At 37.8% G+C, this 144,179-nt stretch overlaps 4 protein-coding genes, 3 non-coding genes and 1 pseudogene across 14 annotated transcripts in view; 3 read left to right on the forward strand and 5 right to left on the reverse strand.

Moving 5' to 3' along the window:
* Positions 1-22,213: 22,213 nt before the first annotated feature.
* Positions 22,214-26,067, reverse strand: RPS12 (ribosomal protein S12). The gene is made up of 6 exons (XM_027850615.1): positions 26,007-26,067; positions 25,819-25,869; positions 25,379-25,495; positions 23,537-23,639; positions 22,947-23,048; positions 22,214-22,304 (listed from the first exon to the last, which is right to left on the reverse strand). The coding sequence occupies exons 2-6, from the start codon at positions 25,830-25,832 to the stop codon at positions 22,242-22,244; spliced, it is 399 nt and encodes a 132-aa protein (XP_027706416.1). The 5' UTR covers positions 25,833-25,869; positions 26,007-26,067; the 3' UTR covers positions 22,214-22,241.
* Positions 22,527-22,652, reverse strand: LOC114034938. Its single transcript, XR_003568160.1, has one exon. It is a non-coding gene; the product is annotated as a small nucleolar RNA SNORA33 (small nucleolar RNA).
* Positions 23,117-23,200, reverse strand: LOC114034939. The gene has a single exon (XR_003568161.1). It is a non-coding gene; the product is annotated as a small nucleolar RNA SNORD100 (small nucleolar RNA).
* LOC114034937 lies at positions 24,710-24,781 on the reverse strand. Its single transcript, XR_003568159.1, has one exon. It is a non-coding gene; the product is annotated as a small nucleolar RNA SNORD101 (small nucleolar RNA).
* Positions 26,068-26,238: 171 nt separating the features above from the next.
* On the forward strand, positions 26,239-71,622 carry SLC18B1 (solute carrier family 18 member B1). 6 transcript variants are annotated; one of them, XM_027850606.1, is made up of 16 exons: positions 26,239-26,310; positions 27,660-27,796; positions 34,063-34,448; positions 36,628-36,767; positions 39,900-39,995; positions 42,576-42,649; positions 45,082-45,229; positions 46,498-46,654; positions 52,935-53,074; positions 54,832-54,933; positions 56,129-56,220; positions 57,289-57,384; positions 63,325-63,399; positions 68,021-68,114; positions 68,369-68,418; positions 70,029-71,622. In XM_027850606.1, exons 3-16 carry the CDS (start codon positions 34,409-34,411, stop codon positions 70,093-70,095), a joined length of 1,371 nt encoding a protein of 456 aa, XP_027706407.1. In that variant the 5' UTR covers positions 26,239-26,310; positions 27,660-27,796; positions 34,063-34,408; the 3' UTR covers positions 70,096-71,622. The 6 variants fall into 6 exon arrangements, with proteins under 6 accessions (XP_027706407.1, XP_027706410.1, XP_027706406.1 ...); XM_027850609.1 differs by having other exon boundaries at positions 26,261-26,286; XM_027850605.1 differs by having other exon boundaries at positions 26,270-26,359.
* A 6,867-nt stretch (positions 71,623-78,489) lies between these two features.
* On the reverse strand, positions 78,490-79,887 carry LOC114034851 (annotated as a pseudogene).
* Positions 79,888-87,366: 7,479 nt separating this feature from the next.
* LOC114034877 (vascular non-inflammatory molecule 3-like) lies at positions 87,367-112,769 on the forward strand. 3 transcript variants are annotated; one of them, XM_027850686.1, is made up of 9 exons: positions 87,367-87,578; positions 88,142-88,265; positions 95,207-95,437; positions 95,848-95,978; positions 104,291-104,483; positions 106,059-106,350; positions 107,944-108,317; positions 109,794-109,967; positions 112,387-112,769. In XM_027850686.1, the coding sequence occupies exons 2-9, from the start codon at positions 88,149-88,151 to the stop codon at positions 112,501-112,503; spliced, it is 1,629 nt and encodes a 542-aa protein (XP_027706487.1). In that variant the 5' UTR covers positions 87,367-87,578; positions 88,142-88,148; the 3' UTR covers positions 112,504-112,769. The 3 variants fall into 3 exon arrangements, with proteins under 3 accessions (XP_027706487.1, XP_027706488.1, XP_027706489.1); XM_027850687.1 differs by lacking the exon at positions 88,142-88,265; XM_027850688.1 differs by lacking the exons at positions 87,367-87,578; positions 88,142-88,265 and adding an exon at positions 91,584-91,718.
* A 16,397-nt stretch (positions 112,770-129,166) lies between these two features.
* The window catches only part of LOC114034904 (pantetheinase-like), a 17,678-nt gene continuing 2,665 nt past the window's right edge, over positions 129,167-144,179 (forward strand). The window contains exons 1-6 of the mRNA XM_027850731.1: positions 129,167-129,379; positions 133,582-133,712; positions 138,898-139,090; positions 140,081-140,372; positions 140,800-141,161; positions 142,109-142,279. Of these exons, the coding sequence (XP_027706532.1) occupies positions 129,167-129,379; positions 133,582-133,712; positions 138,898-139,090; positions 140,081-140,372; positions 140,800-141,161; positions 142,109-142,279 (1,362 nt within the window). The remainder of the gene's footprint in view (positions 129,380-133,581; positions 133,713-138,897; positions 139,091-140,080; positions 140,373-140,799; positions 141,162-142,108; positions 142,280-144,179) is intronic.

The raw sequence follows: 144,179 nt of genomic DNA on the forward strand, positions 1-144,179 counted from the left end.
TGAGGGGAAGAGATAAGGGGCAGTAGAATGGAAGCCAATCATATCACTTACAGATCACTACTGTTGAGTATTTTTTTCTCTCACCCATATTTGTTTGTTTGTTTGTTTGTTTTTGTAAAATGGGAGCAAAGAGAAGAAAAAATGTAATAGTTTATGATGGGGGAAAATACACAATTAATTCTCATAACCATGAATGAGATAGACTCACCCATAAAACAGAAGGGGTTAACAGAATATATTAGAATTTAACCACATGTTGCATACAAGAGATAACTTTGAAATGAAAGGATTTGCATAGAAATGAAATAAAGAGCTGGTTTGCTCCAGAACATATGTTATGTTTTAAAACATATGTTATGTTTTAGATAAACTCCAAAAAGTCAAGAGTGGCAATTACAATCTCAAACAAAGCAATAATAAAAACTGAATAAAATGAAAAAATAGGGGAACCACATTATCACCACGGACAATGAATTAATCAGTACATATATGAATACAGACATGCACATACACATATATGCACCAAATGGCATAGAATCTAGGTACTTAAATGAAAAATAGTAAAACTATAATAATAGTTTGAGACCTCAATGTACCCTCTCAGACCTTGACAAATCTAACAAAAAAAGATAGAGGACATGAATAGGATTTTAGAAAATTTGAATATGAGAGATCAGTGGTTATTACTAAAAGAATAGGAGAGAAAAAAGTATATATATTTTTCAACACTGCATGGCACCTTTACAAAAATTGACCATGTATTTGCACATAAAACCCTCACAAAGGGAGGTTTCCAGGTGAAACAGGAACAGGAAATATCTGTGTTCTTATTGGATCATTTGTCACCTGATAGTACCTGTGTCCCTATATCCTCATTTCTTAGAGTAAGTAACTTCCTTCCTCTTTAGAGGTTCCTTAGGATAAGATCATAGATTTGTCACTGAAAGGGACTTCAGACAACACCATCTCATATTTTACAGATGAGAAACTAAGGTTAAGAAAAGTTTAGTAATTTCTCTATGGTCACATAGCCAACATATGTCAATGATGAAACTTGAACCCAGGTCTTTCTGGCATTAAGGTCAGTTCTTTATTTGTTATACCGTGCTCACTTTCAAATTCCAGCTTTCTCCTTTTCTAGATCTTTTTCACATGAACTACTGCCTACTTATATCTCCTCAACTCTGAACTTAATACAGTCAAGTTTTCTAACCTATTCTAAAAGGTACTATGGTTGACTAAGTCTCTACTTCTCCACTGGCCAAATTATTACTTTACAAAATGGATTTAAATGAAAACGCCAAAAAATAAAAATGTCATGGTAATCAGTCATGTCAAACCTGGTAACCAATCATTGGTCACACAACTGGCACCAAGAAGCTATTAAAAAAAATCTCTATAAAACTATTTGTAGATCCAGAAAAGTGACATTCTATGCAAAGTTCTCTAGTTTGCTATTTAGAGTAGCTGCAGGTGCTGGCACATGAAAGTAAAATAAATTTTGAGAATCATATTTGTTGTAGAGTCTCTGTAAGCTCTGATGACACTCTAATTAAAAGCTTGTGGTTTTTATTTATTCAAGCTCTATTCATTAGTTCTGATATAATAGCTTGCCAGAGATATAAGCTGCCAAATGGCAGCCTGAATTTCAGGATCACCTTTGGGTCTCTGGTAGCTTTTAATTGAAATAAGTGTCAAAAGTATGTTTTTGTTTAATACAAATCAAGCACATTTATTCTAGCTATGAAAGGACTGAATATTTTGTAAAGGGTTGACCTTTTTCAAGTGGTATAAGAAAAATCACTGGATTCCTTACATAGATTATTCTTGCATTAAAATAAAATGTAGACATAAAGAAAAATCACTATTCTAAGACTAATGTAAAAAAATAAAAAGTTTATAGTATAAAGAAAGAAGTTAGGGGAAAAGCTGTTGAATAAACTTTACAATGATTTTTTTTTTTAAAAAAAAAGGTAAATGCTGTAACAATTCTTTGAATTATCTTTTTTTAACCATAAAGTAAAGTTGTCCAAAGTAATGCATATGTATAGTTCTCTGAAACACATATCGGGATGAATAGTTTAAAATAAGTCTTCATTTTCTCATTTTCTTGTAAGTCACTGATCTGAATTCAAAAGATTTGTCTCTTCATTTGAGCTCTTCTGTTTATCAATCAAAATTCTCATACTGATAAGGGGGGGGCAGAGAATTCTATATCACATGTAAATGTTGTAACAAAAGCTATTTTGAGCAAGACTGAATTACATTTTTACATTACAATTTTGGGCACTTTGTGGAAGGTTCATTCTCCTGTTCTAACATGTCTTGAATACTTGAAATATTAAAATAAGAAAAATTCCTCAGAAGTGATATCCTGTAGAAATACTATCTTGACGTTTTTGTTTTTGTTTTTGGGAGGGGATTCTCACCTGTGTGAGCAAGTCTCGGAGTGGAAAGTCTCTTTACCTCCACCAATGCAGATAGGCATGTTTACCATAACCTAAGCAGTTTTCAGGGCACTGAGAGTTTACACAACTTGATCACAATCACACAGAATGTACAGGGAAAGAACGCTGTATGTGGAGTCAGAGGACCTGGATTTAAATCTTACCTCTGTCATTTACTAATGGCATAACCTTAGGAAAGTCACTTAGCTCTCTAGGTTTCAGTTTCTATACCTGTAAAATATCCTCTAAAGTCCCCTCCAGCCCTAAATCTATGGTTCTACGAGCTAATATGTATCAGAGGCCAGACTCAAAATCTTCTTGGTTCCAAGACGACCCTCTATCCATGATGCTATGATGCCTCTCTATTATTTTAATGCCCTTTCTTAATTGTAAACAACTAGTGACCAGGCAAGTCACATCAGTAGTCTATGTTCCTGGATGAATTTGTACAATCTGAATTCCTGTTTTCTAATTAATCTCCATTAGAATATGTGTTGCTAAGAAGGGGTAGGCATCTAGTATTTCTTAGTGAATCACTACTAAAAAAAAAAAAGAAAGATTAAAAATGCCTCTGCTATATACCTAAGCCCTTTGTTTCACACACACATTTCTCTAAACTAAAGCGTTTGTACCATTTCATTTCTACAACAGGCGGGGCTATTATACTGGAAAATATGTGTAAAAATCTACAGCATTCATTAGCATTAAATAGTTCCGTTCTGAATTTGTTTCCTGTGTCCCCAGACTGATGAACTCTACTGTAGCACCTGCTGCTATAACTAAGGACTCAGTCGGTTGCCACATCTCCAGGCTGGACCCAAGGAGGGCCGGGATCCCTGCTGATGGCTGTGGCCATGCTGCCATCTCCTGGTCATAGCCTAGAATGTCAAGTAATAAATCAACCTTTGAAACACAAAGAGAGGGGGGAAAGCACAAGATGTAAACACTAGAAGCTAGGAATGTTTGACTTTTCAATAAATAATTTTTTTCCCCAGTTACAAAAAGCCACCCTTTAAAGTGTGAGTTTTCATGGAACTTTATATTCATCTAAATATTTTTAGATTAGCTGAAGCATTAAATAGAGGCCTCCCTTCACATTCTGTAAGAGGTAGTTAGGGGAGAAGAACACACAAAGTAGTTTACAAGGGTCACTTTCAGAACTGAAAATTTCTCTTTCACGGATTTACTAAACATGGTTCCCTGCAACACTTACATTTAAATAATCTATCTCATGTTTTAAACTAGTTGAATGAAACTAAAATAGATTTAGAAAAACCTTTTCCATGAATTGTTTTAAATTTAGATAAAACACAATAGCTGAATCATTTTTTTTTAAATATCACACTGTTACTGGCCCTCTGAGAATATCAAGAAATTGAATTTTATTCACATAAGGAAAAGAAATTAAGTTAAAGAAACTTTTCAATAGTTTCCTTCTCTACTGGTAGAATGGTAGAATATAAGTTCCTTGAGGGCAGAGACTCATTTTCATCTTTTTATGCCCAGTGTCTAAAAGTGACCAGCACACAGCAAATACACAATAAATGCTTGTTGATGGGTAGATTGATTGATCTAGAAATGTCAGGACTGGGGGCAGCCTGGTGGTGTAGTCAGTAAAGCAGCAGCCCTAGAACTAGGAGTATCTGAGCTCAAATGTGACCTCAGACATTTACGAGCTGTAGGACCCTGGGCAAGTCACTTAACCTGACTGCCTCTAAAAAACAAACAAACAAAAAAAAATGTCAGGGCTGAAGCTTGATGGGTATTTATTCTGACCTCTTGGTAGAGGCATGATATCACAAAGGAAGAAGTTTTGCCTCTCGAGTTTTTTGCCTGTTTTGAGCTGGCATTTATTTGCTAAATCTTATACTCCCAATATACTTTCACCGCTATTTACTTTTTGTTTTGTCTTGTTTTTTCTGACATGAGATGACCTTTGAAATCAGGGCCCAAATTCTCATTCTAAACTATGCAGCAAAAATTCCCTTCTAACCCCAGGAGGCAACTGGTGGTGTCATGGATAGAGTGCTGGGTCTAGAGTCAGGGAGATCTGAATTCAAATCCTACCTCACTTACTAACTGTGTGGCCCTGGGCAAGTCCCTCAACTTCAGTTTTCTCACCTGTAAAATGGGGATAAAAATATCACCTACCTCACAGAATTCTTGTAAGGATCAGATGAGATAACATTTATTAAAAGCACTTAGCACAATGCCTGGCATATAGTAGGTGTTATATAAATGCCTGTTCCCTTCCTTTTTAATCTAGAATGAAAATCCAATTACTTAGAGTAAGAATTTAGGAGGTCACAGAGGTTCCCAAAATGGGAGATACCACCCCCTGGGAGGCGCTGGAATGATCCATTCTAGTAGTAGCCTCAGGTACAACTGGGGGGCACTGAATAAAAATAAAGGGGTAGTGGAAGCATAAGGAAAGAAAAGAAGAAAATTTTGAAAAACCTTTTGTACATGTTTCATCTATTGTGTAACTGAGTTAAAGTCATAGTGATTACATTATTTTCCAAATGAACACACAAAATGCAAGTTATAACCGATCAGTGGTCAAATTCGCCAATAGGTCTTGACAAGCAAATGTTGGCAGGCAAACCTGTCATGCATTTTTGGGAAGTCCAGCATGCATCACCAGCAATATGTACATGTAATGACCTGTTTACAATACAATACTATACAGTTACATGATGCAATATTGTATCATCAAAATTTCAGTGCAGGAAAAAAATCCCACAAATTTACAATAAATTATTAAGATGCGTCATTTTTTTAAAATTTATATATTTTTTTGAAATGATGCAAATTTCCACAAAAAAAAGTTAAAGAATTAAAGATTTTCAGGGGGGCACTGAGTAATTTTTTTTAAAGGGGGCAACAGGCTAAATAAGTTTGGGAACCTCTGGACCAGGACTACATCAAAATTATTCACATAGAGGAAGAAAATTTAGACCCTCTTACCAACCAATTCTAGGACATAACTCTGTATCCTCCATTTCTTTTTCCTCATACCCTCTACTTCCCAATCCTCACATGAACACTGGTTACAATATCAAAAATCAAATTAGTAGCAAATGTAGATGGAGGATTATCTAACTTAGTATACCAATGGTGTCAAAATCAAATAGAAACAGGGTTCAGTAAATAATAGATAAGGATCCCCGAGGGCTGCATAGTGACTTGGAAAACCACATATGAACATTATCTATGTTCTATTGTTTTATTTAATTTTGTTATATAATTCTCAATTATATATTAATCTGATTTGGGCCCACTGGGAGTGTTGCACTATGTTTGACACCTTTATCTTTGTATTAAACCACAATTCTGGCAAATTATGCATAGTTGTATGCATACATACATGTAAGGGAACAAGTGAATAGTATTATGCATGAGTGGTACACAGAAAGCTTTGTTTTATCATTACATATTCTTTTAATATGTGAAGTGCTCCTCTGGAAGACAATTGAATTACTACTATGATTTTCTTATTCAGGGTTCATAGGAATTAAAGATTATCTATCAGTATTATATTGTTGTTCAACATATATACATCAATAAACAAAATGTAATGTGAAAGAAATTTCTAAGCAATGTTCTATAAATAATAAGTGCATTTGAAGTACTGGATAACTTGGGTAAGTCACCTCCTCTACAGACCTCAGTTTCCTCATCTGTGAAAGGGCTGAACTACTTATCTAATTTAATAATGCTAATTATAACCATTCAAAAAGTGCAATGCTCATCAGTAGTTTTCTGTCCTCTCTATTACTTCCAGTCCTGCAGCTAGTAACTCAAAATCTCCAATTTCTTTTGGGTAAATTCTACAATCTGAAAATGGTCAGTGCTATATCAAGATTCTAACCACAGATATGATCTGAAAAAAACCACCCAATCTGTATACCTTTAAGAAATATAACAAGAAAGAAGCCTCCTTGAGCTAGTCATATACAAGAGACAAAAACAGTAATAAAATTAAAGTGGTTATAGCTAGCAAAATGTTAAAGATGACAAAGGATGACAATAGTCAATGTTGGAGCACTGTGGAAAGATAGGCGTTCTAAAACACTATCAATGGAGCTATGAATTGGTCCAAACTATTCTGGAAGGCAATTTGGAATTATACTAAGGAAGTTACTAAAATATTCCTAACTGCTGACCCAGGGATCCCACTGCTAGGTGACACAGTGGATAGAGCACTGGGTCTGAAGTCAGAAAGACCTGAGTTTAAATCTGGTCTCAGATACTTATTAGTTGTATGACCCTGGCCAAGTTATTTAACCTGTTTGCCTCAATTTCCTCAACTATAAAACGAGGATAATAACAGTACCGACCTCCCAGAGTTTTGAGGATTAAATGAGATACTATTTATTAAGCAATTAACACAATGTCTGGCACATGGAAGCACTACATAAATGCTAACTATTACTGTTTATTCCAAGGAAGTCAAAGATAAAAAGAAATATCACATATACACTAAAATACTTATACCAGCACTTTTTCTAGTAGTAAAAATCAGGAAAGAAGGCAGATGCCTATATATTGAGTGATGGCTATGATACAGGCCATGGCTCAGTAATGTTATTATTATTGAATAACAAAATATTAAAATTACAAAGAAGTACAGGGAGACTTGTGTGAAATGATAGAAAGCGAAGAATGCTAAGGTAGGAAAACAATACAATCAATGATTACAACACTGGAAATGGAAAGAACAACAATAACATCAAAACTGAATGTTGTTTAATTATTAAAACCAAGCTTGGCCCCAAAGAAGAGATAAGGGAATGTAAGTCCCCTCATTCTACTTTGTGTATAGATAACTACAGATAATGTTGGACTCAGCTGATGTGTTGATTAATTTTGCTGATTCTTTTTCCCTTTCTAATTTTATTCATTGTCATAAGGTATGACTGTAGACATGGAACAGTAAAAGAAATAGATTTGAAAATGACAGTGACATAAAACCAAAAGCTATCAATAACATTGTTAAAAATTTAAATGGGCAAGGGAAGCATTACACAAATGTAAGCAAATAATTTACTTAAATCTTCAGTATAGTATACATTTTTGTATCCATAAAAAATAGAGTAAGCCACATATATAATTCTCCCATAGCTATTTTAATTATTAATTTACCAGACACTTATTAGATGTAAGCCCCATGGCAAGTCACTTAACCCTGTTTACCTCAGTTTCCTCATTTGTCAAATGAGCTGGAAAAGAAAATGGCAAACCACTCCAGTATCTTTGCCAAGAAAACCTCAAATGGGGTCACAAAGAGTCAGGCTAGACTGAACAACAGAAAAGATTCTGTAATCATCTGGCAAAAAAGCTAACTTTAGTAAAGTAAAAGTAAAGTAAAGTAAAGTAAAGTAAAAATATAGTGCACAATTATGCCCTAGTCAGACACCAACCTGCTCTGCCTTACATAGAACCTAGAATTAGACAAAGCCCCTGGCCAGTGGGCTCACATCCAAAGGCTAAAAAAAGCATAAATTAGTATAGGACTGGCTTAAGATAGCAGAACTCTAACATTCTCATAATTCCTGTTGGCAAGTCATGAGGTTTACTCCTCTGCAGAAATCATAAAATCATGGAATTTTAGAGCTGGAAAGAACCTTAGAGATCTACATCTACAACACCAGCTTACATATTTTTGTTCTTTTTCAGGTAAGAGACTATTTCCCCGAATCATAGACTTTCAGAATTAGAAGGAATGTCAGAGGTTACAAAGTCCAGCCCACACCTGAACAAGAATCCTTTCTATCGCTTCCCTTTTATGATAATTAGTCATACAGCTTTTGCCAAAAAACATCCATTGAGGAAGAAATCCCTTACCTCCATTCTGCTTTGAGATAGCTTTAATTATCAGGAAGCATGTATTGTCTGCTCTCAGGCCTCAATTTGCTTCTCTGCAATTTCTATCCATCATCCCTCTTGGGGCTAAACCAAGCAAGTCTACTGATTCCCTCCTCCACGTGACAACCCTTCCAACCCTTTAAGACAGGTAATGATATTCTCCTTAAGTCTTTTCTTCTCCAAGTTAAATATCTCCAGTTCCTTCAAATGATTCTCATGCTTACAGCTTTTAATCATGTTGGTTGCCTTCCTCTGAATGGAAGCTCTCCAGTACATCATTGTTCTTCATAAAATATGGTACCCAGAACTGAAAATGATGTTACAGATATAGTCTGACCCAGGGCAAGGCACAATGTACTATTACCTCCCTGGTCGTGGACACTCTGACTCACTTTGTAACTTAAGCTTGCATTGTCTTTCTTGACTGCCATATTTTCATAACTGAGCTTGCAGTCATATTGAGCTTATGTTCCACCAAAACCCCTAGATCTTTTTCAGATGAACTACTTTCTAGCCATGTCTCTCACAACTTACACTTTTATATTTTAAAGTTTTAATCCAAGTGTTAAGACTTTTCATTTATCTCCATTAAAAGTCATCTCATTCTATTTGTCCCCATGTTCTAGTCTTTTTTTTTAATCTTGACTGTTAAGTAATGTGATAGCTCTCTCTTCAGCAATGTGTCCTCTGTAAATTCAATAAGCATGCCATTTCTATCTTTATCCAATTCACTAACTGAAATGTTAAATAGCACAAATCTCTTGGGGGCACATCAATGGAGATCATCTTTCCTGATTGACATGAGTCCATTGATAATTTCCTATATGAATATAGAGGTAAAAATGATGTTACTATGGGGTACCTTTTCCCCCCTTTAAAAATAAGATAGGACATATCACATCCAAATTAATTGATGCAAATTCTGAATAATGATGGACACTTGACCAGAAAAATACGTCAAAAATAGCACATAGGTGGTATGGACTAATCTTTTACTTTAACGCATGAGGTAAAATCTATAGCTTCACAACTACTGTTCTGTGGTTTGGCCATCTGAGTAAACATCATTGGCATTTTTCACTCCAATAAAATACCATTTTTATTGAGAATATATGGCTTGCCAAAACAAAAAGTACTTCATGTTCTCTTGTTACTACATGAAAGATGAGGTCAACTCTTGATTAATAGCATCCACAGATTTCATAGCCTCTTAGATCATTGGCATTTTTTTCACTGTCACCATGTTACCAGTTCTTTAAAGGTGTTTTTGGCTAAAAAACACAAGGCTTAGAAAACAATGAATTTATCTCCACTGAGGATTTAATTTCATCCTTAAAAAAATAAAAACAAAAAACTGCTTGTACTTTAAAATGTGAGCCTTGTCCCTTCCCATATCTCCCGATGAAAATGCATACTAACTTTCAACTTGGAAGCAAGTTAGACTTCTTGTAAACCTATTTCAATTTAATTTAACTTAACAAATAGTTACTAAGCATCACTCACTTATAAGGAACTATGTCAGTGAATATTCTGGATCTCTACCCCAACCGATCCTCTAATGATAAAAATATCTAATTTATATAGAGTTTTACCTACATTATATCATTTGAGAACAACCTGAGAAGTAGTTACTCCAGATATTATCCCCATTTTGCAGAGGAGGAAACTAAGGCTTAGAAGGAGAAGTGGCTTACCCACAGTCACATTCCTAGAAAGATTCAAAGGAGAGATGTGAACCCACCTAACTCCAGGACTACCTCTCTACACTCTACACTGTGCTATTCCCCCCAAAACAGACTATTGGCTTATAATACAATTAATATACTACATCACTTTGAGTACAACTTACTTTCACTCTCAATAATAAGCCAAAATGACAATGACAATTATACTAACAATGTGATACTTATCTAGCACTCAACTAACGACCTAATATACTTCACATAGAGGGTATTATTAAATTTATTCTCACAAGCATCTTTCATTCAGTTCTAAAGACCTTTCTCTACTTCAGCATATATCATTGTGTATTAACATCTTAATAGCACTCTGATTTAATGAAAAAAAAATTTCTGGACAGAAACTTCACAAATAAAATCTTGACCTCAAAAGAATATGAGCTCCTTGAAAACAAAGACTGTTCCATTCTTTGTGTTTATATATTCAGTAACACACAGTAGGCCCTTAAAAAATGGTCAGTGATCGTTTAACTGATTGACCTAGATTTCTTTACTTCAAAATTGGGGGGGAGGGTACTTCTCCTTTTACCTTTTCTCAAATGATTATTCCTTGGTGAAAAATGGTATAACAGTATTAATTACCTAAGCATACATACACTAGTACCTTTCAGCAAAACCCACTGTGTTGCTGAGTAGGCAATATATTTGCTAACCCATGAAAACTGCCATATTATCAAGCATCAAATTTAAAAGCCGAGTTTCAATTTTAAATTAATTTGTACATTAATATTTTCTTTCCCCCTACTGATTCCACACTTTTTTTTTTTTTTTAAGTATATATGCTCGTTGTTCCTTTTAACTTGGTATGGCAGTACTCTGAAGCACCACAGGTCTTTTAAAGGGTATTTCTCTAACAAGCCAACCAGGTATAAACAGGAGTTTTATATCCTAAATTTTACTTAGGTGTGGTTAGGTTGAGAGAAGGAAAAATAGAGAGACAAATGCTGCATTTGTATAAGGTTTTATTCACCTCACTCTTAAAATACCATACTGTTGGCATATGTCTCAATAAATGGTCTTCAAAGAGAAGTTATAGCAATGTAAAAATAGTTTCCCTGATTTCACATGCTCTTTAGTGCTCCCAGGCCTCAAAATGGCTTTTAAAATTATTTTTTCAGGCTCTTAGAGCTATGTACCCCAGATTGTGATGGGATATATATTGCTCCACCCAATTCCCTAGGGTGAAGTTGAAGTGGAGGGAAATTGAGACAGCTTGGCACCATCCCACTCCAAGAGAGGCCCAATTGGAAAGACTAATTTTCCTTGCCAGGGAGAGATGAATCTGATATATTAAAGGGTCAAGGGAGGATGGAGAGACTTAAATTAAAGAGATGATCATCCTCATGTCCTGAAAGAAATTTTTGTCAAATCTATTATCTCCTCATTATAAGAGAAAGGAGTTGGGGTGGGAGGAATCCACTTTCTAGTATTAGCCTGTTCAGTGGTCTTTTGACCTTCAAAGAATTCTGGCGAAGTTCCCAATATGGTTAATGGAACAAGGTCTGAATCCATAATCAACATACCAGGACCAGTGCTTCATGACCATTAGCAAAATTTTTCATCATCTGAGAATATGCTACTAGACATTTCTAATTTATATTGTGATATGACAACTTCAGCTCTAGCTGATATGTTTCCCAAAGCACTATATAAACTTCTAACTTTCCTACGTTACCACCAAAGAGTAGAATTGATCCTCAAGTAATGAGTTAGGAAATTCCAGCATTAAAATTTTAAATATCATTTAAAATATCATTTCACAGGATCATATATTAAGAGCCAGAAGAAAGGCCAGAGGTTATCAAATCCAATAGTCTTCTGATGGGGAAATTTATCTAGGCCTAGAGAGATTAAGTATCCTACCCAAGGTCACAGAGTTCGGAATCAGGATTTGAATTCAGATCTTCTGACTCCAACACAGATCAAGATTTAAGATATTTAAACTTCAGCCATATATAGTAAAAAAATAAATTATACTTTATCATATTTAAAAGTAATTTCTAATGTGATTATTGTTATTGGGTACTCAAAGTTAGTGTCAAAATTTGGATTTTGCTAGTGATACTTGTATTTAGTCATCAACTCTAGAAGGAAAAAAACAAAAATTTGTTGTTGTTGAGTTGTTTCCAACAATTTGTGACCCTATTTGGGGTTTTCTTGGCAAATACACTAGAATAGTTTGCTATTTCCTTCTCCAGCTCATTTTACAGATGAGAAAACTGAGGCAAATAGGATGAAGTGACTTGGGTCACATACGTGACAGGGTCACATAGCTAGTAAGTGTCTGAGGCCAGACTTGAATTCAGGAAGATGAGTCTTTCTGACTTCAGCCCAACACTCTATTCACTGGCCCACCTAGCTGCCCTCCCCCCACCAAAACACACACACACACACACACACTGGGAAGCACATTTTTTCTTTCTCTTATAATTATAGGAACTCCAAATGTGTCACAACTAAGATTTCCATTGATATTGGCAGCAGGAAAGAGCAATTAAAGATTAAATAATGAGTTTCTATTTACCTTTCTATTCTCCCAAGATAATTATTAAAATAAGAAATTCCACCTTGATAAAAAAGCCTTACAGAAAATTGTTTGCATATTACATGTTTCCCTTCACAGCAAGAAGCTAGGCTAAACAAAACTCTTCAAGAGTTGTCCATCTGCCTCATTAAAGCAGAAGGCTTCAACTAAACAATTAGCAATCAAAGAAGACATATAGGAAGACTTACACAAACTGATGTAAAGTGAAATAAGCAGAACCAAGAAAACAATATAAACAATGACTGCAAAAATATACATGGATGGAAGAATAATCTGAAGTAAATACTGTATACTAAGATTGTCACAAAGTAGAGATACAAGACTGTGCCACCCTCCCTTCTTTGTAGAGGTAGGGAACTGTGAGTGTGATCACGGCATATGATGAGAGACTTGGTCAATGTGTCAGTTAATTTCACTGAACTCCTGTTTTTTTTTTTCTTCCTCTGTTTTTTTTTTAAATTCTTTATTGTAATAAAAGGCTCTTTGAGTGGGGAAGACGACAAGGCTTCAGAAATTAAAAAAATATATATAAAATAAAAAATATCAATGATTCTATTTTTTGTTTTGAATGAAAATACAAAGAAGATGTGATTCCTCCTATTGGTTCTAATTCTTCCTTACAACATAACTAATGTGAAAATATGTTTAATAGAAATCTATATATACAGTTTATATCTGATTGTACTCCGTTTTGGGGAGGGAGGAAAGGGAGGGAGAGAGAGGGAGAAAAATTTAAAACTTAAAAAGTGTATGAAGTGATTGTTGAAAACTAAAAATAAATTAATAAAATAAAATAAAAAGAAAATACATGGGAGAAAAGAAACAGCAGTTGGGGGGGCACAATAGAAATTCCGATACTTCACTTTCAAATAGACAGATGGATGGATATATGTGTAGATATAGATATATAGGCTTATATAAACAAACTACATGTAAAATTTTATGGTTTCATATTTAACCCATTTTTATTCTTTGTATTTTGGAATGTTTGTGTTTGTTGATATTTAAGTTCATAATTTAAACAAAAATTCTAAAAACATGCCAAAAAACACTTGATAAGTCAAATAATTTCCAAGTTGGAAAGGATCTCAGTGGTTATCTAGGCCAACAAAACAATTCCTTTTTCAAAAAAAAAAAAAAAAAAGAATGGGGCAACTAGGTGGCACAATGGATAGAGCACAGGCCCTGTAGTCAGGAGGATCTGAGTTCAAATCCGGCCTCAGACATTTGATACTTACTAGCTGTGTGACCCTGGGCAAGTCACTTAACCCCAATTGCCTAAAAATAAATAAAAACAAAAACAAACAAAAAAGGAATCATTCAGTTGCTTCTTGAAGATTGCGAGTAGGAGAGAGACTGGAGTAAGGAGGGGGGATTCCTAAGCTGTGCCTTATTTGACTCCTTTCTTTTAAAAACAAACAAAATATGTCTCTAAAAAGAACAATGGCCTAACTTACATCCATCTTGGGGATGGAGGTAGTCTTTCAAAGAGATTTGAATGAATTGAGAACCCTTCTCCCCATTCAGACAAGTACAAGTTTAGTTAAGGACTGCATCACCTCTCACCTAGTTATTCCAACAGCCTACATGGGTATCTTCCTCAATTTGCTTACCACTTCAGTCTATCTTCCCCAACCACTGCCAAAGTGATCTTCCTTAAGCAAGGTCAGCCATGTTATTCCTCTTCTCCAATGGCTTTCTATTGCTCCTAGAACGAAATATAAACTCCTCTATTTAGCTTTTAAAGCCCTTTATCACCTTGCCCCAACCCATCTTTCCAGCCCTAATTTGGACATTTTTCCCCTCTTGCAATCTGTGATCCAACCAAATTGTCCTTTTCTGTTTCTCACACAAAACACTCCACCTCTATCTCTACTGCCTTTACATTAGCTGTCTTCAGTACCTAGAATGTATACTCTCCTCACCTCCAACTCATGGAATACTTCTTTTCCTTCAAGTCTCAGTTCAAGCACCACCTTCTAAAGAAGCCTTTACCGGTCCCCTCAGCTTCTAGAGATCTCCCTCTCAAACTATCCTGTATCATACTACTTTTTATTTATCTATTCTCTTTCTATTGAATATATAAGCATATTTCTTGACTCCAAGACAGAATATAAGCTCCTTATATAAAGATTGCTTCTTCATTATACTTGTATCCCAACCACTTATCACAATGCCTAGTACATTCAGTTGTTGTTCAGTCGTTTCTCAGTCACGTCTGATTCATTGTGACCCCATTTTCTCAGCAGATATTGGAGAGGTTTGTCATTTCCTTCTCCAGCTCCTTTTACAAAGGAGGAAACTGAGGCAAACAGGGTTAAGTGATTTTCCCAGGGTCACATAGCTAGTAAGTGTCTGAGGCCAGATTTGAACTCACAAAGATGAGTCTTCTTAACTCCAGGGCCAGCACTCTAGCCACTCTACCACCTAGCAGTCCATTGGTCAACTTTAGGTACTTGCTCATTTTTCAATAATAGATTTCTTGCAAATACAAAGGGGAAAGAAATGGATTTGAAAATGGATTTTAAGGGAGAAAGATACAAACAAATGCAAAGAAAAGTATAGGTATGATCCCATGGTCTGAAAGAAGCCTGTTACAAAGGGGTATGAGACTCTCAAAAATGGAATATTGACAATGCTAGATCAATGTTATTGAATAAGGGGTTCTGAGATGAGCTTACATCTACAAAAAGCACATGTTCAAAAAAAAAAGATGAAAACAAAGAAATGTGTGTATGTATATATATGTATATATACGTATATATACATATATATACATACACACACACACACATAGAGATAGCTATAGCTATAGATAGATAGATAGATATAAAAACACCCCTTAGTTGTTGTTTGTCCTTCATTTTCTATGAGGACTGATGATAGCATGGGGTGATGTCTTAACTTGTGAGTGAAATTGGATTTGAGGTAGATTTGCACAAAGTTGTTAATCTCATTCTCCCTTCCAGAGTCATCAAGGTCCAATGGCAAGACAAAAAGTCAAGATGACAGGGCAGTGGATGACCTTGGCGTCTAAAATGTCTGACCGAGCTCTATGCCCTCCACTGCCTGCTTCAGCCAATGTCATGGCCACTGGAACAATTTGTTCTCCATCCATTCTGAGGGAAGTCTTCATATGCTTGGGGTGAACATCCCCCTAACTCACTGATGGGTTTGAAGCCTATTGATTACCCTTAATCTGGTTTCAACTATTTGCCCAAATGGTTTTACCAGGCTGCGGTCACTGCGAATGCTACAGCTTCTTGGAGACACTCCTTAGTGATGACCCCTTAAAGCACACTCAGTCAGCATTCTAGTCAATAAATGGACTTCTCCCCTTTCAGAAGATGCACAGACGTCCTTTGATAGCTGCCATTTGGTCATATTGTCAGGTGTTTGCACTGTGTGATCATGAAGTCTCTCAATGGGCTACTGAGCTAGAAATCTGTGACTATACTAAATGGGTGACTGACCCTGAGAGCTCTTCTATTTTTCCAGCTTCAAAGTCTGAGGATGAGTTGGAACTTAGTTCATGAGAGGGGAAGGCAGAGGAGGCAGCTGGAACAAATCTTAGCCCAATCTGGTCCCAGTGGCCTACCTAGGCAAGCTTGTACCTGGCATGGGCCGTTCTCGCTTTTCTTGTTTTTTGTTTGTTTTTTCCAACTAGGTTACTGATCAGCAACTTGGATATGGAGTAGTCCCAGCAATCCTGTGAATTTCAGTTCAGGAGGTCCTCCTAGGCCAGGAAGGAAATGGCTTCAAAGTGATCTTTCGTAGTTGCAGCACCAGCAGTACCAGGAATGGGCGGGTACAAAGAAAAAGTATCAGAGAGAGGAGCCATGCAGAACTGCAAATCACACTTTAATCACAATTGGCACAGACTGTACTCACTATAGGTGAAATGTGAAATGTCTAATTAGCAGCAGGAAAAGGTCAGTTCTGAAAACTGTAGGCCTACGTACTTGATTTCGATCTCTAGGAAAACTGTAGAGCACGCGGTTAAAGTTAGACATTTTGTGATCACTTGAAAAAGGAAGCAATGATTACTAAAGGCTAACATAAGTTCATTTAAAAGTCATGATATGACTAATATGGAAATGTTTTGCATGACTGAACATGTATAACTTAGATCAAAGTGCTTGCTTTCTCAAGGAGGGGGAGGGGAAAAGGGAGGGAATTTGGAACCAAAAAATTATTTAAAATGAATATTTAAAATTATTTTTACATATAATTGAGAAAAAAATAAAAACATTCTTTAAAAAAGTCATATTAGACTAACTTCCTTTCCTTTTATGAAATATTTATTAGAAAGATCAGTGTTGATTTCCATAGTAATGTGATTTCTATCTCCCTCCATGAATGAAGGTTGCAGATAGATTCCAAGACTTTAAGACTTATGGTTGGGGCAGCTAGGTGGCACAGTGAATAGAGCTCCGGCCTTGGAGTCAGGACCAGCCTCAGACACTTGACACTTACTAGCTGTGTGACCCTAGGCAAGTCACTTAACCCTGATTGCCTCACCAAAAAGCAAAAAAAAAAAAAAAAAAGACATGGTCAGGGATAGATAGGTGGTACAGTGGATGAAACACCGGTCCTGGAGTCAGGAGGACCTATGCTCAAATCTGGCCTCAGACACTTACTGGTTGTGTGACCCCAGGTAAGTCACTTAAACCCGATTGCCTACTAAAAGACTTACGATCTTAAAGAGTTGCTTGAGCCTTGGTCACATTTATGTATGATTATACAGCTATTATAAACAGGAGGCAGGATCTGAATGTTAGTCTTTCTAACTCCAAGCCCAGCACTCTATCCACTAGAAGAGTAATATACGGACAAGGAAAATGTCAAAGACATAGTTTACTCGGATCTCAGCAAGGCAAATAATAAATTTTGCAGTACCTACCTATATTTTTCACAGGAATCTAGTGCATGTACAGACCCATCAGTCAGTGTACAGAACAGATAGCTATTTTTAGAATTGTGATGATGTATGATGGAAGTACACACAAGGATAGTCTATAACTGGTTCTAGTTGGCCTACCACATGGCTGGTAGAAGGCTTTTTCCATTAGCTGAGTCAATGAAACTGTCTTCAAAAGGGCCCGAGTAAGCTCCAGCAAGCTTTTGGCTCACTTCACCTCTTGGGGAAGAAGCAATTCCCACTTACCACACAGCATCAGGTGGGAGACTATACGGTAAGGGGACAGAATGGCTATATGGCTACCCTTCAGCAAGGCCATGATTCCCCCCAAAATGGGGCCTCGTTGACCTTCTTTTGCTCCTTCTTCTCTGTTGTATGTAAAGAGAGAGGAGACTCCAACCCAGACGTAAGCCATGTAAGTCTAGGAACCTAGGCCAGCTGTTGCAGAAAGAACAGGAGCAACATATTGAGGAGCACGGAGTAATCTCTGGGACTCCAGCCAAGGAGAGGCCTGAAACAACACCCCCATATAAGTTAACTTTGGTGGACCAATGCTCTGTAACAACTGAGATCAATTGCAAGCCTAATCCCCACTTCCCACCCACCCACAATAGACTAAGGTAATATAAGGGATATTATGACTCTCAAGTGTTGGGGAAGACATTGTACATTTGTTCTTGTCCTAGCCTTTGTAAAAGATGCCTAATGTTAAAGTGTTTAAAGGAAACTGGAGTGATAGTCACTGGGTTCCTAAAAGCAGGAGGAACAGAACTGGTATGGGCTTGAGGCAATGGTGGAGGAAAGAGACTAACAAACCCTTCAAGATGGCTGAGAACCCTGAGGTGATGTGGCCTTCCTGGCCCAGACATAACACACTAACGCCTATATATACAGGGTGTCCCAAAAGTCTTAAGTGTAGTTTTAAGCTTTAATAGCTTAAATAAGACTTCAGGGAAACCCTGTATTTTGTATATACTCTGTATACTTATCTTCATACACGTAGCTTTCCCCAATAAAGGTAAGATCCTTAAGGACAAGAACTATTTCTCCTCTGTCTTTGTATCCTCAGTACCTAGCACAATTCCTGCCACATAGCTGGATCTCAATAAATGCTTGTTGAATTTTTGAATATATGCCAAATTTATATTACTAAAATCTGTCATACCTTACTCAAAAATTCTTAGTATGTCCCTATGGCCTCTAGAACAAAATATAAAACCCTCAGTTTGCTATTTTAAACCCTCAATCTGGCCCCTGCCTTTCCACTCAAGTATCACATGGACTTCCAGTTAAATTGGTCTATGGGTATTCTCCACGTACAATATTCCACCTCCTGCCTCCCTTGTTTTACTGGGATAGTTCACCATGTCTGGAATGCATTCCTTCCTCACCTGTCTTCTACTGTCCCCGGTTCCTTTCCCATCTCTCCACCTTCCCTGCCAAATTTTCTGAATCCTACCTTTTGTGCCTGAAGAATGGAAGGATCATTTGAGAAACTTTTTTAAGATGAAGACCTTCAAAACCACATCAAGTGAGCAGTATCATCACCCACAACCACAGTCCACTGGCCTTATCCATAGTGATAAAGACTGGAAAGACTTTAATGTGTGTAGACTACCAGAATTTAAACTTCAAGGATGTCCCAGTCTGTCTATTCTACAGCCAGAGGATTTTAGTGTTGGTCCTGCACAGTGAATACCATCTGAGTCAGGCAGAGGAAGATAAGGAGGAAACACTATTCATCTGCTCAGGAAATCCTTTCAGTTGGGTTTACTTTGTTTTCTTTTGGGGGAATAAGGCATTTAGTTTTTTAAGCTTGATGTTTTATTTACAAAAAGTGAAGTTTAGGCAGAGAGAGGGAGCCTCTTGTGTCTGTGAGTATGATCTGGAACTGACACTGCTGAGAGGAAAGGATGCTAGGTCTTAAATCTAAATAGAAGTACTCTATCCCTCTGGGTATCTTCTACCCTTTCTACTTCCCTCCCTAAGGGCTTAATCAGAAACAGCTGTGACTTTACCAGTATTCCCTCCACTCAGACAATAAAGGAAAGGAAGAGGTTGTGAAGTCAAGAAGTTGGTTTGATAGTAGTATCCATCCTTTCACTGTCTGTCCAAAACTGAACTCATTACCTTTCCATCCCAAACCCTTCTACCTTCCAAATTTCTCAATTACTGTTGAAGAAATCACCATCTTCCCAATCACCTAGGCTCACAACTTAGGTGCGAGCCCATCTTCATTTCTTCACTTTCTCACCCCATTATCTAATCTGTTGTCAAGGTCTGTCAATTTTAGCTTAGTAACTCTTTCAAAGGCATCCCCTTCTCATCTGACTCTCACTGCCACCATCCTGATGAAAACCCTCATCACCTCACAACCAGACTATCGAAACAGCTTCCTGGGTGGTCTTCCTGCCTCAGTTCTCTCCCCACTCCCTTCTACACTCAACAGTCAAAGTGATCTTCCCAAAGTGCAGGTCTAACCCCACCCCTCCTCCACTCAATCAACTCTAATAGCTCCCTATCACTTCAAGATCAAATATAAAATCCTGCTTGGCATTAAAAGTCCTTTATAACCTGTCACACACCAAAACACATTTATCCCAGTGCCTGGCACATAGCAATCATTTTATAAATTCTGAATATTTACTGAAGCAGCTAGATGGGTGCAGTGGATAGAGAACTGAGCCGAGAGTCAGCAATACCCAAGTTCAAATCCAGGCTCAGACGGCAACTACCTCAAAGGGTGCTATTTTTAAAACTCCTTATGGTTATGTCCCACTACATGTTTCTCCTTTGCCCTCCTGGTAATACTCATTTCTAATTCTTTGGAGGCTATTGGATTGTCTCAGACGTTGAACACCGGTAGAATACAGGAAACTATACCACGGAGACAGCTTTCAGTGAACCCTGATCTGTTACAGAACAAGAGGGGAGGGAACACTAGTAGATATTGGTTCCATCACACTAGATATTTTAAGATGCATAGGTAAAAAGGGAGAGTATTCCAGGCACGGGGAAACAGGATGAAGCTTTCCTCAATTGATAAATGGTAAAACGGATATGAACAGCCAGTTTTCAAAAGAAATCCAAGCTAACATAGGAAAAAATGCTCCAAAAATCACTAAATATTCAAGCAAACCTGAGGTTCCACCTCAGCATCAATAGTCAAGACTTTGAAAGCTGACAAATGTTAGAGGGGCTACAGAAAAACAGAATGCATTGTTGGACTTGGCACAGCCATTCTAAAATGCAACACGGAACTATGCCCCAAAGGATACTTAGCCACATGCATCATTTAGCCCAGCAATCACTATTAGAAATAACAGACACACTGAAGAAAAAAAAAATTACCTATACACAAAAATATTTATACCAGCTTTCTATAATAGCAAAGAATTATGGTTCAGTCATTTCAGTCATGCCCAACTCTTCGTGATACTCCATAAAGGGTTTTCTTTGCAAAGATACTGAGATACTGGAGTGATTTGCCATTTCCTTCTCCAGCTCATGACAGACAAGGAAATTGAGGCTCATCCAGGGTCACACAGCCACTAAGTATCTGAGGCCAGATCTGGACTCAGGAAGATAAATCTTCCTGACTCCAGGAGCTCAAAACCACCTTGCTGCCCCTGCATGACAGTGTTAAGTTAGTAGACTGAAGTCAAGCTGTGAAGAGTCTTCAGCAGAAGAATTTGTAATGTATACCACAGGTGATAGGGACCGCTTGCTAGAGTTTATAATGCACTCACACAGGACATAGGTAAATAATTATATAATAGACAAATTGCTTTGGGAGAGATCTGTAAAGACCTCATAGGTCAGACTTAAAGGGAACTAGGGACCCCAGGAGGAAGAGATCACTCCAGGCATGTGCAAAACAAGGTAGACTATTGGCACCTTGCCTCATCCCTTCTTTGGCAGCCTTCAGTCATTCCCAACTTCAAAGCCCACATATATTTATTCTAGTTGGGTCTTTTAGGACCTTATTTCTTTACCCTAATATGTGGTGTTGGGTAAGGCAAGAGCCTAATGTTTTAAATCAATCTGCCAAAACCATTTTAACCAATATCCTAAATACTGCACTAACAATTACTATTTGACTGAAGAGGTCAAGAAACTAATATTGGTGAGGGTTGGTGAAACAAAAAGATCATCTCACCCCCTTAAGAATTTGCCAAGGACTATGAGTGGTGCCCCAGAGCTATTGCTGATGGACCTCCTTTGCATAAGTCACTCACATTTAGTTTTAAAAAGGTTCCTCCTTCACAATCCCATTATAGATCCCTAATTTGCATGAAGCAGGATCTGAGTTAAATTTGTCCACATCTGTTACTAGATTCAAATAATTTTGTGTTCCTACAACTCCAAGATTCAGTAACTAAGATTTAAAAATTGCAAGATCAGATTCAAAATCAAAGTATGTTTTTCCAATGTAGGTTCACTCAATCCTATTTAACCTAGAAGACTGCAAATCCAAATTCACTAAGTCAAATAAATCCTAGTATCGGGAAACAACCCTCAAAAACAATTTTAAGTACATAACCTCAGATTTACATTAGTGGCAAAGTTCTTTTCCTGAAAGATCTATGCTCATGAATTCTCCCCTAAAAATGAGATATAGACATATAAAGTTACTATTTTCAGGCAAAATCAAGTAACATGTATTATCCAAAATAACAGCTAATACGACAAATCAAATCAGACCAAGGCTTTTATTTTATTCATTTCTTGCATTTAAAATATTCTTCGATGACATCTTTGGCCTGAGATTCCTTGCCATAGTCCTAAAAGAAATCAAGGAGCACTTTTAAATTTATGAGAAGCATTTTTGAATTCACATTTCACAACACTAAGCTCAAATTACTAAGCTAGCAAGAACAGAATTCCTTCACACACCTAATGTGGTAAAACAAAAAGCAATATTTACTAAGCAAGAATTAACTGTAAAGAAAAGGAATCTTTTCAAATTCTATAACATCCAAAACCCAGTTACAGAATGAATGATATAATGTAGCCATTCTCAGGGACCTCAAGGACCTTAGTCATTGAGGCTCGTACCATGGCTGTACTATTGCCAGCACTTTACTTCTGAAAAACACATTCAGGTAATCCAGACGTAATTGCACTGGCTTTCAGGATTTTTTAGCATCCTTTTTCTGATGATACACTTAAAATGACATTTGATAGGAAAATAGTTAAGTACATTATTTTTAAAAATAATTATGAAAACTTTCATTTCAAATAAAGGAGCTCAAACCCATTTTCCCCCTAATTGCTTTCTTGATCTCTGTTGTTTTCCTTCTCAGTTAGAAATAAAGTCTTATATCAAATCTTTCCTCTGAAAAGTCAAATCGTTTATTTTTAAGCTCAGTGGTCCGGCCCAAAGTTACTGACTGAATTAAAGGTGAAAAACAAGATCAACTTACCTTAACAACAACGCAACTGCAGCCAACCACTTTACGGGGCTTTCCTTCTCTGTCAATTTTACAGAGGCCCACCCATTCGCCCAGCTTCTTGTTGTCATCAACCTGTTAAAAAAAAACATACATGCTGAACATGGTACTATGGCTGGCCAACAATTAAAAGGCAGATAGGTGCTGTACGCTCAGATATATCGGGTGACATGGCTGTTCTCTTCAACATAATCAGTAGAGGGAGCCAAGGTGTCATCATGTACAGCAGTTTCAAAACGGATCACACTAACTCCAAAACAACTTCCTTTTGTCTCTTTAGTTTCATTATCTAACCGAAGCAAACATAAGAAAATAAATAAAATGCAACCCTGCATTTCAACTGGCTTGCACTGATCTAAAGCAAAAGTCCAGAAATGCAAATCCAAAGTTTTTATATCCCTGTTTTTTAACTAAATACAAAGAAGTAGCAAACTGTTTTAGGAGAAAACACTATACTGAAAAAATGTGCTATCAACAGTAGAAACTTATTTCATTTAAACACAAAAATTACAGTTTATCAGGGTCCCCTTATAATCATAGAAATCAGTATATAAAAACCTCACCTTGATCAAGTTGATTTGGTGCTCAGCACAGAGGGCCTCAACCAACTTTACATACATAGGTTCATCACAGTTGGAAGCAAGAACACAAAGATGGGCTTGGCGTCTAAAAGGCAGACAAAAGTTCTTGTTAGTCTAGAATAGCTTTGTTTATACAATTTTCATGCTCATATACACAGTAGAGTTTATGGTTGAAAGTTTTTTTTTCTTTTTACATTGGCAACAAACAGCATGATACTACCAATAAAATACCCAGCAAAGTACTACCTGGCAGATTTCATCCAGTCCTATACAGATCAACCCAATATAGTGGGCTAAGTCTGGCATTTAGTGTTCCAATGAACTTTTCTGATTAACTTCAAATTTTCTGCATTTAGTTGTGACCAAAGAGCTCTAAAAGCTTATGGACAACCAACAAAGCATGCACTCTTAAAATTTTAGCCTGTCCCTCAGCTTTTACTTGTTGATAATTAACATTAGAATCAACCAGCAGATATAGAGGATTGTTACCTGTTGCTGGATCAGACATCGAATTAGAATCCATTTTTAAATTGTGCAGCAGCATTCCCAAGGTGCTAAGGTTGAAAGGGACTCATGACAGGCACTGCTGAAGTACATCCAGTCGATGTTTCCATTGGATTGAACTGCCCAGTCTATACCAAAGTGAATTGAACTGACTTGAAATTCATCTGATTTAGAAAGCTTTCAAAATGTACAATTCTCAAAACCAAATTAGGTAGTATTTAACACATGCAGTTACTTTGCCAAGGTAACTAGTCTAGAAAAAAAATACTTTCAACTAGGAACTATTAAGTGTGTTTCAACTAATGGCCCTTGAGTACTATTTAATTACTTGATCAGCTGTACCAAGAAAAACTGAGTTGCCAATTTTGGTTTACTTTATGTTCTGAAGTACAAAATTGGGTTCCAGTCGAGTGCAAAAATATTTTTTTGTTGTCAGACATCAAGATTAGGAGTTCTTAAGCAGTGGTCCATGAACTTTTTGTAAACCTATTTCAATGTAACTTATTTCATTTGTAATGCTACTTTATGCACTTAAAATTTTGAGAATGTGGGCACACAGATTTTAGCAGCCTGCCAAATGGTTACATCACACAAAAAGGTTAAGAACCTCTGTTCTAACTTTTTCCCCCCATAGAACTGCACTCACTACAGGTTTGTCAGACTATTTTTTATCACTCATAAATGGAGTGAAGGGGTATCCGACAATTAAGTCATCATTCAAACCCTGTAGATGTCAAAGCATTAAGCATGTTTTATTCCTAGTTTTACAAAGGGTAAAGGATATAAACTACAGCCAAAATAAAAATCATTATGTATTATCACTGTTATATTCCAAAGAATGTCACCACATTCACAGATATTCACAGTGCTAATCTCCAGTCAATTAAAAAGACTACAGCTCTGCACTTAAATTCTGGTACTAAAATTCTACAAAATCTTGAGTCTGTAAAGACATATTTCTACAGTCGGAAAACTTGTGTGTGTAACCGTTAACTATATGGCCTCAGTCTATGGAACAGCAACAAGTTTCCTAAAGACCAACTCATTTAAAATAGAGCACAAAAATTACTTTTCGGTAGAATATAACCTACTTATGAGGTATGTCTTTAATTCATTCCCAATACCTAGAGAAGGGTGGATACTACAAATATGATTTTTACTTTCCGCCACTTGAGAACTGCAACATAAACATTAGCAACTAAGAGCTGGAAATCTTCTGCTAGTTACAAAATCTGACACCACGCTTGACTTTTAAGAGGACACATCACTGAAAACTACGTCTCAAGAGAAAATTGTGAATTGTAAAATCCCGAGACCTACTTGTCCAAGGCTTTGGCAGCTTCACGAATTCCACGAGCTAGGCCATCGTGGATGAGTGCGGTCTTCAGCACTTCTTGTAGAGCAGTGTTAACGTCCATTACACCTCCAGCAGCAATGCTGAAAATCAATCAAGGGAGATGATCAAAACACCGGTCACTTTGCTCCATGAAGGCCTAATCATTCTTCCTCTTACATCACCCTGAGGTTGCCAGCCACGTGGGAAAAGTTTGAGTCTGCAAAGGCCCCTACTTGGAGGTTGGAAAAGAACAAGCTCAGGAGTAACCTAGGCAGACAGACGGGAATCTGAAGAGGCGCCAAACCTCCAGGCCGAGGTGCACACGTGGTCACGGTGGACCCGGCTTGGGCGGGTAAAATTATACACCTCAGGAGAAATCCTCACTGAAGGCTTCCCCCTCCCACCTCTGAAGACCCGCACTTACCCTTCCTCGGCCATGGCAGCGGTTCACGGGTGAAGCTAAATTTTGAAAACACTGAAATAAGAGGAAATAAAAAAAGTACGTCAAGGGGAACGTCCATGACAGCTCGCGCCCACCACAGAAACCCCTAGCACGTGAAAAAAAATTAAGAATTTCACTTCTGAACGCGCGAACCAGCCACCCACACTTACCCCGGGAGCCTCCGCCTCCCGCTCGACTCAGCGGCGACAGGGAAAGAGGGCCTCCCTCCCCGCCCGAAAGCATTTAAAGGGCTCAGGACCCCTTCGTGCGCATGCTCCTTAGCCTTTTCGGAAAGAGGTGGCTTTAGTGCTGCCAGACCTCGAGATTTTTGTTTCCGGCGATCTTCGCGAGGTCTTTGGCCAGGCACGACCGTCAGGCACACTGTTGGACAGTCCAGGTCTTCTCTCCCGGGCGGAGGATAGGGCCTGGAGATGGAGTCCGGGAGAAGATGTGCGTGGGCGTCTTGATCTGCACGTGGGTTGTCATCACGACTAATCCTGAGTATTTAGTGCGCGTCCCCCTGGTCCGTGGTCCTTTTCAGAGATATGTGATACATGTGGTCCCGTTACAGGACCTTTGCAGCTCATGGTGGATGTGGGCGCTGGGCCAGGGGTCAGGAAGACCTTAGTTAAATATGGCCTCAGACATTAATTGTGCGACTTTGGGCGAGGCCCTAAATATCGGCTTTCCTCAGTTTCACCTTCTGTAAGATGGGGGTAATCACAGCACCCACCTCCCAGGGTTGTGAGGATCAAATGAGAAAATGATTTTTAAGTACTTAGCACAGTGTATAGCACATAGTAAGCGCTATATAAATTTTAGCTATCTCACATAAGATAATATTTGAAAAACACCTGGCTCATAGTAGGCATTTAACAAATATTTCTAATCCAGGGAAAGTCAATCTGCCCTCATGTGGCTTAGTTTTTCGTGATATCACCTTGTTTTCAAGTTCTCCCTCTCCAGTAGCTTCACCTTTTTTCTTAACTCAGCTAAATATTTTTTTTAAAAAAAGTTGAAAATACCCCTCTCTCCAAAAAAATAATAAAATTTATTTTGGCCAAAAAGAGGAAGGAGGGTGATTCATGTTAATCACGGGGCAGTAAGAAAAAAAAATAGAACAGTTATAAAACTGCTTGTTTTCCTGCATGTAGTCTGGTAAACAGTATAAATTGCAATGCTTTGTTCATTTTTAATGGAAGAAAATTGAAAGGCATTGTCTAAGTGAAAATCCAAACTTACTTTTTTTTTTCTTTAGGAATTACTCGCCATTCAGTGGCATAATGTTGGGGTGAGCAATGGAACTAGGGGATCCTTGAAAACTAGCCTCCCCAAGGGTAACACTGAACTTTAATATGGTAGAATCACTATTAACCCCAAATAACAAAGTAGAAAAGGAAATAGAGAAGTATAAGTGTAAGTACCCTGAGGAAGGGGGAGGGGGACAGAGAATCACCTATTTTAAAACTGGTGACCAGGACAAAAGCAGTGATGCATAGGCTTGTTTCATACTCAAATAATCACATTCCTTATTTAAAGAAGGAGTTATAAAAACAGTAATCAAGATTAATATCACAAGAGTGAGGTGCTCTTTTTTCCATTCTCATTCAAAATGTTGACACATCCTTCCACTGCAAAACTGCATCTTGGGAGTTGATGGACACTTAAAAACTGTATTGTCTTGAACTATCAGGTTTATAATTATTAAATGTTGTTTTAGTAGTTGCCTATTGACCTAAAAGTTACATCAAGCAACTATATCTAGCACCCAATGTGTATTGAGAGTTTTGGCTTATGATTGAAGAAGTTTATTTTTTTTCCAGAGATACTAGGGGAATACAGGAACCTGAGAAGAGGCTCCAAGGCACAAGAGGAGAAAGTTTCTTCATCTGTAAAATTAGGAGCATTTAGCAGGTTATTTGAAGTCCCTTCAAGCTGTTATAGAAGTGTGATTTTAAAGGTGAGAATGGGAAAACTGTGTCCATATAGAGTTTTGTTTGAGGTACTGATCATAGGATGATAGATGTAGAGCTGGAAAAGACCTTAGGAGTCATTCGATCCCACCCACAAAATCAACAAATAAGGAATTGGAGTGCAGAAAAGCTAAATGACTTTCCTGAAGTCACACAATAACTAGGAGAGCCAGGATTTAAACCCAATTTTACAGTTACTATTTTTTTTTTAATATCTAGATCTACAAGAAGTTTTCATATTGGTTAGTGGGTTTTTTGGTTGTTTTTTGTTTTTAAATTAATTTCTCCAGTTTCAGTTCTTGAATGGGAGCTTTGTTCTAGGGCTAGGTTTTCCCCATGCTACACTTTTGAGTGGGATGATCAGCCCTGCTTGGTCTTACCCAGGGTTACCTGTGCTCCTGGACTGAACCTTAACCCCTGGAGTTAATCCTAATGGACCTCTGAGGTTCAGAATGCTGAATCTTCAGGGCCCTATCTTATGTCCTGAGACAGACAGGGAACTCATCGACCCTAATAGTGTCCAGATCTACATGTTACAGTTCCATTCTCTTTGCTGCCTGCTGCACTTTCCAAAGACCCACTTGTGAGCTTTCCTGAACATACTGGGGCTTTCTCAGGGGAGCCCTCTGCTCATGGTCTCCAGTCACAGAGCTTTGCAGGCTACATATGTCTCTGTCTACTCTATTTGTTCTGGGATAATACTCTACACTAGCATCAGGGGCATGCTGGAGTCAGCTCGAACTGGCTAAGAGCTGATTCTTAAATTTTCATGATGAGCATTTACACCTCAGAAATTGGCAAACGCTACAAATCAGGGCTTGACTTACTGTTTTGTTGATTTCCCATCACTGAATCCTAGTCTTAAGAAGGTGATGAAAAAATATTAATAATGGAGATTAAGCTTAAAAGTGCATCATATTTACAGTTTTTCCACAGAGCTGGTTATTAAACACCCCTGACAGCTCTCTTTCCTAGTCTTCTGGCTGACCTCTTGTGCAGTTCTGGTATGGAAGAAGCAACTTACTATAGTTTCTCATTGGATTTCTCGATCATTTTTTGGTGTGGTGCAAACTTAAAATTTTTGCTGAAGTAGGTATATGGGAGCTGGACAGTTTGCCTCTAGTTCACAAAGCTGTCTAGTAAGCATTTAATAAATGCTTGTTAATTGATCAATTGATCTCAAATCTAACTTAAGTACTACCTGCTATAATTTTAAACTTGGGCTAATCCCTTTGCTCTTGGGTCAGTTCCACTAAATGGTGCTGCATTCATTGCTTTTTACATTTTTTTTTTGCATGAGTGAACACACACAAACACACACAGTGTCTACAGGAGGTTGCAGCCCCAACTATAGCCCACGGCTCCTCTTAAAGGGATGTTAATCAGGAGAGGATAGGGGAAGGATTTGGGTTGTATATATATGTATAGATATGTATGTACGACAGCATGGAGGAAGAAGGAGATATTATATTTTTGGGGAAGACTAGGAATTTGAGATAGAGGGATGGAGACAGAGGTTATCTATGTTTGGAAGGTTTTCTGTAATTCTTCATAATTCCAGCTAAGAAGGTTTTCTCATGAATCCCTTTGGCTTTGTTGCTGTCAGCTGCTTGTAAATAGTCCAGGGGGACAGACAATAAATAGCCATAACTTAATTATCTGCTGCTTCAAGATTTGTAGAAAATATAAATTATAACCAAAACACTTAGTTCATAAAAAAAAACCTGTTAAACTATGTAGCAATCTTTTTGACTATTCCTCTTCTGACTCTTCTTCCTTATGTTCCTTAAACATCGGTGTTTCATAACTTGGAGTCACCTTTATGTACATGACTACCAAATCTCTATTCAAATTCTCACTAAAAGCTTGTCCCCATGACTTGCCTGCAGAACATATCCAAAGTCTAATCTTATTTGAAAGGAGTCTAACCTTCCTTACCACTACCCCAACCCCTGCCATAGACCCCATAGGTGTTGTCTTCCCTTATTAGAATATAAGTTTTTGGGGCAGAAGGAAGGATTGGAGGAGGAGGAGGGAACAAGCATTCAATTATCATTTACTATGTGCCAGGCACTGTGCTAAGTGTACTACAAATATTATCTCATTTGATCCTCACAACAACCCTGGGAGGTAGATGCTATTATTATCCATTTTTAAAATGTGGAAACTGAGGCAGACAGAAATTAAGTGATTTGGTAGGGTCATACATCTAGTAAGGATCTGAGACAGAATTTGAAATCAGGTCTTTCTGACTCCAGGTCCAGTTCTATATTCACTGTGCCAAAGATATAGGGCTTGTCTTGCTTGTTTTTATTTGTATCCCAGTGCTTAGCAAATTGCTGAGAACATGTTGGTACTTTAAAAATGTTTTTCCTTTCATTCATTCATTCATTCATTCATTCAAATTATTTCCCTGGACCTGTCATTTGCTCTTACCTCATTCTCCCCTATGTGCATGTTCTTATCTTGTCTTGTATTTTAAGCACTTCCAGAGGTCCTGTATCCTCAGTACCTAACACATAATAAGCACTTAATGATTTTCTAAAATTGAATGGAATCCCTAACACTAAGTAATTAATGAAATAAATGGATACTTTTAAACCATGAAAGCCGTACTAATTGTATTCTCTATTTCAGGTCAGTTTCTTAAAGATGTTTTAAAAATCATACATCTGCCAGCTAGACAACATTATTCAAATCAAGTCAAGAAGTATTTAATAAGTACCTATTATGTACCAGACATGTTAATGATCTCTAGGGATACAAACAAAGGCAAAAGCAGTCCCTGCCCTCCAAAAGTTGACAATCTAATGGGAGAGACAACATGAAAATAACTACATTATGAAGTACAAATTTATTTTTTAATTAATTTATTTTTAGTTAACATTCACTTCCATGAGATTTTGAGTTACAAATTTTCTCCCCATCTCTCCTTTCCCCTCACCTCAAGACAGTGTGCAATCTGAAATAAGCTCTACATATGCATTCATATTGAACCTATTTTCACATTAGTCATGTTGTAAAGAAGAATTAGAACCAATGGGAGAAACCACAAGAAAGAAGACACAAACAAAAAGAAAAAAAAAGATCAAATAATGTGCTTCAATCTGCATTCATACCCCATAGTTCTTTTTTCTGGATGTGGACAGCATTTTCCATCATGAGTCCTTCGGAGATGTCTTGGATCCTTGCATTGCTCAGAGGAGATGAGACTGTCAAAGTTAGTCATCACACATTGTGGCTGTTACTGTGTACAATGTTCTCCTGGTTCTGCTCACTTCACTCAGCATCAGTTCATTTAAGTCTTTCCAGGTTTTTCTGAAGTCTGCCTGCTCATCATGTTTTATAGCACAATAGTATTCCATTACATTCATATACCACAACTTGTTCAGCCATTCCCCAACTGATGGGCATCCTCTCAATTTCCAATTCTTTGCTACCACAGAAAGAGCTGCTATGAATATTTTTGTACATGTGGGTCCTTTTCCCATTTGTATGATCTCTTTGGGATGCAGACCTATAAGTGCTATTGCTGGGTCAAAGGGTATGCACATTTTTATAGCCCTTTGGGCATAGTTCCAAATTGCTCTCCAAAATGGTTGGATTAGTTCACAACTCTACCAACAATGCATTAGTGTTCCAATTTTCCCACATCTTCTCAGCATTTAATATTTTCCTGTTTTGTCATGTTAGCCAATCTGATAGGTGTGATGTGGTACCTCAGAGTTGTTTTGATTTGCATTTCTCTGACCAATAGTGATTTAGCGCATTTTTTCATATGATTATAGATGGCTTTAATTTCTTCATCTGAAAACTGCCTATTCATATTCTTTGACCATTTATCAATTGGAGAATGACTTGTATTCTTATAAATTTGATTCAGTTCTCTATATATTTTAGAAATGAGGCCTTTGTCAGAGACACTGGTTGTAAAAATTCTTTCCCAGTTTTCTGCTTCCCTCCTAATCTTGGTTGCATTGGCTTTGTGCAAAAACTTTTCAGTTTAATGTAATCAAAATTATCCATTTTGCATTTTATAATATTCTCTATCTCTTGGTTGGTCGTAAATTCTTCTATTCTCCATAAATCTGACAGGTAAACTATTCTTTCTTCCAGCTTTGTTTATAGTATCAGTCTTTATATCTAAATTGTGTACCCATTTTGAATTTATTTTGGTATATGGTGTAAGATGTTTGTCTGTGCCTAGTTTCTGCCATACTATTTTCCAGTTTTCCCAGCATGAAGTGCAAATTTAAATAATGTGACCACTTCACAGGATTCGTTATTTGAACTATTAGGGACCTAGCTATATGTACAAACAAAATATATATACACCATGTAAAGTGGAGATAATATCAGAGTGCAGGGAGACCAGGAAAATATTCTTGAAAATGGTGGAATTTTAGCTGAAACTTGAAGGAAGCCAGGAGGCAGACGTAAGGACAGAGAGCATTTCAGGCAGAAAGCACAGCCAATGAAAATGCCCAGAGTCTGGAGCTCAGCTTATACAAGGAATGACAAGAAGTCAGTATCCCTGGATCCCAGAAGGACCCAGTTTAGGAAGGGCTTTAAAAACCAAACAGAAGAGTTTACATTTCATCCTGGAAGTGATAGGGATTCACTGTAGTTTATTGAATAGGGAGATGACATAGTCAGAACTCTACTTTAGGAAGACAGCTGAGTGTAGGATGAACTGGAGTGATGAGAGACCTGAGGCAGCAAGAGCAGTCAGCACCAGGCTACTGTAATATAGGTGTGAACTGTGGTGGTAGCAGTGTCAAAGGAGGGAAAGGGGAAAGCTTCCCAAGGGTAGAATAGACAGAACTTGGCAACAGAGTGAATATGAAGGGGGTTGGGGTTTGAGAGGGAGGAGTGGAAGATGACAGATTGCAAGCCTGTGTAACTGGGACGATGGTGGTACCCCTGACAGCAGCAGAAAAGTTAGGAAGAAGGAAGGGTTTTAGGGGAAAGAGAATTCATTTCATTTTGGACATACTGAGTTTAAGAGTTTGTTCATTTTTTTTTTAAATCTGTTGAAAGGAATATGGGACCAGAAATCAAGAAACCTGTGTTCAATTGGTGAACTTAGCAGGGTACTTTCTCAGGACTTAGTTTCATTGCCTACAAAATGAGTAGTCTGGACTAGATCCACAATGCAAACTTAGTAGATTTTAATATATCAATAGCCAATCAGTCAACAAGTATTTGTTAAGCACTTCTTATTCACTGGAAGGTATACAGTGTTTCAGGGATCTGTGATTGTGTTGATGTGAGTGTGCTACATTGGCAGAGCCTTCCAGAACCTTGCTTCCAGAGTGAAGCATCTGAGTTGGCCATTGTAGAGGAGCAAAACTTCAAATAAAAGTACCACAAATTTGAGCTTACCTCAGATCACTCTTTGTCTTTCTTGCCAAAATGAGACAGATCATCAAAAGTCAAATGTAATAAACAAACTGTGTTTAACAGTATATTGTCTACCACCATAAAACTGCTTATAAGTACAAATCAAGTCCTTTGAGTTTCACATTTTCACAGTTTCTCATTCTTTAGGTCTAAGATCAAGTGGAGTGTCACACTTTGATGTTGAATTGAGGTCTTTTTATGACTAGTAAAATGGCCCAAAAGGAGGAGAATAACTAAATCCATATTATCCCCAAATTTGATTGCCAATAGTCAAGTTAATATACATAATAATCATTAATGTGTTGTCATATGTTATTTAAGACCAATCATATATTAATATTTGTACTTTAAACCTCAGTAATAATTGCTAACTAAATGGTGGGGCCATGAAGACAATGATTTACTAAGATTGGGTGGTGGCTCTGGAAAGCACTAAACTTCAATTTTACCTACTATACTATACTATACCTACCTCTACTATAAGTAGAATTTGAGCACGCTAATTCTTATTTCACTAATAAATTCAGGCACGACCTTGGAGTCCAAGTCTGTAAAGCACTAACAATTTGATAACAATAGCTTAGAACCCAAGACCTTGAGGGCAAATTTATGTTTATATTCAGCTCCTTTCCATTTCTAACATTCTATGCTTTTTACAATGCTTTAGAGCAATTTAAAAACCAGGGTTATGAAGGCAGTACAGCACACGAATTTGACGAATTTAATTTTAAAAGCCTTGCACTGTCTTCTTTCACCCCAGTCAACAACCCCATTTCCCGCATCAAACTCCTACATTTTGTTTCTTCTTGATTTTTAATTAACATTTACGCCTTTTTTTTTTTTTTTTTAGGTTTGAACGGGATTAGATTATATGTCAGTGCTAACCAAACACCAGTAGTACCGTGTGGATTACAGTCTGAGTTGCCCCTCTCTCTTTGGCAATTACGGTAGTGACCTGTGCCTTTAAAAAAAAAAAAAGGAAAGAAAAAAAAAAGCTACCCCACCATCTTCCCCAGGAAACCTTCCACTCTTGAGTGTGAGGCTGAGAACCTCCTTCGCTGAGCTGCGAAGGATGCTAGGGCACAGATAAAGGGCCCAGAGAAGCTGGTGCTTACCGTGTGAAGGCAGAGTCCCGGACGCCGCAGTCACGATTCCATCCCAAGAAGTCGCGTGGTTCCCGGCTCCGCAGCCTCAGGATGGACAAACCTCATCCGCCCGAGAGCAACTTAACCTCAGGTTGTCGGGGAAGTAGTGTAGCGAGGCTTTTAAAAGACACCAGAAAGGGGTTATTTCCAGTCCCTCCACTCCCCAGAGAAACGTCCGGAGACTGGAGGATAGCTTTGGGATCCTTCAGTCCAGAGAAAAGTCCTCATGACTACTCACGATAGTCATGTACTGTGGGATACTGTGGGTGTTGGAATAGATGACTTTTGAATCCCTCTGTACCCTCGACGTGCACGCACTTACTTTTCTCCCAGCAGAGAATTTTGGCGAGCATACTGTGTTTCATAATTATGTCTCCTCTCTTCCCCAGCACGCTATTCCTTTCTTCTTCCCTCTCCTCACTCCGCCTTCCAACTTTTTTTTTTATTCTGTATTTTTTTTTCCTGTAATCCCTTCCGGACTGGTTCAGTAGTTGCTATTCTAGATTTGCTCGTGTGTAGCAAACGATTTGGGTGTTAGGTTTTAGTTTTGTTCCTTTTTACTTTTTTGGTGAATTTTGAGGATATTCGGGTTTATGCAAATACAATCACTTCCCTCTAGGTTTCTCTCATTGGGCCGTTCTAGCTATTTACTAACCAATGCAGCTTGTTGGAAACATCCAGGGGAAAGGAGCTGCAACTGTTTCTGCATGAATGACATTTTCTCCATAACTGACCTTAGAAGTATTGGGACGTTCTTGCAGCTTTTAAACTAAATCAAAAACTAGTTCTGAAAATAAAAGCTAAATTAAAAGATACATCAGTATATTAACTAACTTGAATGTAGTAGTCCTTAAGATAAAAGCTAAATTAAAAGGTTGTTCTTGTTCAGTCGTTTCAGACTCTTCTTTACCCTATTTGGGATTTTGTTGGCAAAGATCCTGGAGTGGTTTGCCATTTCCTTCTCCAGCTCATTTTATAGAAGGGGAACCTGAGGCAGAGTTAAGTGACTTGCTCAGGGTCACACAGCTACTAGGCATCTGAGGCTGAATTTGAATTCAGGTCTTTCTGACTCCAGGCTTGGCACTCAATCTACTTCAGGCTGCCAAGCTGCCCTAATTAAAAGGTGCATAATAACTAGTTTGAATGGGATTGTCCTGAAAATAAAAGCTAAATTAAAAAGTATACACATGGCTAATGTGGAAATATATATTGCATGATTTCATATGTATATCCAGTATAATGTTGCTTGCCTTCTCAAGGAGTTGGAAAAAGAGAATTTGGAACTCAATTTTTTTTTAAAAAAATGAATGTTAATTTTTTTAGTTATAATTGTGAGGTAGTTAATAAAATGTATTTTAAAATAATAAACTAAAAGGTACATGAGTATATTAATTAGTTTGAATGTGATATAACTTCCAGATTTTTAAGAATTTTTTTTGTTAAAGCATACTCTTCTCTCCTGTAATCCTCCCACTGTCTGATTTTATTTATTTGCCTGTATCCTCATTTCCCTTAATGCCTTTAAATGAAAAATAATTAGCTGCCACTCAATCTTGTGTGACAAATTAGTATATTTTAGCATGTGAAACTGGTCAAAAAAGATTTGTAAATTCATCAAAGCAAAACCCAGAAATTCATTTCCCTGTTTTGGGCATTACTAGAGAATATATGGGGCAGCTGTACAATAGGCAGTATCCCAGGCCTGGGATCAGGATGGCCTGAGTTCAAATCCAGCTTCTGACACTTACTAGCTGTTTGACCCTGGGCAAGTCATTTAATCCTGCTTACCTCAGTTCCTTGTCTGTGAAATGAACTGGAGAAGGGAATGGCAAACAACTGAAGTGTCGTTGCCAAGAAATCCCCAAATGTGGTCAGGAAGAGTAGGACACAACTGAACAACAACAAAGGGTATATGTCTTGTTAATAACATTCCTTTTAAACTAATTAGATATTTTGGTAAATTTCTAGTTTGAAATACTTATTGCCAAATATATAAAAATGAAAACTGTATGTTTCTAAAATCACAGTAAAACAAGATGGAGATTGTGTATCTCAGTTGCAAAAGCTAATGAATTGTTTCTTTTTTAAAACTACTGTTAATGTTAATTTTCTTATAAAAATATATATTAAAATTATAATATATCTATGCATATATATTTTTATAAAGTGTGTGTGTGTGTGTGTGAGAGAGAGAGAGAGAGAAGCTAATGTGTAAATATTTTGGCTAGTAGTATCTAAATGTATGTAACCTCAGATTGTTTGTATTTAAGATGATGGCCAGCCAGAGGTTGTCAGAAAAGAATCTATACATCTTTCAAGAGAACAGGTTTCTACACTAATATCTGCTGCTTCTGTTAATTTGGGATCAATGATGTGCTATTCAATATTGGGACCATTTTTCCCTAATGAGGTAAGAGGTTTATTATATCTTCACCCACCTCTCACATTCCCCTAAAGGACAAAGAGGTTAGTGCTGGACTTAATTTTCCTCTTAAGAAAAAAAGGCAAATGTAGTACTTTATGTTATGCAGAAGCTTTAAATATGTTAGAACAAATATCAGTAGATGAACTCTTAACTTGGCAAAAAGATATTAAGCAAAGTCATGAGTCCACTTACCTCAAGCAACAGAGAACTAAGATTTCATTGGGATAGAGAACTCTTAGATAAGGGAAACTCCCTTTACCAGTCAATTCAGGTGGGAGCCTTCTCTGCAACTTAATATTCTTAGAGAGTTGTCTAGAGCATTGAAGGATATAATGACTTGTCCATGGTCACATGGCCAGAATTTCTTAGAGGCAGAACTGGAATACAGGTCTTCCTGACTCCAAGGTCAATATAAATTGTAAATAGTTAGCATTTATACAGGACTTTAAGATTTGCGAAGTGCTTTATGTATATTATCTCACTTGATATTCACAACAATTCTGAGAGGTAGGTGTTACTGTTATCCCCGGTTTACAGGTGAGACAATTGAGGCTGAGATGGGTTAAGTGACTTGCCCAGGGTTACACAGATAGAAAGTGACTGAGGCTGTATACTAATTCAGGACTTCCAAACTTCAAGTCCAGTGTGCTATCCCTTATGCCATAGGTGCCTCTCATTCTGATATAAATAAATCCTTTACCAAAAGAATATGGACAGTTCCTTAGAGTTTTCTAGCCTATGTAGTTGATTTCTGCTAAGTGTAACTTTACTGGACATTCTGATTTTTCTTCTTTTGAGTTGTTGTTGTTTGTTTGTTTGTTTTTTCTTGACAATAGAGAAGAATAATTGAAAATAACTTACTTAACCTAGTGTTTATATTAGACTTTGGTTTGCTGACTCACCAGTTTCTACTTAGAAAGTTTGGAAGTCATTAATGTTTCTGGAATGAGTCTGATTTTTAATTTCTTTCAGCACAGTGCTAGGTGGTACACTGGATAGAGTGTTAGATTTGGCATCAAGAAAATCTGAGTTCAGATTTGACCTCAGCACTTACTAGTTACGTGATCCTGGGCAAGTTACTTAAGTCTCAGTTTTTGTGTTCATAAAATGAGTGTAATAATTGGCACCTGCCTCCTAGGGTCTTTGGGAGACTAAAATGATATCTTTGTAAAGTGCTTTGTAAACTTTAAAGTACTATATATGCACTAGCTATTACTACTACTACTAAATAATTGCTCTTTACTATTTTTTCCCCCTAGCAACCTAACTCCCAAACTGTTGTTGAGTTAGGGCCTGGAGGTGGTGGAACAAATATGAACATGATTATGTTTTCATTTCGAGGAACCACTAGAGCTGTCTCATGGAATTCGAGGATCCCAGGGATACACATTTTTAATTCATGCACTAATTCATGCTCATTAGATTACAAGAAAGTAAGGAAGGTTGCAGGTTTAAATGCCCTCTGTTCCGTTCTCCAAAACCATTTTGAGTCTAGGTTCTCAGCATTTTGTGCCTAAAACTTAACCTGTTTTCTTCCTTGTGTTAATCTGATAGAAACAGTTGACAAAATTTCTTAATCACAAAATTTCTTAATTAATAGGTCAAATAACATGTATTTTGTATTCTGCAGGGAAAACAGTAGATACATATATATGCAGATTAAAAATGTAAATATAAAAATAATTGAGAGGAATTATGAAAAGTACAAAAACTAGGCAGGCAGGAGGTGATAAGAGCTTTAACTTTTGTGGTGGAAGTGAAAAGGAGAGATTGAATACTGAGGATGTTGGAAAAGGAGAATCAACAGGACCTGGCAACTGGCTAGATTTGGGAGCAGTGAAGGAGAGGCAAGAATCTAGAATGACCCGAGGTTTGGAGATTGAGTCACTGAGTAAATGGTCCTATCATTCAGAAGTAATTGATGAAGGAATGAGGAAATTATGAAGAAGGGTCTGTTTTGGAAGGAAAATGATGGGTTAGTTTTAGGCACAATTTTTCAAATGCTGAAACAAGTTCAGAGAAATTAAGTAATTTTTCTAAGTTCTTAGGGTAGGAGCTAAGACTTGAACCTGTTCTATAATGCCTAAAAATGCAGGCTTATTTTCACTGAATTAAAAGTCTCTCTACCAGAATCCAGCAGAATTTTATATCCTGTTCTTTGCTAATATTTTTAAGGCTTTTATTAAAATAATGGTTCATAGTAAATGACTTGGAGCAGAGAGGCTTGCACTAACTATAAGGTGACCTGTGGACAGGGGGTTAGATTCTGCTTGCATGACAGCTACAGGCATCTGAGCCATAGTTATGTTATAAGTACTATGTAGGGCTGAAGCTCAAGAACAGACATTAGAGACCAGTAGTGGGAAAGTGTTGAGTAATAGTGGGTGAAGGTGGTTGTGGAATTATGTTGAAGATGAGCCTATGATTGGCTATCCTTCCCACTTTCTGGCTGGTTCCTTACATACCCATTAAGATCATGCCACAGACCCCCAAAGTGTCACCTGGTTGCCTCACATTTAAAAGTTATTTCACTATAATTATCTGCAGGTTGAAATGACAATTTATCAAGTTGTAAGTAAGAAAAAACAACATGGTCAATTGTACTAAGGTTGATTTATGAGATTATAGAAGTAGAATTTTAGGACAAAGAAGTACTTTCTTATGTAGCAGATAGTATCTTTATGAAATTAGTTATATCAAAAGGTGGGACAGACTGAAAATAGTTTTGATAATTCATTTTTATGTGATTTGTAGATAATATCCATTGTTGTTCAGTTGTTTTACAGTCATATCCAACTCTTCATAGCCCCATTTTGGGGTTTTCTTGGCAGAGTTATTGGAGTGGTTTACCATTTCCTTCTCCAACTCATTTGACAGATGAGGAAACAGGCAAAAAGGGTTGAGTGACTTGCCCGGGGTCACCCAGCTACTAAGTGTCTGAAGCCAGATTTGAACTTGAACTTGTATTTTTAAATATCTTAAGGAGATAGAATCTGAACCTAGCTTCTCTGATTCCTAATCCAGTGCTCTTTTCACTAGAATTTAGAAGAATAGGACTATTATTCTAAAGATTTTATTTTGCCTTGGTTATGCTAATTTTTTGTTTTTCCTTTAAAGGCTGAAAAAAAAGATGTCAGCAATACAGTTATTGGAATGATCTTTGGATGTTATGCTGTGTTCAACTTGCTGTCATCCTTGTTATTTGGGAAATATGTAAGTGTCCTTAGAGTTAGTCTATAAATTGTAGTTGCATCATGATCTTTGATTTATCATGTTTTCTCAATGATCTGCCCTTCATTCTACTTAATATAAGAGTGATCAATGCTATATATTGTGTAGAAAAAATATCATGAATTATTCTTATCCCACTCTTGTTCTCAGGAGCAATGGTTTAAGTAAAGATTTTTTTTTGTCTTTACTACATGTAATAAATAAATTTGTAGGTATTTCCCAAGTATAATAATAGCACACATTTATATAATGATATGTGGTTATAATGTTATTTTACATTTTGTTTAATTTGATCACAACAAAAGAGTTTGGCAAGTAATTTATGTATTATTATTCCCATTTGACAGATGAGGAAACTGATACTTAGACAAGTTAAGTAACTTGTCTAAGGTTGCACAGTAAATAAATGGAAAAGCTAGAACTTGAAATATATATTGATGGAAGAAATACCAACTCACTGAGGGTGGGAAGAAGGTCTGCATTGTTGTGGAGAGTTTCCTCACCTTGTAGTTCCCTGTACCAGTGAAATCACAAGTCCACTCACGTTCCTCTCGTACTATTAGAATAGGTATTTGCTGAGTATGCTCAGATCACCTAAGATGGAAGCACCCATGTGGAAGATGGCAGGTCCCTTGGCTTCCTTCATCTTAGGTAATCTGGGCATACTCAGCAAAGCCTCATTATACCTTGTATGTCTCTAATCAATCAACGAGCGTTTGTTACGGCATTACATTGCATGTTGTCTCCTTTATTAGACTGTAAGTTTCTTGAGAGTAGAGGCTGTCTTTTGCCTATCTTTGTATTCACAGCCCTTAGCACAGTGTCTGGCACATTGTTATTGTTCAGTCCAACTTTTTATAACCACATGGACTGTTTTTTGGGTTTTTTTTTTTCACTTGAGGTTTTTTTGGCAAAGATACTGGAGTGGTTTGCCATTTCCTTCTTCAGTGGATCACCATTTTTTGTCAGAGCTCTCCACTGTGACCTGTCCTTGGATAACCCTGCATAGCATAGCTCGTAATTTCATTGAGCTATGCAAGGCAGTGATCCAAGAGGGGCTGTTTAGGCAAATAGGGGGTGACTGACTTGCCCAGGGTCACACAGTTAGTAGGTGTCTGATGCTGGATTTTAACTCAGGTCTTCCTGTCTCCAGGACTAGCACTCTACCCACTTTACCTAGCTGGCACCTAGTAGGTGCTTAATAAGTGTTTATTGACTGCCTAACTGACGACTTTGTGCCAGGGACTATGCTAAGTGCTGGAGATACAAAGATAATAGTGGGGAAATGTCCCTTCCATAAAGGATACCTATGCAGGGGGTCCCGAACATGGCAGTTTTAAGCTTTAACAGTTTAAAGCTTCACTAAGACTTTTGGAACAACCAGTATAAGTATACAGATAAGATATACAAAATGAATACAAAGTAGTCAGTCTATAAACAAGCTTTTAGACTTCCAAGTCCCCAGTGTGAGACTTAAAGAGAGCCAGGGAAGCCAGGAGTTATTAATAAAGAGGGAGAGATCCCAAAAATGGTGGATAGCCAGTAAAAATGCTGAGTCAGGAGATGGAGCGTTATGTTTAGGGAACACCGAGGAGACCAGTGTCACTGGATCACAGAATACATAGAGGGGAGTAAGACGTAAGAAGATTGGAAAAGTAGGAAGCAACCAAGTTATGAAGGACTCAAACAGAGGATTTTATATTTTGTCCTGGAGGTGATAAGAAGCCATTGGAGTTTATTGTTTGGGAGAAGGAGTGGAAATGTAACATAGTTGGACCTCTGCTTTAGGAAGATCAGTTTGATCACTAAGTGGAGGATGGACCGAAGCAGGGAGCCGAAGCAGCAAGTTATGTCAATAGTCCAGGTATGAGGTGAAGAGGGCCTGCACCAGGATGGTAACAGTATCATGCCACTAGTTTTGGGAGGGAAGGGCCTAGCAGCTGACAATATCAAGAAGGACTTCTTGTAGAAGGTGGTGCTTGAGTTAAGTCTTGAAGGAAAGTAGAGATTCCAAGAAGCAAAAGTGAGAAGGGACTATACCCAAGACAAGAAGGGATAGCCAGTACAATGAATCAATTAAAATTTTAAAGTAATTAGCCTAACAGTTTGAAGATCTCTTATCCTGACTTGATATATAATAACAACCCAAAAGATGCAAAACAGACAGCTGTTTTCATATTTCAGTCTAACAGGAGATGGAGTGCCACATCTGTCTCCTTCAGTTTCTTTGTCTGTAAAATGAGGAAAGTAATAGCACCCATCTCCTAGGGTTGTGAGGATAACATGAGAAATTTTTTGTAATGTACTTTGCAAACATTAAAGCACTATATAAATGCTAGATATTATATGACACAATCTTACCCATACTCTAAATTCATTCATTCAGCAAACATTTATTAAATACTTAATATGTGAAATGCAATGTACCAGATACATGGGTGATACAAGGATAAGTCCCCTGAGTCTCTTAGTACAGTGTTAGATATAATGGATACTCAGTTTTGTTAACATAAATACAGAGTTGAAGTAATTAACTCATTACTGTTATTTAACCATTTATAGCTTGTATTCATTGGAGCAAAGTTCATGTTTGTGGCAGGAATGTTTGTCTCAGGAGGAACTACAATTCTCTTTGGGTAAGTATCTGGCTTTCTGGGCTTGGGGGTTGGGTTCAACATCAACTTCAAAATCTGTATTCATTTTGAAATTTGTGCGAGTGCATTTAAATCAGTTTCTTCCTGTATGACTAGAGTTATGTTAGGTACTAGTAGGAGAGGTGGCAAGAGGGTAAAAATGAAGAGTTTCTTTTTCATCCTGAAGATATGGAAACTGATGCCCAGACAGGTTAAATAACTTGTCTAAAGTAATACAATAAATAAATGGAAAAGCTTGAACTGAAAATATGTATTGTCCACAAGAATATCACGGTTTATTGAGGGCTAAGCCACAAGTGATATACAGTAAACAACTGTGGAGTCTTTTACTAACAAGCATGAGAGCAAATTAATATAGAGAAAGCGTGTATGTGTTGAGGGAGCATAATTATATAGTCATCTGATTAAAATGAGGTAAAGATGTAAAAATCAGATACCAGGTACCCCTGAGAAGTTTCAGTGCTTTGCATCTAGTTTATTTTTGGCAGCCATCATTCAAAGGCAGAGATGAGAGTCATTACTCTGAAAAATAAACCTCTAGAGCCATGCTTTTCCTTCATTTTGCATGCCATATGCCCCCAATGTGCTGTCTCTTTAGTACCAAATATGCTCAATGAGTGGGCTGCTAGGTGGCATACTGGGTTGAGTACCAGGCCTGTTGTCAGGAAAACTCATCTTTCTGAGGTCAAATCTGGCCTCAGACACTTACTGGCTGTGTGACCCTGGGCAATTCACTTAGTCTCAGTTTTCTTATCTGTGAAATGAGTTGGAGAAGGAGTTGGCAAACCACTCCAGTATCTTTGCCAAGAAAACCCCAAATGGGGCCATGAAAGGTTGGACACAACTGGAAATGACTGAACAACATCACCGACAAAATGCTCATTTGGCAAGGTGGGGCACAAAACTATTTTGAGTTTAATTTTCAATAACTCTTGAAATAAGGTGGTATTCCCCATTTAACCTCTTTGAGTACTTTCTCACTTGTAACTTGACTGAGAGAAACAGGTAAGACCATGAGTAACTGGTTCATGGATCTACAGCCAACCCAAAATTTACCTTCTATAACTGGCAACCACATTTTGTTCCCTTTTAGGTAAAATTTAAGTGTCAGCTCCATTTCTTAGGTGTCTTAAAAACTTAGTCTGAACATTTGCCAGGAGTAAAATTAAGAATAAAGCTGAGTTGACCTGGTGCCCGGGATTCATCATGCTGGAGTGACCACAAAAGAGAACCATCAAACTGAAGCATAATTTTTTGCTTTTTTTTTTTCAATGTGGATAATATTGAAATATGTTTTGATTACACATGTATAATTGATATCCTGTCATACTTCTTTTCTTCTCAGTGGGTGGGGGAGGGACAAGGGGGAGAGAGAGAATATGGAACTCAGAATTAAAAAAAATAAGTAATAAACATTTAAAAATAATAAAATTTAAAAAAAAACCATGGCACTATCATAGTTACAGAGAACCCAGGCAAGAAAAAACAGAATCCAGCTTGGATGCAAAAGATTATTATCTTGGATGACGCAAAGATCCAAAAGCTTTCTAGTCAAACTATCTGTTTCCTATTTCACCTCTGCTGCAATGAAAACTAAACTCTTAGGAAAGTAGTAGGAGATATGTTTAAAAGCCCACATATAACATTATCACTTACTTGATGTTCACTCTATTTTCTTGCCTTTTGAAAATCAGTTTAGGCAGTGAGAGGAATTGGAAGACAGTGGAAGAAATGTTGCTATGCTGAGCTCTGGGATTCTTATTAGATCACTAATAGTAGGTCGTTCTAGTTTTACAAAGTCCACTCCTAGGGGACCCATCAAGCTTCGATTACCATCAAGGTACCCATTAACCTGTTAGTGTTTTAATGTAGTGTAGACCCTAATGAGTAACAGCAGGCCTACTCTAAAAGGTATCACAGGTCGTTCCTCCTTACCTTAGGCCAGCCAGTGCCAGGGACCTGAGGGCAGTTCAAACTTATGAAAGTTAAAAGTCTAAACTGAGGGACCTGTAGCCATTCTGAGTGATTCTGCCCAAGCTGTTACATCTTTAGGGTGGTACTGAAGGGTTTCAAATCACTCTGAAGATGCTAAGTTTGCACCCTCATTCATCAGTCTATCAACAAGCAGTTCTTAAATACCTCATATGTGCCAGGCATTGTGGAACTGTGCATTCTCTAAACACTATCTCAAGAGCTGGGGAGAAAAGAAGAAACTGAGTCACCCAGGACAAATCAAATTCTTAAAAATCGGTATTCTTCCTTTCTGTGACAGTGTAACCTAAAACAACATTTTTAATGCCTGTCCCCCAGTGCTTGAAGAAATTGAATGTTTGCTCTGCTAATCAGACTGTTATGCTGATCTATTGATTGGAGTAGAAACAGTATATTTGAGAATTGTCTTTATTCTTTTATAGTATGTTGGACCGAGCTCCTGATGGACCAGTATTTATTACTATGTGTTTTCTAGTGAGAACGGTGGATGCAATGAGCTTTGCTGCATCAATAACTGCTTCATCTTCTATTGTTGCAAAAGCTTTTCCAAATAACGTAGCTACAGTGATGGTATGTCTTTAAGTGCTTACCCAGTCTTTGTTGGCCCCTGAGTTTCTCACATGTCTAAAGAGGCAATGGGCCCTTCTTTCCATACATATTAATATTTTTTTTTCTTCTCCTGATATTTTTGTTATACTAGGTCCTTGAGAAGTAGGTTAGAAAGTAAGAGCCTCAGAGTAAGAAGGACCTGGGTTGACTCTGAAAACATACTGATTGAGTGACCCTGAACTTAGCCTCTCAGTGCCCTAGGCAGCCCTTTAAGACCATAATTTGCCGAACAGTTGAACATTTGCCTTTGTAGAAAGGGTTTTCTCATCAGTTTTTATCCCAATGTGGATGAAATCACAGGTCTGTACCAAAAATATATTGCATTCCTATCTTATATTTCAGAGCCACAGAATTATCATTAATGACTCTTTGGAGTTGATTAGGAAGGTATAACTCATTTACCACAGTCTTCTGAAGATAGAAGTATATAAGTACATGAGGTAAAAGCCAAATTGTTCTGTTCACCTCTGATTTTCTTTGACACAACATTTTTTTTCCTGGCTAGGTAGAAGCGTGAATGTAGCCACTACCACCAAATTTGCCTGTAGCACAGCATGAAATGTTGGGTTCTAATCTTCCACTTTGAAATATTCAGAACTATAGGTCCTTAGATACTTTTTTTTTTTTTTGGAGCAATGGGGGTTAAGTGACTTACCCAGGGTCACACAGCTAGTAAGTGTTATGTGTCTGAGGCTGGATTTGAACTCAGGTCCTCCTGAATCCAGGGCTGGTGCTCTATCCACTGTGCCACCTAGCTTCCCCCCTCTTAGATAATTCTTTTGGCCTCCTGGTATGGGAAAAGACAACCTTTTGGGCCTTCCTACTACCATGGAATTCTTGAAGATTGTGTGATGCACGGATGTAAAATAACTGTATGGACAGTTCTGTCACATACCACTCTAACTTCTAGATTCTGTGCTGCTGCTCATTTCTTACAAATAAGCTCACACTTCCCTCTTAAGGGCCCTCTTATCTACTTGATGAAGCACCTTATGAGTGGCAGGGAATTTGCTTGGTATGTGCTTGACACCTACACCTGTCATTACCAAAAGCTGCCTTATCAGCAAAATAACTGTCTCTAGCTTAAATGCCAAGGGAACTAACTTGACTTTGATGAGGGGAAATGACTTCATAGTAGTTTACTTCTGGGTGGTCTTTAAGTACTCAACAGTTTTAATGCTGCTAATGAAACACATTGACTTGGTTTTTCTTTGTTTTCTTACTTTTAGGGAAGCCTTGAAATCTTTTCTGGGCTGGGCCTAGTTTTGGGACCTCCTCTCGGTGGTTTTTTATACCAAACCTTTGGCTATGAAGTACCCTTTGTTTTTCTTGGATGCTTAGTTCTACTGATGGTGCCACTCAACATGTATATTTTACCTAATTATGGTAAGACTACATTTCTTACTCATGTTTTGTGTTTGACCAGATAGAAGAGACTCATGAATATATATCCTCTCCCTAAAATGGTGATGAACATGTGATTTATGTTAAGCTATGTCTATATTATGAATTATAAATTCCTTACTTTTCCTTTTTGGAAGATACAAGTATTATTATAGGATTATAGCTTTATTACCAAAAGGGATCATCTAGTCTAGGAGTTTGAACCTGAGACCCATGAACTTGATTTTCTTATATTTTGTAACTGTATGACATGAGCTTGATTTTTTAATATTTTGATAACTATATCTCAAAATTTTTGATTTCCTTTGTGATCCTATATGTTTTGTTTTACTCATTTAAAAACATTATTCTGAGAAATGGTTCGTAGGTTTCATCATGCTGCCAAAGGAGTCCATGACACAAAAGAAGTTTAAAAATATTGATTTAGTGAGGCAATGGGAGTTAAGTGACTTGCCCAGGGTCACACAGCTAGTAAGTGTCAAGTGTCTGAGGTAGGCCTCTATCTTGTTGGTCACCTCCTGCATCATACTTACGACAAAGCTACTTAGGTCTTTGTTAGCTTCTTGAGGGCAGGGATGATTATGTAGTATGTATTTAATAAAACGGTTTTTTTTAATTTATTTGTTGCTTGGGTAATTAATGATATATTAATGGATTTATGCCCTCATTGATGTTTTACAACCCACTTCTTTTCAGTCTGTGTGAAAACCCAAACAAACTAACAACAAAGAATCCCTAACCCCAAAGGAGTTCCCTCTGTAGCCCCTCTCCTATCTCATACAGCCCTCTAGGAAGTTATAGGGTGAGAGTCATCCCAGTGTGCTGGAGTCCTTTCTCAGAAAGTCTTGACACAGCATATATACCAGTAGAGCACATGGGCTTTTCGTATGTTATCCTTCATACTTGCTACATGATTGTCCCAGCTCCTTTTCCTTTTCCATTTATGTGTCTCTGCTGTCTTTTACGTGAATTCTCCTGTGCAATTATTCATTGGTAATATACTAAAAATACTACAAAGATAACTCCTTTCTATAGGCCTTTCCTCACAACTTTATAAGGTATATGGTAGAAGCAGTGTTATTGCCATTTTTCAAATGATGAAACAGGTTCAGAGAAATTAAGTAATTTTTCTAAGTTCATAGGGGTAGGAGCTAAGACTTGAACCTGTCCCATATGCCTAAAAATGCAGGGTTATTTTCACTGAATTAAATGCCTCTACCAGAATCCAGCAGAATTTTATTTTTAAATGCTGTGACTTTGCTAATATTTTTAAGGCTTTTATTAAAATAATGGTCCCTGCTTAAATTCTACATCTATAATCTACATCTACATCTATAATCCTATAAACCAACCTTAGTACAATTGACAGTGTTGTTTTTTTCTTTCTTAATAAGATGTTGTTTCAACCTGCAAATAATTATAGTGAAATAACTTTTAAATGTGAGGCAACCAAGTGACACTTTGGGGTCTCTGGCATGATCTTAAGGGAATGTGAGCAACCAGCCAGAAAGTGGGAAGGATAGCCAATCACAGGCTCATCTTCATCATGATTCCACACTTCACCCACTATTACTCAACACTTTCCCACTACTGGTCTCTAATGTCTGTTCTTGAGCATCAGCCCTACATAGTACTTGTAACATAACTATGGCTCAGATGCCTGTAGCTGTCATGCAAGCAGAATCTACCCCCTGTCCCTAGGTCACCTTGTGGCTATAGCTGGCAAAAGCCTTTCTGCTCCAAGTCAGTTACTGTGGAGTAAGAATTTCCCATATTCTATCTCCTCCATTCCATCCCTCTTTTCAGTGTAACAAGGTAAGTCCCACAAGATAAGCAGGCTAGAATGGGTTTAGATCTTCATAACACATCTCATTGCATTGTCTTTCCCTCTCCTCCCCTCTATCCATCCCATTTCTATATATTCCTATTATAAAGGGCACTACCATCCTTCCAAGCACCCAGATTCCCAGCCCCAATATCATTCTTAATTCCTCACTCAGTCAACCCATACATCCAATCATTTATCATATCTTGTTTTTTATTTCCACAATATTTCTTACATCTTGAACTTTTCTCTCTGCTAATAAAACTACTGCCTTAATTCAGGCCCTTATCACCTTTCACCTGGACTATTACAATATTCAATCCATCCTCCACACAGCTGCCAAAGTGCTTTTCTCAAAGGGTAGGTCTGACCATGTTACTCCCCTAATAATAAACTCCAAGCCTTCCCAATGACTCTAGCATCTAATATTGCTTTATCTTTATCGCATACTTTTTTTTCTGGTAAGTTTTATAATTTATATAATTATTAGTATAGTAGTATATGTATATATTTTATTTTAGAAAGATATTCATATTAGCGGCATATGCTTATAAATTGTTTAGTAATAGAGGTTTGCAATAATGGTGCAGAAGGACGAGTCATCACTTCTCATAGTGATCAGGGAGGGTTTCATGGAGCAGGTAGAATTTCAACTGAGACTTGAAGGGAACCTGTTGATTGATGGAAATGGGGCAGAGAGCACAGAACAAGTGATGGAATGGCATGAATAAAGTCAAGGAAACAAGGTGTGTGTGGTGGAGCAGTCTGAATTGAGTTCTGGCTGGAATTAAGGAGAGGGCCTGGAATGCCACTTAAAGTTTGATTTTTTTCCTTTAGGCCGTGGGGAGATAGTGAAAGATGTTTGAGCAGGGAATGACGTGAAGAAGGACATGTTTTCTTTGAAGATTAATCTGGCAGTGTGAATTGGGATGTGGAGAGGAAAGCTATTGGGAGACAATTATTTGTTGTTGTTTGGTCAGTTCAGTCATGTCCAGCATTTCATGATGTCCAACTTTTCATGACCCTATTTGGAGTTTTCTTGGCGAAGATACTGGAGTGGTTTTCTGCTAGCTACAAACAGCTTGAAGTAGGTCAGTAGTAGTAAGGAATAAAGGACAGGGAAACAGGAGGAGGGGCTGATGTTGACAGCAGGTTCATAAAATTTTAAAGCTGGAAGGGTCTTAGAAATCAGTTGCTGAGGGGGCAAATTGGAGGGGAGGAGTACATCATCCTGCTGATAGTAAGGTACCTGAGCAGATTATCTCGGGTAGCTGAGTTTCTGATAATACAAATATCACTGGAATTTGTCTTCTTCATTTATAGAATCATTAATGATGATTATACCTTTTTGTGAAGAAAATTTTATTTTCCCTAACATTTCATCACCTGAGGGAATGCTAACAGTCAAGAACTGGAACAGAACAGATCAGGGGAGAGGATACCATTCCTATGGTTATTTTCATCCCTGGAAACCATAAAGGGTGGAAAAGATGCAGGGAAAGTATCTATGGGAATCAACTTGGATATTTATCAATATTACACTTTGAATGTTTAGTGGTATATTATATTCTATGAGCTAGGGATCCCTAATCAATTCTAATTCCTTATTTCGTGATAAGAAAACAAAGCCTGGGAGCAGCTAAGTGACAGTTGATAGAGCACTGGCACTGGAGTCAGGAGAAACCTGAGTTCAAATCCAGCCTCAGACACTTACTAGCTATGTGACCCTGGGCAAGTCACTTTACCCCAATTGCCTACAAAAGGGAAAAGAAAAAAACAAAAACAAAAAAAAAGACACTTAAGTGACTTTTCCAAAGTTAGAAGCTAGTGAATGATCTACAACCAAAGTTTCCTAATTCTCAACCTAATGTTCTTTCCCTCACTATACAGTATTGATTAATTTTGGTTTTGAAATGATAAATGTGATAATGGGACTGCTGGATGAAAATTTCTACCATTAAGGTGACAGTAGAAATGTGGGAGTAAACTTAAGGAAAAAAGTTGAGGTTGATCTTAGATTTGGGAGCTTATTATTATTAGTATTACTATATGTTACATAATCATATGATACTATAATTAATTATTAATATAATAATAATAATAATAAAGAGGCAACATTGCATAGTGGTTAGAGATTCAGCTTCACAGTCAAGAAGACTAGAGTTCAAGTCCAGAATCTTACACATGTGACTGTGACCAAGATTTACATTCTGCTTTACGTATATTATCTTAGTGTATTCTCACAATGTCTCACAGAGATGTGAGGTAGATATGGTGGTTTTCCCATCTTACATATGAGGAATCTGAAGATGAGAGGGGTTAGGTGATTTGCCCAGGATCATCAAGATTTTAAGTCAGATCCAAGGCAGAATTTGAACCATGCTTCCTGATTTCAAGCTCATTGCTTTCTTCACAATTCCTCTGCCTTTCTACAGCATGCTGAATTGACCTACCATGACAGTAGATAAAACCTCCAAGGTGGTAAAGAGAAGGTGCAAGAAAGATCCCAAAAGGTCACTGAACTTGGAGAAGGCTGTTTCAGTAGAGTAGGAGCACAAACTATTGTAGTGAGAAAGTGGAAGGATCTCCTAGAAATCACTTGAGGGCAGTTTTACCTGTGGAAAGAAAGGAGGGAAAAATAATAACAGCCAGAGGGCAAACTAAAATAAAAAGAAACTTCCAAGATAGGGATACTTGTGTCTGTTTTGAAGAGGGAAATAAATTAGCCAGTGAAGAAGCTGAGATTGAAGATTTTAGAAAAAAGGGGTTGAAATAGTCTTGGTTAGTTTTATATACCTTTAGTCCCTTAAGTCAATCCAGCAAGTTCTTAGTGTTATATGTTTAATTTCTTTATTCTGTTTATTTGCGTTCATGATAGTCTTATGGGTTTTGGGTTTTTGTTGTTGTTTTTGGCCCTTTTTAAAACTTATTACATTTTTAAGATTCCTAAGGAAGAGGGTTTTATGTCCTTATTCCAGCATACATACTCAATAAATATCATTGGCCAAATTTTAAGATTTTAGCTAAATTTTCTTCAATATCAGTCCAGAATTTACATTTGAATTTTAAAATTACCTCAAAACACTCATTTTTAATTCTCTGGTTAAATATACCTGCCTTTTGCTACTCTAAAAATGCATGCACCATTTTTAGCCACATGGTGGCATCCCATCCTTTCCCAAACTTAGTGACCCCACATTCTGTTCTGTTGTACTGGAATGTTCCAGCTTTCAAACCTAGCATGCCCTACAAGGATGGGAAACCTGTGGCCTCAAGGCTTCATGTGGCCCTCTAGGTCCTCAAGTGTGGCCCTTTGACTGAATCTAAATTTCATAGAACAAATGCACCCCTGCACCTAGCAGAACTCATGATCAGGAGGCTCTCCCATATGCCATGCTGTTACTTCAGCCAATCATATGACATGGTTTCTGTTCCTCTTACCATCTCGGTCAACCATCTCTGGATCTTCTCCAGTTTTCCAATGCCTTTCCTGTAATGTGGTAACCAGAAAAATACTTTAGATGTGCTCTGATCCAGGTAGAGTGCAGAGAGACTGTCTCTTCTTTTGTTCTATGCATTATGCCTCTCAATGTAGTTTAAAATTGTGTATTTTTTAACTTTTAAGTCATATTGTTTGTTGACTCATATTGAACTTTAAGGTCACTGATGCCTCCAGATTTTTTCACATGAAATGTTGTCTCCATTTCTGTTTTTGTGTACACAAGTTTGGTGTTTGGTTTATTTTTGTTTTTTTTTTTAATATAGGCTTCAAATTTTAGTAGAAATAAGTGTAATCATTTTAGATTTGGACCTAAAGGTCACATTAGTCTTTAGAGACATTTGGTATCTTGACTATCATCCACTTAGACAGTGCCTTCACTGTTTGTCACTCCCAGCTTTGGGTCATCTGCAAGAGTGCTGTCATCCAAACCATTGATAATAGATTTGGACAACACAAGGTCAAGGTTAGATCCCAGGGCATGACACTGAAGCGCTTTCTCTGGGTTGACATTGATTCATTAATCACTGCTTATCAAACCAAGAGAGTAATTCTTAGAGCTGGTTAGGAATGTTATGTGCTCTTTAAAGCCTAGTAGGGGAAATAGGGAAGATACTTATTTTGGATAAGTGAGGATTTATAGTCTTTTCATACTTTGTGGAAAGTATGAACCCTGCTGTGTCACTAAGTAACTATGTGACCTTAGACAAGTCATTTTAGTTCTCTGAACCTGTATCTTCAAATGAGGAAGTTGGGCTTGAAGACTACCAAGTCTCATGGGTATCCATTTTATAGTTAATAGGATTGGATCTTTAGATAAGGAAGAGGGAGAAACATACTGAGAAATAAAGATGGTCATAAAAAATAAGTTATTAATAATGTTTTAAAAGTGAAATTTAAAATTACCAGGAGTTATTCCTATTATCTCCTTTGCTCAGTAGATTCTGCTCCTAGTCAACACTCATTCTGGAAACTGGTTACTCTACCCAAGGTTGGACTGCTATCACTTGTCATCATTTCATTAAGTGGAAGCTTTGGCTTCTTGGATCCTACACTGTCTCTCTTTGTATTGAATAAAGTAAGTGATATTAATATAAACATTTTCAATTTTGCATATAACTATAAGCTGCCTTCTACTCTGCTTTTAGGAAATGCCTCTAAATGGCCATGAAGGATATAAGAGCAGGAGGTTTTTCTGGAACTCTCAGTTCTCTACTTCTTCTGATGTAGTGGCATGAGTGCTGCCCCTGAAGTCAAGAAGGAGCTGGGGAGAATCTCTCTCTGACACCATTTGTGGGAATACTGGCAAGTCATTCAACCTTTCTGGGCCTCAGTCTCCTCATTTGTAAAGTGTGAAGTTCAAATGAAATCATATACTTAAAGGGATTTTGCAAACCTTAAAAGTGTTTTACAAAACATAGCACTTCCACTGGAAAGACAACAACTATGAGAAGGAGAAAATGACTTTGGAAACTTCCTGAGTAGCAGCATAATCCCTAATCTTTTTTAGATGAAAAAATCTTATGTAGATGGTCTTCAGATAATAACATCTTAGTCCAAGTGCTTCAATGGTACATGTTGGATAAAGTTTCTGTGCAGTATCTATGGGAGAGAGAACATAGAAAAGAACTGTACAGGATAAGAAGGGTTGCAATCTGCAGCAATGGATAGAATATCCACATTCATGAAATCATTAGCTCCATTAAAATAGTTTGAAATAATTAGTACTGACATCTGGTTTAGCTTAGAGGCCAAATTGACTTAGTCATTAATATTTTGTTGATATTTAGATGATTAAGCACCATATTCAAGCTTTTGTATCCTGTTACCATGATTTTTTCTAAAGGCCTAACTTCTTAGAGATAAGAAGATGAACTGTCTTAAATACTGTTTCCTAATATATTTGCTTAGTGATAGACTTCATTTTCTCCTGGGGGATGGAGGGGAAGAGGAGGTGAAACCAGTAACATCAACTCTAAGAAAACATTTAAAATGCTAAACTATTTTTTTAGGGTTTTTTTTTTTTTTGGTTGGGCAGTGAGGGTTAAGTGACTTGCCCAGGGTCACACAGCTAGTAAGTGTTATGTGTCTGAGGCCAGATTTGAACTCAGGTCCTTCTGAATCCGGGGCCGAAGCTCTATTCACTGCGCCACCTAGCTGCCCCCGAAATGCTAAACTATTAAACAACGTTTTACATTTGTATAGTGCTTTACAGTTTTCAAAGGGATTCCACTTAGACATTTCGTTGGGTCCATAGTTATTTCTTCTTTATAGATGAGTAAACTGAAGTCCAGAGAGGTTACTGACCTGTCAGCTCCTGGCTAGTGAGAAGCACCCAGAGCTTAAGAAGGAAGCCTTCAGACTCCTACCTACTTTGGTGTTTTCTTTCTGTTTCAAGTTGCTTCTCTACTGCCCCCAACAAGTAGAAAGAGAATTACCTAAATTGGGGTGGGGGGGGGGCTTGTATAAGTTGAATTAGAAGGTATGATGAGAAAGGGTCTTAATTTTATTAGTTGATTCTTACTAAAGAATAGAGCATGCAAAATGGTGGAAGGGTGAAAGGAGGGACATTATTTGAATCAGAGGTTTTTAACCTTTTTTTGGGGGGTGGGGCATAGACCCCTTTGACAAATCCTGTGAAGCCAGTGTACTCATTTTCAGAAACATGCATTGTTTTTAAATTCTTAATTAAAGGGAAGTTTCATTTAGAGGTTGCTGAAAATAAAAATGTAACTGTTTTCCCGTACACATTCAGAGACCTCTCCTGAAGGGTAAAAAACCCCTGTCTTAGATCAATGGCTTAATCATGACTTCAGTGCAATATTTCTCTTGCAGTTTAATTTGTCAGCAGGATATGTGGGGCTCGTATTTCTGGGGCTGGCATTATCATATGCTATCTCTTCACCCCTCTTTGGACTACTAAGCGATAAAATTCCAGTAAGTATTCTTTCTTTCTTCTTAAGAATTTACTTTTGTGTTTTCACATTTTCTGGCTATAAAACACCAGTAACATAGCCCTGGCTAAGGCTTCTTTCTTTCTTTCTTTCTTCCTTCCTTCCTTCCTTTCTCCATTTCTTTCTTCCTTTCTTTCTTTTTTTCTTTCTTTCTTTCTCTTTCTGTCTTTCTCCCTCTTTCCCTTCCTTCATTCCTTCCCTCCTTTCTTTTTTATTCTTTCATTTCTAGATTTTGAAAGAATAGACCTAAACATAGAATTTTAATTTTGGGAGCACACAAAATTTGGATTTTGCTTGTAGGAGAAGGAATTGACCGATGAAATAGCTGTTGGTAGTATGTGAAATCACTGAATGTCACTTCCATTCCTTAACTTGGACTAAACTGTTAGTTAAAAGGGGAATATGCTAGTGGCCAAATCTTGGGTTTTTATAGCCCTTGTTGCTTGTCTTCCTTCTTCCCTATTCCTACCCCCAACCAGGATTTGCATTTACTCTTAATATACTCAAAATTTCTAGATAACTGTTCAGTACTGCTTATAGTGGTGCCTGAAGCTTGATTAAAAAGGAAGGATTTTGAATCTCTTGTTTATTTTACCTTGTAATGTTTACCCTCTTTTCAAGTATGTGCATGAGGCAAACTAATAGTTTTACAGGAGAGATCCTTTTCCCTCTACCTCATGCCTCACTTCTTACTTTACAAGTAGCTTTTTTTTTTTTTTTGAGGTGAGATTTGGTAAAGACATTGGCATATAAATGCCATTCTACTTTAATTTTGAATCTTTATTACTTAACTGGAAACCATAACTCAAAAGGCATCTCTAAGATTAGCAGTTGTGTATAATAAGCAAACAAATGCCTTTTCTTCATCTCCCACCCTCACCATTTTCTTTGAGGGATAATAATGAGATGAAAATGAGATAATTATAAAGCATATAGTATAGTAAGTGCCTTATAAATGTGGTTATTATTATGATTGTCATTGATGAAAGCCACACAAATATGGCCCCACCTTCATTCAGTTTACCATTCATTTATTTTCTCAAAGTGAAAGGGAAGTTGGTTTTTCTGTTTACTTGAGTCTTGTAAATATACTGTCTTGCCTTTAACTTATGCTACTCTATTAGTAAAAGGTTTTTACTTTTATATATTTCATCTGGCTCTTGTCTTTTCTTTATTAGTACCTAAGGAAATGGCTCCTGGTTTCTGGAAACATAATAACAGCAGTATGCTATATGCTTTTAGGACCTGTTCCCATTTTGCATATTGAAAGGTAAAATTTCTCTTTTTTTTTTTCTCATAATTATTGTGTAAGTATCATTAAGAGGTCTTTAAGTTACTGCAATTAATCTGAGATACTTTTTTTTTAGTTGTACCTGCTTTTTATCAGTGAGTTACCTTTGGAGCTGGGGCCATGTAGAATCCTGGCCAGCTCTTCCATATTACTCAAAGCACAAGGATCTGAACTTCTTAAATGATCTAAGTTACTAAGAATAAATGAAAGAATTGGAGATGATGAAAAAGTTGCTTGTAATGCCCATGAATCTCTTCTAAATATTGATGCTAACTTTCATTTCTTTGCATGCCTAAATAAAGGACAGTTCTGGTGCTTTGAGAAAAACAAAAACTCACCCAACTCTAGTAACTTTTGCTCTCATTTATCCTTTAAAAGCAACTTTTTTTTAAGCTCTAATAATGTAAATATAACAGTACTAGTGAGCTTGAATTGGATGCCTTTTGAGGTGGCATAAGTCATTTTCTTCCCAGCTTAGCACAGCAACCAGTCCAAACTTTGCCAAAAGGACTACTGCAAAATACATTTGTTAATATAAAGTTCAGATACTGAGTAGGTATGGCAAAGATGAACCATATACCTGACTTCCAGAGATACTGTAAGAGAAACAAGACTGAAAGGAATACCCATAAGGCAGTACAGTTATCCTATTATACATCATAAGATGTTAGAACTGACTTGAGGACAGAAAGAAGGGAAGGAAATATGATAGGTGGGGCTAAGTAAGGTAAATGGGCTGCTCTTGGAATATGGAGATCACTGGGTTTCAATGGGGTATATATGCTTATATATCTTGTTAGTAGTAGTGATGGTTCCTCTGACATTTACATTCTCAGGCATTCCCCTTTCCTGCCAGGGACCATAACACCAGTGTGATCGAAATGAATCTCTGATAGAGAGAGACATGGCTTCTAGAGTCAGTGGCCAACAACAGGTCTTCTCTGTGTGAAGCTAACTAACTTGTGACTTTGATCCCATTAGCACAATCTACTAAGTTTTTGTTTTCTTTAAATCATTAATTTTTTTTCCCTTAATTCTTTTTGGCAGTCAGCTCTGGCTGTTAGTCCTAGTACAGGTTGTGAATGGCATCTCTGCTGGAATGAGTATAATACCAACTTTCCCAGAGGTACTCAGTTGTGCATAGTAAGTAATCAATTCAGTTGATTAGATGATGTATGTATTTGAGATAATAATAAATGTTGGAAACTTTCTTTAGTTTCACTGTGTGGAGAAACACTGTCATAGAAGATAAAATATCACATTAAAACCTTCAGGATTTTTGATCCTAGAAATTATTGATAATTTAATTTTACATTAGGGCATAAATTACAGTTTTCTTCTGATGTTCCATCGTAGATTTAGGGCTGGAAGCAATTTAGAGGTCACTGAGTCTAGTCTCTTCATTTTACAAATGAAGACATTTGAGCCTCAAATAAGTGAGTTAAGTGATTTGTCTAGGGTCATACAGAGAGTCAGTGTCTGAGGCAGGATTTGAACCTGGATCTTACTGACTTCAAGTCTAGCGCTCTATGATAGGCAGAAGAGTTAGTATTTTCTCCCATACACAATAAGGAGTCACTGAAGATTTTTGAAATGAGGAGTGACAGACCTATTCCCCCAGGATGATTATTTTGACAACCATGTGGATTTTAGAAGCAGAAGAGATAAATTGGGGGCTGTTGAGAAACTGAACAGGGCTTTTAATAATACCAAGCTTCTGTCCAGCACAAAGACTCATCTTTTGTTGCAACACAAATGTTTCTCCAGCAATGCCTCATGGTTATATATCTTAGAACTGTCTGAGGCATCAGAGTTACGGGTGATCCACCAGGCAATGAATATATGTCTGGTGGGTACGCTGTAGTATATTTCCAGTTATCACTTATCCTTAAGAAATGGCATAAGGTATGTAACTAAGGGACTGTGTAGTTAGGAGAGGAGATGAGCTGGCCATGGCATCATGGCATACCAGAATGTGCACTGACTCTGAAGTCAGGACCTGGATTCAGATCCTATCTCTGATACTACTTATATGACCTTGATCACCTATCTTCTATAGGCTTCAGTTTTTTTTAATGTTAATGATAATGATATTAACAACAACAACAACAACAATAGTAACAGTAGCATTTCAAAAGCACTCTACATATATTATCTCTGCTTTACATTTGATACTCTCATTTGATCCTCACAACATCTCTGTGAGGTAGGTGCTATTAATACCCCCATTTTACAGATGAGAAAACTGAAACTGAGAGAAATCAAGTAACTTGCCCAGAGTCACATAAATAGTGAGTGACTGAGTCAGGATTCAAACTCAAGTCTTCCGAGAATCCAAGTCCAGCACTCTATCTGCTGTGCTATCTACTTGTCTTCTAGGCATCTCAAATCATCATTATGAGAAAGACTTAAAATGAGGAGGTTAAAGTAGAATGCTGCCAAGATCTTTTCTAGCTCTAACTCTTTAATCTTCTGTGAAATGAGGAGGGATAATTACGGAGCAGGTAGGTGGCACAGTGGATAATGCACCAGCCTTGGTGTCAGGAGGACCCAAATTCATATCTGGCCTTTGACAGTTACTTAACCTTGTTTGCCTGAGTTCCTCATTTGTAAAAGGAACTGGAGAAGGAAATGGCACGCCACTCCAGTATCTTTGCCAAAGAAAACCCCAAATGGGGTCACAGAGAGTCAGACACGACTGAACCAACTCAACAACAACAATAACAGATGGACTGCCCAAGTACTTCCCTGGTGTCTATAAAATGTAAAAGCACCTAGAGGAAGTCCTTGAGTATGCTGGGCAATTGCTCTATGAAGCATTCATGGAAGAACAAGAATAAGGATCACAGAGAATGAAAAGGTATAGATAGGGCAGGGACCTGCTCCGATGCTAGGAGCCCTCACATAGGTGGGACCATGGATCTGTTGAAGTATAAACAACAGTCCAGTTAAGGAGTGATGAGATCTATACTACAGTTGGGGTGGTTTGAATGGAAAAAGGGTATGGATGAGAAAGTTTTAGGATTGATAGTTTTAGAATATAGATGACTGGGAAAATGGTGGTAACATCAACAGAATTAGGGAAGTTGGACAGATTTAGGGAAGAAGACAGGTTGGTTTTAGGCATTTTGAATTTGAGCCAATAGGAAATCCAGGTAGAGATTCCTAGAAAGCATTTGGTAATATTGGTGGAATTCTATAGAGTGGAGGGCTAGTTATATAGATTTGGAAGTCTCCTACCTAGAAGTGATTGTAAGCTAAAAAAAAAAAGCTCAATCATTAAAGGAGAGAAATCAGAGAGAGAAGAACCTTTTGGGAGACGGCCATTCTTAAGAGCGTGAGAAATGGGATGGATGATGCATCAGCAAAGGAGACTAAGGAAGGATCACATAGAAGGAAGAGGAAGCAGTGTCAGTAAAGCAAAGACAATAGATATCTCAGAGGAAGGGGTAGCAATGTTCAGAGCTGTAAAAAAGGAACGAACAACGAGGACTAAGAGAAGAACAGTAGATTTAGTGACCAAGTGACCATCACTAACATCTGGGAGAGCAGAGGCCAGTTTACAAGGAATCGAAAAGTAGGTGGGCAGAAGGAAGATGAGGCAATGACTATAGATCACATTGGTAATCAATGGGAGAAAGGGGATGACTTCTCAAGGGTTCAGTGAAGGCTTGGGTATTTTGTTGTTGTTGCTTTTTTGTTTTAAGAATAGGGGATACCTGAACATGTTTATATAGGCAGTGGGGAAGAAACTAGTAGATAAGGAGAGTTTGAAGAAGACAAAGAGAAAATCATCAATGAGGCAAAGCTCCTTAAGAGAGTGGGATCAGCTGCACAAAAAGAGGTTAGCCTTGGCCAAAAACACACCATTTCTTCCTCTCTGACTGGAGCTAAGCAGCACAGAAGAGATGTAGCTGTGTAGAGATGCTGGTGGGGAATAGGGAAAGTGAAGGCATTTATAAAGCATTTCCTTAATTTCCTTACTGAGGGTGGATGGAGATTTTTAATAAAAAAGAAGGTAGCACTGGGGATTGGGGGGGGAGTTTGAAAGAGCTGCTTCAGGAAACTTGATAGTCATTCAGAGAAGAATAAAAGAATTATTGACTACTGTGGAAGTGTTTTGCATGACTCCACATGCATAACCTGCATCGAGTTGCTTGTCTTCTCAGTGAGGGTGGGTGGGGAGGAAGGAAGGGAGAAAATTTGGAACCTAAAATTTTAAAAACAAAAATTAAAGAATAAAAGAATTGCAAACTATTAACAACCATATGAAAGATTGCTCCAAATCATTAATAAAAAGAGAAACAAAATAAAAGCAATACTTTTTCACCTCATATCCCTCAAGTTGGCAAAGATGAAGATAGTCAATGATGGACTCACAGTGGAAAAACAGTTATACTGAAATACTGTTGGTGGAACTGTGAATTGGTCCAACCATTTTAGAAAGCAGTCTGGAATTATGATTTGAAAAGTTACTAAAATGTTCATATCCTTCAGAGATTACACTTATAGATATATATCCCCAACAAAGTCAAAGACAGAAAGGTCCATACATACCAAAATATAGATAATAATATTTTTGTAGTAGCAAAGAACAAGAAACAAAGAAAATGCCTATTGATTTGGGAATTGACCAAACAAATTACAGTGTGTGAATATGATGAAATATTACTCTGCTGTAAGAGAAGACTAATATGATGAGTTTAGAGAAGTACAGGAAAATTTATATGAATTGAAACAGTATAATAAGCAGAACCAGGAAAACAATATAATGACACAATATTGTAAATAGAAAGGAAAAACAACAATCGAAGAAACCAAATGCCATGTAATTCTAATCACCAAGCATGGTCCCAAAGAAGACTTGAAAGAAAAATATACCTTCCTCCTTTCTTTGTAGAGGTGAGGGATTATGGTTTTAGAATACTGGATATATTGTCAGCCTTAATTGATACATTTTGCTGAGCTGTTTTTTTCCTGTAAGAGATGACCTATTAGGTAAGGATATGTTTATAATGAAGATGGGAAAAAGCAAAATATATCATTTTTTAAAAAAGTAATTTCATTCATCAACTAGGGCCTGAATGAGATTAGATAACATATTTGAGGGGACCCAGTCAGCAGTATTGTTTGCCTTCCTGTAGCATTCAGCAACTTGAACAAAGGACATGGATAGCGAGAGAGTGGAGTGACCTAAGATTGGCAGGGTTTGAAGGATAAGGGAGTAAGGGGATAAAGGGTGGCCAGCAGTATATTGTTAAACTTCTTGACTTTAGGGTCAAAGGAAGAAAGTGAGGATAGAACAAAGTTGTACTGGCCTGTATGAAAAGGGCCAGATGGAGGGACTAGGTTTAAAAAAAAGTAAAGCAGAGGGAGAGATGAAAGGTTAGGAGACAAGGATCACAGAAAGGAATTTCAGAGATCAAGATCATAGAGTTTGGGTGATGTTGAGGTTTAATATTTGACTACCACTGTGCATAGAAGCTGGAATGGAGATACAAGTTATGGGAAGTGCAGAGGTTGATAAACTAAGAGACCAGGCAGTTCACAGGGATAACATGAATATTTGTCCTCAAGCTTGAAGCTAGGGATTGGAATAGAGAAAACTGTTAGTCAAGTGTCAGATTCCTTGAGAATGAAAAGAGAGTGGCCCAGATGCCAGTGGATGCTGACAGTCACAAGACTCTGTATGGACTGACATAGACAAGTAGAGAATACCACAAAGCAGAAGTTGCTAGTGGCAGAAAGACAATGTCCTTTGCTGGAACATCATCCATGTCTGACTCCATCACCCAGGAGAACACTAGGGCTTTGACCCAAAGGCCCTTTTCTCTCTCTCTAGTCTCTTTCTTGATGATATCATCTGGGTTAATGGATTCAGCTTTGTTGAACATATCTCTATGCAGCTGACTCCTAGTTCTAGATATTCATCCTTTCTTTCTCCTGAGCTGTAGTCCTACGTCATCGATTGCTTTGCGGCAGTTAGGTGGCACAGGGGATGGGGGAGGCAGGGAGAGGAGGGAATAAACATTTACGCAGCACCTACTATATGCCAAGTGCTGTGCTAAGTGCTATACAAAGATGATCTCATTTGGTCCTCAGAACACTTGTGGGAGGTTAGGTGCTACTATCAACCTCATTTTACAGTTGAGCAACTGAGGCAGATAGGGGTTAAGTGACTTGGCCAGGGTCACACAACCAGTAAGTGTTAAATGTTTGTTCTGAGGCCGGATTTGAACTCTGGTCTTCCTCCAGATTCCCATTCTAGCACTCTGCCTCAGCAGCTAGGTAGCACAACTGATACAGGACTGGGCCTGTAGTCAGGAAGACCTGAGTTCAAATTCAGCCACAAGTACTAACACATCAGTTCCCTCTTGCTTCTAGCATAAAATATAAACTACTCTCTGGCTTTTAAAGCCTTTTGGTATCTGGTTCCAACTTCTTGACCTCCTTCATACCCTCTCCTCAGCCATACTGGCCTTACTTGTTCTTCCTCTATACTGCATCTCATCTGTCACTTCTGTACCTTTCCACAGGTTGTCCCTCATGCCTGGAATGTCCTTCTTTCTCCCCTCTGTTAATTAGACTCCCTAATTTCCTCCAAAGCTTGGTTCAAGAATGACCTCCTGTAGGAATTATATCCTGTTTCTCCCCACAGATGCTATCACCTTCCTGCTTCCCTTATAATAGTTCTACATATTTATTAAAAACAACTCTGAGGTTTCATCCCATACCATGCAAATTGGCAAAGATATAAGAAAAAGAGGACAGTCAGTGGTGGAGGAGCTATAAGAAAACAGGGACACAGACACATTACATTGCATTGAAGCTACAGATCAGTTCAACTATTCTGGACATCAGGTTGAACTAGGCAAGAAAAGTGATTAGACTGTGCACATCCCCTAAGTGATCCCGTCACTGGGAATATACTCCAAAGAAGTCAGACAGAAACAAAGGTCCAAGACATTCCTAGCATCACTCCTTGACACAACACACTGGAAACAAGGTTTTTGTCACTGTCTTTATCTCTCCAGCTGCTGTCAACACTTATGCTTAATAAATGTTTGGTTGTTCTCTCTCTAGTGAAAACGGATTTGAAGAAGGATTAAGCACATTGGGACTTGTGTCTGGGCTTTTTGGTGCAATGTGGTCACTTGGGTAAGAAGTTATTTTCCTATAGAGTTAGCTATATTTATACTTACTGGAGTTTTCATGTAAGATTTATTGTGCTAGCAGTGTAAGATTTACATATAAGAATTGATGTATAAGTTTCAATCCCTTGACCCTTGAAAACCCCTCCCAGAAGCAGAATGGAACAATGGAACGTAGGCGATGTGAATTTAGATCTCCTTTCTGCCACTTACTGTGTGACCCTGGGCAAATCTATTAATGCCTCTTATTGGTAAAGTGCACAGTGCCTTGCACATAGTGGGCAGTCAGCAAGTAAATGCTTGCTCCTATCCTCCTCAGTTTCCTTACCTCTAAAAAGAGGGGGTTAGAGTAGATGACTTCGAAAGTCCCTTCCAGATCTGTATGTGTCTGTGTCATGTTGTCACAGGATATCAAAAGCCAGGCTCAGGATTAACCAGGTGGAGAAATTTCCTGTTCAGAAAGGAAATAGCAAAATGGGGAAACTTAATCAAGACTATCCTAGGTTAGGCCACACCATGATTGTGCTCTCAGGAACAAACATCCACTTACAGCAGTTCTTGCATTGCAGCACATGCCATTTTCTACTACTGGCTTTGTTGCAATTTAGACAACCATTCCTGTAATCAAAACTCAAAACACAATTATAATCCCAAGAGTTACTACCTCAAATAGCAAAATTTCACTAACACAACTTAGGTCTCGAATACTATTAACTTCTCATGTTTCCCTAATAATTAGATTTCATTTATTCTTTATAAATTAAAATTAACCACATTCTGGGGTTTCAGACATATAGCAGATAGCTGATATTTGACTTCATATTAATGTATTTAAGTTACATCTTTAAACCACCCTATATATTTTCATAATTATAATAAGTGATATCCAAAAATATTCAAATGAAAACTCATTATTATAGTAAACTTATTATTATTATGTTTTAAAACAAAATATACCCCATTACATATTTGTTTTCAAATATCAGTTTCTATCACATTCTTTTAAAAGCTCAATTCATAATCTAACAGTATACAGATTAAAAAAAATACATTGTTTTAACAGCATTTCTGATACAGTGGTTTTCCAAATATCTCAGTAAAGAGAATTTAGAAATCCAATAACAACACATACGATATCATGTATTTAAAATATGGATCAAAACTAATTACCAGTTAGAGGATGTCAATTTAGCCGAATGCATTTCTAAATTATCTTACACAGAAAATCATTAATCTTATTACCTTTGGTATTTTATGTTAATCACATCTAAAACCTGGTATGCAATTGCATTAATTAAAGAAATAATAATAATAATCAACATTTACATAGTGCTTATCATATGCCAGTCATTATGTTAAGCACTTCACAATCATTGTATCATTTTGATCCTCACAACAATCGGGGGATATGGGTATCATTATTATTTTCCTCTGTACAGATAAGGAAACTAAGGCAAACAGAGATAATTTGCTTAAGATCATACAGCTAATAAGTTTCTGAGACCGGGATATAACTCAGGTTTACCTTCTCCATGCATTTTTCCAGCATTTTGTTGTTGTTGTTGTCCAGCACCTTTATTTGAAAACCTGATCTGAGATGAGAAAAATTAACAAAGTCAGAGGGAGAGGGTCCCTGAGGTAGGGCAGTCACAGGGGGTCTCCAAGCTAGGGCAGTCACAGGGGGTCTCTAAGCTAGGCTGGGAGTCAGAGGGGAATTTCTGAGCTGGGATGGGAGGCTCAGGAAGTCCCTGATCTGGAACAGGGGTCAGAAGGGGGATCTGATAGTTGAGGTGCAGAGGTGGGGCTAAAGGGGTCCCTCCTCACAGACCTCTTTTTGGTTTAAATCACCCTTTCCATTCCTTAATTAAATTTTACTCATTTTTAAATTGCTCCCTAATTTAAACAAGCTTTTTTCTTTTCATGGTTAAGGAAAGGTTAACAACAGGTGGCCATAGAATACAAACTGCATGCTTGTGTTTTTTCTTCACTCTGGGATTATTTTCAAACTAGCTGCCTTCATTACACTAAAACAATAGCTCTATCAGGGGAAAAGTGATCTAAGTGTTATTTACCCCTGAAACTTTTACAGAATTTAATTTTTATTTTTCCTTAAAACAAGTTCTATAGAGTGGTACTTCAAAACTCACTAAGATATTTCAGCATATGTTAAGTTTCTGTTAAGTGCCTTATCAGATAGAACAAAGATAAGGAGGTGAGATCCTGGAATTACTCCCCTGCAATCTTAAAATGATTAATCTCCAATCTCTTTAATCTGTAAACCTCTAAAATCTACTATGATATTTTTAGCAGTTCTACAAACTAGGAAAAAGTTTTCCTTTCTTTAATTATCTGACTTTATCTTTGTCATTCCAATGTGACTACAACTGAAATGACAGAAGTATCTTGCAGAGTTTTTGTTTTGTTTTATTTTGTTTTGTATTGTTTCTTCCCCCCTTAATACCTAATCTTTTGCCTGAAGTGGGAGCTAATCCTGTTTACTGGGACAACTGCTTTAAGTACGAAACTTCATTACTCTTTCCTAGCATTTTAAACTCTTTGTAGCATTTTAGCAGTTTTTTCTGGCTGTCATCATTTTCCCCCTGGAAATCTTTCAAGGTAGCAGGATCTATAAACAACACTAAACATAATACAAGACAAAGAAACAAAAACAGACAAAATGATAAGACAAACATATTTGCTGGCCTTAATTATTTTCAGTTTACAATAATGAGAAGAGCCAAATTAGGACCAAAACAAATTACCAGTTGAATCTCTTGCCTATTTATGTCAGATCTCACATAAATCAATTGTGTGCTGTTTATTCATTCTTGTAACTATCAGGAGCATCCCCTGTAGCCATGCTACCAAAAATCATTCCAAGAGGAACCCCACTTGTATTTAACTACTATGGGAATTCGTAATTCTTTTCCATCCCTGGGGGAAAATCCTTAACCTAAACTTCATCCTAAACTTCCCCTTCTCCTAGGGAAAAAAAATCTAATTATTAACTCCTCTCCTGGGGGAAAAAACTACATCACCCCACTCCTGAGGTAAACTTAATGTATAACTACACCCTAAACCTTACCTGAGCTTGGTAACCAGAGAATTCTAGGTAGTTTTTTTAAAAAACTGGCAGCCTAAGGGTCAGAGTTCTGTCCCAACCTGGCTGGCTTTGCCAAAAACTGTGGTGGCTGAAAGATGAAATGACTGAGAAAACAAAAGCTCACACTTCATTGATTATTGATTTATTAAGCATATTGATTTATTAAGCAATGCATGCCAATTACCTAACGACTCAGTTCCAGGCCACAGTCTTTTAATATATTCATATATACACATATTTAAACACACACAATCTCTTCTCTAATCCTGTGGGGTGTGTATACACACATACAACAGTACTTCAAGAAAGGATATATGATTTGTGAGCCTGAGGAGCTCCCAATGTAAGAACTCCTTCCTAGGATCCAGGAGACAAACAAAAGGGAATTACCTGAAGCAAAGAGAGGGGAAGTGAAATGCCCAGATCACATAGCTACTAAGTGTCATAGGTCACAAGTGGTATTTGAACTCAGATCTTCCTAATTCCAAGCCCAGAACACTATCCACTACACCGTATTATCTATAGACACCTATCTGTTTGTGTCCATACACATACATATATTCTTGTTTCAAGCTACTTGGAAAATAAACCCTGTATTCAACTGAATAGTGCTACATTTTATTTATTAAAATATCTACAATAACTTCTTGACTGGTCCCCTCACCTCCAAATTCTCACCCATACTCCACCCTTCCCACAGCTACCAAATTATACTCTTTATAAAATTCTCTGGGTATCATGACAGTTCCTCTTACTCAACAGCCTAAAGTGGCTGTCTATCACCTATAGGATACAAATCCAAATGGCACAGCTGCAATTTAGAAGCAGTCTACTGATCCGACTTTACATATTTCCCAATTCAAAACTGGCTTTAAGCAGGCTGATTTTTTCCTCACTGTTATCCTGTTATATGTCATGGTATACATTCCTGCCTTCTTTGCTCACGTTGTTCCTTCCACATCCATTCCCAAAGACCTCCTCTGTCCCTTTTGCCCAGCTCATATCTCACCTCTTCCATGAGACCTTCCCTAATCATTGCAACCCACATTGATCTCTCGTTTCTCAAAATTCCTATAGCACCTGTCTGTACCATTCATGTTGGAACTTTAATCACATACTGTAACAACAACAACAATTCATGACTATGTGAAAATAGATTATGAATCCTTTGAGGACGGGGACCATATTTCATGCTACCATTGTGTACTCTACCATACCTAACATGATAGATGTTTTTTTAAACAAATTATATAATGAAAAAATACTGCTTGTAGAACTATGGATTAGAAATATAAAAGATATGTGCTAAATATCACATCAGCTTTTAAGGAATTAAATTTTTTAAGATTCTATGAAGTAGGATTCTTAAACTACATTTGACCAGTAAATGCATGTTGTTTGATTTTTCTTTCAGCAATTCAACTAAGTTACCATGCAAGCATAATTCCAAAGAATTAGAGGTTCTTTTAACTTAAAAAAGCAACTTTCTGGGGATACATTTTGTTTTCTCCTTTTATTTTTTTAGAGCATTCATAGGACCAACACTAGGTGGATTTTTGTATGAAAAAATTGGTTTTGAGTGGGCTGCAGCTGTACAAGGACTCTGGGCTCTAATCTCTGTAAGTAATCAGTCTTTTCTCTTATGTTATATTAGTGCTTGTGGAAAGTAAGTTCAAATTTTAAAAAAGAAAAGAAAAAAAGAAAGGAAAGAGCTTAAATGAAAAAATGCACAAATGAGAACCCAAAAGCATTTCAGAAGGCACACAGATGAGCAGGCCAGTTTTAGTACTGTTTGGATAAATTCACAGTTTCATATAAAAATGCATGCATATCTTACAAGTGATTTTAATCAGCTATTGTAATTCCATTAAAGGGACTGTTAATGGGACTATATTACATTGTGGAGCACTGGCGAAGAAAGAGGTACTTTAAACTGTTCTTTCTGGTTTATTCTTTATTGATGATTTATTTGTTTGTTTTTCCATAACATTCATTTTCAAGTATGTTCCTTTCCCTCCCCCCAAATCAATAGGCCTTCTTTTATCAAAGTCTTAAAAAGGAAAAGTAGTTTTAACAAAACCAACAAATAAATGGACCTTAACTGGCAGTGTATGCAGTAGCCTCAACTAAAGTCTTCCCACCTCTGGGAATAAAGGCAGATTTCATTTTTCAGCTCATTACAAACTCTTCTGTTGGGGCATTTAAAGCCCTTAATAATCTGATCTCAACCTGCTTTGCCAGCATTGTTATAAACTACTCCCCTTCCTATACTCTATGATCCAGCCTAACTTTCTTGCTGTCTTTCACACAATACATTCTATTTCCTTTCTCCATGCCTTTGTATAACCTATCGCTTATACTTTACATGCATGCTCTTATCACCTCTACTTCTTATAGTCCCTAGTTTCCTTTAATAATTTATGATAATAATAATAATAATAATTAAAAAAAAAACTAACATTTATATAGTGCTTACTATGTGCCAGGCACTGTGCTAAGTGCTTTCCAGTTATTATCTTCATAACAACTTTGCGAGGTAGGTGCTATTTCCCCCATTTTATATTTATATTATTTAATATATTTCTAATGTTTCCATTTTACAAGTGAGGAAACTGAGGCAAACAGACATTAAGTGACTTTCCTAGGGTCATACAGCTAGGAAGTCTCTGAGGTCAAATTTGAACTCACAATCTTCCTGTGTTCTGTGAACTATGGCGCCACCTAGCACCCCTAATTTAATCACCACTTCCTCCATCAAATGTTTCATGATCTCCCTCAACTGCTAGTACCTACCCCCTAAAATTATCTTAAATGTATTTGAACAAACTCTTACATGTAAAGTCTTTGAAGGAAAAACTATTTCCTGTTTGTCTTTCTGCCAAGTATAGTGCCCACACATAGTAGGTACTTATTACATGCTTGTTGATTGATTAAAGAACGTTTTGTCAACCCTTCAGATTGCCAGGCCTTATCATTATAATTACACAGGATTCAGTTGTGTTGTATTGTTGTAGTTTTTGTGTATTTTTTTCTTGGTTATGCTTACTTTACATTGCATTATTTACTACCAACTTTTCCTTTTAAAATTCTCATTTGAGGGAATGAAAGTAGTATAACTTTAAATGCTATATTCCTAGAGTCAGTTCACTTACAAGAAAATGAAATCCTATTACTTGGCAAGAGTAGTTGTCTACTATACATTTGGATGCAATTTAAAATACTCACTTTTTTCCTTTTAAGAAACATTGGAGGGGCAGCTAGGTGGCGCAGTAGATAGAGCTCTGGCCTTAGAGTCAGGGGGACCTGAGTTCAAATTTGGCCTGAGACACTTTGAACTTACTAGCTGTGTGACCCTGGGAAAGTCACTTAACCCCAATTATCTCACCAAAAACAAACAAACAGAAAAAAAAGCATTACTTTTTCAGCGGGTGGGGTGGTGTTGGGAGGGAGAGAAGAAAGATCTTTCATGAAAATAAAATGTAAACTAAAAAATAAACATTGTGATGTCTTTCTCTGTTTTTAAAAAATTGTAGGTGTGAACTCCAAAATACCCTCCACACGGAAGAAGAAAGAACATCTCTGTTGCCCCATGGGATATAGCCTTATATACCCTGGATTGATAGAATACTTGAAGCTATATTTTCTTTACTTTTAGAAATCAGAAATATTATTTTCAGAAAGAAGAGCCCACAAACAGAACACAGGGCCCTAAAACCAGCCTTCTGAACGAGTTGACACTACCTTTTGAATGATCCAGAGTTAGGTGGTCAAGTGCCCTGAAAAGTTGGCCAACTTCAATACATTTGATGTGCATTGTGCAGGGCAAATGGAAAATTCTGTGAATTTGTTTTTATGTGTATGTCAAAGCTCCTTGCTTTTTGGGCTGGGTGGCTGAATGAATTCAAGTTTCTTACAACTTGAGTGTATGTTTTACCAAGTGCAGTCATTCTGTAAATGCACCTTTTTATAGGGGGGCTGGGGAGAGAGACTGACTTAACTTTTCTCTGAGTAACTGATGACCTCAGTGAACTTATACAATGACTCAACCTCAGTGACTTAATAATGACTCAAAATATTTGAAAGAATGAATTTGAAATTAAGTGAAAGATCTTCTTTCATAGTGTTTAACTCATTTGTCTATCTGGTTCAGAAAGGAAAATTCCTTCTTACTGTGGTTGAAATATAAAGGGTCCCTTCTTTCTTTAAAAAGAAAAAGAAAGGAAAGGAAAAGAATAATCTGTTGTACTTTCGAATGGCACATGAACAACATTGCTTAAGTTTGTCTTTTTATAACATATAAATCTGGACTTACGTAATAAGATTTATCCCAGTTCGGCAACCTCAGGCTCAGTTTCCTCATCTATAAAATAGAGAGATCATTTACCTCAGAGGTTTTCTATTAAAACAATAGACTTGAAAACTCCTGTTATTTAAATTAGAAGCCCTAGACCGACATTCAGGTTCAGTACTTCCTGTTTGCAGACAGAGGACACCGCTGCCCTAGATCCAGCTTGGGATCATCTTGGACTCCTTTTACTTACCCACCCCTCTCCCCCACCCCCCATATCCAACCCATTGCCAAATCTTGCCAGTTCTACCTTCACGACATCTTTTCTAGACATCACCTTTTCTCCACAAACAAATAACCACCATCCTTGTTCAGGTTTTCATCACCTCCTGCCTAGATGTTTGCAATGGCCTTCAGATTGGTTCCCCTTCCTCCTGTCTCTCCTTTCTCCAAACCATCTTTTATTCAGCTGTCAGAGTGATTTTCCTAAAGCTTAGTTCTGTGTGGGTCACCTCCCTGCTCAGCAAATGTCAGTGGCTCACTATTCTCTCTAGGATCAAATATAAAATACTCTATTTGGTATTTAAAGCCTCTTCACAACCTGGTCACTTCTTACTTTTCTGGTTTTATTATACCTTACTGCCCTCTATGCATGCTGCAGTCCAGTTATGATAATTTATTTGCTATTCCTTGTGTCTTTGCACTGGCTGTTCCTTGTGATTGCAATGTTCTCCCTCATCTTCCCTTAATTTCCCTGTTTTTCCCTGAAGTTGTTGTTGCTGTTCAGTGTCCAACTCTTCATGAGCCCATGGACCATAGCATGCCAATATTGTCCATAGGGTTTTCTTGGCAAAGATACTGGAGTGGTTTGCCATTTCCTTCTCTGGTGGATTGAGGCAAACAGAGTTTGTTAAGTGACTTATCCAAGGTCACACTGCTAGTAAGTGTCTGATTTGGGATTTGAACTCAGGTCTTCCTGACTCCAGGCCCAACACTCTATCCATTTAGCCACCTAGCTGCCTTCAAGATTCCTTCAAGACAGCTCAAATGTTGTGTTTCCAGATCTACTCCCTCCCCCAGCTATTCTTTGAGAATACTTCCTTTTTATACTGTTTATATCTTGTATGGGATAGCTAGGTGGTGCAGTGGATAGAGAGCTGGGCCTGGAGCCAGGAAAACCTGAGTTCAAATTTGACCTCAGACACTTACTAGCTGTGTGATCCTGGGCAAGTCACTTAACCCTGTTTGCCTCAGTTTCCTCATCTGTAAAATGAGCTGAAGAAGGAAATGGTAAACCTCTCCAATATCTTTGCCAAGAAAACCCCAAGTGGGGTCATGGAGAGTCAGACACGACTGAAACTACAAAATATCTTTATTTTTTCCAAGTCAAAAACATTTCTTAAGCACCCTCTATGTGCCAGGCACTGTGCTAAGAGCTGGGGATACAAAGAGAAACAACAAACAGTCTCTACTTTCAAGGAGCTCACAATTTAATGGGGGAGTGACAGCCTAATGTAGTAGCTTCATTGTGACTGATGAAAAATTTATTATAGACATATTGAAAAATATTTTCCTTTTTTGGTTTGTTTTCTATTCTCTTTTATTCTTTAAATGCTTTTGAAATAACGTGGCTTACTTGGATCTCATACCAAGTTTTCTGCAAATTTGTTTTTTCCTCCACCACTTGTCATTGTTTGGAGCTAATACTGCTCATAAATTGGGATCATTCTTTCTTAAAAGGTTTTATGGATTAGTTAATATTCTAAACTAGTTTTGCTGTTGGCTGCCAGGGGTCTTCTATTTGGCAATAACACTAAATGTTTGCTGAGGAAGTTTCTAGGCTCTTTTAACCTCCAAAATGAAGTGGTTGCTCTACAATGATTAAATTTCCATAGGAAATGATGATAGTCCATCTCAGGGTAAGGTTCCTTTTCCCAGTGACAAATAATTCTTTCTAAAAGAACACTATACATCAATCAACTTATTCTGCTTAAAAACTATATATGTGTGTGTGTGTGTGTGTGTGTGTATTGAAAACTCTTTTACCCCAAGGTTTCAAGAACTTTTCTTGGTCCTTTCCTACTTATTTCTTCAACCTTTTTCTTTAAAAGTTATTTATAAAAAAATTTTTGCTGCATGCAATCTGACCTAATCTTTCACAGAAGAGAAACATGTACTATCTTTCCCTCCACTTACAATGGTCCTCTCCTTCCACCTCTCTATATATGTAAACCCTATCCTGCTTTCAAGGCCCAGTTTATGTCCATCTCCTCCTTGAGTCCTTCCCTCACCATGTTATAATTCAACTGTATAAAAAGTATATATTTTTCAGTCTATGTCCTACATATATCACCTAATATGTGCTACTTATATTGTAATTAGATTTTTAAGTAAATATCTTATTTCCCAAATGAGTTAGAAACCCATCTGACAGCAGCAATTGTGTCTTATGACACTGCTTTGTGTCTCAGTGCCTACAGTGTTTAAGATTCACAAAAAAAGGTCTCATTGTATCCTCCCCCAAATCCTGTGATGTGTAGATAATACAAGTATAGAGAGGAAGTTTGTTGTCGTGAAAAGATCACAAGACTGAATCAGCAAAGCTCAGGGTAGATAGCCTGTCCCCAAACTCCCTAGTCGTATCACAGTAAATCTCTGAGCCTGTTTCTTCATCAATAAAATTCAGATGTCGTTGTATCAAATGATACGCCTGAAAAGTGCATTGTCAGCCTAAAGCAGTAAGGTAATGTCAATGACTATTATTAGCATCATGAAAACTACACTCTACATGTAGATATCATATGATAAATGTTTATGTCAACAAATGAATAATAGTAGGAAGAGACCTAGACCAGAAGTCATTGGATCCATTATCGAGCTGAATCACCAACTTAACCTTGGGCCAGTTACAATCTCCCTGGTTTCAGTTCCCTCATCAGTAAAATGAGAAGGTTTAAAACTATAGCTCTATAATTTTATGTTTTATGATGATATTATACTCTTTCCCTTAAAGATTTGAAGGTGCTAAACGAAGAACTTTTAACTTCTAATCCATATAAGAATTGCAAGATCCAGATCTTTAGGGATCAATTGTGCAAAAAATTGAAGAGAAAGATGGACAAGGGAACTAAAATTTAGAGAAAATCTAGCAGTCAATAGGTAAGCCTACTCATCCAGATTGATATATTAATTTATGTTGATGTCATTTCATATCTGTAGTTTAAGATAAACAGGATATTCTTCCTTACTCGTAGTATTTTATTGGGCTAAACTTAAAAGCAGGTCAATCTATTCGGGTGTTCTGAAATGTTTGTGAAAGAGGTGTCTGCAGGGCAGTTTCCTTGCAGACTGCATGGAGCCCCAGAAGATGGCACAGTCATCATTGTTGACAGCTAGTTCTTCAGGAATTGCAACTGCAAACCTGGCCTCCTTATTTCCAAATACATGCAAGTAATCCTTGTGGCAAGGGATTCGGCAGTGTACCTCATAGAACAGATAACATAGCTGCATAAAGATCAGCCAAGCTGTCCATGGACAACATTGTCCATGCTGTTTGGACAGCAGCATGTGAACATGGTACATTAGGTCGAGGGATAACAAAGTGAGCTCCATCACAAAATCTGTATAATACACTTAAATGCCCTTTTCTTCCCATGTCCTTTCATGACTGAGATCCCACAGGTGAATTATATAACATAAAATTACACGAGCAGTCCTCACTGTCACAAGGAGAGACTGGGCAGCCACAAAGGCGAGCCTGTGCTTTCCACGGGTGTAGCCCGTCACCCAGCACACTACAGCTAATCCACAACAGGAGAGTAGCGTAGCGATCAGAAGAGTCATCACTCAGAACTGGCTGCTCATTGGTGTGGTGAGAAAAAGCAAAAGCTGCCTCTCACTAACTCAAAGAGGATCAAATACCACACGCTGGATTAGCTTAGCCACCAATCAAGAAACAGCAAACAGTATTTTTTAAAAATTCTATTTAGTTTATTAATTTTTTATTAAATTTTATTAAATTAATTTCCTAATATAAAACTATTTTGAAAATGTAGAAATGTATCTGAATTGTACAGAAAACAACCTTAATCATGTAACATAAGTGCTATGGTGGGTATATGCTAGACACAGAGGGATCTTTTTTAAAGTGATAACTGCTTTTATTAAGGAAAATTAGTTTATTAGTTATGCATATAAAAATAAATCTGCAAGAGCAACCAGGACTCAAATTCAGCCAGTATTTAGTAAGCGTAAAATACCAGAACTATTTTGGCAGCAGGTTATTCACTTAAATCCAATTCACTTGAAAGTCAGGGCAGCACCTCCCTGATGTCACAGTCCTCTTGGAGACTGACGGACAAGCAGCAACAGCAGCCGCCACAGCAACATACAGGTTTCCCCCTCTCACTTGCCTCTCACCGGTGCAGGGCAAATCACTTCGCCTCTGACAAGGAACCAGCATAAAGGGCTTCTCAACAACTGGCCATCAGCAAGCTGAGAAATCCCTGAGAAGCCCTGTATCCTTAAGACTCCAGAATCTATACAGGTGATCAGAGCACTCAAGGTAAAACTCAGCCACAAGTGAGTGAGGAAGGCAAAAGCAGAGAACAAGCAATATTTACCAAGACCCACACGAAGAGGCTGTAGGACAGCAGGTACCGGACCGCGTCTTGGGCTGGCTGAGGGTTCGATAGGTGCTCACGATGGTGCCCAGTAGTGCCAGGCCACTGAGGCCTGTGTAGTGCAGAGGCTGGGCCAGGGGAAGCACTCTGGGAAGAGCAATGGCATAGCTAAAGGGATGGTAGCCTTGGGCCCCTGGGCCCTCTCCTAGTAGTCCCCAGAGCTGCTTCAACAAAATATCTTGAATGTACATTACTGTTTGCATATTGGCTCTGCCACTGGAACTGGGGCCTTGGTTTTAACCTTTCTTTGTATCTCCAGTACTTAGCACAGTGGTTGAGCCCATATTAAGTTCTTAATAAATGCTGGTTGACTCATTAAATAATCTTACTATTATGGTCATATCCTTTTTTGAGAAAGACAGAAAAAACAGCAACAGGTTTTTTTTTTAAGATGTTTCAATGCAAGATTTAAATTTTTCCCCTCCAACTCTTCATAAAATTGTTCAGTTTCTGGTGCACATAGCTCTATAAATTATTTAGGCAATAATGAGTAAAAGTTACTGCATTCTGAAAATACTCTGATATTTTGTCTAAGAAAGTAGATGAATGTCCACTGTGTATTTTTTGTCCTTTTTGACCTGCTTTGAGAGATACCTACTTTCCCAGTTGGGATTTAAAAAGAAATTAGAATTTGTATGAAATTCTCATTCCTACAAATGTTTTATACTTTCTGCCTAGGATGGTTCCCAACACATTGTGTTGTTCAGGCATGTCCAACTTTTCATGATCCCAGGGACCTAATACTATCCATGGGGTTTTCTTGGCAAAGATACTGGAGTGGTTTGCCATTTCCTTCTCTGCTGGACTAAGGCAAACAGAGGTTAAGTGACTTGCCCAGGCTAATAAGTGCCTGAGGTTGGATTTGAACTCAGGTCTTCCTAAATCCAGGCCCAGTACTCTGTCTACTGAGCCACCTAATTGTACTCCTGACACATAGTAGGTAGTTATTACATACTTGCATCCTACTATAATAACCTCAGATGTTCCCACATCAATCTATTGTTTAATAGGTTTGATATTTATGCTTACAAAACTTAGGATTATAAGAATTTGCCATGAAAGAATATGAACATAACTAAAGTAAGGGAACAATGCTTCCCTAGATTCATGTCAATTCCAGACAGAAGTTATATAATGACCAACTGCATTGAACCAGGTTTAAAGTCTGCCAGGCATCATAGTGGGGAAATTGAGTCAGGAGAATCCTACCTCAGCCATGCAGAAAAGTCGTTCTCCCAACCTTCCCATGAGAACACCCTCTTGCACCTCACAGGTGCAGCTCACAAACTTCTTTGCAGGTTGCTGACGTCATGGGTCAGTAGCTTAATCAGTTCTTGTTAACCATACCTGGAGTTAGACTCAGAATAATAAATAGTCCATTAACAGTCCCCAAGGTCTTAGATAGCAAATTCCCCTCTTCATGGTTTCAGGTGTGACTATAGTTTCACATTAATTAGGGAACACCTCTGGAGTGAGCTCTGAGTAGTTTGCATAACTTACTACACATGTTCTGGTTCCTAATAACATCCTGAGTAAAATAACATTTCCATTAAAATCATCTTACTTATCCCTCTCTAACCATTCTTAATCTGAAAGAATGAGACACTTTCAGGACTCGAATTTTATACATATAAGTTCAAACAGTAATTTTAACTCTTGCTAGGCCATGGAATGAATTCAGATCAAAACAGTAAGATCTTTCCTACTTACAAGTTACATGCTTTAGTATCAATCACTAGCCTTATATGTCTGACCCTGCTTCCATTGAGACTATTTCTCTAAAAGCACCAATCCAAGGACACAACAAACCCAGGAATGGAGACTGAGGAGATGATAAGGGAGGGATTTTTAGAGGGGAGGCTGAGGGAATAGGATAAGGGGAGATGATACAGAAGGGTGTTTAAATTAACAGGAATAGGAGGATAAGGGAGAAATCCTTGGGGGTGGGACAGAGTAAGTAATAGGAGGGCAAGGTAGTGGGTAGAAGTAAAATAAAGGAGTCAGGAGGGATAGGAAATAAGAGATACACACAAATACAAAATAAAGATCAGGAGTAAAATTTGTTAGGGAAAAAGGAGCAGGGGTGGTAATCATGATCTCAAACAAAGTTAAGGCTAAAACAGATTTAATCCAAAAAGAAAAATAGGGAAACTACACTATGTGTCAGCCATATTCATCAACACATTCATAATGTTGTTTTGAACTATTTAAAATAACTAGACAGAATAAGGTTGGAATATTGCTCATGTAGGAAATGGCAAATTGTTGGACTTAGAAAAATATGGAAATACTTGTATTTATGAAGGAAGAGATTATCCACCCACAGAGAAACAGAGGACAAATAAGTATACTAGGGTCTTACGTAGATACTTGTGAATGTACGTGTCTATATATGAGTATGATTATAGATATCTAAGTATATATGTGCATGTAAGTGTATGTATGTATTTATGTTTGTGTGTGTGTGTATGTGTGTGTGTGTGTTTATCCAGGCTTAATTGTACACTTCTCCTGGGAGGGAGGCAGGGAGGAAGAGGGAATAAAGAACAAAGTAAAAAGTGCACAGCAGAGAACAAAAGAAAACTTACAAGGAAGCAATGAAAAGATGGACAGCTCTGAACACAATGAGTAGTATTTATTATATAAACTTTCTTGGAATGGAAATTTATTGCTGCATATTTTGAATTCTCTCTTACATTCTGCTGTGCACATAGCAATCCTTTTTTCTTTGTTTTATATTTAAGTTTTAGTATTTAACTTTATAATTTTTTTCTTTTCTTAGTGTTTAAGTTTAAAATAAATTAATAACAAAAGAGAATAGTGGTTTTTTGAAAAGTGTCCTTTATTTCTTAATTGAACTTATATTTATTTGATTAGATTTCTCCTCAAATGATGGATGTTGGATGACATCCAATCACTAAGAAAAAAATGCTTTGCGATTGCCCATCATGAACATGGTGAAGAATTTGGAGCTGTATACCTTAGAAAGTATCTGGGATAGAAGAGATATCAGATATGAATGTCTCATGGTATGATGGACATTGGAATTGAATTTTCCCCCTCTATTGGGGGACAAGGAGAAAATACTGGTCTCAGAGGCTCAAAGAAGGGGAAACGTGGGAAACTCAATATAAAGTATCTCTCCAGGGCATCATAAAATGAAATCATGCCTTGATTATAGTCTAGAAAAATCCCTACCCTGCGGATAGGGTACACTGACTGTTTTGGTATCTGGAAGCAATTGCTGATCACAGTGTAAGTATCTTCACTTTGTATATATGTAATCAGAAATGCATCCCCAGGAAAGAATGGGAAATCAGAGTTCCTGCTCAGTGACTCCCTACACACACCAACTGTCCATTGCTGACTGTCTCCCACATGTACCTCCCAGTAATGAATGCCAGAGGTAAAGACTTGAGCCCCCAAAACGATCTCATCTTCAAATCGGTCTGGGGTGACAGGTACATTCTGCAGGCATCCTCCATTTCTGACTGTCTTCAAATCATTCGACACGATGAGATAGGGAGAGGCACTTGCAGGATCCAGAGTCACATTCACCCTGAACTTATTCATCATTTCAAACATCCCAGTGATGCAAGTCATGGTCAGTGTGTGTCTGGCAGGCTCTGGATGGTCATTCAACAGTGATTTAATCCTCCTAAATGTTTCTCCTGCTACCTGTAGAAGCTGGGGATTGGGTTTCTGGCAGATTTGTTCAATGTTTATGATCTCTTCCCTTAATTTCTGAAGGTGCTGTGAGAATCTGACTTCACTTTCTCTCAACTTCTGCAAGTTTTCCCTTTCATCCCAGGCCAGTCTATGAAGGTACCACTTCTCTTCATCCTTGAGGAAATCAAGTAATCTTCCATATTCAGCTCTAACAATCTCCCTCCAAGCATTTGTCTGTTTATTCCAGATCTCTTCTTTTTGCCTCTCTTTAGCCAGCATGTTCTGAATCATCTCCACTTCTTTCCAGAGAAAATTCAAAGTTTCCTGGAGCTTGTCCCGAGAAGCCTCTGCAGCTTTGTTCAGAGGCTGCACTGTGTGACCGCTGTGCTCCTGACTCTGGAAACAAGATGCACAGAGGAAGGCTTGGTCCTCCTCACAGAACAGGTTTTGGTCCTCCTTGTGCTTCTCACATGTGATCCTTTCCTCTCTGATCTGCAGCAAGTAGGGCCTGAGGTTCCTGGCTATGCTGGCCAGCTTCCATAGGCGATGGTTGGGCTCTAGGTCTCTCATGTGGAAGGCTCTTCTGCACTCAGGACAAAGGCTGGGCTGGTCAGCTTCTCCCCAGCTCCTGAGGAGGCACAGGTGGCAGAAACTGTGGCCACAACCTAAGGTCACTGGGTGGCTAAAGTACTCCATGCACACAGGACAGGTCAGCTCTTCCTTGAGGTCTTCAGCTAAATGAACTGCAGCCATATTCCTTTATTTCTGTTGATCTACTGGATTTCCTTCAGGCTCTGTAGCTCCAGCTACGAGCTTCCAAGAGTTGAAGTCTGAAGCTGAGGTTGATGGTCTGTCCCTTTTATATCCCTCAGAGCCCCCAGGCTCCACCTCTCTAGATTCACACCTGCTAGGTGCCAACTCCAACTCACCTGATTCACACCTGGGTACTCCAGGCTCTGCTTTAGAATCCTTTCAGAGCTGCACTCACATCTGGGACGGAGTGAGCAAGGCAAAAGCTTCACAACTCAAGGAGTTCACTTCAACAAATACTTTTAAAATACTCTTAGCTGAAATGAGAGCAGGTGGATTTCAGAAAATACTGGAAAGACTAACATGAAGTGATGCTGAGTGAAGTGAGCAGAATCAAGAGAACATTGTACACATTAACAATGCTGTGATCAACTATGATTGATTTAGCTCTTTTCAGCAATACAACGATCCAAGACAATTTCAAAAGACTCATGATGGAAAATGCTATGCATATCCAGAGAAAGAATTGATGGGGTCTGAATGCAGATGGAAGCATGCAATTTGTGCTTTTTAACTTTTTTTCTTATTTTTTTTTCCTTTTGTTCTGTTTCTTCTTTCACAACATGACTAATATGAAAATGTTTTCAATGGTTGCACATGTATAACCTATATCAGATTGCTTGCCATCTTGGAGAGGGGGTAGAGGGAGGGGATTGAGGAATAAAGAAAAATTTGGAACTCGAAATCTTGCCAAAAATGAGTGTTGAAAATTTTCTTTACATGTAATTGGAAAAAAATACTATTAAATTAAAAAAAAATAAAATTTTAAAAAAAAACTCTACTTAAACAGTATGGTATCAAGGAAACAAAATGAGAACTCTTTTTTTTTTTTCCAGTGAGGCAATCAGGGTTGAGTGACTTGCCCAGGGTCACACAGATAGTAAGTATCAATCCTGAGGCAAGATTTGAACTCTCCTGACTTCAAGGCCACAGCTCAATCCATTGAGCCACTTAGCTGCCCCACAATGGGAACTCTTCTTAAGCACGCTACTAAGGGGAATTAGACAAGAATACAAAATAATGTGATGCTAATTAAAGTATGATGTTCATAGAGTAGTAGTTCCTGATATGATGGAGAAACTTATACATTTTAAAATGCTTTACAACCATTATCTTTTTTTAATCTTTAATTAGGCCTTTGATTTAGATCATGAACATTTTACTATCCTCATCTTAAAGATCAAGACCTGAGGTAGAGATTCTTAATATAAATCGATGGTTGGTTGATAGGAGATGAATTTAGGTTCAAATGTTCTGAAGTTGATTTTGAGGTGCCATTGGGCTGCCTACATAGACTTACTGTAATAAAATCTATGTGTGTAAGATCTAAGATGCCTGGGGACGTGATCCTGAAAATGAAAAAAATATATAGATGTAGTAACTAACTCACAGGGTTAATTTTGGATTTAAAAAATTATAATGAGGGTAAAATGAATAGGGACATGATAGGGAGACAGCATGCAAACAAATATATACAAAGCACACTATCCATAAGTTATATAGGAAATAAATAATTAAAAGAGAAGTTAAAATACTGGAATTAAAAGGGATTGGGGAAGGTTTCCTGTAGGAAGTAGAATTTTAGCTGGGACATCAGTAGTTGGAATGAAGGAAGGAAAATGTTCTAGATATGAGGGACGGAGAGAATGCCTAGAGCCAAGAAGTGAATTGTCTTGTTTGTGGAACAGCCAGAAAGCTAATGTCACTGGACTGAAACGTCAGAGAGTAAGGTATAAGGAAACTGGAACAATAGGAGGGGGTTGGGCTATCAACACTTTCATTTCTTTTCTCAATTTTTTCTTTTACCACTTTATTTCTTTCTTTAACTCTTCCAGGAAATCTTATTAAGCTTAGTTTTGATTAGCATTTGTCTTTGAGGCTTTGTTTGTAGCTTTTTAAAAAAAAATTATTGTCTTCTGAGTTTGTCTTGATATTCTTTGCCACTCTAGCAGCTTTTTATGGTCAAATTAATTTTTTTGTTGTTTCCTTATATTTCCGGCCTATTTCTTGACTTTATACTTTATGTTAAAGTTGAACTCTGCTCACCTAGGAGTGGGGAGGTACTGTCCCAAGCTTCAGGCTTTTTCATGCTGCTATTTTTAGAGCTAGTTCTGGGGAGCTGCAAATATTTGGTGTCTCTAAAGTGGTGTGATCCTGGGAGAGATATGGTCTCTGTTCTCTTGGTCTTCACCCTTGTCTTTATCCAGTAAGGGCCACCCGGTCCCCTACAACCACAAGTGGTAATGCTCTCTTTGCCTTGGAACTGTGAGAAGGGCTCCTGTTCCCTTGGTGACTGACCCTTAGCATTCACCTTTTCCCCATAGAACTATGACCCACTATTGCATCTGGGCAATAGATGTGCCAGTCAGTGCCAGCTGTACCCAGTGCCAATTGGGAGTCTGCTGTAATTTCTTTCTGACCAGTTTTCCACCGCCCTTACTGTCACTGGGCCCATAACTTTTGTAGCTTCTGGCCTTGCTGCTGCTGCTGCTGCTGCTGCTGCTGTTAGGTGTTTGTCCTCCAGACAGGCTTCCACCCCAATATCATAAACTTCTCCAGCTGACCTACTAAGTTTTCTTAGGTCAAAAAATGTCTAACCCCGACCTTTTCTTAAATCTTCTGCTCTGAAATTTGATATGAGGCATTATTTTAAAATTGTTTGGAGGTGAATGTTGAAGGAATTCAGTTCTGTTCCCTCTAATCTGCCATCTTTGAATGGCATGTTTCCAATCAGAGATGTCAAATGCATAGCCCACAATACTCTCAAGTGTGGTTCTAATCAGATTAAAGTGTAATTGGGAAATATTTACTAAAATAAAAAAACAATGAAATATGGATAATATTAGTGTGTGTATTTCTAAGTCAATATGGGGCCACAGGGATCCTTAGGCATAGTTTAGTGGTCCTTGCTTCTATTTGAGTTTGACATTACTGATCTAAATAAGAAGTGATAAGACCTTGAATTCAGGGTATTGACTGTGTGAGTGAAAAGGACAGGTAAGATATACTGTGTTGGTAGACACAATAAGAATTTTCGAGTGATTCCATGTAAGGAGTGTAGAGAAAGTGAAGAATCAAAGATGATCTCAGAAATGTGAACTTGAGTTACTTGAGGAAAGGTGGTGCCCCCAATAGAAAAAGAGAAACTAGCAAAGAGGGGAGTTTTTGGAAGGAACGAATAAAAGAGAAAAGAAAATGTTGATTTTGAGATACCTGAGAGAAATCTCATTAGAGAAATACAACACATAGTCTATGATGTGGGATTCAATTTCAGAAGAGAAATTGAAGTGGGATATATACATTTGCATTCTTAATTTACAGTAAAGCTTACATTCTATTTCTATTCTTTGCTTGTGTCCTGTTTATTAATTACTTTTATTTTATTTGTGGTCTACCAAGCATGCATTTAAGATTTCTTCTTTTTACCTTTATTTATAACTTCTCTGTTCCCTAGCACATGGTCAGTTTTAATAAGGGAACCATGTGGTGCTGAGAGAGAGAGAGACAGAGAGAGAGTGAGTGAGTGTGTGTGTGTGTGTGTATCCTTTAGTGTTACTATTCAAAAGTTTCTATAATTTTTTCCTATCTAAGTTCTTCAATAATTTGTTCACTTCTTATCCCTTCTGCTAGTCTTTCATTTAGTTGGATATTTAATCCACTCACATTTAAGGTTGTTGGTGTGAGGCTTCTGTTTTTCTCCATTTATTTCTTTTATATTCATTCTTATTTTCATCCTCTTTTATTTCAGTACTTTCCTCTCTGTGGATGTTTGTTTATGGTACTTTTACACAACCTTATCTATTTTTTCTTCCTTTCATTGTCAAATTCTCACAAAAATCTATCTATACTCATTGCCTTCATTTTTGCACCTCACAATCACTCTTCGACCCCTTGCAATCCAGCCTCCAATTTCACCAATCAACTGAAACAACTCTCCAAGGTTCCCCAAGATCTATTAATGGCCTTCCTTTTTCACTATGATGGAATGTAAACAGTTTAACCTTGTTAAGGACCTGTTTACCTTTCCTGTTGTAACAGTAAGGTGTTATGGGCTGCTCAGCACTGATAATTTGTTTCACAGGTTCGGATTTGTACCCACAAAGACACGTTCACACTTTTCCTAACTTATAAATTATTTAATAGTGATAATAATCATAAACATACATGCACATAAATGTGATTACATATGATTATACAATCTTAGAAGCAAAGACTATTAACAGAAAGATAGATAAAGAAGAAGAAATACATCACCAATCCGAGGAAGCACCAATTCCTGAACATCTGGCTGGGGAAGTCCTGTATCACAGCCACCAGGGTCTCAGTTGGGAAAGTCCCTACAGCAGAGCGTGACTCCTAAAGTCACTTTTCCAAGAAAGACCCTTTTTATCAACCTTACACAAAGAAGGCAGGGAGTGTATTCTTGTAATGGTGAACTGCTTATGTGAAGGAATAGAGATGAAAAGGGTAAAGTGGGGGGGGTGGAGAGTGACCATTTATTAAGCACCTACTGTGTGCCAAGCATTGGGCTAAGCATTTTACAAATATTATCTTATTTGATAATATTTGATGAGGAAGTAGAGGTAAAGATCAGATAACTTTTTTTAAGTGTTAGCTATGAAAGGAGAAGACATATAGGATAATAGCTTGAGGGGTAACAGGACCAAGTGGAGGTCAATTTCCTTCCTCAAGTGTGGCACTCAGAACTGAATATAATAATCCAGAAATGGTCAGACAAGTGTAGGGAGACAGTCACTTCCCTTGTTCTGAACACTATACTTCTATGAGTGTCATCTTGAGTAAAAAAACCTGCTGAAACATCAAATAGGATAAGGCCATTGAATTTAGCAGCTAAGAGAATATTGGGGGGGCAGCTAGGTGGCGCAGTGGATAGAGCACCGGCCCTGGATTCAGGAGGACCTGAGTTCAAATCCGGCCTCAGACACATAACACGTATTTGCTGTGTAACCCTGGGCAAGTCACTTAACCCCATTGCCTAGCCAAAAATAAATAAACAAATAAATAAATAATTTTAAAAAGGAGAATATTGGTCACCTTGGAGAGTGTGGTTTCAGTTGAGTAGTGGTTGGTTAGAATCCAAGCTTCAAAACTGTAGGTCACCTAGAAATCAATAGGGAAGCATATACTGAACATGAGCAGGTTACAAGATATTACCAGTGACCCATCAAAAGTGATCTGAAAAGTTTCAGAGGAGGGATGATATGACCAGAAAAGAAGGTGGGCAGGTCATTATGGACAGCCTATGCACTCCATTACTAGCTATGAAATGTAAAGAAATCTAGAGGAAGGCCTTCAGCATGTGGGTGGCCTCTCTATAGAATTTATAGAAGGACATAGATAATGGTCTCTGGAGATGATGATAGCTAGCATTTATATAACACACTATGTGCCAAAGAATGTGCTAAGTACTTAACAAATATCTTATTTGATCCTCACAACAACCCTGGGAGATTTATTGTTCAGTTATTTCAGTTGTGTCCAACTCTTCATGATGCCATTTGGTATCTTCTTGGCAAAGATACTAAAGTGGTTTACTATTTCCTTCTCCAGCTCATTTTACTGATGAGGAAACTGAGGCACATAGGGTTAAATGACTTGCCCAGGGTCACACAGCTAATTAAGTGTCTGAAACTGGATTTGAACTCAGCTTTTTCTAACTTCAGGCCTGGAGCTCTATCCATGTACCATTAGCTGCCTCATGGATGGGTTGAGAGCTGTATACTATTGGAGGAAGTACCCCTATCAATTAGATCAAAGAACTATAAATGTGTTGAAAATGATACTACTCTGTCAATATCCTCCTTCAAAGTCTCATCGGGGTGTGAGAGATTGGGTGCTTGAAGGCTGTGCCAAGGGAGTGAAAATTCTAGTGGTTCCTCTCAAGCTAGAAAAGTCTTAATTATGGTCATAGCAACAGACTGTCAACTGAGGAACAACCTTGCTAGGCTTAAAGAGGCTTATCACCAGTTGACCACAGAATGATGAATTTTTGACTATGATAACTTACAAAGACCACGTATTCAAGTGTAGAGGAGTTACAACTCACATTATCAGTGGATAAAGTCTCTGTGCCAATGAATATACAAACCCACTTGGCAGGAATTGCCAGAGCTTAGGCTCTGCTTGTCATAGCTTCTGAAAATATAGGCTTAGGCATCAGGATAGGATTTAGTGGAGGAATAATAATGGTGATGATAGTAAAAATGATGATAATGATAAATTATAGTTTTCAAAGTGCTAATTGCCAAATGAATTCAAATTTTAACTAGATTTAGTGACATATTAGTGTAAGAAAGACAGCTGCCTGGCCAAGAAGAACTCTATGTGGTGCTGAATATTAGAAACAAGAAACCACGTAATGTCAGTGTTTCCAGGTGCTCCCCTGAAGGTCATTACCCGTACAACATCGATGCAGTCTTTGATTTGGGGGGAAACTGGAGGCTCTTTACCATAAGGTGAGGATGATGATTCTTTTGCACATCCAATGGTTTCTTGGATTGTTTGGGATTTATTTTATTATTGTTTTTGAGCACTTGCTAATCTGCATTAAGATAGGCAGAGTCACCAGGAAGAAAGAGGTGATAGTTTCTCTGCCCCAGTCAGAGTGCTTCCAGAGTGTCAGGCTCATTTCTGGACATCCCATTTCAGGAAGGTGCAGCAAAGGGGACCATGATGTGGAGAAATTGAAAACTATGCCATATGAATATCAGTTGAAAGAAATGGGAATGTTTAGCCTTAAGAAAAGGAGACTTTTGAAAGGAGACTATAGCTATTTTCAAGTATTCAAAGGGTTAACATGGGAAAGAGGTCCCTCTTGTTCTGTTAGGTCCCAGAAAGACAATGAGTAAAAGTTAGAGAGAGACAGATTTAGGCTCCGTGTATCGAAAAAAGAGGGAATCTATAAAATGAAGGAACTAAACTTGATATTCTCTAAGGTCTGTCCCAGCTCTAATATTCTATGATTCTGACCTTTAAAACATTTAGTAATTTTAGTAATCAGTTCTAGCAATTCTGGCCTTGACAAATGCCAACAAAATTTTCATATATAAATGCCAGAAAAAAAATTCCATATACAAAGAATAGAAAAAGGATTTTATCTGAAACCAGAAATGTCTACTACATACAGCTTTTTTTTTTTTTAAATAAATAGTTTCAAAGCCAATCTGCTTATCTGTGTCTTCCTCGAAACTTATCTTCTGTCCCCTTCCGCGCAACTTGTAAAAATCCTCGATTGTTGCTTGCTATATTTGGCTTCACTGCTTGGGTTATGTTAGAGCAAAGAAAGGAAAACTGTATTCAGGAAGCTGAAAGAAGCATCGACTTTATTGTTATGCAACAGAGCAAGCAGCGCTCCCCTCCTGCCCCGCCCCTCCCCTAACCCCTATGCATCACAACACACACAGATACACACAGACACAGACACAGACACACACAGACACAGACACAGACACACACACACACACACACAATGGCAACATAGAAACACAGCTACAAAGACTCAGCCAGCTTGAGCGGAATGAAGATGTGTGGAAATAATCGTGGTGGAAGTAAATGCTCCGAGTAACAGTCTGAAGTTTCGTACCTTAACAATGGGCTTGGTTGAGAACAGGCAGGTAATTGATGGCAGATGTGGGAGGGGGCATTTCTAATCAGACCTAGACGTAGTGGGGAAATTGTCTGGGTCATTTATCAATACCAGGCTCAGATCGGGGGGAGGGGCGAGAAGGGAAATTTCCTTATGGTGACCAGAAATTGGGTGAGGGTTATTTATTTATTTGTTTGTTTATTTTTTTTTTTTGGAAAATAAGACACCCCAGGGATGGGTATGGCTTGAAGCCATTGCAGTTGGCCAGTAGTTTCATCCAGTTAGGAGCTTCAATCATTTAACTGCTTGACATAAAGTCAGAATGAATCAGGACAGTAGAAAAGTAAAAGCTGTCATTGCTTATATGTTTATGGGATTAGGACCACTTAGCCTAAATGACTCCATATTAGAGTCCTATCATTATAACTACAAACAATTCAAAAACCACAATGATCTTTCTTTTTTTTTTTCTTCCTCTTTTCCTCCCTTCCTTCTTTTCTCCTTCCTTCCTTGCTTTCTTTTTTCTTTTTCTTCCTTTCTTTTTTTTCTTTCTTTCTTCCTCCTCCCTCTCTTTCTTTCTTTTCTTCGTAGAAATGGAATGAATAATGAGTTGACTAATCACCTTGATTTGCTTGAGCTCCCTTATTATCCAGAAGAGGCTGAAATAACATGGGAATCAAAATCCGCCAAACAGGAGTCAATGAGTGTTGCTCAGGTTTGACATACTAGTTATTCTTTGCCATGTCCACTGGGTGAACTCAGAACACTTCCACTGTGCCGGCTCAGACTGATTCATACCTGCCTGAAATGGACAGAGCTTGCACAAACATCCTGGGTCTGGGTACTCTGTATTCTTCCTATTCCCCCGCCTCCCTTTGTTGTAAAACCATATAAACCACTCTCTAAACCCCCAATCTTTAGAGAAGTAGACTAGATTCTGTGTGCACATGTGTACTGTACTAGCTCAATAAATGCTTCTGGCTTAGTACTTGAACTGTACTTGTTCCCTTTGTTCAGGTGGATGCCACGTCTCAATCAAATTGCCAATTAATCACTTCCTTCCTTCATTTCTTATCACTATCACTATTCTTTGGGATCTGCTTTCTTCACTCTATGCCTACAGAAGATACTAACATGCTATTCCAATATAAAATCATGACGAGTATCTGGATATTTTCATACTTCTCTCTCTCGTTCTTTTTTTTTAACTGAGGCAATTGGGGTTAAGTGACTTGCTCAGGGTCACACAGCTGGTAAGTATCATGTGTCTGAAGCCATATTATTTGAACCTAGGTCCTCCTGACTCCAAGGCAGGAGCTCTATCTGCTGTGTCACCTAACTGCCCCCATACTTCTCTTCAGTTTTAATTAAGCAGAATTAGAGAATTAAAGCTAGAAAGAACCTTACTGGATCAACCCCCTCATTTCACAAGTGAGGAAATAGGTTGGGAAAGGTGAAATAACTTGCTTGATGGGATCCAGTAAGTAGCAGAGCTAGAATTTGACAATAATGTTAGTGTTCTTTCTATTGCAACATACCTCCTTCCTATTTTCTCTCAAGTCCCCAAAACACTTAGAACATGTGTCCTTTTTAATCTATTTTCTGCATTAAAGTTTGCTTTAGAAGAGCTGTGGTTTTAAGACTCAAAAGACCTGGGTTTGAATCCTGACTCTGCTCTTCACAATTTGTATGATCTTGGGCAAGTCATTTAACTTCTCTCAGTTTCTTCATTGGACAAGATCATCTCTAGGTTCCCTGCTATCTCTTTAAATTCTATTATTCTGCTCCAATCATTTTCCTGAAGCTTTGATTTTAAATAAAAAAGAATTTGCCTTCACTTCTGGATTTAATAAGCAAAAATAGACTAGGACAACACACTGAGATCAGGAGATAGGATTGTTTCTGCAGGCATCGTAATTCTGGGAGCATGGACAGGAGTCCACCCCCCAAATCAGTGTGATATAGCAGAAAGAGCACCTGCTTCAAATCTTGGCTGTCATTGTCTACCTATAGATTCTTAGGCAACAAACACGAGGGGTCAAAATTAGAGGATCACTCTTAGATAATCTCTATGGCTCTCCCTAGATCTTAATCTTTTAGGCATTATTTTTTAACCATTCTCCCTCAATACCTTAAATTCCCCATTATTAGAATTTCCTGTCCTTTTCCCTTCTCCCCTTTGCACTTTACTGAGTGAAGAAAAAGGTTTCTAAGAAGCTCCAGATTAAAGAGGAAATGTTACTTGGGAGGGGTAGCTCAAACCGTCTCTCTTATTATTTCACTTTTGATTGGTTTATTAGATTGACAGAGCTCTTCCAAAGGTGTCATCATCTGTTCTATGGCTTCGATGTTCCTGGTGCTGCTCTAGCTGTTCCTAACATAAGGACACATGTATTGACCTCCTGACAGAGAGGTGATATATGACCCTGGGTGAATAATGACACATATTTTTTAGACATGGCCCATGCAGGAATTTGTTTTGTTTGACTATGCATATTTTAAAAAGAGTTTTATTTTCCTTTTTTTTTTCAATATTTAGGGTGTTAGGTGGGAGAAAAATACATTTTTGTTCATTAAAAATTGATTTACAAAAAAAAAAAAAAACAACCCACTATACAACATGAAATGCACTGGGAACTACACCTACCAGGTGGACCAGATAGATCATTGAGATCTGGCACTCAGTCCTTCCAAAGGAAGAAAAACCTGGGATTTCTGCTCTTTGTTCTTTTCTAAATATTTATTAGTCAGTCAAGATCTCTCTTTTTTATCTTAATTACCATGCATACCAGATTCCTCACATTGGTAAGATTAGGATTGTTCAGTAAAAGTCCTAATGGCACTTAAATGGTGAAGAGGATCCTTTAGACCTTGACACCGAGAGTGTCATGTGATAGGATCACTATCTGCAGAATTCCTTTCCTTTGCCTTCTCATATAGGTCAGGCTGGTTTTTCCTTGAAAGGTGACAAAGAGGTCCCCAGGATTTAGATTGACCCAGAGGGTTAAGTCTCAAAAGTGCTTGAAGCATCTTTGTTGAATATCCCTTCTATGTGACAGTTAATCAAATCTCCTTTTGTTAATTACACACACACACACACACACACACACACTTATTTATTTATTAAAGAATGGATCTCCCAATCTTACTGAGGCTGAAAGTGCAAAGGCTTCTCATAGCCCAGTCTTGTTACGAGTTGTCACAGAGCCTTGAGCAGCTCTGTTTCTGACCTGGGCTAGTTCTCTCTTGCTTAGCAAGTTGGTTCCCTCCAGCTTCCCTTACTTATTAATGCAGAACTTTATTCAGATGTTAGATGGGCATAACCCATTTTAGCTCAGAACTCCCAAGTTTAAGAGATCTGCCTGTCTTAGCCTCTCAGGCAGCTAGGGTTAATGGCATGGGCCACTATGCTTTAGCCTTGTTAATTGTTTACTGCACTAGAGTTACCTTATTTTGTTCTAATACCAAACCTAAACTAAAGGGTACCAATCAGAAAGTGGCCTGCTTCTAATAAGACTCTGCATTCCCTGCTGGACATTTCAACCTGGGTGAACATAAATCAGCAATGTAATTGTAGTATTCATACACATACAAATGGAAGGAAAACATAGGAATTCTTACCAAATTATAATCTCCCTAAGAACAGATATTTTGGTCTTTATTTGTCTTTCAGTGCCTGGTACAATGCTCTGTACATTGTAGGGATTAGACATGTAAATGTTTAATAAGGAGGAGCTAATTGAACTCAATTTGTTCTCTATCTCTGCCTCAGGGGTCCACTTCTGTGTAAATGAACTAAATAATAAATTAACATTCCAGGAGGTTATTGATTATTAAAATATCACTTTCTACAGCTTAAGACTCTTTATGGACAAGCTAGTGTTCTTCAGACAAGGTTCATATACAGCAGGGTGAGGTCAAAGGTACAAAGTTCAGAAATTCTGACAGGAGTGTGGAGTGAATATTTAAACCCTTTTCATGCTCGGAATTTGCCTATGTGGCACCACATATTTCCCATGCCAAAGAACTCTTGGTTGGCAGTAAAATGAGTGAAACACAAGGAGTTGATTAGGGCAGCTAAGTCGTTCACTTAGATCCCTGATCCTGAAGTCTGGAACAGCTGAGTTCCAAATCCAGCCTCAAACATTGACTAGCTGTGTAACCCTGGGTAAGTCTTGATTTCATTATCTGTAAAAATGGGGGTAATAATATTACCTACCTCCTAGGGTTGTTATGAAGATCAAGAAACTATCAAAACTTGATAGGCAACAATTTTTCTTAAGGGTGGGACTAGGGAAAAAAAAACCCACAGGGGAATTTCCACTTGTTTGCTATTGTTTCTAATCAGAAACTCCTGAGTTTGATTAAAAGGTTTAATTGACTAGATGCTCCAGGCCAGCAGATTACCTTGCTCCCAGAAAAAGGTGATGCTATGTCATGGGGATAACTTACACTTTAGGAAAATCACTCTAGCAGCTGAATGGAAGACGGGTTGAAGTAAGGAGAGACTTGAAGCAGGCAGAGCAACCAGCAGGCTACTATAATAGTCTAGGCATGAGAAGACCAGCGCTTGCAGGAGGGTAGTTGTAATATCAGAAGAAGGAAAGCGGAATATTTGAAAGCTGTTGCATAGGTAGAATCAAGAGGCCTTGGCAACAGGTTGGATACGGGGGTTGAGAGAGTGAAGAGTCAAAGATAATGTCTAGGTTACAAGCCTGGGTGACTGGGAGGATGGTAGTATTCTCAAAATAATGGGGAAGTTTGGAAGCAGGGAGGGTTTAGGGAAAAGGACAATGAGTTTTGTTTTAAACTTGTTGAATTGAAGATGTCTACTGGACATCCAGTTGGATATGCCTGAAAGGCATTTGGGTATGCAAGATTGGAAGGTTGGGGCAGGATAGGTTTTTCTGAGAATCATCAGCATAGAGATAATGATTAAATCCATGGGAGTTAATGAGATCATCAAGTAAAGTAGTAGAGAGAGAAAAGGAAAGATTGACCAGGACAGAACCCTGTGGGACACCTACAGTTAGAGGGCGTGATCTAGATGAGGATCAAGCAAAGGAGACTGAGAAGAAGTACTCTGGTAGGAGGAGAACCAAGAGAGAGTGGTGTCCCAGAAACCTAGAGAGAAGAGGAGGAAAGGATGCTCAACAGTGTCAGTGGTTGCAGAGAGGTCAAGGAGATTGATGTTTGAAAAGAGGCTTTGGAAACTAAAAGATCACTAGTAATTTTGGAGAGAAGTTTTAGTGGAATGATGTTAGAAGTCATAGTTAGGGGTTAAGAAGAGATTGAGAGGAGAGAAAATGACATCCAATGTAGATGACCTTTTCAAGGAGCATAGCCATAAAAGGCAGAAGAGATATAGGACTATAGTTAGTGGCATGAAAGGATCAAGTGAGAGTTTTTTGACGATGAGGGAGACATGGGTATAGGCCATAGGCAAGGAACCTGCAGACGGGAAGAGACTGAAGTGATAAAATGGGGATAACAAAAGGCACAATATGTTAGGGGAGATGTGATGGAATGGGATCATTTGTGCAGGTAGAGGGGTTTGACCTGACAAGGAGTAAGGCTACTACTTCATATGAGGCAGGAATGAAGGAGGAGATATAGTGGCAGAAGACATCTGAGTGATAAGAGAAAGAAGGGAGAAGAGAGAACTCTTGGTGAATGGCTTCATTGTTTTCTATAAAATATGAGGCAAGGTTCTCAGCTAAGAAGATGAAGGGAGAGGAAATCATGGGAAGTTTTAGAAGAGGTGAAAACCTGTAGAAGAGCTGCTGTAGACAGTGGTATGGTGAGTTGATAAGAAAAGTATAATATGATTGTTTAGCAGCAGTGAGGGCACAGTTGAGGTTTTGTAACATAAAATTTTAGTGGACCCAGTCAGAACAGCTGTGTAATTTTCTCCATCTTCATTCAGCAACTTGTAGATAGGATCAAAGGCTGTGGATAGTGGAGTGATCCAAAGCTGCAGCTTGGCAGGGCACAATCAGCAGTATAAGAGAGCCAAAGACTCAAGAAAAGAGGACAGTGCAGAGTTGAACTGTTTCACCAGAGGGTCAAGATGGTAAAAAGAGGAGAGAGTGGCAAGTGTAGGGGTGATGGTCTGAGAGACCTGAGGGGTCAAGAGATTGGATATGATGAAATGAATGAATAGAAGAGTTTGGTATGGGAAGGTAGGGGGAGATGTAGAAAGCCAATACATTATGGTCAGATATGGAGATTTCAGAGTTCTTAAACATGGAAAGGAGTTCATTTGTGGGTGATGGAAAAGATTCAAGACTATGACCGTTCTTGTGTGGTTGAGGTGTTATGCAAGAGTATGTCATGGGAAGTGAGTTGATCAAGAAACTGAATGGTTAAAGTGGCTGAAGGAGCAATGATATGTATGTTGAAATTCCTTAGTATAAGGCCAGAGAGTTGGAAAGGAAGAAAGGTTGTGAGCCAGGTATGGAACTCCATTGAGGAATGAACTTGCTTCTAATATATAGCAAGAATAAAAGTACTGACATTTCTTCCCAACACCTAGGAGACATATCTTCCTCTGTACCACCTCAGTTACTAGTGAAAGTAAGTTCAGATTTAATGTAGTTTCTAGATAATATCGGTTTCAGCAAGTTCATGTCCAAAGGTGGCATTGCTGCTAGATGAGTCCTTTTTCAGATACCATTGGGAGAGGTGTGGAAGATTGTTCCTCTCTTCTTCAGGCGTTGATGCTGGTTGGGCTAGCTATAAAACTCATCATGGACTCAACTCCTGCACTTCCCTGACCTCTGGTGATTTGCTTTCCTGACCTTTTAACGCTAACAAGGTTCTAGTTATCTTCTTTACCTAAAATGAAAACAAAGAAAACAAATTCTGAGAAAAAAGAACCATGGCCTGTGTGTCTCCAGGTACATGTCAGTCTTAGGTAGGGCTCTTCTTCTCCCCTTATGGAATTGTCTCTCTTCTCTCACCTTCAGAACACCATCAGCAGGAAGGAGTCAACAGAAATCACACAAAGAGAGGAGAAATCCAACCAAGAAACAAAGAATAGGCCAAATAATGTCTTTTGGATATACCTTCAGTTCCAGCTAAACAGCCACTGCCAATCAATTACAATTACCATATGGTTAGCAGACCAGAACTAGTTACTTATTGTCTACATAAGCTTCACCATCTTTCCAAGCATTTCAATTACACACCATCACAGCTCTCCTGGATGTGAGCTCCCTAGTCTCATCAACATGGGGCATCACTTCAGTAGTTCTCTGAGCAATTCTTAAGGCCTGCTCAGTGGCCAGTCCTTCATTACATAAGTTTGTAACTAATATACAGAAGATGAATACAAGGTGATCCTAGCCGGGAGAATACTAGCAACAAGGGGAATGGGGAAGCAGGGAGAGTAGGTAAATAATAATTTACTAGGAATTCATAATAAATATGAATTGGCTTCATTACTTCCCCTTTAATAGTTCTGATTTGGGCTTCAAAAAAAAATAAAAAAATAATATTATGTGTACTACCTAATTCTCTCTACTTCTTTCGGATTGCCCAACCTTCTTTGGATTGCATAATGTATTTGCTGACATACCCACTAGCTGACAGTGACATACTATGTAGCTATTGTCCCATGTATAAATACTCTGGTATTCCTGCTTTCTATTTCAGAGACACTCAACCTCAGCCATGGTTACTTCCTGCTTTCCCATTTATGTGATAGTTTTGGCGGCCTGTGTCCTCAACGTTGGTGCCTTAGATACATTCATTGCTGCTGTATATGAACATGCTGTTATACTGCCAAATAGGACAGAAACACCTGTTTCCCAGGAAGATGCCCTGATGTTGATGAACAAGAACTTAGATATTTTGGAGAAAGCAATCAAACTGGCTGCTGAGAAGGTATGGTGTCTTGATGGGCAAGATGTTGGGGCATAAAGAAGTTGAAGGGCTGTGTGCTTTTGTTTACATTGAGAAACTGCTTTGGTTTTTACCTGATGTGGTAGGGATAGAAAGAATGTTGGATTTATAATCAGAGGGTTTGGGTTCAAATCCTGACTCTATCACTGGGAAAGTCATTTAACATCTTGAGACTATTCTGGTTTTTGAGAAGGTTGGATCAGATAATCTTCAAGTGATCCTTTGTAGAGATTTGAACCCGACTACGATTCTTGAGAACTGTGTTTAAGTTCTCCAATTAATAGTCTGTGTAACTTTGGACAAATCATTGACTCTCTAGGCCTCTGCCTTTTTCTTATGATGAACTGTATATTTCTGTATCTAACATTCTATAATTCCATTTTTTTGAGCAGGGTGCAAAAATTATTGTGACTCCTGAAGATGGAATTTATGGCTGGGCTTTCACAAGGGAAACCATTTATCCCTACCTAGAAGACATCCCAGACCCTCGAGTGAACTGGATTCCATGTACTGAACCAAAGAGGTATTTTAATTATTGTTACTGTCTAAATAAAGAATATATGGTTCTATAAAATGTACATTATTTTTAAAGTGAATTTATTAACTATGGTTATACTGGAAGACCTGGGTTCAAGTTTTGCCTCTGATACTTATTGGCTATGTGACTCTGACCAAGTCATTGAACATCTCCATGCCCCTGATAACTACGACTATAAGACTATAAGTAGATGCCAATCTGTGCTAGTAGAAGGATTCTCTTAACTGGTAGTTCCTTATATTGTAGTAATCACAGGTCCAGTACCATTCCAAAATGCTTACATATAATAAATTATAAATGAAAGAGAGAAAGTATGGTATACTAGATAGAAAGGTATCATTGGAATCAGAAAAACTTGGTTTTGTCCTGCTGCTGACTCATACTTGCAGAATGCCCATGGGACATGTAACACTACTCTCTCTAACCCAGTACCCAAGCAGTTCCCTAACTTTGAGTTACAGATGAGTTGAGATGCTGGAATCTATACCAGTGGACTCCATACCTATCATTGGTTCTTCACCAATGAAACAATAGTTCCAAACCCTCACAAAATTAATTTAAAATATGCAAAATCTGTAATATCTGTGTAATAGGATGCTATGATCCCTATGTATCACAAGATAGAGTAGCTTTCTTCTTCCAGCGTTCACCAAAAATATAGACCCTAAAAGCCAAGTTCAAAATATATTACCACACTGGTGAACTCTAGAATAGCTTCTACTTGAATCTTTCACCTCCATAACAGTGCTCTCTCGGCTGGGAGTTTAAGAAAACAGGCTTTATCACACCAGAACTTGCAGCCACAGTGGACAGGGACCCTTCTCACAGTTCTAGCGCAAAAAAGAGTGCTTGTGGTCACTCACAGAGCAGAGCACAAGCCAGGAAAGTAGTAAACACACCTCTCCTTAGAACATACCACCTTGAACTATGCCCAAAGGGCTATAAAAATGTGTATACCTTGTGACCCAGCAATAGCACTTCTAGGGCTGTATCTCAAAGAGATCATAAAAATTGGAAAAGGACTCATATACACAAAAATATTTATAGCAGCTCTTTTTGTGGTGGCCAGAAATTGGAAATTGAGGGGATGCCTATCAACTGGGGAATGGCTGAACAAGTTGTGGTATATGAATGTAATGGAATACTATTGTGCTATAAGAAATGATGAGCAAGCAGACTTCAGAAAAACCTGGAAAGACTTGTATGAACTGATGCTGAGTGAAGTGAGCAGAACCAGATGAACATTATACACAGTAACAGTCACATTGTGTGATGATTAACTTTGATAGACTTAGCCCTTCTCAGCAATTCAAGGATCTAAAAGTCTCCAAAGAGTGTCATGATGGAAAATGCTATCCATATCTAGAGAAGGAACTATGGAGTTTGAATGCAGATCGAAGCATATTATTTGCTCTTTTTTTCTTCTGTTTTGTTTTGTTTCTTCTTTCTTGTGGTTCCTCCTATTGGTTTATATTCTTCTTTACAACATGACTAATATGTTTAATAGGAATGTGTATGTAGAGCCTATATCAGATTGCATGCTGTCTTGGGAAGGGAAGTGGGGAGGGAGGGGGAGAAAATTTAAAACTCAAAAGCATATGGAAATGAATGTTGAAAACTAAAAATAAATTAATATTTTAAAGAAGAAAGAAATAAAAGAGATGGAGATGGATAGCAAAGGGGAGAGTATGGCCCTAAAGTATTTGAGGAGGGGAGGGTGGAGGGAGGCAATGTTTGTACTTTTTTCTTGCTATATCTTTGAAATGCATGGCCCTTTTGTAAAAACCAAACCAAACCAAACCAAAAAAAGAATACCACCTGGGAAGAATTAAAAACTTATAGCTCCCTACACGTATATCTGAAAACAGCTACATAAAACACCTGAAGCTTGAGACAGTGTGCCCTCCACCCTGGAACCAGAGTCCTACTTTAACAAAGAGTTAAAAGCCAAGTAATAGGCTTGGAATATGAGCAAACAACAAAAAAAATTCTGACCATAGAAAGTTACTATGGTGACAAAGAGTATCAAAACACTCAAAAGAGAGCAACAAAGTCAAAGTTCCTATACCCAAAGCCTTCAAAAAAATATTATTTGGTCTCAGGCCATGGAAGAGCTTTAAAAAGGGTTTTGAAAATCAAGTAAGAGAGGTAGAGGAAAATTTGGGAAAAGAAATGAGAGTGAGGCAAGAAAATAATGAAAAATGAGTCAACAGCTTAGTAAAGGACACACACACAGACACACACACACACAAACTGCAGAAAATAACACCTTAAAATCAGACTAGGCTAAATGGTAAAAGAAGAGAAGAATGCCTTAAAAAGCAGAATTGGCCAAATGGAAGAGGCACAAAAATTCACTGAAGAAAAAAGTTCCATAAAAAGTAGAATTGGCCAAATGGAAAAGTAGGTACCAAATCTCACTGTAGAAAATAATTCCTTAAAAATTAGAATTGAGCAAATAGGAGCTAATGACTTTATGCAAAATCAAGAAACTGTAAAACAAAACCAAAAGAATACAAAAAAGTAAACATAATGTTAAAGATCTCATTGTAAAAACAACTGACCTAAACAATAGATCCAAGAGAAATAATTGGGAAAAAAAAATTGAACTACCTGAAAGCCATGATGAGAAAAAGAGCCTAGACCTCATCTTTTAAGAACTTATCAAAGATAACTGCCCCCAAATTCTAGAACCAGAGGGTAAAATAGAAATTGAAAGAATCTAGCAATCACCTCCTGAAAGAGATCCCAAAAGGAAAACTCCCAGGAATATAGTCAGATTACAGAGCTCCCAGGTCAAGGAGAAAATATTGCAAGTAGTCAGAAAGAAACAATTCAAGTATCATGGAGGCACAGTCAAGATAAGACAGGATTTAGCAGCTCCTATGTTCCAACGTAGGATCCAACGACTTAGAATATGATATTCCAGAGGGCAAAGGAACTAGGATTATAACCAAGAATTGCCTACTGAGCAAAACTGAGTATAATCCTTCAGGGAAAATTGAACATTCAATGAAATAGAGGACTTTCAAGCATTCTTGATGAAAAGACCAGCGCTAAATAGAAAATTTGACTTTCAAATACAAGACTCAAAAGAAGCATAAAAAGGTAAACAGGAAAGGGAGATCATAAGGGACTTAATAAGGTTAAATTGTTTACATTCCTACATGGAAAAATGATACTTGTAACTCATAAGAAGGACTTTCTCATTATTAGGGCACGTAGAAGGAATATACATATATGTATATACACATATATACATACACATATACATATATACACACATATACATATATGTACATATGTATATAGATATACACGTATGTATATATGTATATAGATCAGTTCACAACCAACAGTGCATTAATGCCTCTATATCTATCTATATAGATATATCTATTCTATCTATTTAGATATAGCTATATCTATATATATTTGTATGTATGTGTGTACACACACACAGAGGGCACAGGTGTGAGTTGAATATGAAGGGATGATACCAAAAAACATAAAATGCCAAATCAAATGGAAATCAAAGTCTAGAACGACCAACAGGGGAGAGATTCAGTGATAGTTGCGTAACCTTAACCCTCTGTGTTGGCCTCTGAACATAAATTTCACTGGATGTTGCAATTTTGTTATCACAGACCATATTGCAATGACAGTACTCAGCTGATTGTTGGAGCCTTTCCCAGTGCAGAGAGCATTCACTGTATACTTTGGCCATGATTCAGGAGGACTCATGGTCCTGAATTTTTCTCATTTCCCTAACTTGATAACCCAGAAAGCCAATATGACTGATATAACTGAATGCTGATAATAATTATCTACAATTATATAAGGTGTTAACAGTTACAAAACATTTACTTATGTTATTTCATTAGATCATCAAAACAAACCTGTGAGGTAAGCAGTACAAGTATTATTTTCCCCATTTTATAGATGAGAAAATGGACGAAGAGTGAAGGGAATTTTCTAAAGTCACATCCATGAGTGTGACTTTAGTAAAAGAGGCAGGATATGAACTCGAGACTTCTGACTCAAAATCCAATTCTCTTGCTACATCATTCTGTGCATTATTTAATCTGAAACAGAAAGGTAGGAGGGAGATTTAATTAAGAGGTGAGAGAAGAATGTACAGAAGAAAGGGAAAGGGAGAGGTATAAGGGTATAGATTAACTCACATAAAAGAGGCAAGAAAAAGATTTTACAGTGGAGGGGAAGAGTGTTGAGATGAGGGGGAGTGAGCGAACCTTACTCTCATCAGAATTGGCTCATCGTAAGTCCTTCAGAGTTGTCTTGGATCATTGTATTGCTGAGAATAGCTAAGTCATTCACAGGTAATCATCTTACAATATTGCTGTTACCTTGTATGTAGTACATTTCACTTTGCATCAGCACATGTAAGTCTCTCCACGCTTTTCTCAGAGCACCCCATTTCCTATAGCACAATAGTGTTCCATTATAATCATATCCCACAATTTGTTCAGCCTTCATTCCCCAAACGATGGCCATCTCCTCAATTTCCAATTCTTTCTCCCCAGAAATAGCTGTTATAAATACTTTTATATATATATATATATATATATATAGGTCTTTTCCTTTTTCTTTTTTATCTCTTTTGACATACACACCTAGTAGTGGTCTTGCTATATCAAAGGGTCTGCATGGTTTCATAGCCCTTTGGGCATAGTTCCAAATTGCTCTACAGAATGAATGGGTAAGTTCACAACTCCACCAACAGTGCATTAATGCCTCACTTTTTTCCCACATCCCCTCCACCATTAGTAATTTTCCATTTTTGTCCTATTAACCAATCTAATAGGTATGAGATAGTGTACCTCAGAATTGTTTTAATTGGCATTTGTCCTATCAATAGTGAGTTAGAGCATTTTTTCATATGACTATAGATAGTTTTGGTTACTTCATCTGAAAACTGTTCATATCTTTTGATCATTTATCAACTGGGGAATGGCTCTTATTTTTATAAATTTGACTCAGTTCTTTATATATTTGAGAATGAGGCCTTTATCAAATAAACTTGTTTCAAAAACTTTTTTTTTCCACAGTTAATATTGCTAACTGTATTTCCCACCATCCTATTTCCCCTCTCTGTTCATTCTATTCTCTCTCTCTCCTTTCACCTTATCCCTCCTCAAAAGTATTTTGCTTCTGACTACCACCTCCCCCAGTCTGCCCTCTCTTCTATCATCCGCCATTCTCCTACTTTCCTGTAGGGTAAGCTAGATTTCTATACCCAACTGAGTGTGTATGTTATGCCCTCATCTTCTCATGCGTAGACTCTAGTAGCCTTCTGGTTGTTCTGCCTGCTTCAAGTTTCTCCCTACTCCAGCCTATCTTCCATTCAGCTGCCAGAGTGATTTTCCTAAAGTGTGAGTTCAGCCATGTTATCCCCACAACATATTATCACCTGTTTCTGGGAACAAGGTAATCTGCTGACCTGGAGCATCTAGCCAGTTAAACTAAAGGATTGCATTATAAAGAAGAATTACTATATAAAGACTGTTATACAACTCTTCCTAATTTCTAATGAGAAGAGCTTATTTAGGGAAAAAATAGTGTTCAAAGAAGGATTTAAAGGTAGCTTGGAGTAGAGGAAAAAGTGCTAGAGTTCAAATTTTGGCCTTAATGTTGACTGCTTGAGAGTCCTTCAGCATGTCACTTAAATTCTCTGAAATGTTTTCTCATCTGAAAAATGAATGAGGTAGGTTTGAAGGCCTCTTCCCATTCTAAATCTACTAAATATCTTTTAAGTAGAGGACCAGAGGACTCAAGAAGGGCAAAGCAAAATTTCAGAGTCAGAAGGAAATTAATTAGTGATCGTGTTGTCCAAGATTCCCCTCTACAACGTATCTGCCAGAAGTGATTCAGCTTTAATATGTATCTAAGTGTAAGGCAACATGATCCAGTGGACAGAGTTTTGGACTTCAAGTCAGGAAAACCTGGGTTCAAATCCTGTCTCTGATACCTACTAGCTATATGACTGCAGGAAAGTCACTTGCCCTTTTTGTGCTTCATTCTCATCTGTAAAATGAGGGAATGAATCTTAGGGAGCCTTTTAACTTCCCTTCCAGCTCTTAATCTATTATGATCTGATGATCCTTAGAAGGAAGCGGTAATTACAACGTGCTTCATCAAGATCAAGTTATGCCAGAATTGCCTTATTATCATTTTGAAACTAGATTGATAGATCAGGAGAGTACTCTGAATATAATTTACAAAGATTTTAGCAAAGCATTTGACAAAGCAGTTCTTGTGGAAGGATAGACAGATGTGGGCTAAAGAGTAGTAGTACCATTAGATGGATTTGAAGATGATTGAATGGCTGGACTCAAAGAGTAGTTATTAATGATTTAATGTCAGCTTGAAAAAGAGGTGTTTCTCAGGGATACGTTAATAGTCAACAGTTGATAAACATTTATTAACTACTATGTACTAGGTACTGTACTAAGGGGTGGGGATACAAATATGAAAAAAGAAAGATAGTTCCTGCCCTCAAGGTGCTTACAATCTAATGGGGAAAAACAACACATGGAAGAAAGTTGAAAAGATCATGGAGGGGAGTGGAAGGCATGGGACATGAAAGCATAATAAAGAAATTAGGAAGTCAGAAAAGTAGTACATCCAAGACATGTGCTTAATCCTATTCTGTTTAATACTTTTATCAATGATTTGGATAAAGGCATAGATGGAATGATTATCATTCAGATAGTTTAAAGCTATGAAATACAGCTATTATATTGTCAGAATACTAAGATATCTTGACAGGTTAGAGCACTGAGATTCATTTAATAAGATTAATTTTTTAAAAATGATTTTTATCATAAACTTAAATAGCAATGAACATGACAATATGGAATTTAGTAAAGATTAGTGTAAAGTTTTGCATTAGGGTTAAAAAAAATCAACTTCACAAGTATAAGATAGGGGAATAATGGCTAGACAGAAGTTTTGCTGAAATAAGATCTGAGAGTTTTAATGAATTACAAGCTTTCAAGCAATCAGCATTGTGATGGGCAGCACAAAAAAACCCCAAACCTAATGTTCTCTTATGCTACAATAAGAGAGGGTTTCAGAACTAGAGAGGAAAAAAGACTTAGTGGGTACATGATAGCTGCCTTTAAATTTTTGAAGGTCTGTCACATGGAAAAGAATTATTAAATTGACTTTTGCTTGAACCAGAGGACAGAATTGGGAGCAACAGGTGGAAGATGTGAAGGTGCAGATTTAGGATGGATGTTAGAAAAGACTTCCAAACAATTAGAACTCTTAAAAAATGAAATGGGATGCATCAGGAGGAAGTAGGCTGTATCTCACTGGATACCTTCAAGTTGGATGACTAATTATTGGGTATGTAATAGAAGAGAATGTTGTTCAAGAGGTTGGATTGTGTGCTCTCTGAGGTCCCCTTTACCTCTCAGGTTCATCTCTCTATGATAATAGCTTATTGATTTTCAGAGGGGTTTGGGAGAGAGCTCAAGCAAGTCACTGCTTTTACTCTACCATCTTGGCTCCGCCCCCCCCCCCCCCCAGCTTATTGATTTTTAAGAGAATTGGGGCCACAATGAAGAGGGATGGTCTGGGGCATTTATACTATTTTGCTAGATGTGAAATTCTTAGATTAGCACAAAATGAACCAGAACAAAAACATTTAACTTGGGCCAACATAATTTACTTATTCTGTGATAAAGCCAGGACTAGAATTCAAGTCTCTGGGCTTCCAATCTCCCTCTGGCTCTCACCAGAATACAAGGCTTTAGTAGTGATGATGGCTATGAAGAACAATTTATTCTGTTTCCTGGTCTTGTAACCTGTAATACATGATGCATATTTGATTTTTAGGTTTTGGACAGATCATTTTGACATGAAAAAAAAATACTTTCAACTCTGTACCATAGCTGAAATTCCAGGCCTTACCTTTGGTTGCCTGCATGGTCTATAGTAAGAGAAAATGCTGTTTATCTTTTCACCTAAAAAAAAAAAAAAAACAGACAAACACATTTTATTTCAGTCCTACTTTGTTACTCTCCAATATATCACTCTTGGGTTATTAAAGTAGACTATAATTAATGGAAAGATAAGTGTCAAGATTTTTTAGGATAGTTTTCATATTATCATGGATTTAGAGTTGGAAGGCTCTGAGAGAGGGTGTGATGTATTTTCCAATATATTCTTCACTAACTTGGTGACTCTTAGGTTGTTAAGCTATAATATGTATTCAGGATCAAAAAAACAATTATTTATAGAAACACCTGTTGAATTCAAACTTGAACTAGATTTGGCCGTGCACCAGTGCAAACAAGACTCAGCTGCTTGGCCAGAGAGAACTCTATCTATGTAGTGGCAAATATGGGAGACAAGAAAAAATGTGATGCCAATGACTCCAAGTGCCCACTGGATGGCCGGTACCAATACAATACTGATGTGGTGTTTGATTCAGAAGGGAAACTAGTGGCCCGATACCATAAGGTGAGGAGTAATTTTGTGTAGCAAAATAATTAACATTCATTTCTTATTGATTAAATTCCTTATTTGAAAGAGATAAAGGTTAAACTCTGTACAGCATCATGCAAAGGCTCTGATCATTGATAAGAAAGAATCTGGGAGATACTTAAATTGGGTTTAATAATAGGATTTCTGGGCTTTTTGTAACCTATGGAAAGGAAATAGAGCTACTGTATTACAAAGACCACCCCATCCAAAAGCTTTAAGACAGTATAACCCAAAGTGAAAACCAGCTCATCTCTGCATTATTCAGACCTCCCCTCCCCTAAAAAAACAAACAAACAAACAAACAAACAAAAAACTCAGGTATTGGTTAAAAGAAGGGCTTATTGATTGAAATCAATCTTATTGATTATCAGTGTTGTATTTCTGATTTGCATAAACATAGTAAAGCACTAGCATTAATGCTATTTTCATGCTTCTTATAGTAGGCAGTGCTTTATAATGAGAAGACATAAAGAGTAAAGGGAACCAGTTAGCTTCACAAAATTCTAACTAGCTTTTTCCATGCCAGGAGCAAATTTCCTAAAATCAATTTGAGGCAAATGCTATAAAATGTATACCTGGGAGAAACAGCATGAAAACATGATCAAATCAATTTTGAATACAAATTCAATTTTGAATTGGGGGACAAAGGCCCTAAGACACAAGAAGACCATTTTACTTTTAGATGTTGGGTGAAGGGGAGGAGTTTCCCTGGCAGAAGAGTCAAGTAATCTGGTCACTTCCTATTTTAAGTAATAATTCTTGCTAATTTTATATTAAATTCAGTGGTTTCTATGGTTCTGAAGGAGTGTAAATGCTGTGAGTACCCTCTAGTCTTTAGCATGCTGGGCCAAAGACTTGATTGCCTAGCCCAGGGGAGGGGAACTGGGGCCTTAAGGCCACATGTGGCCCTCTAGGTCCTCAAGTGAGGCCCTTTGAATAAATTCAAACTTCACAGAACAAATCCCTTAAATGAAAGGATTTATTCTATAAAACTTGGACTCAGTCATAAGGCCTCACCCAAAGGCCTAGAAGGCCACATGTGGTCTCAAGACCACAGGTTCCCCACACCTGGGCTCTAGACTCAGTTAATGGACTAAAGAGTAATAAAATTCAAGATCTGAACATGAACAGCTTTGAAGAGGAATGAAATAAATGGTCAGACCTATGCTTGCCTTGTCAGCTGGGGAGAGGATGGATTCAAATAGGGATACATGAGTCAGGAAAACTAAGCAGAAGGCTACTGCAATAATTCAGGTGTAAAGTGATGAGGGCCTTCACCATTGTGGTGGCAGTGTGAATGGAGAGGAGGGGACTTATACAAGAGACATAGGTAGAAATTGCTGTGTAAGATAAAGATATAAGAGATAAAGGTAGAAGTGCTGAAATTCATATAGACAGGTGAAATACCATGTAAAATTTCCTCTCATTAGTGTACACCAGCTTTATGCAACTCTCTTGACCCATGTATGAAGGAAACATTCATATGATATTGAATACATACATATTTGGTAGATTGCTTCTAATTGTCTTTTCTCTCTTTTTCGTTAATAGTATAATCTCTTTTTAACTGAAGTGCAATTCAATTTCCCTAAAGGTCCATCGTATGTGACCTTTGATACACCCTTTGGAAAGTTTGGCATTTTCACTTGCTTTGACATAATGTTTTATGATCCTGCTGTGGTCTTGGTGAAAAAATTCCAAGTGGACAGTATACTGTTCCCCACAGCCTGGATGAACACTCTGCCCCTCTTGTCTGCTGTTCCGTTCCATTCATCCTGGGCTAGGGGCATGAGAATCAATGTCCTTGCATCAAATCTTCACAACACCAGCATGCACATGACAGGTAATTTAAGATCCTTCCTATTTCATTCCCTAATATTCAACCATTGACTTTTCAGACTTGTTAACTCTACTGATTACAGCATTTATGCTTTGTAACAATTTATGCTTAGGCAGTGAAGGATTTCTCCATCAGATGAGGGGATTCAAGTTCATTGGAATTAAACAATTTGTTCAAAGCCATAGAATAACTAATATTATTTTCATGCTAGATTATTTTCTAGTTTTTTGCTCAAACTTTTTTTTAATTAAACTAGGTTATAATTGGAATAGCTAGTAAGTTATCAAGATAGTGAATAATATCTGTTTAGTACTGTATAATGGATTCAATATATTTAGATGGAGAAGGTTCTGGGTAGGGATGAGTCCTACCTCTACCATTAACTACTTACATAATCTTGAAGAGGTAACCTGTCAATCCTTAGCTTCCTCATCTTTAAAATGAGGAGAATAATACTTGTGCTATCTGTTTCTTATCTCAGGGTTGTTAACATGGATTCAATGAGAGATGTTCTAGTGCTTAGTAATCATTAAGTGCTATGTAAATAAAAGAACTCATGCTTTTTCATATATTATTCCAATTCTTCAAGGATTGGTGATTTTATCAATGCTATTACTCCTTTTACTAATGTAAATAGCAACTTTTTAAATGTATATTCTAATCCTGGTATCTTCCATATGTATCGTTCCCATTAGAATGTGAGTTCTTTGAGAGCAGGAGTTTTACATTTCCATTTTCCAGTGTTTAGCATACTGCTTTGTACGTAGTAAGAGCTTAGTAAATGCTTCATTCATTCATTCACTCATTCATTCATCAGCAGTTTCAGTTGAACCAAATTTCTGGTGTTAAAGCACTCTTTATTTAGCTAGATTGGTCCTTGGATAACAGACATGCCATAAAATGACTATTATAAACTAGAGTTTTCTCCAAAGTCCCTATACTGACCCTGTTTCTTTATCCTGTTTTTAATAGCTCACAATTCTACAATGCTTTAAAATGTACAAAGCATTTTCCACACTGTTGTGTGATCCTTGGCAAGTCATTTAATCCTTAGGTGCTTTAACATTTCCTTAGGACTTCTCTATGCAGTCACAGGTTGCAATGTGCATTGGCAGAGAGAGTTCTCACTCTGGGAAGTCATGCATATCACAGATCCTTCAAAATTCCTGTATTCCTAACAATCCAAATACGAGAATGCTATTTAGGCACTTTGCTAACTTTAGTTAAAGAGCTGGACAAATATCAGCTATCATTAGTCATAGTAGTAAGTAGTAATACTAGTGGTAATATGATTAGTAGAAATAATATCCCCATTTTATAGAGGAAGAAATGTAACTCTCAGGTTAAATGATATGCTTAGGGCTACAATAGCTGGTGTCAATACCAGGCCTCAAACCCTCTTCTGATCATAAGACCAGTGAGTGCTCTTTCCATGAAGCATTTTTAACAATGTAATAATTTTAGATTTTATTCCTTAAGTTCAACTGGGGGACACTTAGCACTCTTAATTTGTGGCAACTTAAAAAATAAACCCAAGGATGAAATCAACTTGTGTTTTGTTTTGTTTTTAATAAAAATGTGTTTTGTTATCCTAAGGGAGTGGAATCTATGCCCCAGAGGCAGTTAAAGTTTATTACTATGACATGGAAACAGAAAGTGGCCAGCTATTGCTATCAGAACTGAAGTCACGGCCCCGAATTTCTTCCAACTACCCTGCAGCGGTGCATTGGAGTGCCTATGCCAAAAGTGTCAAGCCATTTGCTTCTGATCAGCCAAGCTTCCCTGGAATTGTCTTTTTTGATGAGTTTACCTTCATTGAACTTACTAAAGACGTAGGAAATTACACCGTTTGCCAGAAAGACCTCTGTTGTCACTTGAGCTACAAGATGTCTGAGAAAAGAACTGATGAAGTCTATGTATTAGGGGCTTTTGATGGCCTTCACGCTGTTGAAGGAGAATATTATTTACAGGTAATATTACTTTTAAAAATATCTGGAATGGATTTTGTTTTGGCTAGATTATCTTCATTCTATAGAGCATATTACATGTTTTTAAAAGTATGTTGAATTTAATGAACAAAAAGAGGAAATTTCTACACACAAAGTAGAACAGAGAAAGAGAACTGTATATGAAACTTCTATAATGAACATTTTGCTTTTCTTTTAAAATATCTAATAAATTCAACATGTAAGTCTCAAAACTGTCCTGCCTATCTGCTTTCTTCTGAAATTCCCTTTGTTCTCTTCTGTTCATTAAAAAATGTTTCAATGATTCCCATGTACTTCCTTTTCTTCTTTTTTATTTTGGGCAACATTATTGATAACTTCTTTCCCAACCCCTCCCCCCCCCCCCGCCCCACAAGGAAAGAAAGAGAAATAATCATTGTTAGCAAATAAGCACAGTGAAGCAAAACATTCATAATTTGCTATATCCAAGAATATGTGTCTCATTCTGTACCTTGATTGCATCATCCTTTTGTCAGGAGGTGGATAACATACTTCATAATTAGTCTTCTGGGATCATTATGGGTCATTTGAATGATCAGAGTCCTTAAGTTTTACAAAGTTGATTGTCTTTGCAGTATTGTTAGAGGATAAATAATAATAATGGTTGGATAAGTTCACAACTCCACCAAAAATGCATTAGTGTTCCAATTTTCCCACATCCAATTTTCTCCAACATTTATCATTTTCCTATTTTGTCATGTTAGGCAATCTGATAGATGTGAGGTGGTACCTTAGAGTTGTTTTAATTTGCATTTCTCTAATTAATAGTGACAAAATGGACCAATTTACAGCACCAATATACCTAGCTTCCTGCAGCCCCTCCCAATTCTCTCTCTCTCTCTCTCTCTCTCTCTCTCTCTCTCTCTCTCCTAACATGATAAGTGTGAGGTGGAACCTTGGGATTGTTTAATCTACATTTCTCTAATTATTAAATATTTAGAGCATTTTTAATATGCTTGTTGATATCTTAGATATTTTCCTTTGAAAACTGCCTTTGACCATTTATTTATTGGGGACTGGCTATCATTCATGTATATTTGAGCCAGTCCCTTATGTATCTTAGACAGGAGATCTTCATCAGAAAAAAACTGGAAGGATTCTCTCACCCTCTCCCCCAGCCCACACAAGTTAATGATTTTTCTTCTAATTTAAACTGCATTGGTTTGTTTGTACAAAAACTTTTCAACTTCATGTAATCAGGAGTCTCCATTTGTTTTCTATGCTCCTTTCTATCCCTTGTCTAGTCATAAATTCTTTCCCTATCCAAAGCCAAGGAAGATATTTTTTTCTTTGCTTCTCTAATTTGTTTATAATATGATCTTCTATATCTAGGTAAAGCTCCTGACTCTTCTATATTAGTACTATTCTGCTGGGGGGAAAACAAAGATCTGTCTTTTCAATTTTTATCGTCCTCTAACAGTTTTATCTTTTCCCACCCAGATATGCACATTATTGAAGTGCCAGACAACTGACTTAAAAACCTGTGGCACACCAATTGCATCAGCTTTCACCAAATTTGAAGCATTATCCCTCAGTGGGACATTCCATACCAGATATGTCTTCCCTCAGTTAGTGCTAAGTGGGACTCAACTTGCATCTGAACAACACTATGAGGTAGGATGGTGGTTTGAATATTTCTGAATAATAGCAATTGTCATCTATGCTGTGCTTTAAAGTGTGCAAAGTATACTTTTTTTTAGTAGAACCTCATAACAATTCTGTATGGTAGGCACTACAGGTATTATTTTACAGGTGAGGAAACTGAAGTTTGATAAGGTTAGGCACCCATGGGCGAGTAGTTCTTTAGTACCAAATGTAGGATCAAGACCCAAGTCTTCCTGAATCTAGGTCCAATACTTCATCCACTATGTCATGCTACTTCCAAGATGGTTGATGTGTTTCTTCGAACAGAGTAATAACAGGATGGGATTGGTGTAGAGAAGGAAATATGATTCTAAGTTGTTAAAGTATCATTTCGCTTTCATTTAGTACCCCATACTTTTGGACTCATGGTTCTTGTAATCAAAAGAGAATGTTGAAACCATTTGGATTGGGTGGTAGTATGATGTAGCTGAGGTCCTGTTTAGTCTCTGGTGAGATATACAGAATTTGTAGAACTTGTGGGTGGAGGGCAAAAAGGGGAGAAATCTCAGAAATTCTTTAGTACCACCCTTTCATTTCACAGATTTGGAAATTGAGTTACAGATTGGCATTATTAGTTGTGGTAGACCCGGAACTGACATTTGGGTTTCTTGTATCTGCCCAGGCCAATGTTCTTCCCACTATATCATTGCTCCTACATATTACAATTATGTGATTGTCAGCATTTACAGACTCATGAAAGTTGTGAGAAGGAACAGAACTTATCATGATAAACTATCATGGCAGCTAGGTGGCACAGTGGGTAGAGAGCTGGGTCTGGAGTCAGAAATACCTGAGTTCATATTTGGCCTCAGATACTTACTAGCTATAGATTGCAGGGCAAGTCACTTAACTTCCATTTACCTCATTTTACTCAACTATAAAATGAGGATAATAACAGCACCTACCTTACAGGGTCTTTGTGAGGATCAAATATTTGTAAAAGTTCTTAAGATAGTACCTGGCATATAATAGTCACTATATACATACTTTTTCCTTTCTTCCCCATCTATACCCCACTAATACAATGCTATCAAGCAATGTTGAAGGAATAAAGTTTAACAAATCCATATCACAATGATATCAGTGATAATCAGGTCAATCATAGGGGTGGGAGAAATGAAAGAAGTTAGAAATTAGAAAGAAGTAGTAGGGAAAGTGACGTTTTCTTAATCTTGGATGTGGAGGGCTACTTGAATATCCAATCACTTTCCAAGACTTAACACTTCTAACTACATTTCTCTTACTTCTGTCCTCTTCTTGCCACTCATATGACTACTACCTTGATTCAGGTCATCACCACCCTGTGGTGGGAGTGTTATGATCCTACCCATGCAAGTCAGGGTAATTTTTCTTTAAAAGGTATTGAGACCATCCTCGATTATTGATCGGCTAAGGGGAGGCTATTGCTATCACAGCCTAGTTACATCAATACAAAACTTAAAGATCTCCAGGCGTCTTAGATCACAAGATACAACTCAGAGGCAGGGGATCTTGGCTTGTATGAATCAGCTTGGCCTGTCCTCAATGCATATGTCGTCTTTAAAGTGTGCAAAGCATACTTTTTTTCAGTAGAACCTCATAACAACTCTGTATGATAGGCATTACAGGTATTATTTTACACCTGAGGAAATTGAAGTTTGATAAGGTTAGGCAACTTAATCACGGTCAAGTAGTTCTTTAGTACCAAATGTAGGATCAAGACCCATGTCTTCCTGAATCCTGAACAATGTCCTCTTGTTCATTATCCTATTTCTGCTATGGCAAAGTAAATCTCCTTTTGTTAACTGCTGAATTACTTATGATTGCCTCATTTCAATCCAATATCAAACATAAATTACCAGGCTAGAGGACTGGTCTGAACCAGGCCTAGCCCAAAACACACAACTTGCCTGAACTATTTCAACAGTCTGCTAATTGATAATCTTGCTGCTTCTTCTCTTTCTAATCCATCCTCCACATATGTACCAAAATAATCTTTCTGAAGCACAGGGTTGACCATGTTACTCCCTCCCTCAAGAATCCTAAGTGTCTCTTTGTTATTTCTGTGATGTAACTCCTCAGCTTGGCATTTAAAACCCTGTGTAATCTGGGTCCAGTATGACCTTCCAGACTTACTTCCCAGTCACATACTCTATCTTAGAGCCAAACTATCCTACTTACAATTCTGGGGATATCTCCTCTATATATCTTTGCAAAGGCTGTGCCTTATTTCAGAAATGTGCTCCTTCCTCTCTACCCCTTAGTATTATTAACTTTGACTTCTTTAGCTTGGTTTGAAAATAAGTGACATAAGAAATTATGGTAGATTTCTTCAGCTAGATAATTTCATTTTTATTGGAAATTAAATCTTATGTCAAGATTGACCATTGTCTTTATTTTCTTTAATTAGGTATTGAGTGATGGTCGGCTGGAGAGCAGAAGTGATGTTCCACTGCCCGTTTTAGTGACAGCATTATGTGGGAGAGTATATGAGAAGGACCCACCTCGCCCAGGACAGGTTGATTGATCATCCTTGATACATACTTTATAAGAGGTAGTGTAGAAAGAATAAAGAACTAGGAAATGGATTGGCTTCTAATTGCTATTGGTTTCTAATTAGCTATCAACTATAGCAACTTGGACAAGTCATACATATACAAACACACACATATGCATACATATATATACATATATTTCTTGGGTCCATTTGGATATGGATTTCTTGTTTTTTATGTGGCAAGAACATTTGGTTTTTCAAGACAATTGAGATAAATAAAATATATATTGATTAAACACTCAGTGGAATGCCTTTTGATTTATAACTTATTAGACTCATGTATCTGGGAATTCTAGAGTTAAACACATTAAATTAAAATTGAGATTCTATCATGAGTAGTAATGAGTTCAAATCCCAATTCAGATACTTAACTAGCTGTGGGACCTTGGGCAAATAATTTTAATTCTCTTACCCTAAGTCTCTTCATCTGCAAAATGGAGTATGTAATGATAGCACTTATCTCTCAATCAATCAATAAACATTTATTAAGCACCTACTATGTGCTAGGTACAAGGTTGTTGTGAGTATCAAATGAGATAACGTATGCATACTGCTTTGAAAATCTTAGATCACTTTATAAATGCTATTATGGCCAATTTTGATTTTTTCCAGGCCCACAGCAGGTAGAATTTAGGAGAGATGTCCTACTAACTGTCTTTTTTTTAGGAAGAACCTGACAAAGCAATCATCCTTTTACAGTAGAGAGTCAGAAGCTGTACTAAATATTGCTTTTCCTTCTTTCAGGACCAAAGAGAAACATGACTAAGAAATTACCATGCTCATGGGGCAGCTAGGTGGTGCAGTGGATAGAGCACTGGCCTTGAAGTTAGGAGGACCTGAGTTCAAATCCGGCCTCAGACTAAACACTTGACACTTACTAGCTGTGTGACCCTGGACAAGTTGCTTAATGCCAATTGCCTAAAAAGAAAAAAAAAAGAAAGAAATTACCATGATCATTTCTAGTTTTCCCTTCAAGCTCCCCCATCTTGAAAAACATTTTATGCTGCCCAAAAATGGAACATAGAAGTAATTTTAGCCTACTTCCTTCCCCTTGCAGTTCGCATCAAAGATTCCTGATTCCTATGCATTGTCTTTGGGTAATATTTCTTGCCTCAGTCTTCTCCTCCTCCTCTCTCTCAGTACCATCACACCTTACCTATTCCTGATTATCTTTGTGTTGAACTGCTAAAATTTTCTTTGTAGGTATTTTCAAGTTGTCTTCTTCTGTGTTTGTGTCTTGAGCTTTCCTGTAACCACAGTAGCTCTTTATGGTTGAGTTCTTTTTTGTTCATTTGCTCATTCTTCCAGCCTCCTTCTTCACTTTGGACTTCACATTAATGACAGGTTCTGCACACTTCTGGGGGGGAAGGGGAGATGTCTAGCTCAAGCTTCTGTCCTTTTACATACTTCTGCTGCTTTCACAACTGGGGGGTTGCAAGTTTTTATTACTCCAAAATTGGTATAATCCAGGGAGAGGTCTGTTCACTACCCTCCTGGTCAGAGTTCCTGACCCAGTTTTCATCTGTTGGCTTGCTCATGGTTGAGTTTAAGTAAACATCTATTGGAGACAGTAACTTTTAGCCTACTGAGAGGCCCTTGTAGGTTTGGAATGACTGAACCTTGTTCCTTTTCGGTCTGAGGGTCCTGCCCTGGTTATACCGCTGTAAGCTTAGATGCTGGAGTAAATGCTAGAACTGAGTCTTTCTTCCTATGACCCTGGGGTCAAAGCCACTATCTGCATTTTTAGAACTTGTTTCTTGATCAATATGCAAGTAGGATGGGCCCACATAATCCAGAACTGGGCAATGGGCACAGAGCTGACAGATGGCACCTATTCTGGCACCCTACATTAGCTCAAGGATCCCCTAGGATCTTTCATGATTCCTGCCCTGGCATTGTATCTCAACTCTCTTTCCTAAAGGGCTGGAATGCTTGCCATATCTGCTATCTGCTCTCCCATTCCTGACCTCATTGCCAGTATCTGAAGATCTTTGTCTCTGCCTGCTTAAGCTTCCCTTGGATGGGAAAAAAGATGCAGATTGGAAGAAGCCCAATAAGAATTCCTAGAAGAGTTAAAAAGTGAGCTAAAAAGTTATTTAAAAAACTAAATGAGAGATATGGAAGAAAAATATGAAGAAAAAATTAAAAGCTTGGTTTAAAAAAAGGTATAAAACCTTACTGAAGGAAACTTACTGAAGAAAAGAGCCTAGATATAATGTTTCATGAAAGAAAGATGCCTGGATATCTTAGGACCAAAGGGCAAAGTAGAAATGGAAAGAATCCACCAATCATCTCCTGAAAGAAATCCCCAAATGAAAACTCCCAGGAATATTATAGCTAAAATTGAGAGCACCTAAGTTAAGGAAAATACTGCAAGTAGCCAGAAAGAATTCAAGTAGCACAGAGCCATGGGCAGGATCACAGAAGACTTAGCAGCAAAACTAAGGAATGGAGAGCTTGGAATATGATATTCTAGAAGGTAAAGAATCTGGGCTTATAACCAAGAATTACCTCCCTGCAGAACAGAGTATAATCCTATAGGATAATAAAATGTACCTTTAATGAAATCTAAGACTTAAAAGCATTCCTGATGAAAAGAACAGAGCTAAGTAGAAAAGTTGATAAATAAACCCAGAAGGTAAAAGTAAAAGAAGGTAAACATAAGTGGGAAATCATAAGCGGCTAAAGAAGGTTAAACTGTTTACCTTCTGATATGGAGAGGTGATGCATATAACCACCTAGAACTTTATTATCACAAGATATCTTAGAGGGAGTCTAATTAGATAGAGGACCTAGGTATGATTCTATTATATTTGGATGATCTCAAAAGAAGAATGGAAAGGTGTGGAAGAGGAATGTATTGAGAGAGGTGGGAAGGGAGAGGAATGAATACAAATACAAAATATATACAACATATTTTGGAGAAGAGATAGCTTGGAAGAAGATATAACATAGGGTAGTAAATTGAGACCTAGTCTTAGAGTTAGGAAGAATCACAGGGTTGTTGTCAGAGTTGAGTCCAGCCTCGGACCTATATAGACTAGGCAAGTCACTTAACGTCTTAGTGTTCTGGGTAACTTTCTAAGGCTAAGTTATAGAGGAGGTGCTGCTCTGCATGAGTAGAGGATGTCCTTCATGGGGAGTTCCTTATACCATTGAAACCACAAGTCAATCAAAATAAAAAAATTTTTAGTAAAACACACAAGTCAAATATGAAATGCAGTTTATCAACAGTAAAACAAGGGGACACAATGAAAGGGTACAAAATTGTGGGATAGAGACAATGAAAGATAGGACCGACAAGAATGAATACGAGAGAAAGGAATGGTGGTCAGGGAAGGGAGCTTTGGCCTAGACAATCTACAATGAAGAGTCAAAGGAATTCTGAGTGGAACCATACGGAAGTGAAATGTCAAGCTCTTTTCAGTACTATAGGTAATATTGATTATTAATCTTTGAGAAAGAGATGGAAAGGGTAGAGATGTTGAATGTGTGAGAGACAGAGCAGATTTCTAATCTCTTGTTTTGGACCAAGCAGAACAATTCATCTTGAGGAAATCTGATGGCAGCTCGTTGGTACCATGAGTAGGCTGTTAGACTTGGGAGTTGGGAAGACCTGAGTTCAAATATCGATTCAGATGGAACTTTCCAGTTATGTGACCCTTAGCAAGTCACTTAATCGCTCTCTCTGACTCAGTTTTCTTATCTGTGAAATGGTGATAATAATGACAACACTTCCCTCACAGGGTTGTTGTGAGGATCAAGTGAGAAATGTTTGTAAAGCACTTTGCAAACTTCAAAACATTGTCCATCATTAATCTATCTTCTACATGGCAGTTTTTCACAGAGCCATCATACATAGGTGACCTACATATAGCAATCATAAGAACTGGTACCCTTAATGTAGCTGGTCATCAGGCAGCAGCACTCAGTGTATTGTATACAACAAGTTGAGATCACCCAAAAAGAATAAACTCATCTTTCAACTAAACACTCAGGAAAAATAGAGAAAAAAATATGCCTACTCTTTGTTTTTTAGGGTTTAGAGACATCTTTCTTCTGGTGGTGCCTTTAGATGTCCTATTTCTTCCCTTCCTCTTTTTCCAGCTCAAAATCTAAGATCTTTTATTCCACAGTTCTTTCTCACTTTAATTCTTTAAAAATTTTTGTTTTTCAGTCGTTTCAGTCATATCTGACTCTTTGTGACCTCATTTGGGGATTTCCTGGCAAAGATATTGTAGTGATTTGCCATTTCCTTCTCCAGCTTATTTTTACACATGAGGAAACTAAGGCAAACAGGGTTAAATGATTTGCCCAGGGTCACACAGCTAGTAAGTGTCTGAGGCCAGATTTGAACTCTTGAAGATGATTCTTCCTGACTTCAGGTCCAGCACTCTATCCACCATTTAAAAAAATTAAGAGAAAACTATTTTCTCACCTTCCCACCCTCCACTCCATTGGAATAAAAAAAAAAAAAAAATCCTTGTAGCAAATATATAGTCAAGCAAAACAAATTCCCTTCTTTAAAAATCTCATTTCCAACCCTGATCTTTTAAGTACTCAGAGGATTGAGAGGTCAACACAGAAGGTGAGAATAACTCCTTAAATTTAGTCCCAAGTAAAGCTTAGGTGGTGCAGAGGATAGGGTATTAGACTCAAATCAGGAAGACCCCGAGTTCAAATCCTACTTCAGACCTTTAGTACCCAAGTAACCTTGGATAGTAAAAAAAACAAAACTCTTTATCTTTCTGGGCTTCTGTTAGACTAGATAGTCTCTAAGGTCCTTTCTAGATATAAACCTATGATTCCATGTTCTTCATTTGGAAGATGAGAATGCTACCCCTGAGCACTTCCTTCACAGGGTTGTTGTGGGAAAGGACATCTCAAACCTTAAAATGCTACCTGAATGGGAGGTCACTACTGACACTTTAACTGGAGCTTGCCTTCCCTTTGCCCTCTTGCTCCCAGAGGCTCAAATATGGGCAAAGGGGGTGGGGCAGATAGAGGAATGTCAAGGGCTACATTCTGATTGGCTGGGTCCAGGCCCTTGACAAGAAGTCAAGAAACTGACCGCCATAGAGCTGGGAGGAACTGAGGGATAGAACGTCTCTCTGAAGACCATAGAGATGCCACACGGACAGGAGCGCGCACCTCCAACGTGCGCTGGGACCTCCTGCCTCGTGCCTAACTCTCTGCTCCCCCTAGCGGTCAAGCTCAGTTTGTTGCTAGGCAGCCAAATTTTCTTCAGAACAACGCCCTGGTAAGTTAAAGTAGTATTTCAGAAAATATAAGGGTAACAGCTCTCTTGGTGTCCCTGCCTCCCTCCTCTCTCGTGTGTCTCAAATCCCCTCGCTTTTCTTCTGAGTCTGTGCTTCCTCTCTTCTCTCACCTCCTCAGAACCCTTCAGTTTGATGACTTCGCTCCCATCCCCATCCCCATCCCCCCACCCTTCTCATCTTCCAACCCACGTTGTCACTCCCGCCTCCATTTCCAATTCCCCACCCCCACCTCCTCAACCCCTTTAAGCTGCCTGAATTTCATTATTTTATGACCAAGCCCATTAATCATCCATCAATTAAGAATCATTTATTTCCTATCCGCCTATCACTGGGGAGAAAAGAAAAAGGAAAAAAAAAACCAATTTAACAAATATTCGTCATCAAGCAAAACACATTATCATATTGGACACGTCCAAAAAGTCAGTTTTAAATTCTTTATCTTGGATCTATCTCTGTCAAGAGATCAGTCCTTTAGAATCAGGTTGATCATTGTATTGATCAGTTATTAAGTCTTTAAAAGTTGTTTGTCTTTACATTGTTGTTATATAAATTGTTCTGGTTCTGCTCATTTCACTCTTCATCAATTCATAAAGTCTCAGATTTCTCTCAAACCATCCCCTTTCTCCTTGCTCATGGCAAATTACATTCATACAACGTAATCTGTTCAGTCATTTTCTAATTGGTGGAAACTTCCTTAGTTTCTGGTTCTTTGCTACTACAAAAAAAAGCTCCTATAATTATTTTTGTACATGGAGATCTTAGAAAATGCTTATTGACAGAATTTTTGACTGAATGACCTCCCAAGTCTAGTTCAAACTTACATGCCTTTATGATGAACAGTACTGTTAATCCCTTTATTGTTATCAAAATGCCAATTTTCATCTATCACCTTAAAATAGGAGTGAACATTATATGAGCAACAAAAATAACAGATGGAAGGCATTAGAATTAGAGATGTTGGGAAAGGCTTCCTATAGAAGGTGGAATTTTAATTGGGACTTTAAGGAAGCCAGAGAGATCAATAGATGGAGATGAGGAGGGAGAGTGTTCAAGGCATGGGGGATTGCCAGAGAAAAATGCTGAAAACCAAGAGATGGAATGCATTATTCCTAGACTAGCCAGGAGGCCAGTTTCACCAAATCAAAGAGTACTTGGTGGGGAGTAGGGTGTAATAAAATTGGAAGGTAAGAGGGCGCTAGGTTATTAAGAACTTTAACAACAGAAGATTTTGTATTTGATCAGGGAGGAAGCCACAGAAATTTACTAAGGGGAGGGTTAGTGGTCAGGTGATGTGGCGGTACAGGGAAGAATGACATGGTTGGACCTGAGATTAAGAAAATCACTAAATGAAAAATGGATCAGACTGGGGAGGGAGTTGAGGCAGGCCAACCCAGCATCAGTTGCAATAGCTCAGACATGAGGTAATGAGGACCTGCACAGCAGGGTGGTAGTGGTGTCAGAGGAGAGAAGGGGGTATATTCCAGAGATGTTGTAAAGTTGAAATTGACAGGTCTTGGTAACAGTTGGGATATGGAGGGTGAGAGAGAGTGAGGAATCCAGGATGACTTATAGGTTATGAGCCTGGGGGACTGGGAGGGGATAGTGTTGCCCTCTACAGTAAATAAGGGGATTTTGAGGGGAAGAGGGTTGACAGGTAAAAGATAATGAGTTCAGTTTTGTACATTCTGAGTTTAAGATATCTACTGGACATTCAGTTTGAATGTTTAAAAAGCAGTTGGAAATACTAAATTGGAAATCAACGGGGAGGTCAGGCAGGATAGGTACATTTGATAATCATTAACAGAGAGATTATAATTAAATCCGAGGGAGCTAATGAAATCACCAAGTGAAGTAGTATAAAGGAAAAAGAGAAGAGGGCCCACTACAGGACCTTGTGGGACACCAACAGCAAGAGGGTGTGATCTGGATAAGGATCCTTGCAAAGGAGATTGAGATGGAGTGGTCTGATTGGTAGGGAGGAGAACCAGGAGAGAGCAGTGTCCCAAAAACCTAGAGAGTAGAAAGTATCAAGGCAGAAAGTGTTCACCAATGTCAAAGGATAAAGAGGGGTCAAAGAGAATGAGGATTGAGAAAAACCACTGGATTTAGCAACTAAAAAATCACTGGTAACTTTGGAGAGCTGTTTCAGTGGAATGATGAAGTTAGAAGCTGCATTCAAAGGAGTTAAGGAGGCCAGAAAGAAGAGGCACTTGTACGTAACCTTCCCAAAGAGTTTAGCTACAAAGGGCAGAAGGAACATAGGACAATAGTTAGCTTATGTGAAACACGAATTCAAAAGGAGATAGTGGTAGAAGACATCTGAATGATAGGAAATGAGGAAGAGGGGAGAAGAAGGAGCTCATGGTGAAAGGTCTCAGTTTTTTCTGTATACAAACAGGGCAATGTTCTCACCTGAGAGAGTAAGGGTAGTAAGAGAGAGTAAGAGAGAGTAAGGGTAGTAAGAGAGAGTAAGAGAGAGTAAGGAAGAGGAAGCTATGAGAGGTTTGAGCAGGGATGAAAAGATTTGGAAGAGCCACTGTGGAGAATGGAATGGTGAGTTGATAAGGCAAGTGTAGGATTGCCTAGCAGCAGTGAGAGCTCAGCTGAGGTGCTTTTCTTCATTTTTGCTCTGCAGCATATGAGCAAAGGTGACCAATGATGGGAGTGATCTAAGGCTAAGGCTTGGCCAAGAAAAACTGGCAAAATGTTAGCGGATCTAGGAATGTAAAAGAGGATGGCAGTGTAGAGTTGAATTGATTCACTGATGGGTCAAGATGAGGAAAAGAGAAGTGCAGAAAGAAAAGTGGATAGTGCAAAGGAGATGGTTTGGGAGACAGTTGAAAGGTAGAGGGGATTGGAGATCATGTAGAGGTGAACAATAAGTTTTTCTAACAGGAGACAGAGGGAGAAGCAAAAAGCCAATATATTATGGTCAGACAAGGAATTTTTTTGAAATCTTGAATGTGGAGGTAGTACATTTGTGTATGCTAGCAAGATTAAGAATAGTGTGTGGTGGACAAAGCAGTGCATCATGGTAAGAGAATAGATTGAGGAATTGAGTGGCTAGTGTGTTTGAGGGGGTTTTATGAAGAGTTTGTAGTCTAATGGGTGAGAATGGGGGAGGCAGGGACACAGGTATGGGGTAGAGTTAGAGAATCCATTCTAGGCAAAGGCACATTAAGGACAGTATCTGAATGTGGGATGGAGACTAGTAGAGTACATGAAAGGTGCACTATTTTGATAAGTACAAACAATAAGTTGGAACTGAATTGTGGCTCTTCAATAATAAAATTATTAATTTATCCCAAATTCTACATTTTTGTGAAACTTAAAAATATTCTAAACTGTATAGTCACTAAAACTAGCAAAAATAAAATTAGCAAAAATTCATATGTGTCCATCTACTTTGGCATCTCCATTTTCTGTAGAGTTGTTCCCTTTCTGATCAATATCTAATTTTCCATTGGGTAGTATTTTCCCTTTCTTTTCAAGTGTCGTTTTGGGTTTTATGTTCTGGCTTCAGAGGTTCAGATAAGCCTGCTAGAATATTAAGTGGAGTAAAAGCAGTGACTTGCTTGAGCTCTACTCCAAACCCCTTGAAATACCTGTAAAAAAAAAAAGGCTCTAAGCAAAACCCCTAAAGCTTGGGACGGTACACCCTCCACACTGGAAGCAGAGCCCTACCTTAACAAAGAGTTTAAAAGTCAAGTAATTGGCTGGAAGCTTAAGCAAACAGCGCAAAAAAAAAAATTAGACCATAGAATCTTACTTTGGTGACAAAGAAGATCAAAACATACACTCAGAAGAAGACAACAAAGTCAAAGCTCCTACATCCAAAGCTTTCAAGAAGAATAGGAATCAGTCCCAGGCCATGGAAAAGCTCAAAAAGGATTTTGAGAAGCAAGTAAGAGAAGTAGAGAAAAAACTGGGAAGAGAAATGAGAATGATGCAAGAAAATCATGAAAAACAAGTCAACAGCTTGCTAAAGGAGACCCAAAAATACTGAAGAAAATAACATCTTAAAAAATAGACTATCCCAAATGGCAAAAGAGGTCCAAAAAACCAATGGGGAGAAGAATGCCTTAAAAAGCAGAATTGGTCAGATAGAAAAGGAGGTCCAAAAGCTCACTGAGGAAAATAATTCCTTAAAAATTAGAATGGAGCAAATGGAAGCTAATGACGCTATGAGAAATCAAGAAATTATAAAACAAAAGCAAAAGAATGAAAAAATAGGAGACAGTGTGAAATATCTCATTGGAAAAACAACTGACCTGGAAAATAGATCCAGAAGAGATAACTTAAAAATTATTGGACTACCTGAAAGCCATGATCAAAAAAGAGGCTAGACATCATCTTTAAAAAAATTATTAAAGAAAACTGCCCTGATATTCTTGAGCCAAATTTAGCAATCACCTCCAAAAAGAAAACCCCCAGGAATATTATAGCAAAATTCCAGAGTTCCTAGGTCAAGGAGAAGATATTGCAAGCAGCCTGAAAGAAACAATTCGAGTATTGTGGAAACACAATCAGGATAACACAAGATTTAGCCACTTCTACATTAAGGGTCTGGAGGGCTTGGAAGGTGATATTCCAGAGGTCAAAGGAATTAGGATTAAAACCAAGAATCACCTATCCAGAAAAATTGAGTGTAATGAGGGCAAAATGAGGGGAAAAAAATTGACATTCAATGACATAGAGAAATTTAATACATTCTTGAGAAGTCAGAGCTAAATAGAAAAATTGACTTGCAAATACAAGATTCAAGAGAAGCATGAAAAAGTAAACAGGAAAAAGAAATCATAAGGGACTTATTAAAGTTGAACTGTTTACATTCCTACATGGAAAGATGATATTTGTAACTCATGAGACCTTTCTCATTATTAGGGTAGTAGGAGGGAATATATATATATATGTGTGTGTATATATATATATATATATATATATATAATGTAGACAGAGGGCATAGGATGAGTTGAATATGAAGGGATGATATCTAAAAAAAGAAAATTAAAAGGTGAGGAGGAATGTACTGGGAGAAGGAGAAAGGGAGAGGTAGAATGGGGTAAATTATCTCACATAAAACAGATAAGAAAAAGTTTTTATAGTGAAGGGGAAATAGGGGGAGGTGAGAGGAAATGAGCGAATCTTACTGTTATCGAATTTGGCTTAAGGAAGGAATAAAATATACACTCAATTGGGTATAGAAATCTATCTTACCCTACAGGAAAATAGGGGGGAATGGGATAAGAAGGGGAGGATGATAGAAAGGAGGGCAGAAGAGGGTAATCAGAAGCAAAAATTTTTGAGAAGGGACAGGGTCAAAGAGAATAGAATAAGTGGGGGGTGGGACAGAATGAAGGGAAAGTTAGTTTTTCATAACATGACTATTATGGATGTGTTTTGCATGGCTACACATGTATAACCTGTATCGAGTTGCTTGCCTTCTAAATGAAGGTGGGTGGGGAGGAAAGAAGGGAGAGAATTTGGAACCCAAAGTTTTAAAAATGAATGTTAAAAATTGTTTTTACATGCAACTGGGAAATAAGGTACATACAGGCAATGGGGTATAGAAATCTATCCTACCCTACAGGAAAATAGAAGGGGAAGGGGATAAGAGAGGGAGGGGGTGATAGAAAGGAGAGCAGATTGGGGGAAGGAGTATTCAGAATGCATGCCATATTGAGGTGGGGTGAGTTGGGGAGAAAATTTGGAACTCAAAATCTTGTGGAAGTGAATGTTGAAAACTAAAAATAAATTAATTAATTAAAAAAAGAATATTCAGTGGTTCAAGCTTAACTTTGGTTTTATCTATTTCTTTTAACTTTTTTTGGGGGGGGGCATAGTGATGAAAGGAGGTAGTGTACTTTACTTGGTAGCCAGTTGGAAGTCACTGAGGTTTTTCAGTAATGATGTGGTCAGGTTGGCATAGGAGGATTATTTGAGTATCTGTGATAGAAACATAAACCTAGAGAAAGGAAAATTAATTTGTAGGTTATTTCTATTAGTAAGTTCTTAAAATCTAAAAAGGTACAGAGTCTGAACTAGATTAATTGCTATTGAAGTGAAAATTAGGGTGAGGCTAAGGGCATGAGCTAGGCTGGCTTGCATTAGGAGCAAAAAAGAGGGAATAAAAGCCAGAGACATTTTGGAGGCAAATTTGATGGTATTTCCAGTTCAGTTAAATCAGTTAGATGAGGGAGTGAGAAGCAAAAGGAAAGATCAAAGGTGACTATGAGGTGTGTAGAATATCGAGACCAAGGAAAGTAGATGCCTTATGTTTCTGTTAATAGAAATGGGGAAGTTTTCGGGAGGGATGAGTTCAGTTTTGGACATGGATTGCTGTCAATAATAATTTGGGGTGGAACCAGGATTGTGGAGTAGACACAGCAATATAGCATGACTCTCCTGACATTCCTCTCCAAACAACTTTAGAATAATGACTCAGATTGAATTCTGGAGCAGCAGAACCAACAAAAGGTCAAGTGGAGACATTTTTCCAGAAAAAGACAACTTAGCAGGTCACTAAGAGAGGTCTATGTCACAGAGCTGGGACTTGGTCTGGAGAGCATGCAGCAGTGACACTAGTGGTGGGCCTTGGGGGTCACTGTGACAATGGCAGCAGTAACTTTGGGAGTTCTCTGTCCAGAGATGGTAAGGGGATTGGACAATTGGTCAGAAAGAGATTACGGAGGACCCTGAGCTGTCACTGAGTGCAGAACCAGGCACTGTTTGGCAACTCTATTGCCCATATACAGTTCTGGGTTATAGTTCCAGGGCAGAGAGGAGCACTTCTTGCAGATGCAGGAGAGAAGGGGCCCTGGTCACAGTTCCAAGTCATAGGGTGCTAGCACTTAAGACTATAGGGGAGCAGGGGCCCTTCCTGGGTAAAGACCAGATCACAGAACAGGAGAGCAGTGACCACATCTCTCTCAGGATCATACAACCTTGGAAGCATCAAAATTTTGTAGAGCCCCCAGAACTAGTTTGAAAACAGTAGGACAAAAAAGCCCAAAGCTTGGGACAGTACCTTCCCACCCATAGGTAAGCAGAGCCTAACAGTTCAGAGGTGGAAAACCTGTGGCCTCGAGGCCACGTGTGACCCTTTGGGTCCTCAAGTGAGGTCCTTTGACTGAATGCAAACTTCACAGATTTGTTCTGAGGACATAGATGGCCACATGTGGCCTTGAGGCTACAGGTTCCTCACCCCGGTTTAACATTTTTTTTAAAATTAATTTTAAATTTAGATACAAAAAGAGGGAAAAAATCCTACATTTCCATATACACAGCAGAACACAAAGAGAAGATTCCATTTAAAACCATAAATTTCCATTTCAGGCTGTTTACTTTTTTTATTTTTAAAAAGCTGCATAATAAATATTAGACATTGTTTTCAAAGCTACCCAGCTTTTCTATGCTTTCTTCTAAGTTTTCTTTTGTTCTCTGCTGTGCACTTAAAATTTTTTTTCTCCCTCCCTCCCTACCCTGCCTTAAAGAAAGCAACAATTAAACATGAATACACACACACACACATGTGTGTGTGTGTATGTGAAACCATACTGTATATACGTCTAATTATTAGTTCTTTATCTGGAGGTGGATACCAAATTCCTTTATAGGTCCAAGTCTTTCCATGTTTTTTCTAAAATCAACCAAGAGCCTAACGTTAAAATAAAGTTTAAAGTCAAGAAATAGATTGGAAAAATGAGCAAACTACAAAAAAAAAATAAAAGAATTTGACCATAAAAACTAACTGTGGTGACAGGGAAGACCAAGACATAGACTCAGAACACAACAACATGAAAACAGCCATAAGCAAAGTCTCAAAGAAAAATGCAAATTGGACACAAGTCCAACAAGAATTCCCAGAAGCATTGAAAGAGATAAGAATGGTAGAAGAAAAATTGGGAAAAGAAATGAGAGTGATGCATGTAAATTATGGAAAGAGAATTAACAGCTTAAAAAGGTATAAAAAATACTGAATAAAGTAACCTTAAAAAAACAGAATTAGCCAAATGGTAAAAGGCATAAAAATGTACTAAGAAAAGAACTCCTTAAAAAGGAGAATTGATCAAATGGAAAAAGTGGCACAAAAGCTCACTGAAGTAAATAATTCCTTAAAAATTAGAATTGGGCAAGTGGAAGATATTGACTCCATGAGACATCAAGAAACAATAAAATAAAGTCAAAAGAATAAAAAATAGAAGAAAATGTCAAATCTCTAATTGGAAAAACAACTGACTTGGAAAATGGATCGGGGAGAGGTAATTCAAGAATTATTGGAACTGCCTGAAAATCATGATTAAAAAAGAGCCTAGATATCAAATGTCAAGAAACTGTCAAGAAAAACTACCCTGATATGCCAGAACCAGAGGATAAAATAGAAATTGAAATAATCCACCAATCACCTCCTGATCAAGATCCCAAAATGAAAACTCCCAAGAATATTATAGCCAAATTCTCGAGTTCCCTGGTCAGGTGAAAATATTGTAAGCAGCAAGAAAAAAAAACAAAAAACAATTTGGATATTGTGGAGTCACAGTCAGGATCACACAAAATTTAGCAGTTTCCGCATTAAAAGAGCATAGGGCTTAGAATATGATATTCTAGATGGCAAAGGAGATAGAATTACAACCAAGAATAACATGCAAACATAGCAAAACTGAGTATAATCCTTCAAGGAGAAATAAAATGAATATTTAATGAAACAGAGAACTTTCAAGCATTCCAAATGAAAAGACCAAAGCTGAAAAGAAAATCTGACATTCAAACACAAGACTCAAGTGAAGCATAAAAAGGTAAACATGAAAGAGAAATCATAAGGTACTCAATAAGGCTAAACTGTTTAAATTTGTATATGGGAAGATGATACATGTAACTCCTAAGAACTTATTAACTTATTTTGAAGAAGTCTACATAGACAGAAGGCATGGGTATGAGTCAGTTATTTTAGGATGATCTAAAAAAATGAAGGGGTGAGAAAGAGGTATGCATTAGGAGAATGGGGAAGGGAGAGGAAAAATGGGGAAAATTATCTCACATAAAAGAATTGTGCAAGGAAGAGCTTTTACAGTGGGAGGGGAAAATGGGAGGGGGATTGTGGGCAATATTTGAACCCTACTATCATTGGAATTGGTTCAAAGAAGGAAAAATACATACATACATACATACACACACACACACACACACATATATATATATATATAGACACACACACACACACACATACACACATACACTCAGTTGGGTATAGTAATCTGTCTTACCCAACAGGGAAAAGGGGATAAGGAGAAGGAGATAATGATAAAACAGATAACAAATTAAGGGAGACAGTGGTCAGAAGCAAAACAGACATTTGAGGAAGGACAGGGTAAATAAAAGAGAGAAGGATAAACAGAAGAAAATAGCTTGGAGAGCAATACAATCAAATCATAACTGTAAATGTGAATGGGATGAACTCACCCATGAAACAGAAGGGGATAGAAGAATGGGTTAGAAACCAGAATCCAACAATATGTTGTTTACAAGAGGCACACTTGAAATAAAAAGTCATACACTGTTAAAATCAGAAGCTGGAACAGAATCTGTTATGTTTTAGCTGAAGTAAAAGAGTCAAGGGTAGTAATCATGGTCTTAGACAAAGCAAAAGCAAAAATAGACTTAATTGGAAGGGCTAACCAAGGAAACTGCATTTTGTTAAAAGGTACCATGGACAATAAAGTAATTACAAAATTTTTTTTACAAGGTTCTCTGATAAGGGCCTCATTTCTCAAATTTTTAGGGAACTGAGTCAAATTCACCAGTTGATAAATGGTCAAAGGATATGAACAGGCAATTTTCAGGAGGAGAAATCAAAGCTCTCTATAGTCATATAAAAGAATGCTCTAAATAACTATTGATTAGAGAAAAGCAAATTAAAATGACTGTGATGTACCACCTCACACCTTTCAGATTGGCTAACATAAAAGAAAAGGAAAATGACAAATGCTGGAGGGTATGTGAAAAAATAGTTACACCAATACACTGTTGGTGGAGTTGTGAACTGGTCTAGCCATTCAAAAGCAATTTGAGACTATGTTCAAAGGGCTATAAAACCATTATACCCTTTGCCCCAGCAAAATCACTACTACGTTTACATAAACAAAATAAAAAAAGAAAGAAAAGGACCTATATGTACAAAAATATTTGTAACATCCCTTTTTGTGGTGGTAAGAAATTGGAAATTGAGGGGATAGCCATTAATTGAGAAATTGCTGAACAAGTGGTATATGATTGTGATATAAGGAATAGTATTGTGCTGTAAGGAATGATGAGGGGGGTGGCAGTAAAAAGATTTGTTTTGTAAAACTTGGACTCAGTCAAAAGGCTGCACCCAAGGACCTAAAAGGTCATATGTGGCCTCCAGGCTACAGGTTTCCCACTCTGGTAGGTAATCTAATCAGTACAATGATTCAAGTCAATTCCAAAGGACTTATAATGAAAAATTATATTGACCTCCAGAGAAAGAACTGAAGAGCTCTAACTGCAGACTATCATATTTTTTTTCACTTTTTCTTGCTTTTTTCAACATTGCTAGTATGGAAGTATATTTTGCATAATTTCACATTATAATTGATGTCATATTGCTTGCTTTCTTAATGGGTTGGAGAGAAGCTGGAGGGAGGGAAAGAATTTAGAGCTCAAAATTTTAAAAAAAGGCTGTTAAAAATAAATAAAAAAATAAAAAATATTTAAATTAAAAAAATATATATTTGGCCAGGAAACCCATGCAGCCTTTCAACTCTGGAGAGACAGGGAGGAGAGGAAGTGCCATTTGTGGAGTTGATGGTATTATATGATAGAACAAGACCAAATAGCAAAACTTAGAAAAGTGATCCACTACTATCACAAATTGAACAAGCATTTAAGTGCCCACTGCATGCAAGGCAAAATGTTGTCTTATTATTTTTATAAATAAATCCTTTCCAGCCTAAACTAAGAGCAGTGGAACTGAGATGAGTGAAAAATGTGGTGCTAAAACATCTTCACCACATAGGATAAGCTGAGTTTGCCAAGGCTTTGGGTTTTGAGGTAGAGTTGGTTCTCAGAATTGTCTAGTGGTTGGATAACTGGTTGGAGATGGTAGTAGAATGGGTTTAATCTGGGCATCAAAGATCACTAAGATGTGCAATTATAAACTATATTTAGAATCATAGACTCACATAATAATTATTGCTTAATCATAACTTGTACAATATTCTTTACTTATTAATAGTAATAAAAGTTTTATAAACTTTTATTACTATAATAAAAGTTTTCCCTCATTTTATATGTATATACTACATGAATTTGTTTTTCAGAAGTCTTTGGACTACATCATGCTCCCATCTCAGTGGCAGAGTTATATGGCAATTTTTGCTCTTTGTGCCTTCAAAACCACTTGTCTGGATACCTTTATTGCAGCTGTATATGAGCATGCAGTGATAATACATCCTGAACACTTAAGGCCTTTTAGCCAGGAAGAAGCCTTAAATTTAATGAACAAAAACATGGACATTTTGGAGCAAGCAATTATATCAGCAGCAAAGCAGGTACTTTTTCCTAATTGTGCCCCCTATTACTATATTGTAGTAGAGTGAGATCCAAACTCTGGAACCTTCACTGAAGAAAAATGACCAGAAACAGGAGTAGGAAATTCACTTGTGGTTGACATTGGCTATAGTACAGTACCTCATCTGATAAAGTTTTGTCAGTTTTAGTGTCTGCGTGCCTAACATCAATCAGAAAAGCTAACACAAGAAACCTAACATAATTTTAGGCTGCATTGAGATGTGTAGTGTCCTCATGTTGGGAGAACACAGTTCTGTTGTATTCTGTGCTGGAGTACTATATTAAATTCTGGGCACCACATTTTCAGAAGGACTTTGATAAGCCAGACAGCATGCAAAGTAAGGAAAGTAGCATAATGAAGGGGCTGGAGTTCATGCCAAAGGCAGATTAGCTGAAGGAATTGAGGATGTTTAGCCTGAGAGAATAGATAAGAATTTAGAGGTACTTGATAGGTTTCTGCAAGTATTTGAAGGAATGCCATTTGGAAGAAAGATTAGACTTGTTTTGCTTGGTGCAGTAGGATAGAAATAAGAGCATTAGGTAGAATTTGCAAAGAGGCAAATTTATGCTTTATGTCATGCAAAATTTCCCGAGCATTAGAACTACCCAAAGTGACATAGGCTACCATAGGAAGTGAGATCCCTTTAACTTGAGGTTTTCAAGCAGAGGCTGGATGAATATATGTCTGGTATTGGCTCAGATTCTTAAAATCTAGCCACTGCTGGGATTCTTATAATCTAGCCACTGTGCAGATTTTCACAATCTAGCCAATAGCCCACAGATGCTCAGATTCCTTAAGAGTCTAGCTAATGTGGCGAATCTTCAATAAACCTTGTTTTTGGTTGAAAGAAGGCTTGGGTTGAATTCTTTCGGGCAGGACCCGCGTGTTGTGATTTTGGGGTCCCAGCACCCCTAAACCGCATCATTTTGGTGACCCGTATGGGGAAACTGCCTAACCCCAAGTTCTTCTCCAGCCAAGACTGGAAGGTATGTAAGCCTCTCCTCCCTCCTTTCTTGTTCTGTAGTTGGGGTCACTCTCCAAGCACCAAGGCTTGGAGGTGCTTTTCTGGCAGACAGTTAGGAGGCTGTCTTGCACTCAGCCTGACACTCTCAGGCTCTCAGTCCACTGGGTCGGTTCAAGGCCATGGACCTGGGTACACCTTCCACGGCATAGAGGACAAGGACGGACACCCCATCTGGAAGTGTATGCCCGATTCTGTTAATTCCCTTGGTGCTAGGGAATTGGGGAAAACTGCAGTTGCTTTTTGGTTCCCTGAGGCTTACTTACTCCTTTCCCTCTGCACCTCTGAATCCTCCTTCATGGAGGTTACAGGGAAAGTTAGAACAGCTAAAAATATCTTGGCATATTCTAGAGGATTCTAGGGCAGTCTTTGCCTGGAAGCATCACCCAGGTTCAGCACATCCTGCTCAAGGTAATGAAGCTAGCCTCCAAACTTGGGTAAGCACGCTCTTTTAAATTTGTAGTTTTAACTGTTAATGATGAGATGTTGATTCTCTGTGTAAAGTAATTTGGAAGTGCATTTAACAAAACTGAAGTCACCTTATTGGTAATGGGTTTGTTTCAAGTTTCAGATTGGTGAACTTTCTATATCAGCTATGTCAAGAAACTTTTCATAGTTTGGTTACTGCTAAAATAATTTAGCTGTTGTTGGTTATTGTTTTAATGTATAAACTAGCCAAAAAGTTTGTTTGGGTTATGTCTGGCTTGCTGAGAATTTGCAAGTGTATAGAAATCTCTAATAATTGGCTTTTTACACCAGGACAAATTTAAGTTTGAGATGTAAATCCTGGAAAAGTTTTTCCTAAACTGTGATTAGTAAAACTTGCTGTTTGAGGTAAAAGCTCATAGGATTTTATTTTGAGTTGTTTGATTGGTCATAATCCATCGATAATCAATCCACCATTTGAGAGAAATGCCACAAGCTACTCAGAGAAGGTGATACTGGTGGGAAGTCAGCATTGGGAAAAGCTGAGAGGACAATTTTAGCTTCAGTCTAAGATGGGATCCTCCTGGCTCAGTTTCCTCATTATGTTCCTTTGAAAGGGAATGTTACCCACCTGGCTATTCCTGAGTCTGGCTATGAGGTGGATTTGATACTGCATGGATGGAAAACTGAATTACCTGAATCCAAATAGAGCTAAGGATGTTTTATTCTCTCATTTGGGCCCTAAATCTAGTCCCTGTTTTATATCTGGGCCCTGCAGTCTTTTCTGTCAGATTTGTGTCTTCCAGACTACAGCCCATTCACCTACAGTTGGTAGCAAACAGCGGGTACTAGTCAATGTCTCCCCATCATGCCCTGGATGCAGCCTGTGCTCGGTTCCAGTCAACCTTCTCTTTGGGACCCCCTCGAGGCAGGGACAGCTCTAAGCCCCTTGCCAGCAGAAAGCAGTTTTAGAAGCCAAGACCTTTGCCCCTTACTCCAAGGGAATTTGGGTCCCATTTGTTTGAGGGGGGAATGATGGGGTTGGGATCTAGACCCCAGAAAGGAAAAACCCTGGACTTTCCCACTTGGTCAAATCTCTGGCATTTGCCTGAGGCTAATAATCCCACCAATTGGCCTTTCATTGTGGCTACACCCAATCTCTCAATCCTTTTGCCTTTAACCTAGCCTGGCCTTCCTTTGTTTTACCTCCCTATGTATGGCCTCCATATGTATGGCCATTTCCCACCCTTAATCCTAGCTGGGCTCCATTCTCCCTTGGCCACGAGGTCCAGGTCCCAGGAGTTCTGTTCACCCCAGCTTATTGGCCACTCCTAGGTCCCTCCCACAGTCTTTCTGTATATCAGGTCCACCTTGTCTCCATTAAGATGCTCAGATTCCTAAAATCTAGCCACTGCTTAGATTCTTATAATTTAGCCACTGTGCAGATTTTCACAATCCAGCCAATAGCCCACAGATGTTTAGATTCCTTCAGAGTCTAGCTAATAGGTGAGTCTTCAATATTTTTAGCTGTTCTAACTTTCCCTGTAACCTCCATGAAGGAGGATTCAGAGGTGCAGAGGGAAAGGAGTAAGTAAGCCTCAGGGAACCAAAAAGCAACTGCAGTTTTCCCCAATTCCCTAGCACCAAGGGAATTAACAGAATCGGGCATACACTTCCAGATGGGGTGTCTGTCCTTGTCCTCTATGCCGTGGAAGGTGTACCCAGGTCCATGGCCTTGAACCGACCCAGTGGACTGAGAGCCTGATTAATGCAAACAACAAATTACGTCAGCTTGGTGGGCTTTGTCTATGACACATTCAGGGCCTCCTACATGCTCTGGGTCCAGTGTTTATGGAAAATATGGCAATTCAAAAAAACAAGTTTTTGGCTGAAAAAAAAAATATATATATATATATACACACACACACACATATGTCTGGTGTTCTCATTCAGGGATGAGTTGTACCGCATGGATTCTTTGGTCACTTCCAACTCGGAAATTCTGTGCTTTTGTGAGTGTAAGGGGAAACTAATACTTTAATTTAAAAATGTTTATAATCAAATTTTATAATTAAAACTCTGATTTGATTAATATTATATACATTTCAGGGATATGTAAAGAAAACATATAGTTATCAATGCCCCCCCCAAAACAGTAAGATTAATTTTTTTAATAGTTGAATTAAAAAAAAGGGTGTAGAAATTCTGTCATTACTAGGAGCCATGGATAATAGGACTTAGAGGTCAAAAAGACCTCAGATTATCTAGTTCATTCCTCTTACAAATAGGGAAGTCAAAACCACAGAGGCAAAAGGTGAAAGGACCAAGGTCAAACAAGTGCACAGAGCTAGATTTTGAAGCTCAGGTCTTATATCATCTAAATCCAATAATTAAAAACAAAAATAAAAGCCAAAGCTATACTACATTACTGCTGTGCTTTCCTACTAGAATTGAGTTTCCTCGTAAAACTTAGGGATTGGATAACATGATCTCTTCTGACTCTTAAAAATCTACAAGTCATAGCATCTGAGTTAAAAATAAAAGAGACAACAAGAAAATTAGTTGTGATAGGTATTCTATTTGGGCTCAGTTTTAGAGGTAGATAAACTATGACACAACTGAAAGAAATCTGATAAAGGTGCTGATGTGGCACAAAGGGTGGATGTTATTTAGTCAGCATTATTACTGTCATAAAGCTTATCTGGTATTATATTAATTAAGTTTATTTTCAACAGGGTGCACATATCATTGTGACTCCAGAATATGGTATTTCTGGATTCATCTCTAATAGACTAAAGATTTATCCCTTTCTGGAGGATGTTCCACACCCAATGGTGAACTGGACCCCTTGTACAGACCACAACAGGTATGAAAATATGTTGTTTCTCCTCAGTCCTTCTTTTCTTAATCCTCTCCTTACTTGACTGTTCTGCATCATTTCATGCTGTGGACAACCTTCTCTTCCTGGATACTGTCTCTCCTCTAGGCTCTCCTACCTATCTCAGTGCTCCTCCTTAGTCTCCTTTGCTAGATATCTTCAACCATATCATGCTTTTTAGCTATAGGTGTACCCTAAGCTCTTACCTGGGTCCTCTTCTCTATAGTCTCTCATTTGGTGACCTCTGCAACACTTATGGAGTTAATTATCATCTCTATGCAAATAACTTCCTGATCTACATCTCTATCTTTAGTCTCTGTCAACAGGCAATCATAACTTCATGAAACTTACATGAAAATCAGGTTTATTACAAGAGAAATGAACATGCATGTGGAACACAGAAGTTTACATTTTTATGACATAAGGATAAAGGAAAGGGATCATATATCTCCACCTAAAGGGGCATGTCATGGGAGGGGCAAAGGTTCAGTAAAGGTGGAAAAAGGGCAAAACCCCTCCAGAAGGAGAGGATTAAGATGATGGTGAAAGCCACATTCTTTTCTCTTGGGAATTGCTAGACTATGAAGATAGGATGATGTGCTTATTTACCAGGTCTCAGCTGCACAAGCAGCTTCTTAGCCTAATCCAGACTGACTGGTGCCTGTCTTGTGCCTGTCTTGACTCCCCAGGACACACAGGGAGTCCAGTTTGGGATGCAAACAACAAATTACGTCAGCTTGGTGGGCTTTGTCTATGACACATTCAGGGCCTCCTGCATGCTCTGGGTCCAGTGTTTATGGAAAATATGGCAATTCAAAAAAACAAGTTCAGGGGACCCCTTAACAGTCCTTGACATCTCTACCTGAGCTCTGGTTACTTATCTCCAAATGCTTATTTGGCATTTCAAATTGGATGTCCTAGAGACATCCCAAACTTAACACGTCCAAAATAGAACTCTTTATTTTTCCTCTAAAACTAATCCATCTTCTGAATTTCCTTATTTCTGTTGAGGGTACCACCTTCCTTCCTGTGTCCCAGGTTCCACAACCTCAGCATTTTACTTGACTCTTCACTGTCTCTCATCTCACATACCCAGTCAGTTGCTAAATCTTATTGTTTCTACTTCTGACCTTTTCTTGATGAAGACATGCTGGATCTTTGTAATAACTACTTCCTTTTTAAGAAACTCACCAACCATTCCTTTAATGATCCATTCTAGAATTTCCCTAGGAATTAAAGTTAAGCTCACTGACCTACAGTTTATAGACACCGTTCTCTTCCCTTTTTGAAAAATTGGGATATTTTCTCTTCCCAAGTCTTTTCCGTTTTCTGTAGTCTTTCACATATCACCAACAGTGGTTCAGTAATATAATATTATTATTAATAATAATAGCTAGCATTTATGTGGTACCTATTATATGCCAGGCACTGTGCTAAGCATTTTACAAATATTACTTAATTTGACCGTCACAACAACACTAGAAGGTAGATGCTATTATTATATCCATTTTACAGATGGGTAAACAGAGGCAAATAATGACATGCTCAGGGTCATGCAGCTAGTATGTATCTAGGGCTGTATTTGAACTCAGCCTCCCCATTCTAGCCACTGTGCCACCAACTGGGCCATTTACCATGGGTTCCCTCTTCTCCCCTCTTTCTCATCTCCTATCACTCATATGCCTTTTTCCACTATCTCATCCTTCACCCCTATCTCACACAAAGAGATCGTACCCTCCATTATCCACACTCTCACATTTATATGAAGCCTCTCTCTATCTACTAGCTCCTTCCATACTGCCTACAAACATCCTCATGTCCTCCCCACTCTCAAAAATACCCTCAGTTGATCCACCTATCCCCACTAACTATAATCCTATATCTCTTTTACCCTTTGTGGCTAAAACTCTTTGAGAAGGCTGTCTACTTTTTTCTTACAATCCATCTTTAGACCTCATCATTCCACTGAAACCGGTGTCTCCAAAGTTACAAATTATCTCCTAGTTGCCAAAGCCAATGACCTTTCCTTAATCCTCAGTCTTCTTGACCTCTCTGTAGCCTTTGACTCTTTTGATCACTCTCCTTGATGCTCTCCTCTCTCTAGGTTTTAGGATACTACTCTCTCTTGGTTCTTCAGCCTTATGTATCCTCATCTAGATCATGCCCTCTAACCGCTGGTGTCCCATACCCAACCTGAAAATTCGAGCAAAAGTTGGGGGATGCTGCTATTTTTCTTCTCCTCCTCCTCTTCCTCTGCCTCTTCCTTCTTCTTCAAATAAAAAAAAAATCTATGAATTTTCTATGTCTGTTTTTAAAAGCAGTTTTCTAAATATAGTTATCCCCTTGTTCATTATGGGTAGATTGCTGTGGTTCATATTTATTTCAGATATAGCACTAGATTTGGGGTTGGGAGACCTGGAATGGAATTCTAGCAGTGTCACTTACTAGATCTAGGATCATATGATAATTTAGAAATGGAAGAGATCACACCTCTTTGTCTCAGTTTCTTTCTGCATTACCTGCCTGCCAGTTATAAGAAAAGTACTTTGAAAACTTGTAAGTTGTAAGTGTTTTATAAATGTGAGAATAAAAAAAAACTATTGTTCACTCTGCAAGTATGATTTGGTATAAAAGGTGATTTGAGAAGTTATTTGCCAGCAGGTGGCACCAGGTTAATGTGTTTTTATTTGTTTTATGTCTATCATGCTCTTCTTCACCCTCCACAATATCCCATTCCGATTGTATTCAAAGTAAACGGAAGGGGTCAACTTAGTTTTTGTCAGTTTGCTCTGTTAACAATCTGTAAAGTCCATTGACTGATTTTTAAATATTTTATTAGGCCAGTTATTTAACCTCTCAAGAAACCAATTTACTTACCTATAATGCTTACATTTCTAAAGGCTTTAAAATTTTCAAATACCTTTTCCCCCTACAACTCCTCTTGTGAATTAGGGTTTGTTTTTTTTTTCTCCTGACTTGTAATTTCACTGATATGGGGAGTTCCCTTTAAGGAAATTCTCTCTATGAATGCAGAATGGCAACTATCTTGAAATTTGTATGCTTAGAGAATTGCCCAGGGACAATTAGGGTTTAAGTTACTTTGTCTCATCACATAACCAATGAATGTCAGACATACCTGAATCCAGGAGTTGAATCCAGGTCATCTTGACACATCTAGTCATTATGGCTTGCTATCTCTGCTATAAAATAGGCAGTATGAGTGTTATTATCCCCATTTTACAGATGAGGTTAAGGGTGTCAAACTCCAGAGTTCAGTTTAAGAAAGACAAACATGATTAGGTTGTGTTTATTTCTCTCAAGCTGTCAGACTTGCATGTGGAGTTGCAGTTGGAACTGAGCTCATTTTGAAGTTACACACAGATTATAAAGCCATGAAGCAAGGACGCACCCCTGATTCAGGATGTCTGGCCTTTTGTCAGCCAAGATTACTTATTTCCAATAAGCAAGGAGGTGTCCCTGACTTCAGGATGTCTGTCCTTTTTTTTAGCCAAGATTACATTTTTCAGTAAAGCAAGGAAGTGCTCCTGACTCAGGGGCAAGTTTAATCTGGTCTTGTGGTTGTTGACCCAGCAAAAGGATTTTGGTTCACTCAGAGAGTATCGCAAAAGATTATTGACATGTCAGTCCAGAAGGGCTCAAATCGTCCTCTCATTTGGCTAGTCCAGGTTTTCAGCCTTCTTCAAATGATGAGGGGCTCAAGTGGGGCTCACAAAAATCTTGCTTGACAACATAACTGAATTGGCAGAGCTGCAACTCAAACTCACATCTTCTGATTCTAAAGCCAATGCTCCTGTTGCATTTATGTTGTCTCTTTTTTTATGAGTTGAGTCCAGAGAAATTTGACAGCTCTAAGAACATTGTCAGCCTATTAAATTACTCAAGGAACCTAATTTATTGCGGAAAATTCAGTCTGTTTGAGAAGACCAAGAATCCCTTTTCTCACATTCCTTTTTATCCTTCAATTTCATTTTGTTATATTAGTTGATTATCCCTTTACTATGGCATATAACCCCACTTGGTATTAATATCACACATTTATATAATGCTTTATACTTTGCAAAGTGCTTTCATAATAATAGCTCCTTGCCTCTTGGGTTGAGAAAACAGAAAGCAAAGGGGATTAAATGACTTAGCCAAGGTTGTGCCTTGTAAGTAGCAGAGCCAGAATTAGAATATGGGACTTCAAATTCAATGGACTTTCCTTTGGGACTTACCTTTTCCCTTTAAATTTTCTTTTGTTTTTTTGGGGGGGGATTCTGTCTGGGCCTGTAATTTTATTAGTTTGGAGAAATACTGTTTATGCAGGCTTCTTCTACCAATGTGCTTTGTCAATTCATCCACAATTTGTAGTTATAAAGAGTTGCGTGGAGCACTGAGAGGCCCATGGTCACATAGCCGCTTTACATCAGAGGCAGGAATTAAACGTGTACTTGACTCCAAGGTCAGCCCTTATTCGCTATGCCAAATATTGCTTCCTGGGACATGCTTTATCTCTTTCTCAAAGAGCTTTGCCAATCTTTGCTCACCTCATTGCCAGAGAATTTTCTCATAGTGTGTATACCCTTTCATAGTCATGTACATCGCCAGCCCTCTTTTGAGAGTATTGCTCATTGAACTTTTATCTTCTTTCTTTTTTGTCCCTGTGCCTCTCTTTTGAATTGTCTTTTTGTGGATAAGACAACTTATTGTAGTATCACTTTTTTCTGTTCACAAACGTATTTTTAAAATTCTGAACTTAAGAAATAAAACATTTCCATAGCAAAGTAGAATAGGAAAAAAAAAAGAGGATTGCACAGGAAACTGTAAATCTATTATGTACAACTTGCTTTTTCCTTTTAAATATATAATAAAGTTATCATATAACTTCTTTTTTTCCCCTTTCCCTCCCTCCTGCCCTAGAGATGGCTACCATTAGATACAAATCTGTGTGTGTGTGTGTGTGTGTGTGTGTGTGTGTGTAAAACCATACTATACATCTGTATTAGTTCTTTCTCTGGATGCAGATAGCATCTTCCTTCATAGGTCCTTTGTAGTGAATTTGGATATTTATAATAGTCAAAATTACTTGGTTCAAAGTTGTAGTATCACTTCTAATTTTTCAGCTGTTAAATTTAGTGGATACTATTTTTTTTTCCCCCTGAACATATACTAGATTTGGCAACACACCAGTGCAAGGAAGACTCAGCTGCATGGCCAGGAATAACTCCATCTATGTGGTAGCAAATATGGTGGATAGAAAGACATGTGATCCCACAGTGTCCAAGTGTCCCTCTAATGGCTATTACCAATACAACACTAATGTGGTATATGATTCAGAAGGGAAATTGGTAGCTCGTTACTATAAGGTATGAATTAGTTTTTAAGTAGTTCAGCAACTAAATGTCAAATAGTAATTACAATAATAAAATAGGTAACAAAGGAGAAATATTGATGATTAGGATTATCAGTAAGAAAATGGTTATGTCAATAGTAATAGAACTTTAGAAGTGATTTTATCAAAGTCACTTACCCACATTGCTTAACTTCATGTTTACAAATAGTAGTATAGCAACTAGAAACAATGTCCTGGTCAGGAAGGGCCCTACAAAGGTTCAACTGTCATCAATATCTCTTATTGAAAAAAGGCACCATTATAATGAATTGGAATGAATGAGAAACAGAAATTACTACTGTATATTGAAGTGTTGTTGTATTTTATTGGTTCCAAACAATGAGAATGGTAGTACAATGTAGTGAATAGTATATTGGACTGAGAGTTGGGTTCAAATCCTGCCTCTAACACCAGTTACCTATGTAAGCCTAAGTATGTCACTTAACCTCTACATGTCTCAGACAAATGTCTAGGATTGATCTAGTAAGCTATTTAAAGGTGCTAATCTTTGTTTTAGTAGAGGTAGGTCCCACAATGGGAATTCCTTATACTGAGGGAATCACAGATTTTTTTGCATGTTTATGTATTCATGCAATAGAATGGGAAGAGTTTATTCTACCAGATTAGAAAGATCAGTCAAAGTATACTTGTCTAGAAAATTATAATTAAGTATTTTTGATAATTATTAAAATCAGTTTAGGATGAGGCAGTGTAAATCATATCTTAATGTTTTTTTCCCATAGGATGCAAAATAATTGTTTTTTATTTCTTTCACTGTAAAAAGAATTATATGGTACTAAATGTATTATCTCTATCTTCCTCAGATGTTTTCATTCTGCCTGAGGCAAAATGAATATTATTTAATCACTATAAGCTTGCACTTGGCCCACATGTATTTAAGCACATTAAAGCTTATATCAACTTTCTTATAAAATGTTTTTTTATGTGTGTGTGTTTATTACAGAAATATATGTTAACGAAGGAAGACCAGTTTGATACCCCATTTGAGACTGAATTGGTGACTTTTGATACAACATTTGGAAAGTTTGGCATTTTAACAGGCTTTGATATACTTTTTCATGACCCTGCGGTAACTCTGGTGGAAAAGTTGAAAGTGGACACAATCGTGTTACCAGTAGCTTGGATGAACAATTTACCATATTTATATCCTACTGCATTCCATGCAGCTTGGGCTATGGGAATGAGAGTTAATTTGCTCGTAGCCAATATCCATAACACTGTCAGTCAAATGACAGGTAATTGACAATTTCTAAAGGACGATTTATGGATTTCCTGTAATAAAACTCTCAGATATCATTTTTTTCTAAGTGACATGCAGACCCTGGTAAAGTATTTATTTGCCATCCTAAAACTTTTGAATCAGCACACTTGGGATAGGCTATACTCAATCTTGATTTTAATTTTTTGATAGTTTCTTCTTTGCTTTTCTAAACTTGGTCATTTAATGTTGACATAAAAGGTTCAAGTAAATTTTTTCCAACATCTTTCTCCTTCTCTACTCTACTTCCCTTTCTCCTGACCCTTAACCCTGAAATCATTGACAATGCTGATATGTGTGCAATATTTTAAATACTATGTGAGTGATAGTTATTTTAAAAGCTATTTAATTTTTTTTGTACTTTTCTTATGGAAAAAAAACTCTTTCTTATTTGCTATTTTCAGGGAGTGGTATCTATGCACCAGATTCTCCCAAGGTGTATTATATGGATATGAATTCTGAGAATGGGACTCTGCTCCTTTCACAATTGGACTCACATCCCAAACTCTCACCACCAGTGAATTGGAGCTCTTATGCCAACAGCATTGAACCTTTCTCAACAGAGCAAGAGGAGTTTAAAGCCTCAATACTTTTTGACAAATTCACTTTCAAAGAACTCATTAATGATACAGGAAACTACACTGTTTGTCAGAACACACTGTGTTGTTACTTGAGCTACAAAATGTCTGAGAAGAGAACAGATGAAGTTTATGTTTTGGGGGCTTTTGATGGACTTCACATCGCTGAAGGGGAATATTACATACAGGTAATCATTTTTGTGAGAATGAAGTTAGGTGGAAAGATTGTTAGAACAGTGAGGTTTATAAGAAAATATCTATTAAATCATATCAAATGTTAGTCTTTAAAGTTTGCACATATTAAAAAAGGCAAAAAACCTCTAGTATTTATGTAGTGTCTTAAGTTTTACAAAGCAATTTATACGTTATCTCATTTGCTCCTCACAACAACCCCGTGAGGTAGGTGCTATTATTATCATCCTCATTTTACCGATTAGCAAACTGAATCTGAAAGAGGTTAAGTGATTTACCTAAGGTGACACACCTAGGAGTCTGAAGCAGGATTTGAACTTGGGTCTTCCAGAGGCCCAGTCCAGCGCTCTTCACACTGAGCCCCGATAAAAGAGCATTGTGGTGTTGTGGAAAAAATACTGGCCAGAAAGGCAGATCTGGATTTTAGTCCATGCTTCTTTATTAAATGGCAGTGTGACATGGTACAAGTAATTTACCCTATCTGGGTCTCTGTTTCCTCATCTGGGGTCCCTTCCCAAATGCAGCTGGAACATTTTATGAAATAAACAACAAATGTTTAGATTAAATAGATTGTTTCAGTCATTATTTTAAGACATTACCACTGCTTTCTGAAGTTGAATTGAATTGAATTAATAATGATAGTCTAAGCATAGGCATGGGTAATTTCAGGTTTTGACAGGGAGTACCTAGGGTCTTGCTCTGTTTCTTAGAAAATATGTTTGAGTATTATTTCAGATGCTACCTGGATGGAACCATGTACTGTACAATTTTTCATAAAAGCTTTGTCAGGTGAATTGTAAGAGTTCCAGATGTATTCTGGGACAAAAGAATGGATTAATCAAATAGGAAGCTTGATTACTTTGCTTCACAAAAGAACAAAAGCAGTTTTATGCTCTTGAACATTGTAACTACTGATTATTTGATCTGCCTCTATTTCACCCAGATTTGTACACTGTTGAAATGCTTGACAACTATGTTAGAAACTTGTGGGCGGCCTGTTGAGAATGCATCTACCGTGTTTGACATGTTCTCTCTGAGTGGCACGTTTGATTCTCAGCACGTTTTTCCAGAGATGTTGCTGAGTGGCCTTCAGATTGCACCTGGAGAATTTGAGGTGGGAGCCTTTTCTGTCTATTTTCGGATAACTTCTTTGTGAGATGAAGGAATGGTTTGTGCAGTAAAATCTAAATGAAAGAATACTGCCATGCCCAGAAATGTTGTAAGTTATAGCCAGTAAGGGGTAAAGTGGCATTTGATGAGCACCAGGAGTACTGGGATATAGATAGAAAATAGGTCTAAGTAAAAATGGTAAACCATAAAGTAGTGTGTATTTACATGTGGGAACAAAGCAATAAATCATTCATTGTTCTGTGATTACTTGACAGGTAGTCAAATTAGTCTTCCATTTCTTTGTTTTAATTAAATTTTATTGATATCTTTTATTTTTTGTATCACCAGAATTTTTCTCAGTATCTCTCCCTTCTCCTTCCCAGCAAACCATCCCATGTAACAAATAATAGTTTATAAAAAAAAAAAGAAAAAGAAAAGAAAAAATCAACACAACTAATCAGTATGTCAAAAAAATCTGAAAATATATGTAGTTCTTCACATTTGTAAAACTCCCACTTCTCTAAAGGAACAGGATATGCTTTACATTTCTCTTCATGCTTGTTCTTTTTAAATTTGCAACAATCACTTGATTTTTTGTGATGGTTCTTTTCATTGATATTATTGTAGTCATTGTATAAATGGTTTTCTTGGCTGTGCTTACTTCACTCCCTATCAGATCACATAAGTCTTTCTTTGCTTCTCTGTATTCATGTTTCTTATCTCTTGCCTGACAGTAATATTCCATTACATTCATATACCATAATCTGTTTAGCTTTATCATAATTGATGGATATCTGCTTTCTTTCTAGGTCTTTGCTATCAGAGAGTTCTACTATGAATATTTTGGTGTTTATGGGGACTTTCTTTTTATCAATGACATCCTTGGGGTATATACCTTTTAGTGGAATCTCTGGGTCAAAAAGTATTGACATTTTAGTCACTTATTTCCATAATTTCAAATTGCTTTCTAAACTGATTATACTGATTCACAGCTCCACCAACAATATCCTGATGTGCCATCTTGTGCCACAACTTCTCCAATAGTACTGTCCTCAGACCTGGGCAAGAAGGGCTTCTGCTCTAGGCCCAGAGCTTCCAGGGCCCCTGTGCTTTGGATGACTCCACTAATCTTAGGCACAAAAAATTATTAAAGAGGTAAAAGAGTAAGAGAAAACCCTTGCTGTTGCTTTGGAAACCCTCAGGCCTGACTAGACTAAACTTAGGCTTTTGTGAGTGTTGCCTCATGTGAGGAGGTAAATGTATTATTATCTCCATTATACAGGTGAGGAAATGCTATGCCCAGAGTCATGCAGTAAGGACTTGAGGCAGAATTTCAATTTAGACTTTCCTCACTCTGAGATCAGTGTTCTCTCCACTGAGCCACCTAGACTTGACATCTCAATCACTATATTTACAGCATTGGAAATAGGAAATTTAGATTTGGAAACATACTTTTAAATTTTCTTTTGCTTCAGAGGAGAGACTAGAATAATGGGTATAAAGTGGGTATAGGTATAATGTTCTAGAAGACAGATTTCGGCTCAGTGTAAGTTGCTGTTGAGAAGCAGCTTGGCATAGGCCAGCTGCCGCCTGATACATGTTATCTATGTGACCATGGGCAAGTCACTTAAACTCTCAGGGCCCTTTGCCAGTCATAGTGTCTGGGCAAATCATTTAAACCTGTTTGCCTCAGTTTCTTTATCTGTAAAATGAGCTAGAGAAGGAAATGGCAAACCACTTTAATATCTTTGCCAAGACGCCCCCAAAACAGGGTCATGAAGAGTCAGACACAACTGAAAAACAACTGAGCAACAGCTTAATGTTCTGAGCAGTTAACTACTTTTGATGTTCTGCATTGCTTCTTAGAATTTGTAATATGCTCCATGTTGGCAGTTTCAAAATCC

This window comes from Vombatus ursinus, unplaced genomic scaffold (assembly GCF_900497805.2).
Source record: "Vombatus ursinus unplaced genomic scaffold, bare-nosed wombat genome assembly UNPS02009132.1, whole genome shotgun sequence".
Taxonomy (NCBI): domain Eukaryota; kingdom Metazoa; phylum Chordata; class Mammalia; order Diprotodontia; family Vombatidae; genus Vombatus; species Vombatus ursinus.

Coding starts and splice junctions, on each gene's coding strand:
- RPS12 (XM_027850615.1), bottom strand. Junction 23,049..23,536: donor ACCAAATCAACTTGATCAAG/GTGAGGTTTTTA, acceptor TTTTTTTAACAG/GTTGATGACAACAAGAAGCT. Junction 22,305..22,946: donor GCAGTTGCGTTGTTGTTAAG/GTAAGTTGATCT, acceptor GATTTCTTTTAG/GACTATGGCAAGGAATCTCA.
- SLC18B1 (XM_027850606.1), top strand. CDS start 34,409: ATGGACAAACCTCATCCGCCCGAGAGCAACTTAACCTCAG. Junction 39,996..42,575: donor CCTTGTTATTTGGGAAATAT/GTAAGTGTCCTT, acceptor AACCATTTATAG/CTTGTATTCATTGGAGCAAA. Junction 56,221..57,288: donor CCCATTTTGCATATTGAAAG/GTAAAATTTCTC, acceptor TCTTTTTGGCAG/TCAGCTCTGGCTGTTAGTCC.
- LOC114034877 (XM_027850686.1), top strand. CDS start 88,149: ATGAATAATGAGTTGACTAATCACCTTGATTTGCTTGAGCTCCCTTAT. Junction 88,266..95,206: donor AGTCAATGAGTGTTGCTCAG/GTTTGACATACT, acceptor TTTCTATTTCAG/AGACACTCAACCTCAGCCAT. Junction 95,979..104,290: donor CCATGTACTGAACCAAAGAG/GTATTTTAATTA, acceptor AACTTGAACTAG/ATTTGGCCGTGCACCAGTGC.